Below are 144,179 nucleotides of genomic sequence, written 5' to 3'. Positions count from 1 at the left end.
TATTGACCTCAAGGCGCATCAGGACCTTCTCCGCCGTGTGGCGAAGTCCATGAACCTGCCCGTTGAGGAGGTCACGGAGGACGATGACCCTATAACAGACGTTGTGGGTTCGGACGCCCCAGTGCGTGTAGCGTTACCCTTTATCCGCACTATCCAGCGGAACAATACAACAATCTGGCAGTCGCCCTCCTCAGTCCCCCCCACGGCGCGAGGGGCAGAAAGAAAATACTCTGTCCCACCCAAGGGGTACGAGTACTTCTATGTGCACCCCTCCCCGGACTCTCTAGTAGTCCAGTCGGTGAATGACCGGGAGAGGCATGGCCAGCCGGCCGCCGCGCCAAAATCAAAGGAGTCGCGGCGCATGGACCTCTTGGGCCGAAAAGTTTATTTGGCGGGTGGCCTTCAGCTCTGCATAGCAAACCAGATGGCACTCCTGTCCCGGTACACTTTCAACATCTTAGGGTGCCTGGGAAAATTTTCGGAGCTGACGCCGCAAGACTCCCGCCGGGAATTCTCGGCGCTCCTGGACGAGGGCAAGACGGCCTCCAGGACCCTAATTCGGGCGGCCTTGGACTCCGCTGATTCAGGAGCCAGAACGATGGCGTCCGGAATAACAATGCGGCGTATTACCTGGCTGCAATCCTCCACCTTGGCGCCGGAGGTTCAATACACCCTCCAGGACCTCCCCTTTGAGACACAGGGTCTTTTTTCAGAAAAGACAGACACGAGAATTCAGACCCTGAAGGATGGGAGGGTTGCTATTCGGACTTTGGGAATGCACACCCCGGCTACCCAAAGACGATCGTTCCGGCAACAGCCCTACCGGCCCTTCACCCAGGCCAGGTCCCGGCCATTTAATAATCGCCGAGCGGCCCCTTTCCGCCGCAGACCGTCGGGGGGTCGGCGTAACCAGGCCCAGAGCTCCTCGAAGGCTCTTCAAGGCCCAAAACCGGCCTTTTGATGGGACGCCCGAGGACGGCCCACCGCTCTCCCCCCCGGATCCATCCCTTTTGTTTTCAAGTCGCCTTTCCCGCTTCCTCCAGGCGTGGTGTTCTATAACATCGGACAGCTGGGTCCTCAACACCGTCCAGCACGGCTACCGCCTGCAGTTTATTTCGCCCCCTCCCTCCCACCCACCTTCCCCGTCCCTCTTCAGGGACCCCTCTCACGAGCAAGTCCTCTTACAGGAGGTCCAGTCTCTGTTGAGCGTGGGTGCTATAGAGGAGGTGCCTCGCAGCAGGCGGGGCAGGGGATTCTATTCCAGATACTTTCTCATCCCCAAGGCGAAAGGAGGTCTTCGTCCCATCTTGGACCTCCGGCAGCTCAACAGACACCTGTGCAAGCTCAGGTTTCGCATGGTGACCCTGGGGACCATCATCCCTTCCTTGGATCCGGGAGACTGGTTTGCCGCCCTCGACATGAAGGATGCATACTTTCATGTGGCAATTTACCCCCCCCCCACAGACGCTACCTGCGCTTCGTAGTCAACGAGGCTCACTACCAGTTTGCGGTTCTGCCCTTCGGCCTCTCCACCGCACCGAGGGTGTTCACCAAGGTTATGGCAGTCGTCGCCGCAGCCCTCCGCCGTCGTCGGATACATGTGTACCCGTATCTCGATGACTAGCTGATTCGCGGCCGCTCCCAGGAGCTGGTAGCGGTTCAGGTGACCGAGATTCTGCATCTGTTCCGGTCTCTAGGCCTCCTTATCAACACCGAGAAGTCCAGCCTAACTCCAGCACGAAGAGTGGAGTTCATAGGAGCGGTGCTCGACTCCAATTTAGCCAGAGCCTGCCTCCCTCGTCTTCGGCACGAGACGATAGTCTCGCTCATACGGGCCCTGCAGGCCTTCCCTTCAACTACGGTGCGATCCTGCCTACGCCTGCTGGGGCACATGGCGGCGTGCACGTTCGTGACCGCGAACGCAAGGCTGCGGCTTCGCCTGTTCCAGATGTGGCTGTCCTCGGTGTACCGCCCCCACCGCGACAGCATGGACATGGTGGTTACGGTGTCGAAGCCCACTCTCCAGTCGCTCACCTGGTGGCTGAATCCAGAGGTTGTCTGCGCAGGGGTTCCGTTCCGCCCTCCCCGCCCGTCGGTCACCCTGACCACAGACTCCTCGGCACTCGGCTGGGGTGCTCACATAGGCGACCTGCACACCCAGGGTCTCTGGTCGGCCCACGAACTCTCCCTCCACATCAACGTCCGGGAGTTGAGAGCGATCCGCTTGGCGTGTCTCGCCTTTCGGGCCCACCTGCAGGACCGCTCTGTAGCGGTGTACACGGACAACACTACAGCAATGTTTTACGTAAACCAGCAGGGCGGAGCCCGATCCTCCCCGCTCTGCAGAGAAGCGATGCTCCTATGGGACCTTTGCGTGACCCACTCGATTCGCCTCGAAGCGTTTTTTCTGCCGGGGGTGCAGAACACGCTGGCAGACCATCTCAGCAGGTCGTTCGCCTCCCACGAGTGGTCCCTTCGCCCGGATGTGGCTTATACAATCTTCCAGAGGTGGGGGTTTCCCCAGATAGACCTGTTCGCCTCCAGGGTCAACAGGAAGTGCACCAAGTTCTGCTCGTACCAGGGTCGAGCTCCAGGCTCCCTCTCGGACGCGTTCCTCCTGACGTGGACAGGTCCCCTCCTCTACGCGTTTCCCCCGTTTCCACTCGTACACTGCGTGTTACTCAAGCTTCGGAGGGACAGGGCCCGCGTAATACTCGTCGCTCCGGCCTGGCCGAGACAGCACTGGTACACCCTGCTGCTCGAGCTGTCAGTTCGGGATCCCATTCCCCTTCCGTTATGGCCAGACCTCATCACTCAGGACCTCGGCAGGCTTTGTCACCCGAACCTGCAGTCGCTGCATCTTACAGCTTGGTTCCTGAGTGGTTGACCGACGCAGAGAGGGGTTGTTCGTCGGCGGTGCAACAAGTCCTGCTCGAAAGTAGAAAGCCTTCGACGCGCTCTACCTACCTCGCGAAGTGGAAACGCTTCGCGCTCTGGTGCGACCAGCGAGGTCTTAACCCATTCTTGGTCCCTATCTCAACCATCCTCGACTACCTCTGGTACCTGAAAGGTCAAGGTCTGGCGATCTCTTCCCTGAAGGTGCACCTGGCGGCTCTGGCGGCCTTTCGGCCCGCCATCGGAGGTCGGTCCGTCTTCTCTCACCCGATGGTTGCCCGCTTCCTTAAAGGTCTAGACCGTCTGTACCCGCCGGTACGTCCTCCTGCCCCGACCTGGGATTTGAACCTGGTTCTGGCCCAGATGATGGGACCGCCCTTCGAGCCCCTGGCTACGTGCTCTCTGCTTCATCTCACCTGGAAGACGGCCTTCCTCGTGGCAATTACATCCGCCAGACGAGTCTCAGAACTCCGCGCCCTGACGGCAGGGCCCCCGTATACCGTCTTCCATGCGGATAAGGTGCAGCTTCGACCGCACCCGGTCTTCCTCCCCAAGGCGGTGTCGGCCTTCCACCTCAACCAAGAGATCTTCCTCCCGGTCTTCTTCCCGAAGCCGCATGCCTCACCTCGTCAGCAGCAGCTCCACACCCTGGACGTCCGCAGGGCCCTCGCTTTCTACATCGACCGGACGAAGCCCTTCCGGCGTTCGACCCAGCTGTTTGTGGCAATCACTGATCGCATGAAAGGCGAGTCAGTATCCTCGCAGCGCATTTCATCCTGGGTGACGTCATGTATACGAACGTGCTACGAGCTTGCTCGCGTCCCCCCATGCCGCCTCACCGCTCATTCCACCAGAGCGCACGCTTCTTCGGCCGCCTTCCTGGCCCATGTCCCCATCCAGGACATCTGTAGGGCGGACACCTGGTCTTCGGTACTCACCTTCGCTTTCCACTACGCGTTGGTGCAGCAGTCTCGAGACGATGCAGCCTTTGGCTCAGCGGTCCTACACTCGGCCACGTCTCACTCCGACCCCACCGCCTAGGTAAGGCTTGGGAATCACCTACATTGGAATGCATAGGAGCAATCACTCGAAGAAGAAAAGACGGTTACTCACCGTAGTAACTGGTGTTCTTCGAGATGTGTTGCTCCTATCCATTCCAGACCCGCCCTCCTTCCCCACTGTCGGAGTAGCCGGCAAGAAGGAACTGAGGAGCGGACGGGCCGGCTGGGGTATATATTCAGCGCCACAGCAGCGCCACTCCAGGGGGCGCCCAGCCGGCCCGCCGGAGTTGCTAGGGTAAAAAAGTTCCGAGATGCCATGCACGCACGGCGCGCACACCTACATTGGAATGGATAGGAGCAACACATCTCGAAGAACACCAGTTACTACGGTGAGTAACCGTCTTTTCCAGTACCATATCTTACTCGATCGGGGGCACTCTGAGGCAATTAGCTGGAATTGCATTATCAGAGTTGGCTATTCAAGCCAAACCTACACTGCTAGCTTATCTACCAGTGCTGCAGGTTGTCTTCTGACGTGTCATATGGGCCTTCAGCTAACCCCCACAGAGGCCAGTTATCGGCCGACTTGTATCAAGTCAGGGGAAGCTGGTGCTGGGACTGATCCAGCGTATTTGTGGAGAGATGCTCAAAAGATTTTAAAAGCGGCTAGGGGCACTTGTCCACCCATCATTAATCCCCCGAGACTCCCGAGCGGAGGCCCCGCACATGAGCTAGTAATTCAGCTCATTCAGGAGTTAGAGGATGGGAAAATATCTAAAAAGCTTCATCCCGATCAATACAAACCAGAGGTTGTTGCCAGTGCCTATCATAAAATTCTAGGCCTGGCTCTAGATAAACTGACTATTGTCATGGAGGCTCTAACTTCTACCGCTCGAGAGATGATTGATACCCCCAAGGCTCCCGGTGCGACCCAATCATCGTCTGAAACCCCATTTCCTCCCTTCCTGCCATCTTAAAATCCCCGAATCCTCTCCTCCACCATACCCGTCAGCTCTCAGTCTGTACCCAGCTTTACCACCGCTAACCCCTGAAGTGGTAGCTCCCAGCCCCGTTGAGGCTATGCCAGTGCAGTTAACTCGCACTAAAGTGGACCCAACTCGCGCACAAAATATCACCTATGAATGGCGTACCCGTAGCGAAGCGGAGAAGAAGGAGTTTATTAGCGACACCGGCCGAGAACCAAACGAACCGGTGTTCGCTTGGTTAGGGCGGCTCATCCTAGAATTCGGCCAGGAACTGGTCGACCAGGAGGAGGACACCCTGCTCTCCCAAAGTGCCTCCTGGTCTAGAGGGACTGCCCGTGGAGTTCTTCTTGCTGCTCCGGTTTGGCCCATTTCTGTCCCGGCGGCCGCATACTTACAGGTGCCAAACAGCTCCCAACCATTCCAGCTTTCCCCAAAGGGTATTTCTACCCCCCACAGTTTAATCTATACCATTGCGGGAGCATCCCTCATCTGGTGGGATCCTGCACAAACCCCCCTAAATTTGACACTAGCGCAGCAGCAACTTCGTCCGTTCCAGGCCTACTGTTATGTCACCGATCCAGCTGCCATCCCCATACACGAACAAGGGGTAGAAATGGCACTTGACAGTAGCCCTTTAGGGGACACAAGTATGCTGCTATGGATGCGGGGGTTCCAGGGGAGGCCGGTTACTTCTCTGTTTCAGGCTATGGATCGCCTGAAGTGGCCTATCCCCCGACCGCCTGCAGTGGCTGCAGGCATAGTAACCCCCGGGACTAAGCCCAAGTATCCTGAACATTCTTATACAGAACAAAAAATCTTCAGGTTTCTGCTCAATAAAGGGGGACTTAACAAGGATGCCGCTCGTAAATTAAGCCCCACGCAATAAAGAGAGCTGGCTATAACCTTAGGATGGGAGGACCGTTCAAAGGGCCCACATCACAGAAACGGTGCAAGACCGAGTGTGTAATGGCGGCCAACGCTCAGTCTAGTGATTCCAGGCTGTATTTTCCCCTAGCCACCCCTGATAATCGGGAGGTCCAGTTATTGTTGGATACAGGTGCCCAGGTATCCATCATTCCCTCGTCCCTTAGATGCAGCAGTCGCCGAGCGAGATCACCCTGAGGCGGGTCATTCGGAGACAGAGAGAGAGGATGCTGCGTGAATCCCTGCACAGACCAGGGCCCTATGCTGCCATGCTGGTCGAGGCGATGCTCCCATTAAACCTCAGGATGGCCTGGCGCGGAAGAGTGTGCTTCCACGGAGCACCCAACAAGGCACCTCTCCCCAGGAACCTCCTGCGGAGGCTTTTCGAGTACCTCTCAGAGAGCTTCGTAGAACTGTCCCAAGAGGATTCTGTCTAGTGCATGGGGCATCCTGAAGCCTCATAAGCCCAATGAATATCGCATGGTTATTGATTATCGTTCAGCTAACCAACATATTGAGGCTATTGCATTTGCAAGTCAGTGGGATCTACCCACAATCGAACGCGTCCTACTTAACCGACAGGCCAAGTGGGCATGTACCCTTGACCTTAAAGACATGTTTTATCAAATACCCCTCCACGACCCACCGGGGCTCCTCCACTTTGCGTACAAGGGTGCTCAATATCAGTGGCGAGTCTGTCGCCAGGGGTATCGAAATTCACCCGCTTGTGCTACCGAGGCCCTAAGCCGAACCCTTCAATCTGTCTTGCCCCAGTCGGAGGCTGAGATCGTCCATTATGTAGACGATATCCTCATCTGTGGCCCCGATCCTGACACTGTCCAAACCCTTACCAATCAGGTCCTCCAGACCCTAGACAGTGACGGGTGGGAAAGAGTGGTTTATCGCCAGCAACCTCGTTTCAGTTTTGGGGGTTTAACGTTGACGAGGGAGTCCTCCAGCATTCCTCATACCATTTACTACAGCCTCAGTTCAAGGTGGGGGTTCATGCCCCCCGAAAACAAATTCAAAAAGTGCTTGGAATTGGTAATTACCACCGAGCCTTCCTCCCAGCCAACTTGCTTAACGCCCTCTCTGTCGTCCAGCAGTTTGCAAAAAGCAAGAAGCTGCTCTGGACTGAGGAGGCTGATCAGACTGTAAATAGTTTAGCAGCATGGCTTCATTCTAACCCAGTCCTGTATCGGTGGAACCCCAAAAATCCAAAGAGCGGATGCTAAGGGAAGCCCTGCAGAGACCAGGACCATATGCGGCCATGCTTGTGGAGGCGATGATTCCTCTCTACATAAGGATGTCCTGGCGCGGAAGAGTGTGCTTCCACGGAGCACCAAATAAGGCACCTCTCCCCAGGAACCTCCTGCGGAGGCTTTTCGAGGACCTCTATGAGACCTTTGTTGAATTGTCCCTGGAGGATTATTGTTCCATCCCTATATGTGTGGACCTACTTTTCATATAGTTTTTCATTGAAAATTTTATATATAGTATTTCTATTTTTTTTATACCTGTTTTATAAAAAATAAATGTTTACATGTTTATAGCACTTACCGCCTGATCCTTCCCCTGATTCAGAGTCCGGGTTAACGGCAGGGGAGGGCTGGTAGGGGATCTCTGTGAGGGTGATGAAGAGATCCTGGCTGTCGGAAAGCGGTATTGTGTTCGCTGTCACCTGCGCCGTCCTCCACAGACCCTTCCTCATCTTCCCCATCGGCGAACATCGAGGAGGAACTGTCCAGGTTCACTATGCCATCCACTGAGTCCACGGTCACTGGTGGGGCAATGGTGGCAGACCCACCTAGAATGGCATGCAGTGCCTCGTAGAAGCGGCATGTCTGGGGCTGGGCTCCGGAGCGTCCGTTTGCCGCTCTGACTTTTTGGTAGCCTTGTCTCAGGTCCTTGATTTTCACGCGGCACTGCATTGCATCCCGGCTGTATCCTTTGTCTATCATTGCTTTGGAGACCTTCTCGAAGGTCTTTGCATTCCGCTTGCTGGAGCGCAGCTCCGACAGCACAGACTCCTCGCCCCACACACCGATCAGATCCAGGACTTCCCGGTCTGTCCATGCTGGGGACCTCTTTCTATTCTTGGATTGCCCGGACTCCTCTGCTGGAGAGCTCTGCATCGTTGCAGGTGCTGCGGAGCTCGCCCCGATGTCCAGCCAGGACGTCAGATTCAAAGTGCCCAGACAGGAAAAGGAATTCAAATTTTCCCGGGTCATTTCCTGTGTGGCTGGTCAGAGAATCCAAGCTCCGACTGCTGTCCAGAGCGTCAACAGAGTGGTGCACTGTGGGATAGCTCCCGGAGCTACTAAGTTCGATTTGCATCCACACCTAGCCTAATTCGAGCTAGCCATGTCGAATTTAGCGTTACTCCACCTGTCGGGGTGGAGTACCAAATTCGAACTAAAGAGCCCTCTAGTTCGAATTAAATGGCTTCCTGGTGTGGACGGTTGAGCGGTTAGTTCGAATTAACGCTGCTAAATTCGATTTAAAGTCCTAGTGTTAGGGTCTGCGTAGAGAACAATTAGACCAATTACAAAGACCACCTCCCCCGGCTCCAATAACTACCACCACAGTCACTAAAATGACTCTGGAGGGCAACCAAGGTGGACAGGAGGAAAGGACAGAGGAAAGACCTTACATTCCAGAGCAAAGCAGAGTATTTGGCTAAATCCATGGGCCCCTTCAATAAGAGCACAGTGACTGACTGACTGGCTGGCTACAAATGGCTTGCCACGTCTGCTTTTACAAGAAGCAGAAATTGGCTTGTTTTCAGCAGAGTTGGCTTATACTTTCTGCTGGTTGCCTGTCAGCTTGCTTTGGGCTTGTCCCAGTTTTAAAGTAGCTTCTTACTGCTTTTTATTGAGTTTCCCGCCCAGAGAGTGTGATTAGCTCCCGGCCCTGGCCAATCAGATCAAATCAAATCTTGAGCCATGACTGGCTCCTGGTGGCACAATCGGGAAATTGTCCTCCTGGATTGGACATTCGACATTCTACTGTAGGAGCTTTGCTGAAAAGAGGAATTAGACTAATAAGGTTTTAATGGGGATTATCAGTTTAGGAAAAAATGAGAATCTGCCGTAACTACATTTAATTATACACCTTAGAATAATAAAGTCATAGGCTAAGACTGTACCTTTGAGGGGGAAAATACCCTGTGGAGTTTCCTCCAAACTGATCCGCTAAGGGGGAAGGACTGGTTTCCCACTCCACACCATGGAAGAAGCAGGTAGTCTAGGGTGACCAGATGAGAGGAATAAAATATTGGGACACTGTCCGCCGCCAGAGCCAAAAAAAAAAAAAAAAGCCAAGTGCTGCCAGAGGGTGATATCCTAACCAGAGATCGGTCGGGACGCAGGACAAACACCGGAAAATCTGCTCACCCTAAGCCAGTCCAACCCCCAACTTCTGCAGACACTGGATTCCCAAGCACACATGCCTAAAGGCAGATTTCTCGGTAGAACTTTGGGGGTAAGAGGAAAGGAACAGTGTGTGTCCCCTTCCCAACTGTGACCCCAAGTCAGCCCCTTCCGATCATTTGTCTGCTCACTAGTCATGTGCAGACCCTGGGCCAGGGGAGATGGTGTCATGGAAGCAGTCAGACCATCCTCCTTTCAATGTAAAAAAAAAAACCCTGGAGAGGACTGATTCCTACTTGTCCCCTAGAAGTTAGATATGGGAAAGGCCCATTGGATCAATTAGTCTGGCACCACACGTGTGTTCTCGTATCTGCTGATTTGTCCTGTTCATTTTAAATGTCCCAAGTAATAAGACTTCCATCACTTCCCTTGCACAGTTATCTACCACGCTTACATTTCTTTCTCACTCTTCTCCAGCCCCCGTGGTCCATAGCAGATCCACACTGTAACATCTGTATTGTTTTTCCATTTCTTATATCCTCCCTTCAGAACTTGGATAACACACGCTTCACTGTCAAATTGCATCTTGCTGACATTACAGGGCTAGGGCAGAGGGCTGGGGTGCCGGAGGGGGGGGTGAGGGCTCTGGCTGGGGATGAGGAGTTTGGGGCGCAGGCAGGCTACCCCGGGGCCCCTCCCCGCCAGCAGTAGTAAGTTTCTGTTTCTGTTTTTGTCTTCTCACTATGCCTCCCCAGTTGTCACTTAGATACATTGTTATCTCACCTGAATATTTAGATCCACTTACAAATCTTTGTGAATCACTTCAGTTATCTCTTATCTCCACTCCACTGACCTGTGCTCTAGCTCATCTCCAAAATTAAAAGTTTCTGAGAACCAGAGACAAGGAAATTGTTTTTTGTTTATCTTTGCAAATCAGTCAGTTTTTCCTTTGTATAATCTTGTCTATTTTTATATAGCAGTCACAAATTCACCAACATGGAGAGCCCAATGCTTTTACGATTTCCTTGTGTCATTTAGACATTCCCTGTGTATGCCACAAAGGGCAGTAGGGGAGAAATGGCCAATGCAGTGGTGACTTTCTCCAGTGCCCCATTTTAAATCCAAACAGCATCGCTTCTGAACGTGAGTCACATTCATTGCCTTGATCTTCTTGTTATTAATATAAAATTGTAGGCAGCACACTATCAGAAGTTTGGTAACAAATATTGGCCCTCGCCCCGAGGTCCTTACTATGTTTTTACTCAGCCCTTATTCAAGTAGACTCTTACTCAGCATGAGTTTTGCCAGAGTAAAGATTAAGCAAGAGAGAATAAAAAATTAGCAGCACAGATAAGTAGTTTGGAAGGTCTGACAATAGAGGAATGATGAAGAAAACGTCTGTGTGTCTGTTTGTCCCCACAACCCCCCCGGCTGTGTCTGTGTGTCCCCACAACCCCCGGCTGTGTTCGTGTGTCTGTTTGTCCCCACAACCCCCGGCTGTGTTCGTGTGTCTGTTTGTCCCCACAACCCCCCCGGCTGTGTCTGTGTGTCCCCACAACCCCCGGCTGTGTTCGTGTGTCTGTTTGTCCCCACAACCCCCGGCTGTGTTCGTGTGTCTGGCTGTCCCCACAACCCCCGGCTGTGTTCGGGTGTCTGGCTGTCCCCGACAGGCACAGACGCTGCTGCTCGCTCTGCCCAGGGTTCAGCCGCTGCCGGTGGCTCACTCCCCCCCTCCCTGCTGTGGAGGCGCGGCCAGGCAGCTCCGGCACCGCCCCCGGCAGCTCCCATTGGCTGGGGTTCCCGGCCAATGGGCTGTGAGCCCAGTTGCTGCTGGGGCCTCTCCCGGGAGCTGCCGCTGCAATGAGAGCGCCGGGTGTTGCAATGTGGGGACCCCCAGCACAGGGCCTGGGGCCCAAACACTGGTGGAGCTGGGCCCACCCTCGGGATTATTGGTGGGGCCTGGGCCCCACGGGCCCATAGAACTCGCCGCCTAGGCTCTCGGAGGGTAGCAAGTGGGGGCCAGGGGACACTCGAGGGAGGCGCATCGGGGCAGCGGGCAGGGCCGGGGGCAGAGACCCAGCCGCAAACATTGGTGGAGCCGGACCCTGAATATTGCTGGAGCCCAGACACCACAGGCCCATATAACTCACCATCCCTGGTCACTGCTGTATAAATTGCACATCTACATTAACAATCACTGTCACAGGCGCCGACTCCGTGGGGGCTCCGGTGCTCTGCACCCACCGGCAGCTCCCCCACCCCCAGCTCACCTCCGCCTCCTCCCGAGCGCCCCGCCACCTCCTGCTTCTCCCCACTCCCTACCAGCGCTTGGGGGGGAAGGCGGGGCAGGGATTGGGGAGGGGTCCAACAGGGACAGGAAGGGGTGGAGTTAGGGCGGGACTTTGGGGGTAAGGGTGGAGTCGGGGCAGGGGCACAAGCATCACCAGCGCAGAAAACCCCCCTATGTATCAAGCCTGCACAACACGCGGCTCATGGGAAAACGGCGGAGGGGGAAGGGGGGGCTGGTCTGCCATGTTCACCCCATACCGGGGGAGAGCTCGAGCTCAGATCGCCGCGCTCCCACCATCCTGACAGTCAGAAGCGCGGCTGCCGGGGGGTGGGGAACAACCTCTCAGCCCTGCGTGTCTGACTGTCCGGGCGGCCGGAGTGCGGCGTGCGGGGCTGTGGGGTCGCCCCCCCAGGCAGGGGGCAAACCCGGCAGCTGCGCTTCTGAGCGGGTTTGGCCCCTGCCGGGGGTGGGGGTGCACCAACCTCACAGTCCCGCACGCACGGACGCTGCGCTCCAACCGCCAGAACGGTCAGAAGAGCGGCACACGCGTCTCCGTCTCCCACTCCCCCCGCCTGGCGTACAGCGGGTACGTCACTTCTGGGGCTGCTGAGGCGGGAAGTGCTGGGCAGGAAGCAGAGCCGGTAAGTAAGCCATGTGGGCTGCCTCCTGGCCCGGGTGCTGCTGCTGCTCCTCGGACCTCTGGCCCTGGGGCTCCTGCTGCTGCCTGGTGAGTCCCCGGCTGCTCCCAGCCGCTTCCCGCGTGTGAGTGTCTGTGTGTCCTGCCCACAGCCCCTGCCCCAGCTGCCCGCAGCCACCCTCTGCCACAGCCCGTGCCCCTGGCACAGCCACCTGCAGCCAGCCCCTGCCACAGCCCCTGCCCCTGCCACAGCTGCCCGCAACCACCCTCTGCCACAGACCCTGGCACAGCCCCAGCCCCTGCCAGCCCCTGGCACAGCCACCCTCTGCCCACAGCCAACCACAGCCACTGCCACAGCCACCGTCTGCCCGCAGCCGCCCACAGCAACCCCCTGCTAGCCCCTGTCTGCATCACCTACCCACAGCCAGCCCTGTTGCAGCCAGCCCGTGCCACACTCCCTGCCTCCAGCTAGCCCTGCCCCACGCCCCTGTCTGCAGCCAGCCCCATGTCCACTGGTGCCCTGCAGTTCTCAGGGCAGTAACCCTGCACACCTGCTTCAATGAGGGGGGCAGGGAGCAGCTGGGACCCACACACATGCACACCCTAGGGTGACCAGACAGCAAGTGTGAAAAATCGGGACAGAAGGGGAGGGGTAATAGGAGCCTATATAAGAAAAAGACCCAAAAATTGAGACTGTCCCTATAAAATAGGGACATCTGGTCACCCTAGCACACCCCAAGGGAGTGGTGGGGACCCACACATGTGAAAAGAAGCTGATTTCTAGTTCAGGCCCATCTTTGTAAAAAAGAACTTTAGGTAGGGTTAACATACATCCGTATGTTCCTGGACATGTCAGGCTTTTCGGTTCTTAAATCGCTGTCTGGGTGGAATTTTTAAATTTTAAAAATTCCTCCCAGGAAAATACGGACGTACGGTAACCCTATTGGTACAAAAAATACATGCTCTGGCACATCCCTTAAATCAGAACTTTATAGAGAACCGGTTAAGATTTTAGCAGCTCATCACTGGCTATAACCGCCAATCACCCTGACATTAATCCTTTTCGTGACATAGTAGAGAGAGCAAAGAATGTATACGAAACATAAGTGCTGACTTTGGGTTCTGCCAGCAGGTGTCCCACTCCGGCTCCACCCCTTCCCCTGAGGATCCACCCCCAAGGCCCTGCCCCCACTCCACCTCTTCGCGCCCATCACTCTACCCCTCCCCTGACACCCAAGAGCAAGGGGTGTGTTGGGGGGGGAGGGGCTTGCCAGTTTTGCTATTTTCAGCATCCTACGCGCCGACTCCGTGGGTGCTCGGGGCTGAAGTGAGACTGACAACTGGAAGGCAGGCCCAGATCCTGGCAGATACCAGCTCTCTGCCCTTCTGGCCCTGCACTTCCTCTGCCTGGCTGGAGAAGGGTGAGGGTTTAAATCAAAGTGAGCTGCCACCCCCCGCCCCGCCCGTCCAGTGGGTCTCCAAAGCAAAGGGGCTGGGGCAGAAGAGAAATGGCTTCCCCCTTTCCCCACCCCTGTAAGAGGCAGCAACCGTCATGCAGGGGAGAGGTACTGAGCGACCCAGAAAGCTGAAGGGGTCTGGTGCAGGGGGGAGGCACAGCGTGGAGGGACAGACCCGTCCCCGCCCAGGCAGCGCCAAGCAGCATCATGCTCTCAGAAATTTGGTAGATTTTTGGACGGGCACTTTCTGTGCCCCCTACAGCCGGAGAAGCTGCCTCACCCACCCACCCCCTGCAGCTAAAGAAGCTGCCCTCCCCAGCCAGGCTTCCTCTGCTCTGGAAAGGGACTCCCCTGCTACCTGCAGTTAGAGCCGGGCTGGGAGCTCAGCCACCCATGCTGCCAAACAGCTGATCCGGGCTGCGTGCCAAACAGCTGATTGGAGGAATGGGAAACAGCTCATTGGCCCCTGCGCACCAAACAGCTAACGGGGGCAGCGCATACTAAACAGCTGATTGGCGGCTGCCAACATCCGATCACCCGAGAGGGTGCTGAGCACCAACTATTTTTTTCCCTTGGGTGCGTCAGTCCCTAAGCACCCACGGAGATGGCGCCTATGATGACAAAATACAGAAAGAGAGAGCTCTACCGCCACGGAAAATGCCTGAGACAGTGTCAGCAGTGACCGTGGCTAACAATGGTCCTCAGGAAAAATGGATCAGCGAGGTAGCCAGAAAGGGGACAGGCAAAATAATGAGGTTGGGAAAGGTAAAAATGTTGCCCCCTTTTGCAGTGAACACAGAAAAGCTTTTGACCCAGGCAGGAGAGGATTGCTGCGATATGAGCCGAGGGATCACACGAATGGGTTGCCTACTGCAGAATTGCTCCAAATATTGGCAAGTCAGGAGGGGACTATTCCTATGGCTCCCACACCTTCTAAAGATTCAGCTTAGGAAGGTCGGGCACTCTCAGTTTCCACAGCATCAGCACAAAATCCCGCTGGTTTGATGATGCATTTACACCAGGATACCTGGGGAAGACCCCCAGTTTATGTGGAGTTTAAGAAGCGAGCATTCAGATAAAAGATGATGGAGACAGGTGTCACATATTCATTCATTAGCACTAAGAACCAGAATTTGTCTGGACTATCTGCAACAGGAAACATGTCATAGGGATTTAATGCGGCAGAAAGCAAAGTCCCACTTGGCCCTCAGATTCCATTTCAGAGAGGGACAAAACACGGACTAGAGCAGTTTGGTCTAATAGAGTGGTTCTCAGCCAGGGGTACGTGTACCCCTGGGGGTGAGCAGAGGCCGTCCAGGGGTCCATCAACCAGGGGCGGTTCTAGACATTTTGCCGCCCCAAGCACGGAGGGTCCGCTGGACCCTCCACAGGCAAGCCGCCGAAGGCAGCCTGCCTGCCGCCCTAGTGGCGACCAGCAGAGTGCCCTCCGCGGCTTGCCGCCCCAGGCACGCGCTTGGAGCACTGGTGCCTGGAGCCACCCCTGCCATCAACTCATCTAGATATTTGCCTAGTTTCACAACAGGCTACAGAAAAAGCACTAGCGAAGTCGGTACAAACCAAAATTTCATACAGACATTGCATTGTTTGTACTGCTTTATATAGTATACACTGAAACGTAAGTACAATATTTATATTCCAATTGATTTGTTTTATAACTAGATGGTAAAATGAGAAAGCTGGCAATTTCCCAGTAATAGCGGCTGGCACACTTTTGTAGTTTTAGTCATAAGCGAGTAGTTTTTAAGTGAGGTGAAACTTGGGGTACACAAGACAAATCAGCCTCCTGAAAGGGGTCCAGGAGTCTGGGCAGGTTGAGAGCCGCTGGTCTAATAGATCTAATGGTGTCGTAAGAACGGACGTACTGAACGACCGCCGAGTAACAGTCAAATTAGTGAATACGGCACGACGGAAAATGCCCCCAGGCCAAGCAGACTCTGCAAAGAAGCTGATTATTATTGAAGCTGGGTACATGTTAGCTGCCTTCAAGGCTGCTGAAGAAATAAAATGGCCCGAATGGCCTGCAGAAATATTACAAATGGCCTAAATGCACAAAGACGTTTGGGCCACCAGTAACAGGGCGTGTGGAAAACCTGCAGCAGAGGTTCTTAGCACCAGATCAGATCCTCCACCTAAAAACCAGTACAAATATCCTAAAGAAGCAGAAGCCAACTTAACAGAGACTACACAGAGACTCTTGGATCAGGGAGCTGTATCAGAACAGCGGAGTACATATAATGTAGCTGTCTGGTCTGCTCTGAAGGCAGGTGGAAAAGCTTGGAGATTGAGAGTTTATTTTAGACCAGTTCATAAAGGAGATGCCCATGACAGCCCCAGGAGTAGTAGCAAAAGACCCAGAGATAATAGGATCCATACAGGGCAGGATTTAGTGCAAATGGCACTCCAGGTGCTCCTTCCCCGGCACTACCCCGCCCCCCCCGCTGAAGCCCCCATCCCCGGGGCCTGCTGCAGGGCTGAAGGCAGGAGCCGTGGGGCTAAAACCCTGAACCCCGGAGTCCCAGCACCGTCCCACCCCCCTCCGGGCTGACTCCCCATCCCCAGCACCTGCCCTGTCCCCCCCCCAGGGGCTGAAACCCTGATCCTTGCTGCTGTCCCCCCACCCTCCCAGCCATGAGCGGTGGGATTTGAAGCCAAGAGCCAGGGCCGAATCCTGGATCCCTGGTGCTCCCCCCTGGGCAGAGTTTGGGTGAGTTCTGGGGGTGTTACCCCCTCCAACTGCAGTGCAAGTACAGGGCAGTCCAGGGGCAGCTCCACACCCCCCACAGTTCCTTCTCTCTCCCCCACCATGGCTGGCAGAGCCCTCAGGGAACAAGAGCCACAGGGGAGTCTGCTCTGAGCAACCTGAATCAGTACAAGGCTGCAGCCCAGGAAAGTTAGTTCGATCTTTACTCCAGAAATGCCACTAAAGTGTGTAAGTTCTTTTAATGAGGATCTACAAAAACAATTCGTTTTTGAAAAAAAGACTCTTCGGTAGCTGACAAGTCAGGTTATATGTCAAACACGTGGAGCACATTTTTCAACTGCTCACGGTGGCCTTAATGACATTACTCAGCATCTTGAAACAAAAAAACCACAACGGCACTGAACGAACTCAGTGTGCAACTCTATAAGTGTTTCTGAATTCTGAATTTTCAGTTAAGCAAAACACAGAAGCTGATCAAATGCATGCAAGTGACGGACTGTTTGCTTACCATTCTGTGCGTCACAGACACAGTTTCAGATCTAGTGACTGTACCTCGCAATTGATTAAAAAAAAATGTAACAACCCAAGTTTTTGTCTGTACAAAATCTAAGGCAATAATTTGAAGTATATTAGCTCCATTATCGACAGAAGAACTGAATTTTTACCTGTTATTCATGTTATAATAATGCAGTGGATGAAAGCTGGAGGCATGTAGGTAAGTATAGCGATCAATAGGTTTCCGATATAGGGTGGTGTTTATGTGACCATCACTTATTTGCACTGTAGTGTCCAGGAAGTGGATCTCTTGTGTGGACTGCTCCAGGCTGAGGTTGATGGTGGGTGGAAACTGTTGAAAGCCGGGTGGAATTCTTCAAGCGCCTCCTTATCTACATGCCCCCACCTTTCATCCAGGACACATCGCAAGATCCACTGTCTACAGCCAAGCCCTAAGATACAACCGCATTTGCTCCAGTCCCTCAGACACAGACAAACACCTACAAGGCCCTCAGGATTGCCTTTATAGCTGAGACCAGGCTGGCTAGTGTTGTGAGAGTTCTGCTGGAGAAACTGCAACAGGATGAGCAAAACAAAACAGACATTTTCTGGGTCCTGCAGAAGGTATTAGAGCAGGACACCAGGGGCCTAGAGATAAGGCTAGTGAAAAAAATAATAAGCCTAGCCTCAAACCAGATGAGAGAGACTCAGTAAGTAACAAATGAACTTACAGTGGCAGCTAGTAACACCTTAGTGATGCTGGCATGCTGCTATTTCAATAATGTGATGTATGAGCTGCAGTGTCATCTGAAACCAGGGGAGCTGCCTGAAGAGTTTATTTTAGTTACACTGGGCAACCTGTCATCAGCCTATGCACTTGAGTGTATCCCTTTTGTGGGAATGACCCTGAGGACCATGTTCTCCATGCTGGAGTTAGTCAATGACAGCAGGCTGAGACAAGCATTTTGTGGTGTTCTGGGAAAATGGTCAAGAGCAGTAAATTGGTATTTGACTAACTGGGAAAAGTGCCCATGCTCCAGAATGGATGCATCGAGTTCTGCGATCGAATTCTTCCTGTTTAGTCTCGTGTGACCAGCAACTGGCTGATCTGTGAGGAGCCGGAGCTCAAGCAGGCTATCATCAAAGCCCTTGTTCCCATGATGATCATCCTGCTACACAAAGAAGAGCATCATGATCAGCTATTTGAACCGATCTCATGGCTCCTTGAGCAATATAACGAAAACACTGATGTTTTTCACGACACCGAGACGCAGATGAGCCTGCTTCCACTTCTCCTTTTGTACTTGGCTCCAAGGCAAATCGCAGCTTAAGCACAAGTCAAAGGCTCTCTGTGAGGCTCTTGCTATGGGAACGAGCAGTCTGGAAAAGAGTTGAAACTTTTAAACTTTATCAATATTTTTAAACTTGTAGATTCCCCAATGGCTGTTTTAGACATGTTCTTACTGCAGATTGAGAAATAAAATCTCCCTTTGTGTAAAAAAAAAAAAAAAAAAAAAAGGATCTTTATTGAGCATTCTTACAACTACAGTACCCACCTGGGGAAGTGAGGAAACAAATTGAAAGAGCAAGACGGGTACCCAGAAATCACTTACTACAGGACAGGCCCAGCAAGGAAAACAACTGAACACCACTGACCATCACGTACAGCTCCCAGCTAAAACCTCTCCAGCGCATTATCAGCAATCTACAACCTATCCTGGAAAACGATCCCTCACTCTCACAGACCTTGGGAGACAGGCCAGTCCTCGCTTACAGACAGCCCCCCAGCCTGAAGCAAATACTGACCAGCAACTGCACATCACACCACAGAAACACTAACCCAGGAACCAATCCCTGTAACAAACCCTGTTGCCTACTCTGTCCCCATATCTACTCTGGCGACACCATCAGAGGGCCCAACCACATCAGCCACACCATCAGGGGCTCATTCACCTGCACATCTACTAATGTGATATACGCCATCATGTGCCAGCAATGCCCCTCTGCCAGGTACGTTGGCCAAACCAGACAGTCCCTACGTAAAAGGATAACGGACACAAATCGGACATCAGGAATGGTAACATACAAAAGCCAGCTGGAGAACACTTCCATCTCCCTGGACATTCTATAACAGATTTAAAAGCAGCCATAGTTGAGAAAAGGAAAGAAAAAAAAAAACTTCAGAAACAGACTTCCAAGAGAAACAGCAGAACTAAAATTCATTAGCAAATTTAACATCATTAATTTCGGCTTGAATAGGGACTGGGAGTGGCTGACTCATTACAAAAGCAGCTTTGCTTGTCCTGGAATTGACACCTTCCCATCTATTATTGGGAGCGGACTACAACCACCCTGATCAAACTGACCCTGACAACACTGGTTCTTCACTTGTGAGGTAACTCCCTTCTTTTCATGTGTCAGTAGATAATGCCTGCAGCTGCAATTTCCACTCCATGCATCTGAAGAAGTGCGTTTTTTACCCACAAAAGCTTATGCCAAATAAATCTGTTAGTCTTTAAGGTGCCACTGGGCTCCTTGTTGTTTTTTTGGATGAATTTAGTCACTCTTCAGATGAATATGGCTCAAAATGTAGTGGATTCTCGAAGCAACTTCAATCTTTTTCAACGTACCTTACACTAACAGTTCTTGTGAAATCCATGGGTCCTGTAGAAGAACTTAAAAGCAAAAATTCAAAGCCCAAATGTGTCATTGGCAAGCGTTATGAAGAAGGCTGGCTTGTTGCAAGAGGTTTTGGGTGGGATACACACTGACTCGTCATACAATCACTTCTGGGAAACAACTGTAGATAAGGCAAGAAATCTTTCTTTAGATGATACTACACTCCCCAGAAAATGCAAGCCACCGAGATGGCTCGACCACGGAAGCCTCTCTCACACCTACAGTGACCCCAGAGAGTATTTTCATCAAATATATGTCAGGATCATTGATGCTTGCGAAGTTGCCATTGAACAGAGGTTTTCAACTGAAATATTTACATTCGCAGTAAAATTGGAGAAGCATATTAGCGATGGAGTAAATGGCTTGAAACAGGACATTGTCCCAATAAGTGACGCTTTCCATGGTGACATTAACACGGACAGACGGGTGTGAACTGACAGCAGAAAAGCTCAGAATGGTGACTGTACTTGGAGATTTTTTTATTTTTTTTTAAACATAAAACCCAAGATTTATTCCGTTCTCAGAGAAACAAGTTTCCATCGCACAGGTCGCAAACAGTTATCGGGGACATGAAAGAAGCCACCTAACATATACACGCGAAGCCCAGCCTGGGATCCCCTGGCACGCTGGAGAGAGACAAAGAACCAGGCCAGAAAGCGGCTGCCCTGCCAGGACAGGTACAGGAGTCGCCATGGCCCTGCCTCGGGCGTCAGTTACAAAACCACTGAACCGCAGCTTCCCCTGGCGTGGCGAGGGCGGGAGCGAGCGCACCGGCACCGCAAGCAGGGGGAGGGGAGAGAAGCTAGAGCTGACGGTGGCTTGGAATAGCTTCGAAGGGGAGCACTTGTGCCAAGGAGGTTGAGATGAACATGGCGCACGGGGGCAAACCCAGGGAGCTTCCCAGCAGGACAAGCTGTTGGGAACCAACCCCGCCAGCCTTTTTCCTCACTGCCCCACCTGCCCCCACAATCACCCCAAGATCCCACGCCCACGGCAGCAGAGAGCAGCACTTCAGCCCAGGACCCCCCAATAAGGGCAGGGGAGCCCAGGCGCGGGGCTGGGGCCCCAGCGCGGGCAAGGATGAGGGCCCAATGCCTAGTTCTCCACTACACCCAGCCACGACCCCTTGGACTGACCCAAGGGAGGCCAGGGTCTGCCAGAGGCCAGTGGGGATGTTGGCTACACCCTGATGGAATGGGAGCGCCACACGCCCCGGTACCGAGGAGGCGAGGACATTAAAGAGGTTATCGGAGGGCTCCTCCATCTCCTCGGCCCGGAGCTCGACATTTGCTGCCACCCTCCTAAGCAGCTTCAGTGCGGGCAGGTATGAGGGCCCAATGCCTAGTGCTCCACTACACCCAGCCACGACCCCTTGGCCTGACCCTGCCTGCAGACAGCGCCCCCCACCCACCCTGCACTGAAATCCCAGAGGAAAGATGGGGGGAGCCTGTGTGTGCCGCCCACTTGCAGTCCTGGCAGAGAGCAGCGCCGGAGAGGGAGGTGGGTGTGCGGCCCTCAGTGCAAACTGTGTGTGAAGACTTCATGGCAAAGGAACGGGCATGGGGAGGAGAGAGCTCCCCATCAATAAAATTTCAACTCGAGTGGGGGGCAGGAAGCAGCACTTCCGCCCAGGACCCCCCAATCAGGGCAGGGGAGCCCAGGCGCTGGGCTAGGCCCCAGCGCGGGCAGGGATGAGGGAGAAATTGCCCAATAAGGATAACATCATATCATATGTAGATGATCTCCTTATTAGTACAAAAACTAAGGAACAAAGTCTGCAAATATTATACCAGGTTCTACAAAAAATAAAGGAAACAGGATTTATGGTTAGCCCAAAAAAGGCCCAGATATGTCAGCAACAAGTAAATTACCAGGAAGGATGGTCACCAGAGAAGCAAAGAGTGGAACTACTGCAAAAATTACCAGCCCCCCCAGATAAATCAACTTTAAGGCTGCGGCGGTGCACAAGCCGTGCACGATACCGTCGACTCCGGCGCCGCAAGAGCCGTTGAGTCCGGTACCGCCCTGCTCCCCGGTGCCAACCGCGGTCGAGCTACATCTCCCGTCCATGCCCGAGACCTTCTCGACGGCGAGAGAGCTCATCGAGCTCACAGAGGCACCGTGCCTCCGGCCCCCGGCACCGCCGGTGCGGGCTGTTCAGTCAGCGGGCAAGCCGGCAATGATGCGGCCACCTTTCCCTGACGGACGGGATAGACGACAGTCCCTGTCCCGCAGACAGTCACCGCCACGCCAATCCAGGTCCCGGCACCGTTCACCATCGCGGTACCGCTCCCCGTCTCGGCGCCAGTTGCAATCCCGATACCGCTCAACATCGCGGTACCGGTCGCACTCCTGGAGACGCTCCCGGTCCCGGTAACCCGACCGCCGGTACCGAAGGAGGTCCGGATCCCGGCACCGTTCCCGGCACCGCGACTCCCGAAGCCACTCCCGACACCGTCGGTCGAGATTGCGGTCGAGCTCCCGGCACCGAAGCAGTCGATGGTCCCGCTCTCCATCCCGGCACCGATCCTCGGCACCGTCCAGGGACATACTGCCGGCATCCACGGCGCAATCTATTAGCGCCTCTGCCCCGCCATGGCCTTCTCGTCAGCCCTCAGTCGCCTCTCAGGCGGGCAGCGGGAGAGATCTCCGGGCCGACCCCCAAGGCCAGGACCGCGGACCGCAGCAGTGGGGTTTTTGGGTCCCCTGGGCCTACCACGAGCCTCAAGGGCTCCCCTTCCCCCCGCGGCACGCAGGCGCCGAACATAGGTGCCGGAAGCCACGGTGAGCAGGCCTCCCCCATCACCACCGGGTGAGGCCCCGTCGCCACCTGGTCCCACAGAGCATCCGGAGTCCGAGGCGGCTTCCCACCCCCTGGAAGAACCACCTCCAGAAGCGGTGGTCCGGGGTCTGTCCTCATCATCCTCGCCGGATGAGGCGGTGGCTGGGGCTTCTACAGCAGACCCCCCTCCTATTGACTTGCGGGCCCACCAGGACCTTCTTCGCCGGGTGGCGAAGGCTATCGACCTCCCCGTGGCGGAGGTTCCGGAGGATGACGACCCGGTGACCAACGTGATTGGAACTGAGGCCCCGCTGCGGGTGGCCCTTCCATTCCTCCGTACTATCCAAAAGCATGCCACTACCATCTGGCAGTCACCGGTGTCCGTCCCTCCCACCGCACGTGGAGTCGAACGAAAGTACTCGGTTCCTCCCACCGGCTACGAGTACTTATACACCCACCCCACTCCGGACTCCCTCGTGGTGCAGTCCGTCAATGACCGAGAAAGACATGGGCAGCCAGCCCCGGTGCCAAAGTCTAAAGACGCTAGGCGCATGGATCTGTTGGGCCGGAAGGTCTACTCGTCAGGGGGTCTCCAGCTCCGGATTGCCAACCAGATGGCTCTCCTCGCTCGTTACACCTTTGATATCTTGGTGTCCCTGTCAAAATTTTCGGAGCTAATCCCAACAGCCTCACGTCAGGAGCTCTCAGCCCTCCTCGAGGAGGGCAGAAAAGCCTCCCGGTCCTCCATCCAGGCCGCTCTGGACTCGGCGGACTCAGGAGCCAGAACCCTGGCCTCAGGTGTGACCATGAGGTGCATCCAGTGATGAGCTGCCAAATTTTTAACAACGGGTTCCCTCCTCCCTCCAAAATTTTAACAACGGGTTCCCTCCTTCCCCCCCCCCCTCCGTGGGGGGGGGGGGTCGTGCCCCATCCAACCCCTCATGTTCCTTAACACACACACTCGGAGACCCCTGACCCATCACCCCCTTCCCTGTCCCCTGACTGCCCCTTGCCGCCCCACCCAACCCCTCCTCTGATTCTCAATGGCCCCCCAGAACCCCTACCCCCATACAACTACCCCTTCTCTCTGTCCCTGAGTGCCCCCACCACCTAATCCAACCCTGCTCTTTCCTGACTGCTCCCCGGGACCCTTGCCCCCATTCAATCCCCCTGTTCCCTGCCCTCTGACTGCCCTGACCCCTATCCACCCCCCCACAACCCACCCCCTCCCTGCCCCCTTACCACACTGCCTGGGGACCGGGTCCACACTGCAGGGCCCGACTCCCCGGGCCGGGCCGGCGCCGCGGGGCCCGACTCCCCGGGCCGGGCCGGGCCGGCGCCGCGGGGCCCGACTCCCCGGGCCGGGCTGGGCCGGCGCCGCGGGGCCCGACTCCCCGGGCCGGGCTGGCGTCGCGGGCCGGCGCCGCGGGGCCCGACTCCCCGGCCCGACTCCCCGGCCCGACTCCCCGGCCGCTCGGCCCGACTCCCCGGGCCGGCGCCGCGGGGCCCGACTCCCCGGCCGCTCGGCCCGACTCCCCGGGCCGGCGCCGCGGGGCCCGACTCCCCGGCCGCTCGGCCCGACTCCCCGGGCCGGGCCGGCGCCGCGGGCCGGCGCCGCAGGGCCCGACTCCCCGGGCCGGGCCGGCGCCGCGGGGCCCGACTCCCCGGCCGCTCGGCCCGACTCCCCGGGCCGGCACCGGGGCCCGGCCGCTCGGCGGTAGCCGCGGGGCCGACTCCCCGGGCCGGCGCTGGGCTGGAGGGAGCCGCGGTCTAGGACCGGGAGCTCCTGAGCCAGCCGCACCTCCCCTCCCCCTCCGCGCCCCAGCTTACCTGCTGGCTGCCTCCATGCTGCTTGTTCAGGCTTCCCGCGAACATCTGATTCGCGGGAAGCAGGGGAGGGGGAGGAGAAGGGGGCGGAGCAGGAGAGGAGTGGGCGGGAACTTTTGTTAAATTTAGCAGCCCTTAACAAGCGGTTCTAAAATGGCTGCTAAAATTTAACAACGGGTTCGCGCGAACCCGTGCGAACCCGCTGCAGCTCACCCCTGGGTGCATCTCCTGGCTGCAGTCCTCCACCTTGCCGCCTGAGGTGCAGTACACCCTGCAAGACCTCCCATTCGACACTCAGGGTCTCTTTTAGGAGAAAACGGACTCCAGGATTCAGACCCTCAAAGATGGTCGAATCGCCATTCGCACCTTTATAAACTGTTCTTACTGGTCCTATCCATATTGGGCTAAGCACATAACCCTTCTTTTTAATTTGTCTGTATGGCACCATATCACCTATTTGCCATTCCTGTGGGTGCAGGATAGGTCCCATTTTCTTAGCCATTTGCTGGTATTTGCTTTAAGTGCAATTGCAACTTGTCTGTGCGTCTCAGCAATGGATTTTAACTATTGTTGCAGCCGTTGATTGGTTATCACTTTAGGTTGCAACCCATCCAGAGGTGTTCCAATCACTCACCATTATTCAAGGAATCTGATATCTCGCCCAGTCATGTGGGGATGAGGTACTTCCTCTCGGCCTTTTTGGAAATGAGCCCACGCGAGGCCGGGGTCTGCCAGAGGCCAGTGGGGATGTTGGCTACACCCTGATGGAATGGGAGCGCCACACGCCCCGGTACCGAGGAGGCGAGGACATTAAAGAGGTTATTGGAGGGCTCCTCCATCTCCTCGGCCCGGAGCTCGACATTTGCTGCCACCCTCCTAAGCAGCTTCAGTGCGGGCAGGGATGAGGGCCCAATGCCTAGTGCTCCACTACACCCAGCCACGACCCCTTGGCCTGACCCTGCCTGCAGACAGCGCCCCCCACCCACCCTGCACTGAAATCCCAGAGGAAAGATGGGGGAAGCCTGTGTGTGCCGCTCACTTGCAGTCCTGGCAGAGAGCAGCGCCGGAGGGGGAGGTGGGTGTGCGACCCTCAGTGCAAACCGTGTGTGAAGACTTCATGGCAAAGGAACGGGCATGGGGAGCAGAGGGCTCCCCATCAATAAAATTTCAACTCGAGTGGGGGGCAGGATGTCCCGCTGCCACCACGCGAACCAGGGCAAGAGGCGAGTCCCAGGCGCTTTTGGTCATTGCCTGTGGGACGCCGGGTGGCTGCGCCGGTCGATGCAGGCCAGCCCCTCACTCCTCCTCCCCAGTGCCCACCGAGGCAGCGGGGGCCTCGCCCAGGGAGCCGGCAGGGGAGCTGCGGTGGGTGAAGCTGCTGCCGCTCTCGTTCCGCTGCTCATCTAGGGGGATAGGCTCCACCAGCGCCGAGGAGAACTTCCGGTCGCCGAAGGAGGCCCTCCACTTGGCCTCGAAGAGGCGCTGCAGCCCGATGATGGACTGGACATCCTGGACAGCTTGTTGAACTGCTTGATCGTCCGCCAGACATCCTGGGAAAACTCCTCGGAGGAGCCGTAGGGTGGGAAGAGCTTCTCCTGCAGCCTGGCTCGGATCAGGGTCAGGTCGATGGTGTCCTGACCTTCCGTGGCGGTCGAAAGCCGGTGGAGAGGCCGACACGGCTCATGGCACAGCAGCTGCAGCAGGACACGCTCACACTTCCTCTGCTCCAAGGGGGAGAGTTTATCGGGGCCCTCGTCATCTTCCGAGGCAGAGAAGTTGGTGCCGTCCCCCTCACCGGGTGCTGGCAGTTCCTGGCACAGCAGACACTTCCACTCCTGACTGGGGATCTCCTGCAGCACTGGGAGGTGGCAGTCCAAATGGTAGCACTGCTCACCCTGGTTACACATCACAATGGAGCCTGCCTTCCGGCACACTCTGCAGTGGGCAGCACTGGCCGCCTCCATTGCCCCCTCCTGGCTCTGGCCTGGCGTCACATCCAGACTGGAGCCGATGCTGCCACTGGGGGAGATGAGGCGGGACACAGAGCCCTCGGTGGCCAGGACGTCCTGGGGCAGGACAACGGGCTTGGTGTCTCTGGGATCCTCTGCCGGAGAGTCGATTGCTGCCTCCATCTGCTCCTCCTTGACTATGGCTCCGGGCAGGATGGTGCTGGGGGGCTGGGCAGCAGCCTGACCCCTGGAAGCCTTTGTATCAAAAAGACCAACTGGTCTGGCTTGTATTGCCTCAAACGCGTGAACCTCTGGAAGGAAAAATAACAGAAATTTTGCCCCATCCTTTCGCGTACTTAATCTCTACAAACAGTGGTAATATTCGTGCTAACCAAGCCTGGATAACCCCTCGGGCCACTGAGACAGTACAGTGACCCACATTATGTTTTTCTCTGTGTTACAGAAATGTGGCTCTTCTACATTTGCGTGGTTGCAGCTGATTTGTGCGTCGGAAATGGTACCTTCTTCTCTCCCGTGAACTCATCCTTTCCTGGATGCACCTTTAATGGAACTGTTCAAAACATCAGCAATCCCTGGTGTCCAGTAAAAGCTGTTAATCTGAAACTTATAGAAAAGCCTTGGTTTGAAAACCGATCTATCTCCACTTATGTTTATTTTCTTCAACCTGCTTTTGGGTGTATACTCCCTATAAACAATGCCCTCTGGTTTTTTGGCTGTGCATATTGTAACTATTCCTGTTTCACCTATGGTAAAGGACCTGTGTATGCTTGTCAAACGGAAGTAAAATGGGATGAAGGCGGATCTGAAAAACTGTTGGGAACTGAGCCGATCAAAAAATATTATCCCATTGGACCGCAAAGCAGTGACTGGACTTTTGAGCAAGTGCTTCCCTATGGTACATCTCTTACCACCTACACCCTGCGCAATAAAAGCTTTGTTCGTGATTGTCGCAATCCGTTGCACAGTTATGGCTATGTATGGCCACTTGTCGGTCCACGGCCATCTCGAACCTGTTTAAAGGACAAGACAGCCTCCATGTTGGACCAAGTTCTTGTTAAAGGGCAGAGAGGCTATCCTGCCCAGCAACACTGGTTGTGTATGCATTCCTTTTTTTTACTGGGTCATCTAAGTGTCGGGCTAGTGCCGTGTGCAGAGACCTGATCCTGCCCAGCAACTTGTGATGTCATGTGCAACATTTTGGTGCTGTGTGCATTTTTCCCGCTCTTTTTGGGCCCGGTTATCTAAGGGACAAACTTGTTTACTCAACTACCCCAGTGTGCCGTGTGCAAATCCTGCTGGCGTGGGGTGGCAACAGCTCGTAACCTGGAGGGAGGGGGAACCAGGGAGCCAATCAGAGACCGACACAAGGGAATGAGACCTTTCGATAAAACTAGGTTCCCCCCCAGAAAAATCTTGTCTTGACCATCGTCTTCTTTGGTGGAGTATCCGCGTGTTAGCTGAGGGTCTGATCAACCTTACAGCCAGGGTCTCTTCCCGGTATAGAGCTCTCATGTCGTGTCGTTTAACTTCATTTAGTGGATTTATCTTTTGGATCTATTTTTTGGTTTTTGGATTTTTCGCTTTGGACTTGGTCCCGGTCGGCTCATCATGCTCCTGGTGTCTGTTCTGCTGGTCAGCTGCTCCTGGAGTGCGGTATTTGTCTTTTAATTTCTGGCAGTTAGTCTAGTTAGCCTCTCATTTTTCCCTTTCCCAAATTGGTACCAGCCCCAAACAATTGCACATTTGCACACTTGTACATTTGCACATTTGCCTAGCTAGCTTGTTTAATCGTTATAATTGTTATTGAATTGTTAATTGCAAACTGTTTATGTGAATGAATCACTGCTCTGTCTGTGTCCAGTACGTGTGTGTTTAAACTCGGGAGCTGTCTCTACTTAGAGAGTAGCTGACCAAGGGGGTCCAGTCCCCGCGGTCTGAGTGAGTGGAATCTGCCCAGCTGCAGCCGCACCACTCTCTGGATTTATCCTCTGGGTGAACGCAAGGGTGGCTGAGGCAGTGGCCCGTGGGTCTCTTTCTCTGTGTTTCACCGGGCACCGCCCTGACGAACCCGATTCCTACCTTGAGAGATTGGTGTGCCTGTCTATTTGGTGGTGTGGAGAGCAGTATACAGTATATTGTTATTGGTTTAAATTTGCTTGCATTGTTTATTTGAGTCCCAGTTGGGAATTGCCTCCTCCCCCGGCCCAAGGTGTAAAGAAATCCCTAAATAAACGCAGCCACTTGGCTTTTCAGTATTACCCTGGTCCTGCCTATCTTTTCCTCACTCAATACCAAGCTTGAACGAACCCCCAGCTAATTCAGACAGTGATCAGCGTAGGCTCCAGGCAGTAATCCAACAGCAGAACAAGATCAATCGCCAGCAATGGGAAGAGGACTCCCTTCAAAAGCAGGCACTCCAGGATAGCCTTCGAGGACAAACTCTTCTTTTTCAAAGTATTGAACTGGTCTTGTCTCTTGCTGTTAGTAAATCAAACCCTTGTAAAAATGTTTCTGCTTGGGAGGAGGCTTATAGAACAGGGCCTTTATTCGGTGCCATTTGTGGCCCTGTAAGTATTAAAAACCATTGTATGGCTCAAGTGAAGTATATGATGCGTGAGGGGTGGCTTCACTTTAAAAAATCCTTAATTAATAATACAAATTCTGAGGAAGCGTCGGTGGACAATAGATGTGTAGGTATCCCGCAAAAATTCAGAGACCCCTCATTTTTGCTGTTGTCCCCCACATGTTCCTTGCGTAGTCAGTCGGTGATATTTCGGCCAGCTGAAAGTGTGGCTTGCATTAATCGGTCCTACTGTTATCATTTTCAGCTGGGAACAGTCATTAACTCTACTTGGGTTCACGGTGCACTCGATTCTGTTGAACTCCAGGTGCACCTGTCTGTCAAAATTAGAAGAAATTGTCCAAAAATTCTCTGAAATTGACCTAGCAATAATTCGGCTGGGCAATGTTATTTCTGTCCTCCTTAATGTCTCACAAAATCGCTACCAGGAGCTAACCCTGGTAATCCCTCCCTCTTCGCGGTCGGAAGATGCAGTAATTATTCCCTGGTTAGAGGAAATAGGAAGATTTGTCTGTTCAGTAAAACAGGACATAAAAGGAACGACTTATCAGGTGATTGGAATTCCTGAAAGACTGCTACATATAGTAGAGGAGTGGGGCCCACATATCCTCCGCCCACTCCGGCGCCTGGTCTGGCTCGTCCTTCTCAAGCGCGGCGGGGAGCCAGGACGCCTCCCTACACCTTCCCTTTGAATATACCAACAGCAAGCATGCGTGCATGAATAGCTCCATATTTGAAGACTGGTTCCATAAAACTGTTGTGCCAGCCGTTCGGGCTCATTTGCGAAAAGTGAAGCAGGAGGAAAAAGCTCTCCTCCTGCTGGATAATTGCCCTGCCCACCCCCCAGCAGAAAAACTTGTCAGTCGTGACGGCAAGATTAAAGTCTCTTATCTCCCGAAGAACACTACATCAGAAATCCAGGCAATCCTGGACCAAGGCATCATATCGGTATTTAAACAAAACTATCGTCAGGAAATGATCAAGCTGATGGTAGCGGGTAACGACTCCTCTGTCCACACATCACTGGCATCACTCAACTTGAAAGAAATCTGTCACCTCGGCAGGAAAGCCTGGGATGCTCTCTCTGCTCGTTGCATTGAACGGTGCTGGATAGAGGGTCTTGGTCCAGCTTTTCCATCATCTACACGATGTGTTGGTGGACGTGTGGAACCAGAGGGGCTTGTGCTTTGCCTCCCTGTCTGCGCTGTGATTTCTTCCCCTTTTTGATCCTGCTGCCCACCGCTTGTTGGCAGATTGGCTTGTTTTGAAAGCCAGGTTGCTTATTTATCTTGGGGGAGCTCTGAGGGAGCTCCTGGCTGGTTGCTAGGACTGAGTAGAGACTGAGCTTGGGGAGGGCTGCAGAAAGTGTCTCCAAGGAGGAAGGCCTGGGGACACAGCCCCATACCATGGCTGGACTAGAAGACCAAAGCCCAGGGAGGGCGACAGAGAAAGAGAGAGACTACTAGAGGGGTAACTGAGATACGGGCCACCGGGGCCTATACCCCAGAAGGGGTTTGTGCTGCTTAACATGCAGACAGTGGGACTCGACCAGAGTGACAAACCCGCCTGAGACCCACCAAAAGGGGTCACCAGAACTAAAGAACGCAGATACGCCCAACTAGAAGAGGGCACTCGTGACAGGTGGGTGCCCACTCCATTACAGGTGGGGAGATAAATGACTATATCTCCCGCCAAGGAGGGGACTGATAAAGGAGGCTTTCAGCCAGTAGTGAGCTGGAGCCAGTTCGCGCGAACCGGTTGTTTAATTTTGTAGCAGTTTTAGAACCGGTTGTTAAAAATTGTTACGAAAACAAACATTATAAAATGATCTTAAAACCGAATAATAGTAATCTTATAAAATGGTCTAGCAAATAATAAGTTGTTCAAAATAAACTTCAAATGCAAAGGGACGCAAAATTCTAGCAGTTAAAGAGCCGTTTCTACAACAGATAGGTCAAGATTGATGTTGCTATGTGCGTGCGCGTCTAACGTTGTCGCAGGCTGCGACTCGGTTGCATCCAAGTTCATCTTGATGCGAGACAAACGTCTAGTTTAATAAAATAATAACTTGCTTTATTCGTGCACTTGCTCAACTGTTTTCTATACAATTCAACCTGACCAGTGAGTCAGAGTCAGTCTGTTTCTAGTAAATTGCGGGTGATATTTTGGTGTGTAATACTAACTGGACTGTTATTCGAAGATTAAAGTTTTCTATTCAATATTATTTACCCTTCCTAATGAAACGCCAGAAAAGCATTAGTGAATGGTTTTCCAGTAAAACGACAGAATCATTAGTCAGTAGTTCTAGTAGTGAAAATAATTATTTAAATACTGAAAACACCAATGACAGTAATTTTGGTGATGAAACCATCTTAAATGTTGAATCATCTGAAAATGTGTCTGCAATGAAAGAGGATTTACATGATTGTGAAAATTTAGTACCCAATTGTTGGACTTCCGAGCAGGCACAATATTTTTTAAAGAAATATAATGGCTTCATAATTGAAGGCAAAAAACCTGGCTGTTCCCACTGTGCAAATATATCACATTTGGGGGTCCCTGGAGGAAAATCTTTACACATGTCTTCAGATTGGCAAAAGCGTACTATTAAAGCATCTGGAACTGATCAAAAAGTTCAGCAAGCTTCATTAAGAAAAAAAATGAAGGAACATTTTGAATCAAGCTCTCATTTGAGGGTTATAAATATTTTTAATGAATCTAAAAAAGAACCTTGTCTAATGAAAACTATTCAAGGGCTTTTGGAGCAAGGGGTGATGATAGAACAACAGAGCACAAATAATGCAGCCATTTGGCCGGTTCTGAAAGCAGATGGTAAAACCCGGAGATTAACCATTCATTTCAGACAACTCAACCAGGTAACTCCAATGACTGGCTCCAGGAGTAGCTAAATATCCAGAAGTAATAGCCTCTACTAGGGGAGGAGCTCAGTGGTGTACAGTTTTGGATTTAGCAAATGCATTCTTTGCTATACCTTTACATCCAGACACTTGGTATAAATCTACAATTACGTTCCAAGTACGGCAGTACGCCTTTACCAGAATTCCACAGCTTTCCATAATACCCCTGCCATTTCTCATACGCATGTGATTAAAATGTGGGAGAAATTGCCCAATAAGGATAACATCATATCATATGTAGATGATCTCCTTATTAGTACAAAAACTAAGGAACAAAGTCTGCAAATATTATACCAGGTTCTACAAAAAATAAAGGAAACAGGATTTATGGTTAGCCCAAAAAAGGCCCAGATATGTCAGCAACAAGTAAATTACCAGGAAGGATGGTCACCAGAGAAGCAAAGAGTGGAACTACTGCAAAAATTACCAGCCCCCCCAGATAAATCAACTTTAAGGTCATTCCTAGGGTGGACTAATTTCTCAAGAGATTTTATAAAAAATTATGCAGAAAAAGCCAGTCCGCTATTTAAGTTATTAAAGAAAGTTACTAAATGGGAATGGGGATTAGAGTAACAGTATTAGCACAGAGTGACAAGAATAACAAGCATTAGCACAGGCCCCAGCCTTAGCACACCCAACGGAAGGACAGCCTTTTGTACTTCAACTAGCTACCACCAGTACTGGAATGAGCACTGTCCTTAGACAAGACCATGGTATAGGTCTTTGATCAGTGGCATGTGCTTCTAGAATTTTAAATAGGGTAGAACGAGGGTTCACCCCTTGTGAAAAAGAGGCGTTGGCCTTGGGTTTGGCCTTTGCAACATTGGGAAGATTTAATGAGACTATCTCCACGGCTCCTAAAAACTCCCATTCCCCCATAAAATATGTATTAACAGGAAAAATTAATGATGGGCATAGCTCTAGTCTTAGTGTAAGGGGACTATTGCCCCCTTACTAATATTCAGTGGGGGTGTTCTGGCTGCTAGCTCCCAGCACTAAAAGGGGAGGGGTCGATGAGAAATCAGGACCCTGAGACTGACAGTCCCCAGGAACAATGGTGAGAGGCCAATGCTCCAGGTCAGCCTGATTGACAGGGCGGGCAGGCTAATCAAGGAGACAGAAGGCCAGGGTGGGTCCTGTCCTCCCTGTGAGCTGGAATTGCCTGGGTCAGACAGAGCCGGGCTGAGCTAAGGAGAGAGCAGGGCCCCAAGCTGAGCTGAAGAGAAGAGCCCTGCCAGATCCAGAGGGGCCAGAGCTGCAGCCAGAGAGCCAGAGACACAGTCCAGGGGGGAGCACATCCAGAGCTGGGAGCAGAGCTACAGTACTTCCTCTCGGCCTTTTTGGAAATGGGCACACGGGAGGCCGGGGTCTGCCAGAGGCCAGTGGGGATGTTGGCTACACCCTGATGGAATGGGAGCGCCACACGCCCCGGTACCGAGGAGGCGAGGACATTAAAGAGGTTATCGGAGGGCTCCTCCATCTCCTCGGCCCGGAGCTCGATATTTGCTGCCACCCTCCTAAGCAGCTTCAGTGTGGGCAGGGATGAGGGCCCAATGCCTAGTGCTCCACTACACCCAGCCATGACCCCTTGGCCTGACCCTGCCTGCAGACAGCGCCCCCCACCCACCCTGCACTGAAATCCCAGAGGAAAGATGGGGGGAGCCTGTGTGTGCTGCCCACTTGCAGTCCTGGCAGAGAGCAGCGCCGGAGGGGGAGGTGGGTGTGCGACCCTCAGGGCAAACCGTGTGTGAAGACTTCATGGCAAAGGAACGGGCATGGGGAGCAGAGGGCTCCCCATCAATAAAATTTCAACTCGAGTGGGGGGCAGGATGTCCCGCTGCCACCACGCGAACCAGGGCAAGAGGCGAGTCCCAGGCGCTTTTGGTCATTGCCTGTGGGATGCCGGGCCGCTGCGCCGGTCGATGCAGGCCAGCCCCTCACTCCTCCTCCCCAGTGCCCGCCGAGGCAGCGGGGGCCTCGCCCAGGGAGCTGGCAGGGGAGCTGCGGTGGGTGAAGCTGCTGCCGCTCTCGTTCCGCTGCTCATCTAGGGGGACAGGCTCCACCAGCGCCGAGGAGAACTTCCAGTCGCCGAAGGAGGTCCTCCACTTGGCCTCGAAGAGGCGCTGCAGCCCGATGACGGACTGGACCATCCTGGACAGCTTGTTGAACTGCTTGATCGTCCGCCAGACATCCTGGGCAAACTCCTCGGAGGAGCCGTAGGGGGGGGAAGAGCTTCTCCTACAGCCTGGCTCGGATCAGGGTCAGGTCGATGGTGTCCTGACCCTCCGTGGCGGTCGAAAGCCGGTGGAGAGGCCGACACGGCTCATGGCACAGCAGCTCCAGCAGGACACGCTCACACTTCCTCTGCTCCAAGGGGGAGAGTTTATCGGGGCCCTTGTCATCTTCCGAGGAAGAGAAGTTGGTGCCGTCCTCCTCACTGGGTGCTGGCAGTTCCTGGCACAGCAGGCACTTCCACTCCTGACTGGGGATCTCCTGCAGCACCGGGAGGTGGCAGTCCAAATGGTAGCACTGCTCACCCTGGTTACACATCACAACGGAGCCTGCCTTCCGGCACACTCTGCAGTGGGCAGCACTGGCCGCCTCCATGGCCCCCTCCTGGCTCTGGCCTGGCGTCACATCCAGACTGGAGCCGATGCTGCCACTGGGGGAGATGAGGCGGGACACAGAGACCTCGGTGGCCAGGACGTCCTGGGGCAGGACAACGGGCTTGGTGTCTCTGGGATCCTCTGCCGGAGAGTCGATTGCTGCCTCCATCTGCTCCTCCTTGACTATGGCTCCGGGCAAGATGGTGCTGGGGGGCTGGGCGGCAGCCTACTGGGCCCCACGCTCAATGACCATCAGGTTGCAGTCCTCGTTACTGTTGCCGGGGAAGACCTTGAAGACAGGCATCTGGCTGTCGGCCGTCAGGTCCAGGTCCCGTCGCTCCAGGCTCAACTGTGGCACCTTGTGCATGACATTGCCGTCCGAGGGCCTGGGCCTCTTCATTCCTGACTCGTGGGCCTCAGTGCTGTCTGCCAGGTCTCCAATGCCTTCCTCCTGAGTGTCCATGGGCTGCACAGCAGAGGATGCCAGGGTAGTGCCCTCACTGATGCCTGGGAAGGCTGGGCCCGGCGGGAGCTCGAGCACCGGCATCTGACCTCTCTGGCAGCCTCTGCTTAATTGAGCACTGGGGCCGGGCTTTTATACTTCCTGTCCCGCCCCTTGACTTCCGGGGGGTGGGGACAGGCGGCGGTGGCTCCGCCCACTCCGGCGCCTGGTCTGGCTCGTCCTTCTCAGCCACGATAGGGAGCCAGGGTGCCTCCCTACACCCCCCCCCCTCAAGGCTGGCTCCTGTACAATGGGGCCAAGCCCGTCCATACCCCCAAGGCGGGAAAGGAAGTCTGCGTTTGCGCGGTCCTTGCCAGCCCTATGGCGAACAGTGAGGGCGTAGGGCTGCAGGGCCAAGTACCACCGCTGGAGCCGCATATTGTGGTCCTTCATGCGGGCCAACCACTAAAGGGCTATGTGGTCAGTGACCAAGGTGAATGAGGCCCCAAGGAGGTAGTATCGCAGGGCGTCACATGCCCATTTTGCTGCAAGGGCTTCCTTCTCAACCACAGCATAGTTCTTCTCGCGGGGGAACAGCTTCCGGCTGATGTAGAGATATATCGCCCAGTCATGTGGGGATGAAGTACTTCCTCTCGGCCATTTTGGAAATGGGCCCAAGGGAGGCCGGGGTCTGCCAGAGGCTAGTGGGGATGTTGGCTACTCCCTGATGGAACGGGAGCGCCACACGCCCCGGTACCGAGGAGGCAAGGACATTAAAGAGGTTATCGGAGGGCTCCTCCATCTCCTCGGCCCGGAGCTCGAGATTTCCTGCCACCCTCCTAATCAGCTCCTGGTGTGCCTTGAAGTCCTCTTGAGAAGAAGGAGGCGGCACCGCAATTGAATCATCCTGCACCGAAGAGGTAGATGGCAGCCCCCAATGGCAGCGTGGGCTCGATGTCCAGGTCTGGTGCTGGGGGTTCGGTTTCGGATCTCAGGGGCTTTGGGATCTTTGCTGGAAATCCACATTTGGGCCGATCTGAGTCTAATTCCAATTGCTGCTTGGTGTCTCGCTCACCCAGCAATGGCTCCCCCGGGACGGGGGTTTGTGGAGCTGGAGGCAGAAGAACTGTGTGGGGTTTCTGGGGGGTGAGGGGTAAGCCCTGCCCATGCTGGGGTCTCTTTGTGTGCAGGTGACAGTCCAGCTCCTCCCAGACTTCACAGCTTAGGAAAGGGACCCTGCTCATGTTGAGCTTCACCCTAGGGTCTCTGTCCGGTGGGCGCAGAACAGGGACGTTAGGGATCATCTTGGCCAGCAACTCTGCAGAGGGTAGGATCCCCCAGTTGGCTCTGCAGATGCTTCTGTCGGATGTTGAAGTCTGAGCCATGGGCTGACGTCTGGTCCAGACCCATGGTCTGCTCTAGCCGGTCTCGTCTGCTGTGGGCAAGAGGCCTGGGGAGAGGCTGGTGTAACCCCCAAGGAGATGACCTAGAGTCCTGGAGCTCTGTCTGCTGGCAGCACAGGGAGGGGGAGCCAAGGCAAACTCAGAGTCTGCCCAGCAACCACTAGGGAGTGAGATGCCCCTCCCAGGGAGTTCAGGAAAGGGGAGAAGCCATTTTGGAGTCCGTCTGGAGCCAGCCAGGGCAAGGGCAGGACTGGCTGGGGGGAGCTGGGGAGTCCCAGGCCTGCATGTAGGGTTCCTCCTGAGAACAGGCCTCTAGGGACCGCACAGCAGATCCCTCAGCTGGGTTTTCCTTTCCCACTCAGGAGTCCCAATTTGTAGCATTTGCTGGGAAATTTCCCCAGCCAGGCTGAGTTCACCCTCCAGCTCCCTAGTTGAGACCAGTCACCACCTGGTCAGCTCTGCTCTGGGAAGCTGCCTGCTGGGGGTGTGACTGGAGGCTGGGCTAGGAGACGACAGTTTGGAGTTTAGTACAGTTGTGTAATCTGCACCTTGAGCCCTGCACCCCTTTGTGGGGAGGGGAGATCCTGGGACCGAAGCAGCCTGATTCCTGCTTGAGGAGGATCCCTGACAGCGGCCCCGCTGCAGTGACTGCACGCAACATCACCCTGAGGAGGGTCAGTGAGGCAGACAGAGAGCGCATGCTGCATGAAAGCCAGCACAAACCAGGGGCCTATGCAGCCATGCTCGTGAAGGCAATGGTCCCGGAATACCAGATGAGAGCCTGGCGCGGAAAAGTGTCCTACCACGGAGCACCCAATAAGCCAGCTCTCCCCAGGAACCTCCTGCAGAGGCTTTTCGATTACCTCCAGGACAGCTTCCTGGAGATCTCCGAAGAAGATGCCTGTTCCGTCCCCCTATATATAGACCTTCTTTTCGCCTAGCTTATATTCCTGTTTTGTTTAAAAATTAATGTTAATATGTTTAAATCACTTACCGACTGATCCTTCTCCTGATTCAGGGTCCGTGGTAACGGCTGGGGAGGGTTGGTAGGGGATCTCAGTGAGGGTGATGAAGAGATCCTGGCTGTTGGGGAAATCAGCGTTGTAAGCGCTGTCGCCTGCCTCGTCCTCCTCAAACCCTTCCTCATCTTCCCCGTCCGCGAACATCGCCGAGTAACTGGCTGTTACACTATCCCATTGTCAGGGTCCACAGACACTGGTGGGGCGGTTGTGGCAGACCCACCGAGAATGGCATGCAGTGCCTCATAGAAGCAGCATGTCTGGGGCTGGGCTCCGGAGCGTCCGTTTGCCGCTTTGATTTTTTGGTAGCCTTGTCTCAGCTCCTTGACTTTCACGTGGCACTGCATTGCATCCCAGCTGTATCCTCTGAGTGCCATGGCTTTGGAGACCTTCTCGTAGGTCTTTGCATTCCGTTTGTTGGAGCGCAGCTCCGAAAGCACAGACTCATCGCCCCACACAGCGATCAGATCCAGGACTTCCCGGTCAGTCCATGCTGGGGCCCTCTTTCTATTCTGAGATTGCCTGGACTCCTCTGCTGGAGAGCTCTGCATCGTTGCCAGTGCTGCTGAGCTCGCCCCGATGTCCAACCAGGAAATGAGATTCAAACTGGCCAGACAGGAAAAGGAATTCAAATTTTCCCGGGGCATTTCCTGGGTGGCTGGTCAGAGCATCCAAGCTCGGACTGCTGTCCAGAGCGTCAACAGAGTGGTGCACTGTGGGATAGCTCCCGGAGCTACTAAGGTCAATTTCCGTCCACACCTAGCCTAATTCAACATAGCCATGTCGAATTTAGCGCTACTCCCCTCGTCGGGGAGGAGTACAGAATTCGAACTAAAGAGCCCTCTATGTCGAATTAAATGGCTTCCTGGTGTGGACGGGTGCACGGTTAATTCGAATTAACGCTGCTAAATTCGAATTAAAGTCCTAGTGTAGACCAGGCCTAAGACTGTACTTTTGAGGGGGAAAATACCCTGTGGAGTTTCCTCCTAACTGATCCACTAAGGGGGAAGGACTGGTTTCCCACTCCACACCATGGAAGAAGCAGGTAGTCTAGGGTGACCAGATGAGAGGAATAAAATATTGGGACACTGGGGGGGGGAGGAGGGGCGGCAGGACTGTCCGCCGCCAGAGACCAAAAAAAAAAGCCAAGTGCTGCCAGAGGGTGATATCCTAACCAGAGATCGGTCGGGACGCAGGACAAACACCGGAAAATCTGGTCACCCTAAGCCAGTCCAACCCCCAACTTCTGCAGACACTGGATTCCCAAGCACACATGCCTAAAGGCAGATTTCTCGGTAGAACTTTGGGGGTAAGAGGAAAGGAACAGTGTGTGTCCCCTTCCCAACTGTGACCCCCAGTCAGTCCCTTCCGATCCTTTGTCTGCTCACTAGTCATGTGCAGACCCTGGGCCAGGGGAGATGGTGTCATGGAAGCAGTCAGACCATCCTCCTTTCAATGTAAAAAAAAAAATCCTGGAGAGGACTGATTCCTACTTGTCCCCTAGAAGTTAGATATGGGAAAGGCCCATTGGATCAATTAGTCTGGCACCACACGTGTGTTCTCCCCCAGGATATATCTGCTGATTTGTCCTGTTCATTTTAAATGTCCCATGTAATAAGACTTCCATCACTTCCCTTGCATAGTTGTCTACCACGCTTACATTTCTTTCTCACTCTTCTCCAGCCCCCGTGGTCCATAGCAGATCCACACTGTAACATCTGTATTGTTTTTTCATTTCTTATATCCTCCCCTTCAGAACTTGGATAACACACGCTTCACTGACAAATTGCATCTTGCTGACATTACAGGGCTAGGGCAGAGGGCTGGGGTGCCAGGGGGGGGGGTGAGGGCTCTGGCTGGGGATGAGAAGTTTGGGGCGCAGGCAGGCTACCCCGGGGCCTCTCCCCGCCAGCAGCAGTAAGCTCCGGGGAAGGGGCCCCCTCCTCCCCACCGGCAGCACACTCACCCCCACCACTGTCACTGCATGTGCTCCTCGGGCCCCTCTCAGGTCCAGGAAGCCCCCTCACCTCCCCTGCCAGGGACGTCCTTACCGGGGTGAAAGTAAGTCCAGTGACTTACCAGTACGCTGGGGCCAGCTCTGGCCCCTGGAAGGGGCGTGGCTGAGGGAGTCAGAGCCAGCCCCGGCCCACCGGGGTAGCAGCAGCAGCCCAGGGCTCTGGGGGATATTTAAAGGGCCCGGGGCTCCCCTGCTTCTACCACCTCAGCCCTGTAAATAGCCATGGGAGCCGTGAGAAAGCCGCAGGGCTCCAGCAGGTATTTAAAGGGCCAGAGTGCAGAGGCAGCTGGAGCCCCGGCCCTTTAAATAGTCCCTGGAGCCCCCCACTATCCCAGGGCTCCGGGGGCTATATAAAGGGCCCAGGGCTCCGCTGCTTCTACCGCCCTGGCCCTTTAAATAGCCGCTGGAGCCCTGGCGTAGAGGCGGTGAAGCTCCGGGGGCTGTTTAAAGGGCCGGGGCACTAGACGTTGATGCCTGGAAGCAGCAGAGCCACTGGCTTGAGGCAGGGATGCTCCAGGGCCAGGGGGGAGGCTCTCAGGGGGTAGCAAGTGGGGGCCAGGGGACACTCGAGGGAGGCGCATCGGGGCAGCAGGCAGGGCCGGGGGCAGAGAGCCAGCAGCAAACATTGGTGGAGCCGGGCCCTGAATATTGCTGGAGCCCGGACACCACAGGCCCATATAACTCACCATCCCTGGTCACTGCTGTATAAATTGCACATCTACATTAACAATCACTGTCACAGGCGCCGACTCCGTGGGGGCTCCGGTGCTCTGCACCCACCGGCAGCTTCCCTCCCACCCCCCGCAGCTCACCACCACCTCCTGCTTCTCCCCGCTCCCTACCAGCACTTGGGGGGGGGGAAATGGCGCACTTGGGGGGGAAGGCGGGGCAGGGATTTGGGGAGGGGTCCAACAGGGACAGGAAGGGGTGGAGTTAGAGTGGGAGTTAGGGGTAGGGGTGGAGTTGGGGCAGGGGCACAAGCACCACCAGCGCAGAAAAACCCCCTATGTATCAGGCCTGCACAACACGTGGCTCTCGGGCAAGCGGGGGGGGGGGGGGTGTCTGCCGTGTTCACCCCCTACCCGGGGAGAGCTCCATCTCAGAGCCCCGCGCTCCGACCACCCTGACGGTCAGAAGCGCGGCTGCTGGGGGATGGGGAACAACCTCACAGCCTGCGCGTCTGACCGTCCGGGCGGCCGGAGTGCGGCGTGCGGGGCTGTGGGCAGGGCCGGCTCTAGCATTTCTGCCGCCCCAAGCAGAAAAGAAGAGCGCTGCCCCGCCGCCACAGAGCGGCGCGGAGCACAGCCCGAGCCCCCGCTCCCCCCAAGGGGTGCGGCCCACGGCCCCTGCCCCCCGAGCGGCACGGCCCGAGTCCCCACCCGCCCCGAGGGAGGCGGCCCGCGGCCCGAGCCCCCGCCCCCCAAGGGAGGCGGAGCACCGCCCGAGGCCCCCCCCCAGCCGCGCGGCCCGGCCCGCGGTCCCAGCCCCCGCCCCCCCCGAGCGGCGTGGCCCGCCGCCCTAGTCTCTACCCCCCTGCCCCCAGAGCGGCGCGGCCCGAGCGGCCCTAGACCCTGTCTCCCCGAGCGGCCCTAAGCCCCGTCCCCCAGAGCGTCGCGGCCCTAGTCCCCACCCCCCCCAACGGCGCGGCCCGCCCTAGTCTCCGCCCCCCGCCCCCCTCAGCGGCGCGGCCGGCGGCCCTAGCCCCCGCCGAGCGGCGCAGCATACCGCCCTAGTCCCCGCCCCCCCAAGCGGCGTATCACACCGCCCAAACCTAAAACAAGAAAACTAAACCCAGATCGCCGCCCCCTCCCAAGGCGCCACCCCAAGCACGTGCTTGGTAGGCTGGTGCCTGGAGCCGGCCCTGGCTGTGGGGTCACCCCCCCGGGCAGAGGGCAAACCTGGCAGCTGCGCTTCTGAGCGGGTTTGGCCCGGGGACACCGACCTCACAGTCCCGCACGCACGGACGCTGCGCTCCGACCGCCGGAACAGTCAGAAGAGCGGCACACGCGTCTCCGTCTCCCACTCCCCCCGCCTGGCGTACAGCGGGTACGTCACTTCCGGGGCTGCTGAGACGGGAAGTGCTGGGCAGGAGGCAGAGCCGGTAAGTAAGCAAGGGGAGGAGCATCCTGGGGGATGGAGCCAGGTGGTGCTCGGCTCAGAGGGGCTGGGCTCGGAGCTAGGGGTCAGGGCTTCTGGAGGATGGGGTTGGGGGGTGCTCGGCTCAGAGGGGCTGGGCTCGGAGCTAGGGGTCAGGGCTGCGGATGGATGGGATCAGGGGGGTGCTCGGCTCAGAGGGGCTGGGCTCGGAGCTAGGGGTCAGGGCTGGGGGGGCTGGGGTCGGGGGGGTGCTCGGCTCAGAGGGGCTGGGCTCGGAGCTAGGGGTCAGGGCTGCGGATGGATGGGATCAGGGGGGTGCTCGGCTCAGAGGGGCTGGGCTTGGAGCTAGGGGTCAGGGCTATGGGGGGATGGGGTCAGGGGGCTTTCCGGCTCAGAAGGGCTGGGGGGGGTGAGGTCATAGGCGGCGAGTTCTATGGGCCCGTGGAGCCCAGGCCCCACCAATAATCCTGAAGCTGGGCCCAGCTCCACCAATGTTCGGGCCCCAGGCCCTGTGCTCCGGGGGTCCCCGCGTCGCAATGCCGGGCGCTCTCACCGCAGCGGCAGCTCCCGGGAGAGCCGCCAGCCCTGGCTTGGCTCACAGCCTATTGGCCAGGAACCCCAGCCAATGGGAGCTGCCGGGGGCGGTGCCGGAGCTGCCTGGCCACACCTCCACAGCAGGGAGGGGGAGCAAGCCACTGGCAGTGCCTGAGCCGAGCAGCAGCAGGGTCTGTGCCTGTCAGACAGACTCAGCCGGCGAGCTGTGGGGGCAGCCAGACACACGGACACAGCCGGGGTTGGTGGGGACAAACAGACACAGCCAGGGGTTGTGGGACAGACAGACACAGCTGGGGGTGGTGGGGGCAGCCAGACACACGGACACAGCCGGGGTTGGTGGGGACAAACAGACACAGCCAGGGGTTGTGGGACAGACAGACACAGCTGGGGGTGGTGGGGGCAGCCAGACACACGGACACAGCCGGGGGTGGTGGGGACAGACAGACAGACACAGCCGGGGGTTGTGGGACAGACAGACAAGGACATAGCCAGGGGGTTGTGGGACAGACACACTCAGCGGGGGGGGGGGGGGCAGCCAGACACAAGGACACAGCCGGGGGTGGTGGGGACAGACAGACACAAGGACATAGCCAGGGGGTTGTGGGACAGACACAAACAGTCGGGGGTGGTGGGGACAGACAGTCAGATACAGTCAGGGGTTGTGGGACAGACAGACACAAGGACACAACCGGGCGGTTGTGGGACAGACAGACACAGCCGGGGGTGGTGGGGACAGACAAATGGAGCCGTGGGCGGGGAAAGGAGCAGCAATGGGCACCCCAGGGCTGGTATAAAATACACAGGACGGGGGGGGGGCTTCCTGAGGGGACTATAGCAACACCCCCCGCAGAGCAGACCCAGGTTGCTGCTGACTCCGCCCATCACAGCCCCCTGCCCCACAGAGACCCACACAACCCTCTGCCCCTTCGAGAGACTCCCAATGACCCCTGTGCCCCTGTCACTCCTCTCCAGAGAGCCCTCCCCTTTGTGCCAGCCCACTCCCTTCCCCCACTGCCTCCCCTCCTCCAAAGCTCCCTACAATCTCCACCTTTGCCTTCCGCCCCCCAGCCCAGCCCATTCCATTGGCCGGGAGGCTCCCAGTCTAGTGGCTATCAGGGCCCATGGGAGCTGCACATGAGGCAGGGTACCTGCCTGCAGATGCAGACCTGCCTGGCTGTGCCTCCACAGCACAGGTGAGCAAGCCCTGGTCATCATCATCATCACAGGCCCAGTAATTCTCTGGATATTTAATTTCACTGAGGCAAAATGTGTGCAATTTTATGGGTTGAATGATTGAATGACATAATACCCACCTGCCCGCATTGTCCATCACTAAGTCAAGTCATTTTGTCAAGTGTTTGTTGCACAACATGGTGGTGCCTACCCCTACCTTGTGCTTCAGGGGGTGATGGGGTCCAGGGCAGCCTGTTATCCTGATTAGTAATTGGATATGTTGGCTGGCATCTTTTTTTACGTGTTTGCTCCCCCTGATGTTAGAACCTGGCTACACCACTGGGGAGGGGAGCTTTCTAGACCTATGCAGCTGGGGCTTGGGTGAATTTTGTGATACTGTGCCCCTCCCCAGCTACCACCCTGCAGTCCCCACTCCTGCACCATGCTGGGCAAGGGGCAGCCCCATCCCCAGTGAGGCTGTGGTGAGGGGTGGCAGCAGGGGAGGCCACACATGATGGCAACCTCCCCCCTCGGTACCCACCATAGGGGAGGCGAGTGGGCTTTCTGGACCTGAGAGGGACCCTAGGAGCATGTGCAGTGAACTGCAGGGGAGAGGAGGGGTCCCTCCCCTGGAGCTTGCTGCTGCCAGGGAGGATGGAGGGGAGTCCTCTTTGGCCCTAGCCCTGGGGCAGCCTGTCTGCACCCCAAGTTCCTTATCCCCAGCCCTGCCCCAGAGTCCTCACCTGACAGGAAAAACACGCAACTTAAATTTGGTGGTCAGTTTAGAGTATCATAGAATATTAGGGTTGGAAGGGGCCTCAGGAGGTCATCTAGTCCAACCTCATGCTCAAAGCAGGACCAATTCCCAACTAAATCATCGCAGCCAGGGCTTTGTCAAGCTGGGCCTTAAAAACCTCTAAGGAAGGAGATTCCAACACCTCCCTAGGTAACCCAGTCCAGTGTTTCACCACCCTCCTAGTGAAAAAGTTTTTCTTAATATCCAACCTAAACCTCCCCCACTGCAACTTGAGACCATTACTCCTTGTTCTGTCCTCTGCTACCACTGAGAACAGTCTAGATCCATCCTCTTTGTAACCCCCTATCAGGTAGTTGAAAGCAGCTATCAAATCCTCCCTCATTCTTCTCTTCTGCAGACTAAACCATCCCAGTTCCCTCAGCCTCTCCTCAGAAGTCATGTGCTCCAGCCCCCTAATCATTTTTGTTGCCCTCCACTGGATTTTCCAATTTTTCCACATCCTTCTTGCAATGTGGGGCCCAAAACTGCACGTAGTACTCTAGATGAGGCCTCACCAATGTTGAATAGAGGAGAATGATCATGTCCCTCGATCTGCTGGCAATGCCCCTACTTATACAGCCCAAAATGCTGTTAGCCTTCTTGACAAAGGCCAGAGGAGGGAGTGTTAGTGCTTGTGCGGACTTCTGGGAAGTGCATGGGGTGGAAGGGGATGCTGGGATGCTCTGGAACCACTCCTTCAAAGCCAGTCAGACTCTGGGGGAGCCTCCTCTCTGAGCAGACTGTCTCCAGGGAAAGAAGCTTACACCTTCCTGGGTCTGACCTCAGAGCATTCAGCATGCCCTTCCACACCATGCACTTTCCGCAGTGAGTCCGCCTAGGCGGGGTCCTGGGGCAGCCAGAGGTCCCTGCACCCCAACTCCGCAGTCAGATGTGACTCTCAGCCAGACTGTAAAACAGAAGGTTTATTAGATGACAGGAACACAGTTTAAACAGAGCTTGTTGGTACAGAAAACAGAACCCCTCGGTCAGGTCCATCTTGCAGGGTGGGGAGCCCAGAACCAAGTTCTGAGTCTCTCCCCATTTCCCCAGCCAACTCCAAACTGACACTCCCTCCTCTGGCCTCTGTGTCTCTTCCGGACAAGGAGGCCACCTGATCTCTTTGTCCCCAACACCTTCAGGTAGCATCTTTCAGGAGGAACTGAGGCACCCACACAGTATTCAGAGAAAATATTAAGAACATTCCCACTTCATCACAACAGGTGCAACAAAATATAATACCGTATATTGAAGTAGGCAAGTGCTGCTTCTGACTTTCCACTTTTTATTGACCCTTGTAATCTTGTGGCGCTGACGCATTGTAGCTTCATTTTATATCGGCTTACAGGGCGGGAGCGGGGGGGCACCACCATTTTGGGCCCCACCAAAAATTACACAAACCTGCCGCCTATGACAACAGCTTACCTACCATTGGTACCATATCTTTTCTGGATGGTCCCCTACTACCACTGGCATTCTTTCTCCAATGTTACACCCCTTGTTAGTAGTCCCGGTCTTGAACTGTATTTGCCTAATTGGAATGTGTGGCAGGTGTTGCTGGATAAAAAGAATGTCTGCTACATTGGAACCGCAGGCTCACATTGCCTCACAGCACCTTCTCTTGAATAGGTTACACAGAAGGTGACACTGGCGATTACAAATCTTAGTGTCAAAAGGGGGATTATGTTGGACCATATCAGGGAATTTCTGTATTAGAACCTGTGACCAAGTTCCTCCTCTACCTTGGTGGGTCCTGTGCTTATTGGCGGATTTGCTTGCCTCAGAGATCTCCCCCTCTGGTGGAACCCACAGTCTGCATCAACTCCTCCTCTGTTGGATCAGGAGTTGGGAGGTTTGGGGGGAACCCGGGCCCGCCCTCTACTCCGGGGTCCAGCCCAGGGCCCTGTGGATTGCAGCTGTCTATAGTGCCTCCTGTAGCAGCTGCATGACAGCTACAACTCCCTGGGCTACTTCCTCATGGCCTCCTCCAAACACCTTCTTTATCCTCACCACAGGACCTTCCTCCTGGTGTCTGATAACGCTTGTACTCCTTAGTCCTCCAGCAGCACAGCACAGCTCACCCTCACCCTCTCACTCTCAGCTCCTTGCGCCTCTTGCTCCTAGCTCCTCTCTCTCTGTCACACTCACACACCACAAACTGAAGTGAGCTCCTTTTTAAACCCAGGTGCCCTGCTTAGCCTGCCTTGACTGGCTGCAGGTGATCTGATCAGCCTGTCTGCCTTAATTGGTTCTAGCAGGTTCCTGATTACTCTAGCGCAGGCCCTGCTCTGGTCACTCAGGGAACAGAAAACTACTCATCCAGTGACCAGTATATTTGCCCTCTGCCAGACTCCTGGACCCACTAGTCTGGCTCTGTCACAAACCATGAAGTGTATGTGTATAACAAGTCTGAGGACAGGAGAGACAGGGGCTAAGATTGAATTCCCCACAGCTTAAACTCCAAGATACTGATAACAGAACAGGCCTCTTGCTTTCTCATTTCTGTGTCTCTCCCTCTCTCTGAGAAACATGCAAGGCCAAACTGCTAATTGTGTTAACACATTCTAAGACAGAAAGCCTGGTTCCAAAGAGTGATAAGGCTTTGCAAAAACAACTAATTGTTCTTCAAAACAGAACACAGCTTCCCACTCTTGGTAACTTTTAACTTGTTTGCTATGCATGTTGAAGTTTAAGCAGATCTGCAACATCCTGAGAGTTAAGAGAGAGTGAAGTAATAAGTGATAAATGTATGTTAAAATAGAGGATGTATGTGGATGGATCCTTGATTTAGATAAAGGATGAATGGTCAGGGAAGTGCCAGCCTAAGAATTACAACTTCAGTCTTGACTGGCCCAAAGAATGCACAGAGCGGAGATAACCGGATGACCCCCGGAGGGCAAACCGGAATCCACCCAAGGATGAAAGAATCAAAGAACAAGATAAACACCTGACAACCCTCCCGGAGCCCTCACTGCTGTGCCATCTGCATGATGGACTTATCATTTCAAACATGAGAACAGTGAGTGATTGACACTTCAAATGCAGTAACAGCACGACGAAGCAATTCCCACAGACTGGCACAGAAATAAAATCCTATAAGAACAGACTCTAAAGACTGAAAACTGAGTCTGCTTCTGCAACCACCCTCCAGGAGCATCAGATGCGCATCTGACAAGGACTTGGCTCCCACCTCGTGTGCAGGCTACCTGGCCAGTGGTCTGCCACAAACAGCCTTTAGGCTGGTAACTATAACAACTCTAAAAGCAGCAAAGCGTCCTGTGGCACCTTATAGACTAACAGATGTTTTGCAGCATGAGCTTTCGTAGGTGAATACCCACTTCGTCGGAACAGATCCAGACTAACACGGATACCCCTCTGATACTATAACAACTCTGCAGAACTTGTATGAGTGAGTGTGTGAATGAATAAGGAATCGTAGTGAAATAATATTGAATTACATATCCTGAGTTCTCGCTCTCTCTATTTACAATAAACCTGGCATTTTATCTTATCCCTCTTATAAGATCCTGTTGGTATTATTTTATTAGTCTAACAGCGACGCCAGAGGTGCTAGAGGCAACCCAACGGATACCACTAAGGAGAAAATTTCCAGCAATTGTGCTTGGGGTGCACAAATACCTACACTGGAATGGACGTGTGCAACACATCTCAAAGAACAAGTTACAAAAGGGCTAGCAGGCTAACCCCAGGGTCTACGTTACTAGTTTGCTATACTGCAGAATGTGTATTTTTTTCATTGGTTTGATTATATAGTTATTTTCTTGGGGGTTTGTTTATACCAAATTCCAGTATATATTGTCGGGGACTCGAACCCCAACAGCGAAGTTCGTTGTCTGACCGCAGAGAGACAGGCAACACCAGCAAGGTCCGATCAAAAGTTCTTTATTGACAAGTGCACGTGTCAGTAAAGAACAGCTCGTATCTGAAGAGAACCAGCAGCCTCTTTTACAACTAAGTATAGGTTATATCAGGGGTCTCAAACATGCGGCCCTCGGAGCTCTTCCCTGCGGCCCGCGGAGCTCCCCCAGTTACTTCCTGTCGCCGCCAAACTCCCCTCACCCCCGCCCCCCTCCCCGAGTTATTTTCTGTGCCTAAGCTCCCCGCGCGCTGCTCCCCAATGTTTGGGGCCGGGTCTCTCCCCTGGCCCCACCTGCCGCCCCCACGCGCCTCCCCCCAGTGTCTACCAGCCCCCACTTGCTGCCCCCTCACCGCCCGGTAGCCTGCCCGGGAGCTCACGCTGACTCCACTCCTCCTCCGCTATGCCGGCTTCCGGCATCACCTGCTGCCGCAGGGTCCTAGCGCCCCCCTGCACTAGGGCCAGGGCAGGCTGCCCTTCCCCTAGTCCTGAGACTCTCCAATGCCCCGAGCCTCTCCAATGCCTCAAACCCCTCACCCTCAGCCCTCACCCCTGCACCCCCTCCTATCCCCAAACTCCGTCCCAAAGCCTGCACCCCCACCCCCTGCCGCAGCCTGGAGCCTGCACCGAGCACAGAGCCTGCACTCCAGACCCCCTCCCCCACCCAAACTCCCTCCCAGAGCCTTAGGCAGTAAATCTAAGTGCGTGTTTTGTCCTTTGAGTGAGGTGCATTACTGAGTATATATTTATTAAAACTGCTTGGAAATGACTTCGTCAAAAAAAAGAACACTCATGGAAGAAAAGAGAGTTTTCCAAGACAAATGGGAGAATTTATATTTTTTCACAGAGGTAAAAGATAAAATTCAATGCCTTATTTGTCAGCAAACGATTGCTGTTCCCAAGGAGTATAACGTGTGTCGGCACTATGACACGATGCACCGTGAAAAATATGATGCATTCACCGGAAAAATCCGAGAGGAAAAAGTTCAGCAACTTAAAGCAGCATTTGCCAAGCAAAGAAATTTATTTTCAGGGATTAACAAGTCTAGCGAAGATTCAGTAAGAGCAAGTTTTGTGATAAGCGAAATGATAGCTAAATCATCGCGACCTTTTACAGAAGGCTTATTCATAAAAGAATGTCTTATGAAGGCCAGTGAAATTTTATGTCCTGATAGGAAGAAAGTTTTTGAAGGCACAAGCTTGTCTGCAAATACAGTTGCCTGCAGGATAACGGATTTAGCTGATAATGTGCAAAACCAATTGATTCAAATGGCAAAAGACTTTGAAGTATTTTCAATTGCTCTTGATGAGAGTACAGATGTATCAGATACCGCACAGTGTGCAGTGTTTATTAGAGGTGTGGACTGCAATTTGAATATAACTGAAGAATTGCTAGACTTAATGCCACTGAAGGGTATCACAACGGGACGTGACATATTTCAAGGATTGGAAGAGTGCATTGAAAAAGCTGTTGGTGGCGCTTAGCACTTTCCAGGAGGGAGGGGGGAGGAGCGGGGAGCCGCGCACTTAGGGGAGGAGGTGGAGAAGAGACAGGGCAGGGGCGGGGCCTCATGGAAGGGGTGGATTGGGGGTGGGGCCAGGGGCAGCAAGGGGGCGTGTCAGTGATGCGGCCCTCGGGCCAATGCACTAGTCCTCATGTGGCCCTCGGGGTCATTTGAGTTTGAGACCCCTGGGTTATATAGACAGTTCCGTCGCGTCACAAATTATTCATTTCACACAACCCATATCCCACCCCCCTTTGGTTAGTAACAAACCCTAATAACAAAGCACATCCGTCTTTCTTTATAATGTAAGCAAGTTGTGATGCCCCCGCAACTTTCTTATCAGTATGGTTGCCAAGCACCAGAAACTGGAAGACAGAAGTTAACAATGAACCTAAGACAGAAACAGGGAGTGAATACAGGGAGGCTGGCTCCCTTTCAATCCTTCAAACACTCCCCTCTCTTATCTCACTTTCTCCCAGGGCTTTGTGAAACATGCTGCTTCTCAGTATTTTTCCACGCTGGGATTACCCAGAAACCTCTGTTAGCCTGATTTCAGTCAGGTTGGCATAACTGGGTTTTGTGCTGCATCTTTATTCAGGCCTAACAATATTACTCATAATATTTGGCTGTAATGCAAGGAACTTACAGGCCTGTATCCTGTATGATTAAGCTAAAGCAAATTAGCATAAATCAGGGGTCTCAAAGTCCCAGCCTGCAGGCCATCTGCGGCCCGAGAACGTCCCCACTGCGGCCTGCGGAGGAGAGACACAGGCAGACACGCTGCCGGCAATCTCTGCTGCAGGCACCGCCCCCCGCAGCTCCCATTGGCTGGGGGAGAGGGACAGAGATCCCGTCTCTAGTCACTGGGCAGAGTCAGCCATAGAGGCAGCATCATTAGTTGCCAGGCAGAGTCAGTCATGGAGGCAGCGTCACTTTTTCCCCACAATGAATATAAACAAGTCAAAATACCGAACACAACTATCTGACACACACCTTGCTGCAATCCTGAAGCTTTCAACTGCTCAGCCACGGAGGCCAAACGTCAACAAATCAACAGAACTGAAGTGTTGCCAGGTGTCTGGCGAACACTAAAAACACTCTGGCAGGTGAAGAAATGTGCACTGTTGTATGACAGTTTTACTATTTCTAAGAAATTTGAAATAAAAACCTAGCACACTCACACCCTTCCCTGGAGACCTGGTAGTGAGAGACGGGACCAGCCTCGTCTCTGGCATGTCCAGTGAATTCGATGGCCCAGGCTTCCCAAGCTGGTAAATACCAGGTTGGAGTGTGGAGTAGCTAAGCTATACTGGCAAAGCTGAGCTGATAGCTGAACAGAAGACAGAAAGAGCGACCCCCTCTGCATAGCTGATTGCCCTTGTCATAGCTCTCACCCCCACTTAGAGCTGGTGGGTTCCAAAATGGGGACCTGCATTGACTCCCCTAAACTAAAATCCTAGTTTAGATCTGGTAAAAGCTGCCGCCACCCAATAATGTACGTGTATTGGGACACAGTCCTTCCCCAAAATCCTTGGGGATCCCAAGAGCCCCAAATCCATAGAGTTCTTACACGTAGGAGAAATAAACCATTTCCCCCTGCTTCCTCCCCCCTCCCTTTTCCTAGGAGAGATACCGGGATCTAACTACAGAGGGATGCCTTCCTTTTCCCTCCTCCCCTTTCCCTGAGAATCCACCCAAGGAAAGATCAACCAAGTCCTTAACAGAAAAGATTTATTAAAGAATAAAAAGAAAGTAACTAACTGTCTCTGTATTACCAGGATGCAAAAATACAGGGTCTAAACTTATCAATCTTTGGAGAGAATCCCCCCTCCTTTCTTTCTCAGTAAAAGCAATAACAGTACAGAATTAAAGAAATTCTATAGCAAACACACAATTGCAAATGTAGAAATCAAATTATAAGACTAATCCGCCTTTCTAATTAATACTCACTATTGGATAGTAGGAACTACTCCAGGAGAACTTGCAGACATGTCTGGCCTCTCTTAGACCCAAAAAGAGAACGCACAATCCAACAAAGAACACAGACAAAAGCTTCCTTCCACAGAGATTTGAAATTATCCTGTCCCTTGATTGGTCCTCTGGTTAGGTGTTTCTCAGGTTACTGAGCTTGTTAACCCTTTCCAGGTAAAAGAGACCTTAACCCTGATCTGTTTATTTATGATAGCCCTCTTATAGGGCCCTGACACTGCCCTGAATATTCGTATTGGTGCCCAGCCTACTATGCTCAACTCTTATATCCTCGCCCAGATAAATCTTTGGGTATAAACACTTACTCAACAGGCTAACATATTATGACATATATTCACACACATTCTCCCATTCCCGAAACCATTGCCTTGGGCATAAATTGTGACTTCCATGTTCTGCGTTGTGCCTTGTGGTTACTGGTCTGTTCCAGACCCATGCTAAACACATTCAGTTCTCTGTTCTCCAGGGCTGCAGGCGCCGTTGTTCTCTGTCCCCGGCAGGCGCGGGGCCCGCCTAGTGCCCAGCAGCGGAGAGATGCCAGGGCCCTCCGCCTGCTGGGGACACAGTACCCTGGGGTTGCAGGCTGCGCAGCTTCTCTCAGGCTTCTCCCTGCATTTCCCAGAACTGCTGCCAAAATAAATAAATAAAACCACTCTGCCTCTGCAGAATGGACCGAATGCTGCCCCAAAGCATGTGCTGACACAGGCACCTGCTTGCTCCACTAGTGCCTGGAGCCAGCCCGGTATGTGAGTATTCTTCCTGCACTCATGCTGCTGTTTTCTTGTGCTTTGCAATTTATTATTTTTTTAACATTTTGCTCCAAAATGATTTCAACCCAGAGTGGGAAGAATATTAAATATGATGTTTTTCATATTATTTAATGTACAAGTACAAAATAAGCCTTGAAAAACTGTTGGCGCCTGCCACACTCTTCTGAAAACATGAATGTGCTACTGGCCACGAACAGGTTGGGGACCACTGTGTTAACCGGTTAACGTTTTCCATCCCTAATCTATGCCAAAGGCCTCAAACTCGACTGACCTTAGGGCCAGGGCCAGTCCTCAGTAGCGTAGCTGGTGGGGTTCAGCGGAAGCAGCCGCTTCCCCTCAGGGCGGCAGGCGCGGAAGTGGCACCTGCCGGCAGCACGGCCGGAGGAGCCGTGGGGCGGCAGGCCGGCACTGCCAGCAGCATGGCCAGAGGAGCCATGTGGGGGCGGCAGACGCAGTCGGAGGAGCGAGGGGGATGGCTCCTCAGCTCAGGGCTCAGTGGCCAAGTGCTCCCCGCCACCCCCACCGCCCCGTGCTAATGCGGCGGGTGGGGGAGGCAAAAGGGCCCCTGTGCCTTTAAGGCCGCCTTGCTGGTGAGCTCCACGTGGAGCGCGCCGAGCACCGGGAGCAGGCCAGGGACAGGCGGCGGCACAAGACGGAAGGTGAGCAGGGGGGTCCGGTCAGGGCACATGGCCAGAGGAGGAGCCAAGGGGGCGTGGCCAAAGGAGGAGCCAAGGGGGGGCGCCTTTTTTTTTGTTGTTTGCTCCCCCTACACTGAAAACCTGGCTATGCCACTGCCAGTCCTCAAATCCTCCCAGGCAGCCAATAATGGCGCTGAAGATGATGTTCAGAAAAGAAAAAAGTCCCCGCCCTTACTCTGCCCCCTCCCAACCCCACTGGATCCCTTCCCCAAATCCCCGACCCGGCCCCACCTCTTCCCCCAGCACGCTGCGTTCCCCCTCCTCCCCCCTCCCTCCCTGCCCCGTGAATCAGCTGTTTCGTGGTGCAAGCACTAGGAAGGGGGGGGGAGAAGCAGGACGCCGGCGGCATGCTAGCGGGGGAGGCGGAGCCGAGCTGGAGCAGAGGAGATGAGGCTACGGGGAGCTGCCGGTGGGTGCTGAGCACCCACCCATTTTTTTCCATGGGTGCTCCAGCCGGAGTCGGCACCTCTACAAGAAACAATACAGGTGCCGGTAGGAGTGGGTATTGCGGGGCAGGACCGGAGCAGGATAAAAAACAGTCCTGGGCAGGGCTCTCGTCCCATCCTTGAGCCCTTCCGCCAACCTTCGCTGCGCACGTTACTGCTCTCTGCCCACGTCCTGTCTGGTCTATGGCAGTGGCTCTCACCCTTTCCAGACTACGGTGCCCCTTTCAGGGGTCTGATTTGTCTTGCGTACCCCCAAGTTACCCCTCACTTTAAAACTACTTGTTTACAAAAACAGACATACAATACAGACGTGTCACAGCCCACTGCTACTGACAAATTGCTGACTCTCTCCTTTTGTCTGTACAGAATTACAGTTTGTGTCGACTACACTAGTGCTTTTTGAGTAGCCTGTTGTAAAACTAGGCAGATCTCTAGATGAGTTGATGTATCCTCTGGAAGAGCTCTGCATACCCCCGGGGGTACGTGTACCCCTGGTGGAGACCCACTTGTCTATGCGGCTGCCAGTGCAGGCAATATCGAGTTGTGTTGTCTGCAGCGGGAATGATTTTTCCAAGTGCTGTAACATGCATCCTGAGATTGTTCGGGACGCCGCTGCGCCTCACCAGGGCTGGGGCAGAGCTTGTGGTACATGCCTGGGGGCACCTGTTAGAAGGGTCCAGCAGAGACAGCTGGTGTTAGGATATAGATATTCAGGCCTATCTGCAAAGGCCTGTACTTTAAGAACTTAGGTGTATTCTTATCACTTAGCTAGTTACAGTGGTATAAAAGAAAGAATAAAAAAAATCACTGTCTGTCTGTGTAATGGCCTTCTTTTACTGGGACAGTCTGAGGCCTGGTTCTTCAGCTAAGCAGCAAAGGCAGCCATAAGCTGGGAAGTGTCTGGTCACATCCTCACATTCCAAACTAGTCACACTGAAATAAGGTGCTATTGGGCTGTTAGGAATACAGTCCTGTCCTGATATTCCTGTCACCTCCAGAGAAAGGGAAGAAGCTAGAAGATGTAAAAGGAAACCTGGTGTCATAGGTTTATTCCCCGCTTTGAACTTTAGCGTTCACAAGATGGGGACCTGCATGGGCTCCTCTAAACTTAAATCCTAGTTTAGATCTGGTAAAGCTGCCACCAGCTAGAGATTCCAGTGTCTAGCACACTCCCTGTTCCCCCAAACTTTCCCTGGGGAACACAGATCCCAACTTCCTTGGATCTTAACACAAAGGGAAATAAACCATTCCCTCCCACCTCCTTCCCCCTCCCCTTCCCCTGAAAATCCAAACAAGGGAAGAAATCAGAAAAGATTTTATTAAAAGAAAAAAAAAGCAAGTACACTATCTCTGTAACACCAGGATGAAAAAAATTACAGGGTCTAACTTATAAAACTGGAGAGACTCCCGGCCGCCCCTTTCTCAGAATAATCAAAGTAACAGCAAACAGAAATAAAGAGATTTCTCCAGCAAACACACAATTGCAAATGTAGAAATTAATTACAAGACTAAACCGCCTTTCTAATACTCACTATACTGAATAGAAGAAAATACTTCAGGGAACTTGGAGAGCCTGGAAATATGTCTGGCCCCTCTTAGATCCAAAGAGAGAACAAAGACCCCAACAAAGAACACAGACAAAGACTTCCCTCCACAGAGATTTGAAATTATCTTGTCCCTTGATTGGTCCTTTGGTCAGGTGTTCGTCAGGTTACTGAGCTTGTTAACCCTTTACAGGTAAAAGAGACCTTAACCCTTAACTATCTGTTTATGACACCTGGTTTGATAGCATCCTGTCTGGCAAGAACTCACTTATCAATAGACACAGCTGGAACCCTTGTGCCTGTATAGATGTAGTTGTGAAATCCTCACTTCTGTACTGTTTTGTATGTTTATTTGCATGGTTGCGGTCTGGTTCTGTGATTGTTTCTGTCTCCTGCATAATTAATTTTGTTGGGTGTAAACCAATGAAGGTGGTAGGATATAATTGGTTAAATAACCATGTTACAATATGTTAGGATTGGTTAGTTAAATTTCAGTAAACTGATTGGTTATGGTATAGCTAAGCAAAACTCAGGTTTTACTATATAGTCTGCAGTCAATCAGGAAGTATGGGTGGGTGGGAACAGGAACTGGGGATGGGGTGGGGGAATTAGGATCATGTTTTACTAAAGGGGGAAATGGGAACAGGGGATGGGAACAGAAACAGGGACACAGACAAGGCTCTGTGGTGTCAGAGCTGGGAAGGGGGACACTGAGGGAGGAATCTGGAATCATGCTGGCTGGAAGTTCACCCCAATAAACACCAAATTGTTTGCGCCTTTGGACTCCGGGGATTGTTGCTCTCTGTTCATGCGAGAAGGACCAGGGAAGTAAGAGGGTGAAGGAATAAGCCCCCTAAACAGCTGCTGTCCTCCACAGTCCTATGACAAAGTGGCCAGCTACCCCCATTGCAAAGTATGCACCAAGGTCATATGCATCCTACCCACTCCCAGGGCCAGTTCTACATGAGGAACAGGTCGCCTCCAATCAAAGCCAAGGACAAGGGCTGGGAGGACCTGTGTGCTCGGAGAAGACACGCGCAGTCACTGACACAGAACACCAGGAGCAAGCAGCATAGGTTCCAGGTGACAGACCCACCTCAGCAGCAGACAAGCTCCTGCCACAGAACCGCCATGAGAACAAGTGGCTGTGTGATCGGAAAGGCTCAGAGGTGGCAAACACCGGAGACGTACAGGAACGGACTAATCTCATCTCAGAGGGCCCAACTTGCCTCCCCCAACCTCCACCTTACAGTACTACTATAGGGTTCATGAAGCATCTGCATGATACTTTATTTGCACTGAACACCCAAAAAAGCCTGAAGCTGTAACAGCAGCTCCTGGAATCAGCACATACTGACCCCCTCAGGTGACTTTTCGTATCCCCGAATCGTGTCATTTTACACAGCACAGTAAATAAAATTCAACCTCTTACTTGCACTCTTCTGTGCCATCTCATATCCAGTTCTGCCACTGACTCACCTGTTTGACTCACCTTGGACAAGTATGTGCCTCGGTTTCCCCATCTGTATAATGAGGATACAAACCTACCTTCCTCACAGGGGTGTCTGAGGACTAATTAGTTAATGTCTGCAAAGTGCTTTGAACATGCGACGTGCTACGGAAATGCTATCACCATCTACATTATTATCGATCCCGTTCATGCATCGCACACGCTTTAGAAGACAGCCCTGAGATATGGTCAGTACATTTTGGGGGCTTGTTTAAAACCAGCTCGGTTTGAGCACGAAGGACGTTAGAGCAGGGGACTGAGCTCCAGGACTCCTGTGTTCTAGCCCCAGCTCCACCACCAAGTCACCGTGCCTCAGTTTCCCTCCCTGTACAACAGACAACACGCCTCTACCTGCTGCTGCTTCACAGAGGGTTGGGAGCATTCTGTGGTGCTTGGAGCAGGTGGCTAGCAGCCAGGTGTTCGGGCAACAGGACGGCTGAGAAACAGGCGTATCCCACGTTGGCTCCCCCCTTCCTCCCTCTGACGGGAGAGCAGCTACAGGGTGACCCTGCCTTGCTCATACTCCTGCGTTCTCCCCTCCCGGTCAGTCCCTCCCTCCAGGAGAGAGCAGCCGCTCCTCCAAGAACCCTCCCTGATGCTCTGGTTCTGCCCCTCCCGTCCGACCAGCTTCCCAGCGCCCGCGCTCTTCAAACGTAGCCACACAGGAGCTGCAATCCCGGCTGTCCTCGATAGAGGGCTCCCGCTGCCCTTGCCCCAGCTCCGCACCCCACAGACGGCAGACACACAATGCTATTAGGCGGTCCTTATCTCAGTTCTCCCGCGGCGCTGCCAGGCCCGGTCCGCTCCCGTCCGAGAGGCTGCTCTGTCCTGCTGCAGGCGTGGGGGCCGGGATCACGGCTGCACGTTTCTGGTTTTGCCTGCAATAAATGGCAAGTCTGTGTGCTGGTCTCAGAGGAATGGGAGGTACTAGATCGAAGCACACACTGACCCCTCTCCGCCTCCGCCCCCCACCAGCCAGGCATGGCCAATTCCTGGGACCCTCCTTCCTTCACCAGCCTTGCTCAATGCTCCCCAGGACGCTTGGAACCTCCTCCCCTTCTGGATCCCCTGGCACCATCTTCTCCCAAACGCTTCTCCCCCAGCTCACGCTGTCTGTCCCCCCCGCCACCCCTCGGGCCCCTGCATCCACTCGCAGGGCTGCCCGTAAATTACGCAGCACAGTTTCTGGTGATTTGCAAGACCTGCCCACCCCTCGTAACACTTTAACACCAGCACAACGACACGGAATTAATGCACTGGGGCCGGGTGGGTCCTTACGTCATTTATACACAGCCCCACAACTTTCCTGTGCGCCGACACCAGCCTTCTCCCCCACGGCTCTGCACAGATAGGGACTCCCCACCTCAGCTCACCCCGTGCCCCTCCGGCTTCTCCTTCACGTCCTGTCTCCTTGGCCGCCTCCTCCCCCTCCTGGCTTCGCATCTGTTTTATGCCAACCCCACGGGTGTGGGACGGTCCCGCCCACGTGGCAGGCACCCTCCCTGGACTGCTCCAAGTCCCTGCACAAAACCCACTTCTCCTGGTCTCCTCTCCAGACTGACTGGAGTGCGCCGGGGGAGGGCAGTGTCCCCCAGCCCTGTGTCAGCTCAGTAAGGCCCCACCTCGCAGCTACCTCTCCGTACATCTCCGCACGCAGGAGGGGGTTGGGAACAATCACACGGCTCATGAGAGACACTGTCACTCAGCCAGGCACCCCAGAGAATGCACCAGCGCATCGGGCTAACACGGGCCTCACACACAGAGCCAGCCCGGCCAGGGCCACCCGACCCAGCACTGCAGGCAGGGGAACCTAGCGAGCAGCCCCCGAATGCAAGAACTGCCCTGCTGTTTAGCTACACAGCTTTACAAAGCACCCAACGGAGCTGACTGCAGAGACAGGCGGTCTGACACTGCTGTCTGCATCGTAGGTGTAGCTGTGTCGGGCCCAGGGTCTGAGAGACACGGTGACGCTGCTCCCCCTCCCCCGCCTCGTCTCTTTATAAAAAGGCCACGTTCTGAGTCGGATGCAGAGCGGCTGTAGCTCGGCTGATGAGAGATCCAAGGTGGGGGAGGTATTATCTTATACTGGCGAGGGAGACACGCTGAGAGCTGCACAGGGCTCTTCCAGGCTGTATTTAGTTTATCTGCATTTTAAGGGTCCCTGTCAGCTGGCTTGGCTGGTCCGGGCCCACGAGAGGGAAAAAGGCCCCTCTCACACCCAGTAGCAGATTTACCACGGCACCAGGCCCACACTCCAGGGGGGCCCCGGCCAGGCCCACTCTTCTCCGCCCCCGCTCTCTCCTGCGGGGGCAGAAGCTTGGTGCTGCTGGCACTGAGGCTCCTGCTGCAGCAAGGCCGCCCAGCTCCCCCTCCCCTGCTTTTCCCAGCTGTTTGCCGCGAGCGCAGAATGGCCACTGGGGAGAGGCGGCGGCGAAGAGGCGGGGCGGGGCCTTGGGGAAGGGGGTGCAATGAACATACCTACTCTGACTGCAGAGCTGCGCAGCCCGGCTGAAAACAGACGCTGCTGCTCAGCTCCCTGGACTCTGCAGCTGGACACGACCTTCTGGGTCCTCATGCTGGTTGAGTTCCCTTCCTGTGCTGGGAGCCACCCTTCCCCTTGTATAACAGTGCGTGCCCGGGGTGGGGCAGGCGGGGCAGGGGGACAGAGGCCGTGGGGAAGGAAGGGGGTGGGATGGGGAGGAGATGGAGTGGTGGGGAAGGGACATGGGATGGGGAAGAGAAGGGGACAGGGCAGGGATCGGCAACCTTCCGCATGTGGCCTGGCAGGATAAGGCCCCAGGGTACGCAGGCTGGCTGGCTTACCCTGGTGGGCTGCGTGCCGAAGGCTGCCGATCCCTGGGATAGGGGAAACGGGGGCCCAGCATGCGGATCCCCTTGGCAGCAGCTGGGGCTCCCCTGTTAAGCAGGCCCATCAAACCCTCACCCTGACAACCCCCACCTCCCTGCATCTGTACCACCCCAATGAGCCCCCCCCAGACACCCTCCCCACTGAGCTCCAACCACCTACACCCAGACCCCCACCCAAATGAACCCCACCTCCCCTGCACCCAGACTCCCCTCCCACCCCACTGAGCTCCAACCACTTTCACTTGGTCCCCCCTGCAGACTCCCATTGCCCCTGCACCTGGCACCTCCCTGTGCGTCTGCCTGCACCCAGACTGCCCCCCACAGAACCCTCTTACCCCCACCTGGATCCCCCCACACTAAGTCCCTGCTGCTGGACGGAGCCTCCCTGCCCACACCTGGTGCGCCTGGCACGGGTGACAGGGCCCCAGGGTGTTTCTGGGCAGGCCTGGCCCTTGCTGTGTGTCAGGGTCCGGTTCAACCTCACTGCCAAGTCCCTGTCCCAGAGGGGTGGGGAGGCTGCAGGGTGATCTCCCACCTCCAGGCAGCCAGTGGCCTGTGCTCCCCACTGCCAGGGTGGAGATTCCACGTTTATTTATTGTTTAAAAAAAAATCTGAATTTTAAAATATCACGCACAGAGTTTGATGCAGAATCCCCTCCGGAACATGGGGCGCTGTACAGCTGTGATGGTGGGACTGTGAAGGGGAGGCCGGACAGTAGGGGCTCTGTGGGGGGGGAGGGAGCTGGGCGGGGGTATGGTGTGCAGGGTGCTGTGCAGTTGTGGTGGGAGGCCAGCGGGAGGGGTCTCTGGGCAGGGGGATCTGGGGGGGGTCTCTGGGCGAGGAGGCGCTGGTATAAGGGCAGGGCACTGGGCAGGGGGGCAGTGTGCAAGGGGCACGCTGGCAGCGCAGGGCTAGACGGGCCAGTGTGCATCTAGCAGTTGTGGGTTTGTAAACAGGGCCCTTGAGCTGGGCTGAGTGGGGCCAGTCCCGCTGCGCCTCACTGCCTCAACCGGCCCCTCGCTCTGCGGCTCGCCCCCCATCACATGCCCTATTTCCCCAACGGGGGCCCACAAACATTTGGCACCGGGCCCACAAAAAGTTAATCCGGCCCTGCTCACACTCCCCTGTCCTCCCCACCTCACCTCCAGGCCCCTCTGCAGTAGCCCAGCCCACCCCACCGGCCCCTGGCCATGGTGCTGAAGAGCAAGCAAAGAGCTGGACGCGACAGGCTGGGGAACTGCCCTGCTCAGGCTGGGGAGAAGGGTCCCGTCCCTGGCTAATCACTGCCCATGGCCGGCCCCATCACCAGGCCTCATGCAGCACTCAGTCCCCCCTAAAGACTCACTTCTTCCTTCCTTTGGGCTCCACAGCAGGTCCCATCTGTCCTGGTCGCATCGTAGGCCCTCAGCACGGGGCCTCGGGCGTCTGGGTCTTCTTCCGGGTCAGACTCGACACCTGTTCTTAAAAAAACGAAAGCCACTGCACAAGCTGCTCCCAGTTCCCCTCGGTCCTAATAGAGTCTGGGAGGGAAACTGACCAATGATTCTGAGACTGTCTCCAAATCTCTGCAGCAAAAGGACAGAGAGGCACAAAGCCGGGGGATCTGATCAGGACTGGGGTGGGGGGGGGGAGACACAACAAGCCCCCCAGCAACAGAACCACACCCTGGACCCATCATGCCATGTGCTGAACAACCCCCGACCAATCCTTTGTCCATTGCAATCCTTCCTCCCCACCCTCCATCTGCAGACAGCAAACTCTTAGGGGCCAGGACTGCATGGGACGCTGGCACACCAGGTGCCCGCTGACGCCAAGGCCCCTTGGCCTCACGGAAATGCAGAGCTGGAACCCAGCCTGGCTCCCCTGTGCGTTAGCACTGCTAAAATAGGTATATGGGTGATAACAATGTGGTTAGTGTTTCTGAAATGCTTGTGAGCTGCTGCCTGCATTGATCTCGCTGATGGTCTCTGTATCCCAATGCTGTAAGGGAATATTTACGTGTTGGCTCTAGAACTATGAGCCCCCCGATCAGGAGAGAAGCATTCCCAAGTGTGAAGTGCTGGCTTACCACAAGAGGTGTCATCTCTTCTCCACCACAAGAAGGCCACAGACACCACACAAGCCGCTGTGGACCATCAGTGGACCTAGGACTTTCTTGATTGCTCCCTCCACACCGACGAAGAGGAGACCTGCACAAACACTTGTCCCATCAGCGTGAGCTCTGGGGGGAAGGGAATAAAAATCCATGTCAAGAAGAAATTGTCACCCTTACGCTGCAGGACTTCAGGCAGTGGGTAAGACTTCTACGCAGAAGAAGTCCCTGTCTGTTGACCTTGGATTAGCCCCAAAGGCCATAAAAAGTCATACTCCGTCAGACCAGCGGTCCATCCAGCCCAGCATCCTGTCCTCTGACAGTGGCCAATGCCAGGTGCCCCAGAGGGAATTAACAGAACAGAGAATAATCAAGTGATCCATCCCCTGTCACCCATTCCCAGCTTCTGGCAAACAGAGGCTAGGGACACCATCCCTGCCCATCCCGGCTAATAGCCACTGATGGACCTGTCCTCCATGAACTTATCTAGTTCTTTTTTTAACCCTGTTATGGTCTTGGCCTTCACAACATCACCTGGCAAAGAGTTCCACAGGTTGACTGCATGTTGTGTGAAGAATGACCTGAATATTGTTGTGATTCTTGATGTAAGAAACCGTCTATCACAAAAGCAGGCTCACCTGGGTGGCATGACAGACCCGATTCCCATGGGGACTGTCTGGGACTCCATGGTTATGCTGTCATAGGGCTCCAGGAGCTCACACTTGACACTTGGTTGGTGAAATCTAAGTACAGAAGAACACAGCCAGTTTGGGGTTTGTGCCTGGGTTCATTGCAGTCTGCTCTGAGGTTGGCACTCAGGTTCCTGAGCTCTAGACAGCTTGACACTGTATTTTTATGGCAGTGCCAGGCACAATGACATATGGTTATATTGGAATTGGAAAAGGTTCAGAAAAGGGCAATAAAAATTATTAGGGGCATGGAACGGCTGCCATATGAGGAGAGATTAATAAGACTGGGACTTTTCAGCTTGGAAAAGAGACGGCTAAGGGGGGAAATATGATTGAGGTCTATACAATCATGACTGGTGTGGAGAAAGTGAATAGGGAAGTGTTATTTACTCCTTCTCATAACACAAGAACTAGGGGTCACCCAATGAAATTAATAGGCAGCAGGTTTAAAGCAAACAAAATAATGTACTCCTTCACACAACGCAGGTTACCTCTTCTGTTCACTCCCTCTGGGCACCTGGCATCGGCCACTGTCGGTAGACAGGATACTGGGCTAGATGGACCTTTGCTCTGACCCAGGACGGCCGTTCTTATGTTAACATCTGAAGGTTCTCCTGGAATGGAAAGGGACAGTAATTGTAAAAAGAGACACAAGATGGGGCAAGTAACTTTTATTGGACCAACTTCTGTTCATGGAAGCGACAAGCGCCACAGAGCTCCTCCGGTCTGGAGAAAAGAGGCAATTTAAATTACACTTTCCAGGGCACCTGTCGCGCCTTTAACTTGTTTTGCAGGCAGCACAGAACATGCTTTGGGCATTCAGAGATAGAACGCAAAGTCAGAATCCTGGCAATGAGCTTTTCCAAAGCAAAGTGCAAACTGTACCTGATCTACCCTCGCTTCCTATGTAAAGGGGGGGGGGGGGGGTTGGCCAGTGGGGAAACTGAGGCACAGGGCACACGCGACATGAATGCATGAACTAGATTAAAATGTATTGGCAAGAGGATTAGTAGAGGCACCCAGGCTCAGCAATGCCACAGTTCAGATCTGGAAAGTCAGCCTTGCGATCTTTGCCTCATCTCTTGGTCCACCCACAGCATTCCCAAGCCGACACTCAAGACCAGAGATTGTTCAATGGTCCTTTTGCAGCCATCTGTGCACAGACCTCCTTGCAGTCTGTATTCTGGAGTTAGAAGCAATGCCAGGAGACCTCGCTGAGCCCTGCATGCTGTCTCCGGAAATTTAATACACACAATCAGGGCTTTTAAGCTACTATAACACCCACCATGGCACTCAGGAGAGAGTCCAGGAGCAAAACTGGGCATGCAGCCTAGACCCACGATGGGATTCAAACGCCCCTTAAAGCTCCAAGAGAACCAGCATCTCAGAAGCAGATTGTTCTGCATCAGCCCCTCTTCTCTCACCTGCCCTGGTCACCATCCCAATTCCCATCAGCAGATACCACCACCAGCAGGTCTCACAACACAATAATCCAAGGTGGCACTGATACCACCCATCCCCCCCCCCAGCAGCCCAAGGCCTGCCCAGCTCCTAACACGCAGAACCCCAGGCCTGTTCTGTGCAGAGCTCCTCTCCCCACAATTGTTCCCAGCTGAATTTCAAAGCCTCTGATCGATACAGGAAGCACGAACCAAACTCCCCCTGCCTACAAGCCACTCTCATAACAGACACCTGCCTGCAAAATCCTACGGGCCCACTTGAAACCCCTTTCGCATACCAGGCTAACCCCTGTGCTGAGCTATCTGTCCCAACGCATGCTGAGTGCAAACACTCCCATTTCCTTCCCCGGACCTGGAGAAGAGCTGTCTGTGGTCCAACACCTTGTACCTTCCTCCAACAGAACTTGGTCCATAAAAGATAACAGCTCACCACCCTGACACTCCCATAACAGGTGGGAGAGACCAGTGCCAATTTTTCAGACAGGAATTCCAGCCTCCTTTAATTTCCAGGTTGCAGAAAGACTGGTCTCCTTTCATTAAAGGACCAGGGGCTTTTTAGATCCCTCAACCACCCTCTTTTCTTTTCCCCACTTATTTTAAACATCAACAACTATAACAATTCTTTGACTTACATGTACACACTCATTCCTGGCTGGTTTCCAAAGACCCACCAGCAGAGTGGACAAAAATCTAGGTTTAAAACAAGAAATCCGATTTTTATTTCATTTGGATTTTTGTATTTACATTAATTACACCTGTTTTAAAATAAACCCCTTTGAAATTATGGCACCTTATGTTAAGGCCTGAACTTACTACAGTCTAGTCAAATCACTGACATTAAATTAAACACATGAACATTAAGCAGTATAGGGTTTGCTCCTGAATTTTTAGAGAAAGTGAAATCACTGAACTGGTGGAAGTTACTGTCTGAGCACCTGGAACTAGAGTTTGGTGACTGCTAAACCCCAACTTTTGACAGCAGTTGCCTCTTCTGCAAGTGCAAAGGGAATATTTTCTTCATTTTAGTTTTTTCAACAAGGGAAGTTCAATGACTGGTTCATTCAAAGTTAAGAAGCTGCCTGGGGAGTTGTTTTCCTCTTCCAATCTATGACTAAAAACTAGCTGTGGGAGGATGAGAAAAAGAACTGCTAGTTCTGAAATCTGGAAGCACAAGACAACCAGAAACAATTCAACTCACTAACTAAAGAGAATATTCTTTTCTTTAATAGATCTGTTAGTTTTAAATGAGAAACATGTTTTAATCTTCTCTCTCTCTCTCTCATCTGTCCAGCACATTTGAGGTAGTTTTATTCAACTAATAAGACCAAATATCATTTACATGCTGGTTTTACACATTTTTAATTGAATTCCAATTTCCATCAAAATAGAGCTTGAAACAAACCCAAATAATAAAATCATCATCTAGTAACTCAGAAATGCAGCATTCATCATTTTCCCAATAGAACAACAAATAAAACACTGTGAATTGAATAAATGCAAGTTAAGCTTTGCAATTACTTAAATAAGTGTGTACAGATACAGTGGTTAGCAAAACACCAGCACCAAAGGGAGCGGAACGGCTCTAGTTCACTGCAAATCAACATGCTTTAAGGGTGCATCAAATGTGTCTTTAGGAAAAATAACTAAAACGCCGAACGCAAAGCAAGATTAAAACCAGTGATTTGAACCAGGGGCTCCCGCTTGCTGATTTAAACCACCCTCAGACCTGGCGCTGTCTTTGGCTCGGATTTAAAGTCAATTCACCCGGGACACGGGCCTGCACGGGGGGGGGGGGGGGCGCGGGCTGACTGCGGGGCGCTGAGCTCCTCGCGCGGGGGCTCTGGGGTGACGAGCTGGGCACTAGCCCCCCCGCCCCCCCGCCCGGAAATGGCACGTGCCCAGCACAATTGCAGCGATGCCGGAGCCCTGGGGGGGGGTTAAATCTTCAATTCACTGGGGGCAAAACCTGCCCCCGGATTCACCGCAACCAGCCCCCCCCCCCGGGGCTCGGCTCTGCACGGGGGGGGCTCGCGCTGCTTCCCCCCCGCGCGCTCTTTGCAGCCGGGGGGTCCAATACCCACAACCCCCCCCCGGGATCCCCCCCCCGAGCGCTGCAGCGTGGGGGGGGCTGTTTGGTGGGGGCGGGGGGGGGTCTCCCGGGTACCGGGGCCGAGCCGAGCCGGGCTCCGCGCGAGCGCAGGTTCAAGGCTCCTGTCGGGGTCCCCCCCCCGGGACCTACCTCGCCCGGCCTGGGCTGCCCGGGGCACCGCACGGGGCGTCCGCGGGGCTCTGTCCCGGGGCTGCGGGGGGCCGGACCTCCTCCGCCGCCTCCGCCGGCCAACTACAGCCCGGGGCTGCGCGGCCCCTGCTCCCGCCCCTTCCCCGGGGAAAGGGCGGGGCAACCGGCTGCCCCAGCCCAGGGTTTGCACTGCAGCGGGAGCGGGAGTCTGGGCTGCTGCAGACAACGCGTCCAGCCTTGCACGGCTGTGCAAAGCGCCCGCCCGCCCCCGTGCAATGCCGGCCTCCACCCGTGCACCGCCCCTGCACCACCCCCGTGCAATGCCGGCCTCCACCCGTGCACGGCCCTCGTGCAATGCCGGCCTCCACCCGTGCACCACCCCCGTGCAATGCCGCCCTCCACCCGTGCACCACCCCCGTGCAATCCGCCCCCGTGCAATGCCAGCCAGCCTCCACCTCTGCTCGTGCATTGCCCTTCCACAGCCCGTGCAATGTCAGACACCCTCTGCTCATGCACCGCCCCTCCGCAGCCCTCGTGCAATGCCAGACACCGTCTGCTCGCGCACTGCTCCTCCACGGCCCCCATGCAATGCCACACAGCCTCTGTTCCATGTCTGCACTGCTCCTCCACATCCCACCAATGCAAGACCACCTCTGTTCATGCAATGCCCCTCCATGGCCCCCGTGCAATGCCAGCCAGCCTCCACCTGTGCATCACCCCTCCATGGCCCCCGTGCAATGCCAGCCAGCCTCCACCTGTGCACTACCCCTCCACAGCGCTCGTGCAATGTCAGACACCCTCTGCTCATGCACAGCCCTCGTGCAATACCACACAGCCTCTGTTCGTGCATTGCCTCTTCACAGCCCCCGTGCAATGCCGGCCAGCCTCCACCTGTGCACCGCCCGTCCACGCCCCCCGTGCAATGCCACAAAGCCTCTGCTCGTGCTTTGCCCTTCCACGGGCCCCGGGCAATGCCACACAGCCTCTGTCTGTGCCTTCCCTCCCCCATGCAATGCTCCCCAGCGTCGGTCCGTACGTTGCCCGTCCACGGCCCCCATGCAATGCTCCCCAGCGTCGGTCCGTACGTTGCCCGTCCACGGCCCCCGTGCCATGCCAGCTTCTGCCCATGCACTGCCCCGTCACTGACCATACAACGCCCGAGGTGCCCGCGCCTCACCTTCCCCAGGAAATAGCAGCACCCCACGGGGAGACTGCACTAGACACAGTCAGACTCACCTGAACGGCCGCAGAACCCGGCAGCTTTGCAAAGCAGCAAGTGTTAGCGCAGTTCCCAGGACAAGCAGCAGGAGCCGCACTTCTCCTGCTGCAGGGAGCCCTTGCACGGGGCTGTACCCTGTTTGCACCGGCCTCCGGCCAGCCCTGGGCAGAGCGGGGCCACCGCCGTTAGTTGATTGCAGGAGAGGAGGCATCTGGTTTGCAGCTCTGCTCAGAGCAGCTGCAATGAGTTCTATGTTCAGCCCCTGGCTGCACATGGATTTTCATCCAGAGCTCTCAGAGCACTTCACAAAGGAGGTCAGGATCATTATTCCCATTATACATATAGGGAAACTGAGGCACGGAGAATGGAACTCCATGCCCAAGGTCAGCCGGCAGGTCAGGGTGGGAGCCAGGAACAGTCATAGGGTTGCCAACCCTTCTGGATTGGCGGGAGTCTCCCAGAATCGGCCTCGATCTCCCAGATTTTAGTAGGTCGCTAAAAGTCCTGGGGGTAAGGCAGGCGCCCTACCCGCTCTGGCTCAGAACGGCTCCCGGAAGCGAGTGGCACATCCCTCTGGTTCCTAGGCATAGGGCAGCCAGGGAGCTCCATGTGCTGACCCCGCACCAAGCACCGACTCCACAGCTCCTATTGGCCGGGAACCACAGCCAATGGGAGCTGTGGGAGCAGTGCCTTCAGGCAGGGGCAGTGCACAAAGCCCCCATGGCCACCCCTGAGCCTACAAGCCGGCCGGTCTCTTCCAGGAGTGCCACCCAGCCAGAGCCTGCACCCCTTACCCCCTCCCACACCCTCTACCCCAGCCCTGAGCCCCCTCCTGCACCCAAACTCCCTCCCAGAGCCCAAACCCCCTCCTGCACCCCTCCCCTCCCCAGCCTCCTGCCCCAGCCCAGTGAAAGGGAGGGAGGGGAAGAGGGAGCGACTGAGGAAGCCCGGGATGAGGCCTCAGAGAAGGGGCAGGGGTGGGGCAAGGGTGTTCGGGGACGGGCGGTTAGACAGTTGGCAACCCTAGGAACAGAACCCAGGTCCTCCGTCGCCCATTGCTCTGTGCACTAGGCCCCACTGCTCAGCTCTATTCCCTGGTTTGCGCCAGCTGCTCCTTCCACAGAGCGGGTGGCTGGTTATGGGGCAGGGTCCCGGTCTATTCACCCTCTGCACCAGAACACCGCAGCTCCCCTCTGCTCCTCGACTCAGCGCCACGCCCTGCCCCTGCCCTCAGGGGGAGCAGAAGTGACCACGGCTGTTGGCAGATACTGGCAGCCAGGGAGCGAGCCGGGCTCCACCTTTCGGGGATGCTTGTTGCTGCTGCACCCGTGTGTTACCTAGTTAACATACAACCACAAACTTCAGCATAAAATATCGGGCTTCAATGCCAGTGGCCGGGAAAATCTGGCCAAGAGGGAGGCTGGGAGCAGGGTATCAGTGCCCCTCCCAAGGGACATGGTTCTCCTTCCCCCCAGGCCAGGCCCAGCTCCCATTCAGAGGGCTCTCTGTGGGGTCAGTAACTCCATGGTGTTGAGATGAGTTCCTGTCTGCATCCTATAGAACTTGCCCATACTGGTATTGCCCTGGCCTCTTCTTTTGTCATTCAGTGTTGAACGCATTCTAAGACAATATGCATTTCCTCACCTTTTGGGGGCGAAGCCAGACTTTAAGGCACCTGCTCCCCTACATGGTGTTAACTTTGCTTGTGCCAATCAGAAACGAACACAAACAGGTTTTGGGCCCCGTCCCCTATGACACTTCTATGATGTCATAGTGGGTACTTTATGGCCTGCCTGCCATGTGCAGGCAGGGAGAGGAGAAAGAAAAACGAATCCTGTGTATACTCGTGTATCCTGTGTATGCCCGTAACCGAGCCTGATCACCTCGAAGCCTCTCTCTCCACTCACGTGTTTCAAACAGAGCTTCTACGTTTGCCGGTCGTTATGCGTTGGTTTGTATTTGTAAGTATCAGTTATTACTAAATGCTGCATCTTTGTTTATAAATATTGTTAGTAGATATTTTAGTCATTGTGTGTTTTAAGTTTCATTAATTCTATTAGCTAATCATACGCTGCTCCCTTACCCCTTGTAATTATCCCCAATAAAACTTTTAAATTGATTAAGTTTAGAGTGTGTGTGTGTGTGTGTGTGTGTGTGTCTGCAGTTTGCATCGTGACCCACACTCTCCTTGCATCCCTTACCAATATAGTCTGTTGCCACATGCAGCCTGGTAAATAACAGGCCTGCATTTTCTTTCGCCCCTGCTCAGCTCCCATTCAGGGGGCTCTCTGTGGAGTCAGTAACTCCATGGCAGCCCCGCTCTGACTATCAGGGCAGAACCCCAAACTGGGCTAGTCAAATGGGAAGCCAGTGCAGAGGGGAGTGCCAGGGCCAGGAGGGTGGAAGAGGAAAGGATCCCAAGCTGGGAGCAGGGTAGAAAAAGCAGCACAGGGCAGCAGTAGAGTGAAGGCCTTTGGGCTAAGACCCAGTTCACCATCAGTTGATCACTTGCAGCTCTGATTACTGCAAGCCCAATTACTGCTGCTGCTTAGGGGACCTGTTTGAAACTCAGCAAACCAGGGCAGTCAGGTCTGTTCCCCAGCAAGGCTCTTGTTCCCAGAGGGGAGGAGGTGACCCCTACTTTGCAAGGAGGGTGAAGGAAAATCCAGCTGGCGGATTCATTCTCCTCGGGTGTCGTGTGTGTGATGAGAAGAGAATGAATTTGCCTCATACACGGGGAATGTCAAAGCAGCAGCATAACTAGGTTGCTAGTGCGACAAGTCAGGACTCCTGGATTCTGCTCTCATCCTTGCCAGATACTTGCTGTGACCACTTGGGCAAGTCCCTTAACTCTGCAGTTCAGTCTCCCCCCACCATAGAGGGATAAATATCTTCACCATACATGGGTGTTTCAAGAACCTTTAATTGTCATCTAACATCAGCTAGCTGGACAGGACTCCAGTTCTTCAGCTAAGTTCTGGGAGGTTGGGGGAATTTGAGTGCAATTGACTTTGGAACTGCAGGATTTTATAGCAGCTGGACTGCACTGGAATGAGGGTTCATAAAGTGCTTTGCACCCTTCTATCACCTTTGAGGCTCTCCGAAGTGTGATGTTTCAGTGCACTTGCTGGAGACATGCATAAAGCGCCCACCTTCTGAATGGGCCCATTCGATTGCATATGCCACAAGTCAACATCATTAGTTGGGAGAATGCAACACTTTCTTCCATCTTGGCAGAGCTCTGTGGAATTGTTTCGGGGTGTGTGTGTGTCTTGGGACCATGGGGGGGATGTTAGGTTAATTGACAGCTGGTTCCTTTGGTCACTTACCAGTGAGTGCAGGCACTGAGATGTACACCTGGGAACGTCCGCCAGCTGTTTGATGTTGTGCCGGCTCCAACAGAGCGTATCCCATTGAGGAGGTGTGATCTGACCCAACCAGACCGAACAACCCTCAAGTCAATTCTAGAGCTAAAAGGATGAGACTGCCCCTCTCAAAGGCAACTGGACAACGGGTTCTACTGAAACCTTCAGGAAAAACAGACAATGAGAAAACCGCTAAAAGGTTTGGAAAATTTTATTCTTTACTGAAGTTTCATTTTCAATATTTTTTTTTACAATAAATATTTATCAGCAATAGCCTTTAACAGATTGGCATTCAAATCCACTGCAGTACTCTAAGCTCCCAACAGAGAGAGACATGGTTTGGTAGAACTCTGCATTGACAAGACAATATATAGTTATACTGTATTTTCCTGTTTAAATAAAGCTCTGTACAATCAGTTTGCTTAGCGGTGACTGGTCCCGGCCAGGCTATGGGCAGGATGTGACAGGATGTGCTTGCAGACCCACTCACGGCAGTGAAATGACAAGCAGAGGCTCTCAGAGCTGTGATACCAGGCCACAGTCACTCAGGGCCAGGCTCAGGGAACACGATGGGTCCACGTTACAGTTCCTTGCCACGGAAGCTTTTGTTTCTGTAGGTAGAAGGGGAAGTGTTGTCTTGGGGGTTACTTCCCCCCTTAGCGCAAAGAGTGAAGGGAGCAGGAGCAGGCAGTTGTATGCTAAGAGTCAATTAAGATGCCCCCTTCTTACTCAACAGACCTGCACTTAAGTGACAAGTCCCAATGAAAGTCAGATACTTTGGAAAATCCCACCCACAACTACTAGCATGAGCCTTTTCTGCTCCAACACCATTAGCCCTGCAGAGCCTGAACGAGGAGGGTTCTGCTCTGCTTTGCCATCCGTGGTATGGGCGTAACTGAGGGTAGGGTGTGGCCTGCACAGTCTCCATTGCTGGGGATGATACGTGAGCCGAGGAGAGCCCAGCTCGACTCTCAGAGTGCAGGCTGGATGAGCAGGGCGGGCAGTTAGAAGACCCGTTTGATCTGGAAGCCTGGGAGATACAAACACAGAGCCCACAACGTCATTGTTACAGAGGCACCTTCCCGAGCATTCTCAGCTCGGGCCTCCCGCACGCCTGCCCCCAAAGCACACCGTTCGGTTGAGTCGGCTCTGCACTCAGTTAAGGGCTTCCCTGGCAGGGGATGCTGTGTCAGAAGGAACTTCTTGCTGCCCAAAAAGCATGTCACCCTGGACCAGTCTGACCAGCTGTCAAGTAATAAGAAATAGGTCCTGGTAGAATGGAGCGAATGAGGCAGATTTATATCTGGGAATGAGACCATCACTCCAACCCAAATGCACCTGAACAATTAACTGGTTAGTAACAACTAGCACTACCTATTAATAGATCTTTATTCCTGGAGCATGTTCCATAAGACATATTGGAATCTTTATTCCTGGAGCATGTTCCATGTCCCATAGCTTTCCTCTGGGACGCGGGTCTGCTAAGAACGTGCTGCTACGTGATACCTCCCTGTTCTGTTAGGTTTTTCGCTGCTGCCGTAAGACAGAAAACAGGCGACACTGACCAGTCCAGCTACACTGTAGGATTTTTCCGATTTAATCAAGACCTCATTCAGCAGCGAAGAGATTAAACAAACGTCTGTTGCAGCTACGTTCCAAGTCAGCAGACACAAAACGCCATCTCCGCAGCCCTGGCCTGCCGCCACCTCCAATACAATGCTGCGAGGTAGACTGGGGACGTAAGGCAAACAAGGTACTAGCAAAGGCTTCCCTTGGCTACTACGACCCTTGCCCAGTTTGCCGTCCGTCTGCATTTCAGCAAAGCACCAACAAGATCGAAGACAGCCCAGCTGATCTCAACCCACAGTCCAAGACGCCCCCAGTGAGTGGCACATCACCTGTGACAGAGAAAGATTCTCCCGTGGCTTTCAGCAGGCAGATGATTTACCATCATCCCAGTAATGCAGCACAAGGAAAGAGGAGCCGGTCTCCTTTACAAATAAACCGAATCACCTAAATTCAAGTTGTTGGGTTTTTATGCCACTGTTAACACACCATTAGCTATAACCACAAGAGCTTCCCAGCTGTTCAAGTGACTTGCATAGCAAGCGGCAGCGCTGAGTGCATCTTTGAAGGACAAGTCTACACTACGAGGCTACATCGGCACAGCTACACGGATGCAGCTGAGCTGCTGTAGCGCGTCTGGTGAAGCCCTGCTATGCTGACGGGAGAGTGTCTCCTGCCGACCTAGTGCCAGTGTGGTCAGCGCTTAAGTCGATGTCACTTGTGTTGCTCATGTGTGTGTCTTTTTCACACCCCTGAGCACTGTAAGTTACATCAACTTACGCAGTAGCGCAGACCAGCCCTCAGCGGGTAGGAAAATTCAGCTGGGCCACAGCTTCCAAAAAAGCAACATTTATTTATAAAGATCCAACAAATCAGATCTGTCACTTTGGAAAGTCACAGGCCAAAACATTCTGCTAAGGTTTAGGAGCCCAGGTAGAAGACACCAGATTTTTAGAGGCCAGTTCTAGTTAGGAACTTAAGTATGGACTGTAGGAGCCTAACTTTAGAAACCCAAGATCTGAATATTTTTGCTGTAGTGACCAAGAAAACCCCAAGCTGCATGAACACATTAGTCATCCATTTAAAAAGAGCCGTGAGCTTCAGTACTGGCTGATTCCCCATCGGTACCCTAGATCAGGCCGCAAGCATGATAAATTCACCACACAGGGCACAGCAGGCCAGGTACAATCTCAACCCTGCAGTTCCTGCTTTTCTTATTGTTTGTACCCGATGGACCAACTGCAACAGAAATGCTTGTGAGGGATGCTAACTTGGACCACAATGGCTACTTTCATTAACATACCAGTGACTTCAGAGAGCTCTTAAACCCGCATGCATGTGCCCCAGCTAAATGCCTGTCCCATGAGCCAGATTTTACAGTCACGAGGTTGAACACGGGGGTCGGCAGAAGACGTTGCATGGGGGGGAGGGGGCTGCAGGTCTTGGGGCAAAGTGCAAGTCTGCGTTACACACACTCAGGAAGCCTCAGCATGGAAATGAAGCTGCGCGCGTAACGAACCGTTTTTCCGAGCGGAAGAAGCCACGCGATGGCATTTGTGTCTGCTCCCAAGGCTCCCAACACTCACTTCAACCAAAGACCCCTAATCGCAGGAACGCAAGGGGTCAAAGTGTCTTCATCAAGCCACTGGCTTATTTTCACAGTGCTCCGGCTAGTCTCTAGCACAGGAACGGGAGCAGGACGATGTTATGGCAACTGGCTTGTGGAGATTTAACGACTAACCAAGACAAGACATGGAACAGTCCATTTTGAAGCCACCTGCTTACCTACACTACCTGCCTTGGGCACGTTGCCAGCCTAGAGGTGTTCTTCCCCAATACTCAGCTCCGCCTGCTGATATTCCAGGCTGAGGTACAATTTACAGCACTGAGGCATCAGCTGGGGAGCATTTTTAAGGATCATAAAAGCAGCTGTGCAGCTCACTCAGGGCAAGGCAGAGGTCTCAAGAATTAAGGACACAAAACAAGTAGCTCTTTTACATGGGCAGAGAAACACAAGGGCTCAGAGTGCCTCTCAAATATGCAGAAGGGGCATTCTAAGCATGGGCAAATATGCTCCTGAGTCAGAGCATCATTCCTTCCAAACAGCACGGCACCGGAAAGGAACGCACACCTCTATGAAGGAAGAGGCCAGGGTGAGGAAACAGAATTTCCACCTTCATGTCTCCTCCTTACCCAGTATTTCAGAGGCCAGAACAATGGCCAAATCCAACCCTTCACTAGAGAACGAGTTATTTTTAAAGACCAAATTAGGAGAAAACACCAGTTTTCTTTAAAAATAAACCAACCCAAAAGATCTGCTCCCCCCCCCCACACTTTTGGTGAGGTGGCTGGAATTTTGTCCGTTTCTGATCAAACATTTCATTCCCCAGAATCCATGACATCAAGCATGTCAGTCACTAAATTCAGATAAAAACTGCGTGAATGAAAACGGTTTATTGTGTTGGGGGGCAGAACGTGCCCAGGGAGCAGAATCGGACAGGTAAGAGAGCTCATCCTGCCCTCATCTGCCTGAGCTCGAGCAGCATTCAAACTTGTTTCTAGCATAATTTGATTATAGATGTTTTGCTAGTCACAACATGCAATAAGTTAAGGCACCAAATTCCATGACTCCCCAAAGATACGCCTGTGTATGTAAAAGGTTTTGAGACATCCTGCCTTAAGAACATGTCAGTAAAATGCATGAAGGCGTTTAGATTGCAAGCCCTCCTCTAGCTGCCAACCTCCACACAACTGAGTGTGGGTTTTTCAGGGTATGTTTCCATGCACTGCCCAAAGGAATAGTTCCATGTACTCCACAGCCAGAGGAACAGTGACTTGGGAACCGAGCAGATAGGATCTCACAATGTAAACGCCACCCCAATCTGAACACAGCAGTGCTGCTGGAGGAGCGGAGATAGGGCGGAGAAATGGGACATGCCATAAAAGGAAAGGCATAACACATTTAGCTTCCTGCTTGGGACCCAGACATTTCTTAACGTGACTAGTCAAGGGGAACTGGCCCAAGTATTCCATGATCCATCAGCATGCAAACTGGAAACCCAACCTCAGCAACATGTCACGGCCGCAAAGGCAGATTGTGCAGTAGGAGAACGTTCCACAGAGAGTTAAACTGTGTGTCCCATTTTCAACATCTGGTTTCAAATTCTTAATGTTTCTTGTGCAACTATCATTTAAGTTAATTTGCCCATAATTATATATTTAATTCAACAGTTACGAGTTTCAAAAATTGAAGCACAGCCCAATTCCTCTGTACACTTAAGCTTTTTCTGTACAATGTCAGTAATATATATATATGAGAGAGTAAGCTACTTATTTCATAAGCTCTGAGGGGGAATAAAAGGTTTTTTCCTCTCCCAGATTAACACCTTCCTCCAGTTCCTGATGTACAGTCATGACACATTAACAAAACAACTACAACGTGTTTAGTCCAATCACCCCCACAGCCAAAAAACAAGATGGGAAACACCTAGAGATGGAAGCAGTAATGGTATTTTCCCGCTTGAAATTAAATTCTCCCCTTGTGTCTTGCAGGGTGTCCCTCTATCCATCAGCTATGATCCTGTACAGGACACCCCAGTGAGAATTCAAGTTCAAATTAAAACCAACCTATTTACAATAAATGCTGTGAACTGGCTTCTGGACGTTCTGTTTTGTATAACTTGCATGACAATGATTTACATTTACAAAAGAAAAGCGTTAAATAATAATGACAGTTAAGTTTTCCTAGAGCAGGAGATTTTTCACCCAGGGAAGGAATACACCATGACCAAGCTACTCCCCAGGTATGAATGAATTTGTTCCCACAATACATTATATATGAACATTCGTTGTGCTTGCCCACTTCCGAGTGCAGCCTGTCCAGAGCCTGGGTTTAGGCTGCACTCTTCATTCAAGCACAAATATTCATTAAATACAATGAACAGAAAAGAAAATCAGCACTCAGTCTTCACCACGACTCAATTAAATTAATTACAAAAAATAAAACCACTGAACGCTACCGGCTTAGCAGATGGCAAACAGAAAGCTATCGCTGGATGAGATGTGTGGCCTAGCCATCAGGACAGATGTGACCTAAATTAAATGGTAATTTAAAAAAAAAAATCACCTCTACTTTTCCCCAAATAAAATATCCACAAGTGTATGTGCATGTCAGCGGCTGTAAGAACTATTCAGGTGTTTTTCCAAGCTGTGGGATTTGCCACAGTGCAGTTATCTGGAGCTGTGATACTGCGTATACAGAGATTGTCCCACCCTTCCCGGGGACGTGCACACAAATTGCAGTGCCTACAGCAAGTCTGAAATGGGACAAGCTCCATGTAGCATGTAACGACTCCCCTTCCCCCTGCAAGCCAACCCTCTGATATTAAACGAGGTTGTACTGATTTATCAGAAGGGAGAACTTGGCCATGTGCTATTTTAGCTCTTGCAGGCGGTAATAAGCCACCCTCCACCCCAAAATAACCATTCCTGCTAAGAGCTCAAGTTCCCTTCATGGGCTCGTGATTAAAGAACACGTGGCCAGTGTATGGTTAACAAGAATACTGTCAAGATATGGTCCCAGTTACCCAAAGCTGGAAAAACGGGGGAGGGGGCGTGAGGGGGGAGAAGGGGAAGCTGCCGTAACCACTTAGTCAAACCCCTCAATCCCCAAGTCGTCCTAGTGGAAGATCATTTGAAGCTTCTAAACAAACATTCTGCATGAATGGACGTGTGCGCGCACATGCTGGGGAACTGCTCCCTAGACTAGCATCAAGGGACAAAGACCCTGTCAGATGACCTAACACTAGACAGCCGCGTTCGTGACTCATGTGCCTTCGCGTACGACGAGGACGTCCCTCACTGGCCCTGCAGCTCAAACGTCTCCGTTACAGATGTCTGGAGGCCATTGCTACTAACTCAGCTGCCAGGTTATTGTGGGTGACCGTGCGTTCTGAGTGATGCCATCCACGTCCCCAAGCCAGCTCTACCCAAACAGAGTTAGGGCTTGAGGACGTTCGGCTAATCTAATATACAGGAATAGTTGGAAAGGCTACTCCCCTTGCCTGGTTTCACCATAGGGCGGTGCGTGTTTTCTCAATGGCAGTCGGGGGTCTAGCCCTGGTGCTGAGCCCCCGCTGCCCCAGTGTCTGTCCAGAAGATCGATGTAGGTCTGTGGTGATGGTTGAAGTGCAAGCTATTTGCAGCAGTTATTTACAGTACTTGTGCTGACTGCAGGCTGATTTTCTCTTCTTCCCCTTCTAGTCAATCCATACTGGGCTTCTTTAGCGAGAAAGGTCGGATGTTGAAATGTTTGCTCAGCTGGCTTACCTGGGGTGGGTGGAGAGGAGAAAGAAAAGTTAAATGAGAGCAGTACATCAGCCAACATGCCTTCCACCTCAGCCTCAAACAAGCAAGGGGACTTGAATGGAGCAGCTCAGTACGCCTCAAGATTCAGGCCCAGGGCTGCAGTGAATTGGCAGAGTGCTGTATGTATGGGAAGGATGCATAGCCCCTGCCCATACTATGCTCAAGCCCAGCCAGGGCTGATAGTCACTCCTTTACAGAAGCCCTTAAGGGTACATCTACACTGCAATAAAACACCCCAGGCTGGCCAGTCAGCTGACTCTGGCTTGCCGGGGTTGGGCTGTAAAACTGGTGTAGACAGCTGGGCTCATGTTGTAGCCTGGGCTCTTGGACCCCATGAAGGGGGGAGGGTCTCCGAGACGCTGAACATCTGCACTGCAATTTTATAGCCCCACAGGCCAAGCCCCATGAGCCTGGCTCAGCTGACATGGGTGTTTGACTGCAGCGTAGACATCCCCTTACGCACCACAAGATGGACCAAGTGAGCCGCATGTGCGGCTAAAAAGGCTGAATCACCCCACATGGGTGCAGGAGCCCCGTCTCACAGGAACACCAGGCTCCTGCTGTGCAGGGCCAGCCCAGCCACACAGGACACTCCGCAAACTGGAGCGCCTCTCTCTCAGGATGGGTGTGATAATGCCGGCAGGCTCCCACCAAGCCGAAGCCTGGACACCGGGCCCACAAGCCACTAGCCCAGCCTGGGGCGGGGCGGCTGCACCAATTCTACACTCTACCGGCTCGGGGGACGACGGACTCTCCTTCAAACCATGCCACTGGGGTTTGCATTGTGGGGTCCAGCATGAGACTCTCCAAGAGGTTCCGATGAACAGAAATACTTACGGCAATTCCCGACAGTCCATCTAGTGCCGTATTGTGACCAGAGGCAAGCGCAAGAAACCCCCCCCAAGGATCAGTTCTGAGCAGGCTTCTCCAAAGGAAGTTTGTGCCCTATCCCTCCTCACCAGTTAGTGGCTGGTTTTAGCCCTGAAGCGTTAAGGTTTCTACGCCCTACAAAGAGATTTGTACCCTACCCAAAGTACCTGGATAGTCTCATTACACTTTTATATGGAATCTTAAACTCTTGGTCCCAACTGGTATCTTGTGGCAGTGAGTTCTACAGGCTAATTGCACATTGTAAACCAAATGCATTTCCTTTGATCAGTTTTTAAGTTTACTGCCTTTCCTCTCTGAACGTGCACTTGTTCTCGAATGCGCCTGGCCTGTTGTGAGCTGTGAAGCCGATGCTCATGCTTTAGCTAAACAAGTAACAAGGGCATACATAAATCACTCAGTTGAATACTAGTCATACATGAACTGCAAAACAACAAGCAGAGGCTGGCTCCCTTCCAGAGCGTGATCGCTACGTAGCACCCTCTTATAGCTCTGAGCTAACAGTGCCGGCACTAGCCTGTTCTGCCTAGCCACTCCCACCAGACGACAGTACAACAGGACATCGGCATGCAACTGTGCCAAGAGACAGTATGTCTGAGATTTGGAGACCCGCTTTTAATTATCCTTGAGAAGCCTCCTCTCGCAGTGACCTTCACAAGGCAGAAAGGGCTCATTTCCTCCTGACAGACAGCGGAAAGCCATGTCGGACTTAAAGGCTGCATTCAGGAAATTTGCTTTTTGATGAGATTATGCAGAGAGCTACGTCAAGTCATTAGGCTGGCTGAAACTTCAGAGTTGTTTTTAAAGCGATTCACATGGCTTGCAGGAAAAGACCAACACATACAGCGTGGCAGCTAAGCAACCACGTCACCCAAGGCCTGCTCACCCACAACTCAGGAGGAGAAACTGCAGATTCACTCTCACCGCACTGTGGGTCTTACAAAGGGGTTCCAAATGGGTGGGGGGGGGTTTTCAGAGAGTATAAGGCGAGAGAAGACCCTCCTGTGTAACAGGCCCGAGAACGTACCCACTGAGTCCTGCGTCAAACCTGTATCTTGCAAGGAGCTAGCGTATATATGTTTGAGCTGGCCTGAAGCGACAAGTGCTTGGGGTCCCATTCTGGCTGCTGAGCTGGTCATTTCCCTGTTCAATTGACCTAGGACAACCTAACTGGGCTCTTCTCACTGAGCAGCACTCCCACCGCCTAGATGTTCTGTGTCCTGCCAATTCCTTCACACAGCGCCGGTTCCCACAGTTAGCAGCAGTGCTTTCTTGATCCCTGAAGGCATCTGTATACAGGGGAGACTATTCCACTGTGCTCTCCCTTCCCAGCTTCTCCCCAGCAGAGGAACTCATTTCAGAAGCTTGAAACATGGCAGGTTCTAGGTCAGTAATTCAGGTTCTTTAGTAATTTTGTTCACTCTTTATTTAGTCAGCCATAACTATCACACTTCAGACAGAGTTCTAGTTACACTATGCCTGGGGCATCTGAAAGCAATATTTCAAAGGCGCAGTATGAAAAAATCAGTTAATGCCTATGGGAAACTTTATAAATCTGTGCACAGGGCAGAGACACTGTGTTCGGGTTAACACACTAAGGCTGTCCTCCCAAGCAGTGCCCCCTACTGGAGAGAGTGTCAAACTGATTCAAGTGTACAGTCATGTGCTACCCAGCAGCAGCTGCGGCCTTTAGAAAAGAAGTTCTAAGAAAGGTGAGATATTAGGAAGTGACTGGTACCTAGCTAAGTCCCCGAATAATGTATTTAAAATTAGAGATATGCCCAACCCGGTCTCTGGATCCCATTCTGATCTTGGCATTTTTCTGACCGATAGAACCATAACTACATCAGAACCTGGGCGCATTAAATCCATGTTTTACCAGTGTTTGGATCCTATGTTTTAAGCTGCAAACTGATCTAAGACAGGATGTGGATCCAGGGTTTGGATTAGACCCAGTCTTTAAATTAAACATCTAGAAGAATTTTTGCTGCAGCCGGGCTGTCAGTTCCTGGCATACAAAATAAGAGCTTTCAGATCCCACCTATTTAGCTTCCTTTCATGTTTTATATAAATGCCTCAATCTGCGTGGGAAATGCTTTTGGATCAGTGGTATTGCACCTAGTATTCCAGGTGTTAAATGCGACACCCCCTGCAAAACTGAACAGCAATGGGACAAAGTAAATCCTACAAGCAGAGCCGCTACAGTGAAACCCCAAGCCCAAAGGCAGATGTCACTTACCACTCCTACTCCGTAGTGGATGTGCGCCAGGGTGATGAAAGCAGTCAGTAGGTATAGGAGAAGATTTTCCCAATGTGGTGCGATTCCAGAGATCACCACAAAGATGACCAGGGCTAATGGCAGCAGCATCCAGTTGAGAGGCTGGCACCGGGTACTACTCATCTGACACACGATCAGCTGGCACTGGTGGGGCAGGAGGGAGAAAGAGGTCTGTTAGATATGCTTTGGTTTCCTTCCAACATGAGCCTCCAACCCATGAATCGCTCACTCAGAATATGGCAATGAGGGCTGTATCTATTGGGTTTCTGGGAAACGGGGCAGGCAGAAGCCCGCCCCATGCTAACGGATCCCACCCCCCAGCCTAAGGGGAGGATCTACAGGACCTCAGAAACCCACTAATTGCGGGGGACAACTAATAAAAGAACAGGGACAGGAGTGCAGTCAAAGGGTCATAAGAAGGGAGCCTGACGGGGACACCGAGCAGAGAACCCCGGACAGCGCCCACTGCTCCTCGAAGGAGTCAAGGGAGCCAGCGGACGCCGCCCAGAGGAACTCCGCCCGGAGACGTGAACGGACTAAGGATCGGAAACAAGCCCCACAGTCGCAGGAGTCTCCATTGGCCAACCGCCTCTCCCTGGTCGCGTAGATGGCCATTTGAGCCAGGGCGAGGAGGAGGTTGGCCAGGAGGTCCTGCGACTTTGTGGGGCCACGGATAGGGAGTGCATGGAGAAGGAGGTGAGGGGAAAAGTGCAGCCAGAAACGCAATAGGATATTGGTGAGGAGCCAGTATAGGGGCTGAACCTGGTGCACTCTAAGTAAACATGCGCCAAGCCTTAGAAGGCTTAAAACAGCCCAGGAGAGGGCTGTGGCTGGGAGCAAGCAGTTCCCAGGCTGATCAGGGAAACAGGGTCAGCTGTGGCCACGCCCCATCAGGGCTCAGCTGGCGCTTATAAGAGGGCAGTTGGCCAGGAGCAGAGTCAGTCTCTCTCGGTCTCTAGAGGGAGAAAGGCCAGGCTGCTGGGAAGCTGAACAGGGTACCTGAGGGGAGCAGGGCTGGGGAATAGGGCAAGGGAGCTGGGGAGCTCCCGCCTGGAAAAGCCCCAGGCTGCAGCCTTGTCAAAGGCCCAAAAGGTACTAGGGTACAAGGGTGCAGCCCAGGGTAGGCAGAGGCAGCCGCTCCAAACCCCCCTTGCCTGCAATGAGTGGCTTTTACACTGCAGTCTGCCCCAGTGAGCAGGGGCTAGATGGTGACTGGCAGTAGCCCAAGACTGAGGCGAGGTGGGGATAGTGGGTGGGGGTTCCCCTGGGTGGGGAGACCCGGAGAGCGGGTGTACTGCCAGGGGCAGCGCCCAAGGACAAGGGGCACCGGGTCTGGGAGGGACACGGGGGCCAGCAGCCTGCAGAAGGCGCTCCTGGGTCAAAGAGCTTATTCCCAGGACGACAGACAGGAGGCACCGCAGGGGTGAGTCTCGCACCATTACAGGGCCATGTACGTCTCTAGAGCGATAATTATTAAAACATGGACAATCATCTGCTCTAAATGTTCCCAAATACTGAGAACGTTTCCATTTTGACATGAATTCCTCTTGTGCATATAACCAGAGAAATCCACATCAAGAGCAGACAATCACAAGGATCGATTTGCATTGGTTGGCCAATTCTGGTTAAATCTGACCGATCTTATGGACAAAGTGAGTAGAAAACTCTGCCGAGTGGGAAAGACAGGAAGCCCTGCTTCTGGGCACAGTCCGAGGATAGCGACCGATCTATGATTAAAGCGCCACAGCTTCCTAATCATCATCACCAGGACTGGCCTTTTGTCATGCAAGGCCCGGATTCCATGGCTTAACAGTATTCATGATTTTGGGGGATGAGGGCGGGGGCTTCATGTCTGCAGGCAGATGTGACAACACAGCTGAACCAAGTTCACCAAGAACCTTGCAAGTGACCATGTTAAAGCTGAGAGAGCAGGAACTCTATTACGTGAATTGTCAGCCAGTATCAGGGAGGGGTGGAAAAAGCACATGCTGGGATTTCTCTGGTTTGGGGGGGGGAAGTGTCAGATCTGGTTTACAGGACACGTTTTTCAGCTCTAAAAGGGTCAGCGCTTCTCTCCTGCCCACTTCAGTCACGGCAGTGCAGCAAAGTGGTTTAGTTACAACAGATACAACCCACAATTCTTGGCATTTTCATTCTGGGTTTGATGTGCCTTTCCACCTCATTAGCAGACTGGATCGTTCATACAACATAGCCTGACAAACTGCCAGCTCTCACCACTGTGCTAATTCAAATCAGCCACCCCCTGCCCACGTGCATTTTAGTGGCAAATAGCGCTCTTACTGAAATGTTGGCGAAGGCTGTTCCAACCATGAAATAGAAGAGCCTGGGATGGACCTCCAGGATGTCTGATGGTGACATGAAGATCCAGATCATGCACAGGATGAACAGCAGTGCTGGCGAGAAGAACGGCAGCATGATTTCGTACACTGACCTGTGCTTCAGTGTGTTGCTTTTATAGGCCCTGAAAGGCAAGAGGAACATACATCTTAACTCAAACTCTGGGAAGCCACAGCTTCTAACAGAGACAGGCACAAGCCTTCCTTTGGGAACTCTCCAATCCGGGTGCCTTGGGCACCTGCCCCGAAGTGGAGTACGACATGCACAGGCTGGGCAGAGCCCAGCAGTAGGAATTTAGCTGTTGTGTGAGAAGACAGGCAGGAGGCCAGGCTCAGGTCAGACACCCCAGTGAATAATGCACCCATGATAGTTACGTGTTGCTTATTCAGATGGGTCTTTGGTAACCCTGCATTAGTGGACGATGGAGTTCAACGCTGAAGTAATAACTGGCCAATCCCAGATGCAGCCTTTTAAGGAGCTGGCAACAAAGGGGAGAACTGGGGCTCCCAAATGGAGTTCAGACTACGGCACTGGGCCTGGGCTCAGGAAACAATTCGGATGAGAAAGACACGGTTTCCTGCACAGCTTCCTTCTTGCAGAGCCAGTGAGAGGCTATATCGCCCGAGTAGGTTGAGCAATGAAATCTCAGTCTGGGTAGGCAAGAATCAAATCACCCAGATTTATGCCAGGTGCTTAACATTCATTTTGTCTGCCAGCCGTTCATGGCTAGTTCAATATTCACAGCAGCCATTCTCAGGGTCACCAATTAACTTCTGCAAATCAGGAAATCCGCAGGGGATGTGTAGGATTTTGTTATTAAAGTAAGTAAAGGGGGGTGATGGGGGAGGATTGTGTTTTGGAATCCACCCCCTACTCAATCCCTCAAGGGGCCACTTCCCAGGTTGCCCTGTTCTTCTCTGACTATAGAGCCAGACGTGCCGCTAATACAGCAGCGGAGAACAGAGATCTCAAAATGCACTGGTTCCACTTGACCTGAGCTGCTTGGCCTGCACGCAGGGACTAGGGTGACCAGATGTCCCGATTCTATAGGGATATTCCTGATATTTGGGACTTTTTCTTATATGGGCTCCTATTACCCCCCACCCCCATCCCGATTTTTCACACTTACTATCTGGTCACCCTAGCAGGAACCTGTGCTCACAGCAAGTCACATTACTGTATTAACAAGGGTGGCATCTCAAACCCGTCTCCATCTCAAGCAGGAGTTGCCTTTTGGGCTCCAGGGAAGCTGCCAGTGAAGGTAAGGAAGTCTAATTACCTTCCTTACCTATAAGGAGTCTAATTTACAGAAAGCTATGCCAAGTCATGGCTCTCCTTCTATTACAGCCTGGCAGTGCTGGGCCATCAATGCACCGTGCTCTCCACTTACTTCTGCCTGGCTAACTCCTAGTACAACAGGAGCACCACATGCAGTGCCTCAACCCTGCAGAATTAGTTAGTTCACATGACTTTTGGAAAACTTACTTGTAAAAGTTAATCAAACTCATGGGCACAGTCACTGTGAGTGCACACCCTGAAAGAGAAAGATCGAAGTTAAGGCAGCGTAGTAATTCAGAGTCCATCGTAACCCCTGAACTCCTTTATGAGCATTGGCGGTGACAGTCTGCTAACCATCATGCATCTTTTTCTGGTTTTTTTTTTTAAAAACAGTCATTTGCAACATTACAGTAGCTAAAAGCTTACTTAAACCCACTGTCACCCCACTGCTGCTCAGATTTTTTTAATGGCCATTAACATGATTTGTATATTTGACTCAGTGCTTCAAAAAAATAAAAAAGCCCCGCCTTGGTTAGTGAAGTGCCAATAAATACATTTATGGAAATAACTTTCTTTTTGTGAAAACATGTATTTATCTGCATTTTGACCATAATTCCCAAGACGACACCTAGTGGACAGCAGAGAAAGCATTATCAATGGTGTCACTTTTTCATGCAAGGAGGGCGTATTTCGGACACAGTCAGGTTATTATAAGGACAGAAGCAAACAAAAGTACCTAGATTTAATGTGCACCCTTTAGGACATGAGAACTGCCATTAACAAAAGCTTTAGTCATTTGACTAAGTTTCATGGACCTCCCTGAAGGGCCAAAGTTCCATGAAACCCCAACACACTTTGAAAGCTGCCAGGGTGGCCAGCAGCTAAGAGATTAAATGGGCTAAAGCTGAAGTTTGACCATGACCTCCCAGCAGGAAAGCTGCCTCAGAAGGCATCTTTTGAAGGCTAGTGGTACCAAATTACTTCTCTGCCCAAAGGGTGAGCCACAGATACATTCAAAACCAGACAGCAGTAAAGCTACCCAATTCTTCCTGGCCAGCCAACCTGAACACACTTCAGCTCCCAGGCTGATGTGAAGAGGCAGTTCTGATACATTACTCTGTGGAGAAGAGTGATGATGTAGATTTACATCTTCTCACACTCAAGGCTCAACTCATTCTTGCTGTTGGGAACTACAGACCAATCTGCTGCAACAGCTAGATTCCAAAGGAGAGTGTCTCTGACCACGCAGGCTGAGGCATCTAAATACAGACCTATTATCTAGCTCAGGGGTGGACAGACTGCAGCCGCAGAGCAGTTCCCAGCCACCCTTGACGTTTAGTATGAAGGTGCAGACTATGGAAACAAGTGCTGGCATGTATTACTTCCATGCTGCTTAGCTTAGTATGGAGCATTGCATGCTGGGACCACCTCCCTCCTGCAGCTTTGTTTGTATTAAAGGAGGAAGTTGGCTGCAATCTTCTCCATTCTTTACAAATTAGATGCAGCTCATGGCGACTTAGACGGTTCTCACCAAAACCTCCATGGGACTAGTATCAGACCCTGTGCATTTTGTTGCTTTCAGTCTAGACCAAGACTCGTTCAGGCAAGTTTTCTACAGAGATATTTTATTAAGTTTCTCTTTGCTAAAAATATAAACAAATGCTGACTTTTTTCAAGTGAAACACTGGCTATTGGTAAAGCGGTGGTGGTTAAAAATAGGCTTCAACATGGAGCTTCTTACCAATAATCATTGCAGTGAATAGGTCTCTATATAAGAAATTAAACAGGAAAGGTGCATACCAGGCCTCAACTCCCACAATCGCTGTCACTATGTAGACAACTGAAATGGTCTGAAAAGGAAATGCAGAGAGAGCGCAGACAAGCATTAGCAGCTGGAAAGACGGGTCGGACCAAATGTGCTTTTGGGGGGGGTGACCATTCCTCACCAGGAGGCTCTGGGAGCCGCGAGCGCTGCTTTCCAATCAGATTTTCACTCCCCAGCTTTAGCTTTAAAACAAGAGGAAGCCTTATCTCCAGGTCAGATGCCACCACAGCACCCCAGGGCAGCTTTTAGAACTACATGGGGCCCCGAACGTATGCCCCATTCCCAGGTTCCTATGCTGACTGCATGTCAGGAACCAGCCCAACCTCTGTTTCCAGCACCATGACCAAGGAAGCCTCACCGCTAGTCTGGAAAGGGACGGGGTGAGGCAAAGGTTGCTTGGTCACCGTGAGTTTTAAGGCCAGTCCGGAAAGTGGATAGCAAGGAGAGGGGCCTGTGATGCTCTGCCCTGCCCACCCTCCCACCCCCTGGGAGTTATCGGTTTGCACATGCACCTGGGTATAATCCCACCTCACTGCTGGATTGACCAGCACAAACAGAGGACAGTTGTACTTCAACAGCACCCCAGCACCCGCCGCCAGAGCCCCATCTAACTGCCTCCTGTAGCAACCCAAACAATGGTATCTTCGGATTGTTTGATGCATGATCAGGAAAATGCACCATGGATTAGTGCCAGGTTAGGAGAAACTGAAGACGCGGGCCAGAGGATGACTGATTGCAAAGGACTAGAGAAACCACGATTTTACTGATGGAAGGGGCAGCTTTCAAGGGAATTTCTAGTGTTGTCCAACGATTCAGTAGAGATACCTGAACTCGTGGCAATCGGTGCTTCTACAACCACTGGACCCGATTCAATCACACACAAGTATAAACTGCTAAGTCGGTTCTGTTACACGGGTGCCACAACAGAATCAGGCCCAGTCAGTTTTGGACAACCAACAATTATTAGTATCCAGTTTTTAAAGACATTTCATTTCCCTGCTAATGCAAAAACCTATGTCAACAAAAAGAAACTTGCAACACACATCACTTCTCTGCTGAAGAGAAATCAGATCTGTCCCAATCTAACTATGCAATGAAAGCTTCATGATAACTTCCTCCCTTGTTCCTTGATTCATTAAACTTGACTTTACTCATGGGAGCAGTCTGCTTTGCTGAATCAGAGCTTCATAAAGTAGCACTGATGATACAGTTCCAGCTATTGCACCCTGCCACCAAGCAACCAAGCTTTCTGCCCTCTGCCAGAAAGCTCTCCTTCCTGACGAACTCAGGATATCGTTAGCTTTAGGTGTGGTGATGATGGGCACTCCATGACTACTGGACAGATGTCACCAAGGGAAAGATGCCAGGGCAGCACACGCCCCTACACGCGCTACACAAATAGTTCTGGCAATTCGCCAAAGCTTGCCCACTGTTTTCTAAATCAGTATTTTGAAATCAAGAGGCAGAAGGGCTACTTACCACCTGGCTGATGTCATATCCCCAGGGCAGGAAGAGAATCCCTGTGTTATATTTCTCCCAATGGGAGAGGATGAAGGAAAACAAAACCACCCACAAGAGCAGATAGAGAACGAAGACGCTGACACCATTGGATCCTCGTCCAAAGGTGGAGTAAACAGTCACTACGAAGAACATGCAGGCCCAGCTGTCCAGGCCGTGGTCAAAGAGCTCCCCCAAGGGAGTGCTGGAGTTTGTTCGGCGCGCTTGCTTCCCATCAACACCATCTGGAAGGGAAGCACACAGAGAGGCAAAGTTAAACATCTCCAGGCAAAGCAAGGGACTCCTCTGCAGCTGCCAGATAATGTGTGCACTGCTGAGAAGCAGCAATCAGCTTCAGTATCCAGCACTGTCCGTGGGGTGCAGAGATTGAAAAAAGTAAAAAAATAAGAATAAAAACCACCACCACCACACAAAAAAAAACCACACACTTAGGAAGAGTCTATGTTAAATATTTAACAGAAATCTTCTTTCAATATTTCACCAGTAACCCCATAAAGTCAGTTCTGATAGGAAGAGACATCTACTTTTATGTTCCTCCCTGGAACAAGTGGGTAAAACAAAACAGTGGCAGTTTCCAGAGGCATCTCAGCCAGTGATGTGTCACTCAACAGAGCAAGGGGTGGCAGGGAACCGAAGAATTACCCAGAATCAGAGTTTTGTTTCTAGGAGCGGGGGCTGAGGGGAAGGGTTGGGAAACACGGAACTATGACAACAGTTCACTTGACTAATTAAAGTCATTATGATGATAGGCACATTAGAAATCCATAACACATCATAAGAATCTCAAGTCTTACCAAGTGTATATGCCACGAAGTTGAGGAGACCCACCATGACCCACACTCGATTTGGAACATGCTCATGATCAGGTGCTGTCGAGATTGCAAAGAAGATTGGAGAGTTGAGTACACACACACACACACACACCAGCAGGTTATGCTTTGATACAAGAGATGCTTTCAACAAGAATTGTTTTAGCAATTAATTGGAACAAGGTTCTGTCCAAATCTGTGGGTCATCTCACTCCTTTAAAGTCTCTCAGTGTGCTTGTACCACCGAAAGGAGATGCATCAAATCAGCCTTCACTTGCTCAGTTCCTACCAGCATTATCTTACGCTTTTCTGCAAGGCATCCAGTAGATCATGAAGATCACACTTTTTGCTGAATTTGTCAAAGATCTGGGCACACACTCAAGTTTCACACACTCAGATAGTGCATATGCCTCCTTTCCCCATACCCTAAAACATGCAACAACATTTTCAATGGAACTTAGGCACTTTTGAAATTTTTACTCATGAGCTATTTTAAGAGTTTAGAGCACAGGATAAATTCTAGACTGTAATTACATGGATCTGCATTTCCTGGGATGAAAGTTGAAGTACCTAGTTACGGTACAACCACGATCCTGGATTTCACTGCTAGGATGGCTTTGTTGCCCTCTGCACCCCACCACATTCGCCCTTCTGGAGGACAGAGAGAGCAAGAGTTCCAGATCTTTGTGCTGTGGGCAAGATGAAATTCTGTCTCCACATGGGGGAGCTTTAGTTTTTAATGTATTTATTTTGTGGCAGGTTGCAGTCACAGGAGTTAAGAGAACGATGCCAGGAGAGGGTGAGTCCATGAGCCGCGTGCCATGTAATCACGATCCTGTCACTGAAAGTGAGGATGCTTTGCTGTCATGGAAACAGAGGTGGGCAAAGATAGAAGTTCCCAGCTGCTTACTCACTGATGCCAAAAATGAGTATCAAACATCTGCAAAGCGTGAGTCTATTCTGAGAAGGGACTGTGTGAAAGCAGTGGGGATGCACAGATCCATAGATTCCAAGGCCAGAAGGGAGCATTGTGGTCATCTAGTCTGACCTCCCTGCATAACACAGGCCAGAGACCTGCCCCAAGATAATTCCTAGAGCAGAGCTTTTAGAAAAAGATCCAATCTTGACTTAAAAATTGCCAGTGAGAATTCACCACAGCTCTTGGTAAACTGTTCTAATGGTTAATTACTCTCGCTATTAAGAGTTTAGGCCTTATTTCCAGTCTGAATTTACTGAGCTTCAACTTCCAGTCACTGGATCATGTTAGCTTCTTCATGAGGTTGATGGATTTCCACTCCATACGGCTAAATGCAGTGCCTTGCATGGTGTCAAGTATCAGAGGGGTAGCCGTGTTAGTCTGGTTCTGTAGAAGCAGCAAAGAATCCTGTGGCACCCTATAGACTAACAGACGTTTTGCAGCATGAGCTTTCGTGGGTGAATACCCACTTCTTCAGATGCAAGTCTTGCATCCGAAGAAGTGGGTATTCACCCACGAAAGCTCATGCTGCAAAACGTCTGTTAGTCTATAAGGTGCCACAGGATTCTTTGCTGCTTCTACAGAACCAGACTAACACGGCTACCCCTCTAATACTGGATCATGTTAGATGTTTCTCTGCTAGACTGAAGAGCCGATTATTAAAATATTTGTTCCCCATGTAGATACTCATATAGACTGTAATCAAGTTGCCCCTTAAATTTCTCTTTGTCAAATAGATTGAACTCCTTGCGTTTATCATTACAAGGCAGCTTTTCCAGTCCTTTAATCATTCTCATGGCTCTTCTCTGAACTCTCTTTAATCAATCAACATCCTTCTTGAACTGAGGATACCAGAGCTGCACACAGGATTCCAGTAGCAGTCACACCAGTGCCAAATACAGAGCTAAAACAACCTCTCTGCTGTAACTCAAGATTCCTGTTTCTGCATCCCAGGGTCTTTTGGCCACAGTGTCACACTGGGAGCTCATGTTCAGTTGATTATCCACCCCCCCCAATATTTGTTCAGAATCACTGCTTCCCAGGATGGAGTCTCCCATCCTGTAAGTATGGCCTGCACTCCTTGCTCCTAGATGTATACATTTACAATACGGTTAAGTATAAACGTATACATCTAGGAACTAAAGAAGGTAGGCCGTTCTTACATATATATATTGTCTGTCAATGACTCCATATCCTCCACACCAAGGCACACTTTTCCTTACTTTCACTTTATCTTTTCCCCAGCCAAAATGATGGTGGAGGACCAGTAAGGACTTTTCAAAGCCCCTTGAGTAAGGATAGGATTTTGTCCGATTCTGTGACTTTAATGGAACTCCATGACTTCTTTGGCTTCAGCCCCCACCAGAGCAGCCCCCCGGGTGCCGGGCTGGAGCAGCAGCAGTCAGTCCTTTCTGCAGGAGCAGTAGCAGGGCTGGAGCAGCAGCTGGCGTTCCCGATAGAACCCCCTTTCCCGGTATTTAGTGAAAGCCGGGGACAGGTCACGGACTTCCATGAATTTTTGTTTACTGCCTGCAACCTGTCCATGACTTTTACTAAAAATACCCATTACAAAACCTTAACCTTACCCCATGAGTCACAGCCCAAACATGCCTGACACTTTTTCTAGGGGTACCATAGCAGAGCATTTTAAAGTCTGCTTCCTGTAAACAGTTTAACTGCTGGATGAACAGAGATTACACTTGAAGTATATCCTGTCTCCCCACCCCAAACCGGGGACACCAGACAGACATACTTTCTAGGCAGTAAGACAATCCAGCAGTTGCAGTTATGGTCATTCATCTCCAAGAACTTGTTAAGCAGTTAGTCAAGCCTGCAACATGGAACCTTACTCCACAGGGAGCACAATGCTCTCCAGAGTCCGCAGCTAGAGCAGGGACAACATTCTTCCACACCGTGCCCAGCTAGGATGTGCCCATTTCCCCTAAACATTCTTGGTAAGAAAAAGTCAATGGAAGTTTTGCCATTGCTTTCAATAGGGCCAGAATTTTACCCTTTGGTGATTTAGACCTCAAGAGATTCCCAACCTCCACCGGGCCACTGATGAAAACCCAGAGTTAGAAGCAAGCTCAGTGTAAGTTTCTCATATACAGCACATTCTGCCAGTGCACCTAAATCCTGACCGACACCACCAACTCAGGCTGGTATTAGCTTTATACGTGTGCTAGGCAGACAGCTGATGTGGCAACCAGCCTTCTACCTGCAGGGCATGGTTTCTGGCCAAGGACAGGAGAGATGAAATCTGAGATAAGGTTGTAGGGGTACCCACACCACCTTCCCCAGCGACTTGATTCTTCTGTCTGCAGCAATGTACCACTTCCTGAATAATAAGCTACGGCCCTGCTACCTCTGTGATTCAATAGTGCGGCTAGATATGGATTCTGGGACCCTTCAAAATCCCAGAGCAACACAAGGTAATGTGAAGTGGCCCCCAGAATTCTTAAGCAACACAACTTTATCGTGAGATGGTAACAGCACACTGGATCCAGAACAGATAGAACAGCTCTGAATTTACCATTCAGGTCAGAAAAGGTTCTAACTCAGCTAATGCATCTCAATCCTGACCCACAGCATCTGCTTTTCTAGGCCACAGACCCCACACGGCTACTTTGTCCTTAAGCAACCTTCAAACTACAGCATGTAGCATTTTATTTTGGTGTAAGCAGCAACTAATTGTAATGTCAGGGGGTAGTGTGGGCCAAGGAACTGATCGTGGTACTGGGCGCCAGACACTCCAGAGAGTCCTAATCTCTGCTTGATCATTTACTCATTGTGTTACCTTGGGCAAGTCACTTAGTCTGAGCCTCGGTTTTCCCATCTGTAACATGGGTAGGATACTTACCTATAGCTGAAGCCATTAAAAGGATAACATGCATTAACTGTTCTCACATCTCACTCCCATTACACGGGAGGAGGAGAATTGTGGTAGGAGAATTGTGGTAGTCTCAGATACCATCTGTGCACTAACCACTGTCTCTCATTGTCCCTGTAATCTGGTGATTAATATCCAAGAAGTATTCTGAATATGTAAAGCAATCTATAAGTACCAAGTATTATTAGTATTTGGCCGAACACCTGGAAATACCATTTGACTGGAGCCAAATATTAGATACAGGAATAAGTTATAATGTGCCACATTTAAACGTTCATTTCAGCAGGATATTAACGTGGATAGCGAACTTGACAGATGATATTTTTCTCCAATTTAAACATCCTATTACTGCATATGAGAAAAAACACTGCAGATCAAATATCTGTTTTATGGGAATTGCAATACAAAGCCATTAGTCATAAGTGTTCTTTCCATTTTTTCTCCAATGATATTTTGGAAATGACACCGATTCTGTCAAGAATGGACTTTAATAAAATGACTAATTGGTTTCTAAAAAACTAGAGGTGGACTTATACACGCTGGTCTTAGAGACCTGATTCTGGCGGCTCTTTTGCTGAGCGTGTTTGTTTGTTTGTTTTAAGAGGCACAGTTTGTTGACAGTGGCAAATCAGTTATAGGCTCTGCCTTACCAAACAGACATAAAGGTGAAAAGCTGTTCAGAGACGTTCAACAACATGATCCAGGGGTTGACTTACAAGCCCTTCCCTACAATCTGGCCTCTGACAAACCTGGAGTAATTTAAAAGAACAATCCATTCAGGAAGGACATATGCTGAGAGCATTAGCAGGTCTGATGCCCAGGCAGAAGAGACAGTGTATCTGATCGTCTACAATAGACCATGTCTTGCCATATGCACATTGCTTGAAACTTCAAAGCAGTCTTCCCTCCCTCATGGGTTCATGGCAGTTGATGAAATCCTGAAAATATATCAGAGACCGAAGCTTTGGAACTCAAAAAACCTTTCCCCTTGTGGGTTCGCATGCTGACCTACTTCTACTGCTCTTACAGACCAGAGGGTTGGATTGTGGGGTGTTCTGCCTGTCTCACAGCACAGGGCACAAGACCAGTCATAAAAATCACGCCCAGGTAATACACTAGTTTCTCAAGTGAGATGATGCAAGCCCCATCCTTTGGAACTTTAGGCCTGAACACTTTGAGAACATCCTGCAGAGGACAAGCCTGCTCTGGCAGGGAGAAGGACTGGATGATCTGATGGGGCTTCTCCATCTGATTGTACGACTCGCAGGTACTATGAAAAACAGATCATAAGACCGAGGAACAAGACAAGGAGTCTCTCAAACCTGCTGCCTGCCACATTTCACGACTTCAGTGTCTGAGGGAGAAAAGGAACTGCAATGACAGAAGCAGGAAGGTCTGGTACGAAAATCCATTAGACAAAGGGGAGCAGCGAGGGTAGTGCTGGAAGAATGGACCAGAAGGAAGCAGACCTTCTATTCCCTACGGTCACAACTATCCATTGGGAAGAGGAAAGATGCACAACATGCCAAAGGTACCATGGTGTGGCACCACCTCCTCCTAGCAATCCAGTGTTAGAGAAGTACCAGACCTTTCTGAAATTCAGCTGACTCCCTACTGGGGACAGAATAATAAATTTTAATAGAATTCTGTGGGGTGGGATGAGATCCCTGAGCTCATTTCACTTGCAAACCACACCAAAATTTGCACGTCTTTAAGATGAAAGGCTAGTTCAGCCCTTTGTCCCCCAAGCCCTTTTGAGCTGTCAGCAGCTTGATATAACTAACTCCCCTAGGTGGAGGACACCACAATGTATCTTCCCCTCATAAGAAGCCAACATGAACCTGCAATTGGACAAATGTTGATACAGGGAATTGCTCCTGCAGCTAAAAAGTTATTCATTTTTAATTCATAGCTACATCCTAATGCAGTGTAGGATTACTACAGCACAGAGAAGTATTCTTGCTAGTGAAATTTGCCAATTTGCCAAGGAACAAAGTGCACAGAACTCCCTCAGTTGCTAATAATTGCAGCTTCACTTGCGCTTCTCAGATCTCCAGCTGGGTTTTGATGATTGACCCATTACAGCTATTTTTTTTCAACAAGATCCTAGCTAGCTGACATGTAACACACAAAATCTGAAGAGACATTACATTTGCTGTCATCAATAAGAGACATCACATTTTGTTCTTTACAAGAGATTAGCCATGAGAAGGGGTTATATGTAACTGGGCACACAAATTAGACCTCAGAAGAGTAATGTTCAGTATTAATTCAGGGTCCAATTCTCTTACCCTGCACATGTCTAGTCATTTACACTAGTACAATGTGGATGCAAAACACTGCCACCAAATCAAAATAGTAGCATTTGACACTTACTTTAAGCCAGGTGCAGGGCAATGGAGAATGAGGTAGTTGGAGGATAGGAAGACAAACACTTCAAGGGAGATTGCACATCCTTCAAAGGGGAGATTCTCAGCCTTCAGATCTGTGACTTCCAACACTATTAAAGTTACAGAAGTGCCCAGAAGAACCCAATTTGTTAAGCCTAGTTATTTGCACAGCTTTAGATCCAACGCCCAGATCTATGACAAGACAAAGGTGCTCGGGCAACTAATAAAAGGCCAAACTTCTTCCTCTCTTTTTTGTTTACAAGACCTTCTTATTCCTTTCTTACGCCTTCTGTCCCATCAAACATTTAGTCGGCTGTTTAGGAAGAGCCAAACAGACGCAGGCACGCCCCGCCGTAGAGATTATGCAGTACACTACAAAGACTTCTGGAAAGCAAATCATTTTAGATTCTCTCGAACAAATGCCGACAAAAGAAACGTCGGGTATGTCTACACATAAGAGCGCAGCAGCGGTGCCACCTCAGCACTCCAGTGTAAATGCTCAATACTACAATGGGAGAGTGTTCTCCTCTCGCTGCAGTTAATCACCTCCTGCAGAGGCGGTAGCTAGGCCAAGGGAAGAATTCTTCCTTCCATCAGCCTGGCCCTTCTACATTAGAGGTTAAATCAGAATAGCTCTGCCTCTCCAGAGGTGTGGATTTTTCACAGCCACAAGAGATGTAGCTATGGCGATGTAAGTTTTCAGTGCAGATGAGCCCTTAATGTCAAAACAGCCTCGCAAGACTGCCATATAAATTTGCTATCCCAGATACAAAGGCTGCTTGCCCATCCTTTATCATGATGACAAGGAGGACTAACAGACTGTGAAAAGACTGAACTGTCATCCATCAGAAGAGGGAGATAAAGGTACACACATGTAGCATGTAGTGTTTGGGTGTATTTAAATCCAATTGAGATTACTCGAAATCCAACAAAAAACAGGTACCAGTTGCAAATTTTACCTTTTTACGGAACACGATTAGTTATATAGCACAGGTTCACACACAGCACTGTAAAAATAAAGGAACTGGACAAAGACAAGCAGGGCAGTAACCTAAAATTGGTATTTTATCAGCAAGACAGGTTACATCATCTGTTATTGGCACCCAGATGTATTATTTGTTCTTCCTCAAGGCTATAAGTAGCATAATGGGTTTGTTTGGGTTGTTTTATTTTTTTTTTTGAGCGTGTGTGTGTCGAAGTCAGCTTGGCTTTAAAAGGTACAAAGAACTCTTAAATTTTGAGGTTTGGGGTTTTTTGTTTGCTTGGGTTTTTTTAAACGTTGGCTATTCCCCCTCACAAAACAACTGGAAGGAATGAGTCACATTTTGGCTGCATTAGTACAGTATCACCCAGCGATTTCTGCCCTTGACTCGTCTTGCCACATTGATATTTCAAAACCAAAGAACACTCCAGAGCGGTAGATAAGCCGTATCAGTCAGCACATGACATTGCAAAACTATGGTATAGGAAGAGATGAGTATCAGATCTTATTACTCACATGCTCTAAAATGTACACTAAAAAAAGCGGTCTTACCGGAAGCATAAAAATCAGGATCAAAGTATGCCATGAGGAAGAAGTTGAAGACAAGCAACAGGAAGCCAGAAAATGTTATCAGATTTGGAGCCAACCAGGTAGGGAAAATCTATGGGAAAGCAACAAAAATACACACAAAGAATCACATTAGCGCACTCAATAGGCACTACACATTGCTTTTAACTACATCAGAGAGGAGGTTATGACTTATTGGTGTTAGATAGTGATAGAGGCTTTTGACATTTATGATTCTGCAGCATAAAATTTTAAGTTGGTTATGCGATCGCACCCCCAGTTATTGTCCTTCTTGAAGGACGAAGTTTGGCATTTGTCATGGGAATTAACAAAGCAGTGTTTTAACCAAAAGGCAGTCCTGTCTAAGAGATTATGCCATGACCGAAAATTGGCACTTCCACTTCCAGCACAGAACCACATGACCAACAGGAATTCTCACCTTCACGATAGTATTCCAGAATGGGTGCATAACGTAGAGAGAGAGAGGATTGCTGTCCACTGCACTGTACTGTGAAGGAGAGGAAGAGAAATATGGTTAAATGAATGCTCCAGCAGGTCTCCCAGAAAGCCAAACATACTGACTAGACACAATATCAAATTATCTCAAAGGGCTCAAGTATCCCCTGGTTCTGGGGTTCTCAAAGTGCTGCGTGTCAGATAAGTCACAGTATGTCATACACGAGAAAGATGTCATACTTGCCTATAGAGCAGGGAAACATTAACATTTTAAAGATAATGGGAAAATCTGACGCGCACTCTGGCACCTTTGCTGGAAATACTGCAATCTCCACGCTCATGGAACTCCTGCCCAGAAGTTGTCATATTTCAGGAAAAGTCTGACCACTGAATTTATATTTAAAACATCAACCTCTCCAGTCCCTAGAGACACCTTTGCAAAATAACCCCATGAATATAATGTGAAAAATAACATGGGACCAGACGACTAGCGGCATAGACAATAAAAAGGAAGGGATGCAGATCAGAATAAATAAAGATGACGTCAGAGATTTCTTCTGACTAATCTGAAAGAAATCAAGTCAGCAGGGCCTGAAGTTATCCACCCCAAGGTGCTGAAGGAATTAGCTGAAGAAATCTTGAAGCCACTGGCAGTAATATTTGCAAACTCATGGATGACAGTACCAGTACACTTCAGTACCGGGTAGATTGGTTCAAACTACAGTAAAGAACAGAATTATCAGACACACACATGAACATGATTTGTTGGGGAAGAATCAACATGGTTTTTGTAAACGGAAAATCATGCCTCACCAATCTACTAGAATTCTTTGAAGGGGCCAACAAGCATGTGGACAAGGGGGATCCAGTGGATATGGTGCACTTAGATTTCCAGAAAGCCTTTCACAAAGGTTCTTAAGAAAAGTAAGCTGTCAGGGGATAAGAGGGAAGGTCCTCTCATGGGTTGGTAACTGGTTAAAAGATAAGAAACAAAAGTTAGGAATAAATGGTCAGATTTCAGAATGGAGAGAGGTAAATAGTGGTGTCCCCCAGGGGTCTGTTCTGGGACCAGTCCTATTCAACAGTGATCTGGAAAAAGGGGTAAACAACGAGGTGGCAAAATTTGCAGATGATACAAAACTACTCAAGATAGCTAAATCCCAAGCAGACTGCAAAGAGCTACAAAAAGATCTCTCGAAACTGGGTGCCTGGGCAAGAAAATGGCAGATGACGTTCAATGTTGATAAATGCAAAGTGATGCACATTGGAAAACAATCCCAACTAGACATAGAAAATGATGGGTCCAAATTAGCTGTTATCACTCGGGAAAGATCTTGGAGTCACTGTGGATAGTTCTCCGAAAACACCCACTCAATGTGCAGCGGCAGGCAAAAAAGCAAACAGAACGTTGGGAATCATTAAGAAAGGGTATACAGATAATAGATAATAAGAGAGAAAATATCATATTCCTTAAGTTCCCTATAAGCTGTGTGGCTGCGCAGCAGCCTAGTTAGTGCCGTGCATGCACTCAGGGAACCTGCCCAGGGACCTGCTGTGGACAGGGCGACGTGGTGCAGCCCGACCCCGGAGTAGCCCGGACCCAGACGTGGATAGGGCGGCATGGCACAGTCTGACCCCGGAGCAGCCTCGACCCAGACACAGCTGGGGCAGCGCAGCCTGGCCTGACCCTGGAGTGACCTGGCCCTAGCCACAATCAGGGCGGCGTGGCCCAGCCCCAGGCATGGCTGGGGCAGCCCTCCCACAGCCTGGACTGGCTGGGGCTGGGGAAGGGGGACCTATCCTGCAGCCCCAGAGCTCCCCAGCAGGGAGAAGCACCTCTCCCCCACAGCCCAGGTGCTGCTGTGGGGTGAGAGAGAACTGGGGGGGTGGAGGAGGGGAGTCCTCTCTCCCCACCTGAGCCTCAGAGCACCTTCCTGCACCCCAAACATCTCATCCTCAATCCCACCCCTGAGCCCTCACACCCCTGCACCCAACCCTCTGCCCCACACTTGAGCCCTGCATCCCCTGCCCCAGCCAGAGCCCTCATCTCCTGCAACCAACTGTTACCTATCAGCTCTGTGTTCTTGGGGAACCAGGGTGCAGTATCCAGCCTCCCCCGCTCCCTGCTTGAACCAAAGCCAATCAGAAGAAAGTCTTACAAAAAGCAATGAGAAAGCAGTGGGAGACGCACCTAAACCCCTGGGATAAGGGTGACAGGATTAAGGAAACTCCCCTAGCCTCATTTGCATCGGAGATGCGATAAGGAGGCATCTCCATTAGCATACAGAATGGAGAACAGAGATTCCAAGGCAAGAACCGCACTGAACTCTGGGACCAGAAAAGCAGGGAAGCAGTGCATGATGGAGATCTCTGCTCCAGCTGTTAACGAGCCCAGGCCTGCACACACCCAGCTCAGCAGTTATCAGACCAATTCTAGTAATAAATCCTTGACTGGTATCCAAAATACTGAAGCTGCCTAATTGCACTGCGAGCTCCCTGGGAGGAACACTGAGCATAGCCAGGAATGATCAGTTCCTATTGTCTAGCCTGCACAAAACAACTGTGGAATCCTCCCCTGAGCCATCAGTTTATCCACGAACAGATCTAGTGTTCTCCCTTGAACCATCGCTCTTTCCCTACAAAAACCCCTACCCATGCTCAAGTAAGTGCTCTGATGCCTGGATCCAAAATCTGCATCAGTGCCACTGGGACTTCATCTTCTCCTGACCGATCGTGCTGGGGGCTCTGCCTGTCGCCAGCACTCTGGACCCTCAGCTACCACCAGCGTTTGGGAAGACTGACCGGTTCAAGCTTCACGGAGCGGTGAGAACCCAGCGTGTAGCCTTCTGGCCCTGACCTGTGGGATCAGTTATAGGTTTCTAAACCTGACTTTTATAATCAAATTTAAGTTACATTTAATATTGTTTGTTTGGCTCCCCTTGTCTGGTTATTACCTGGCAATAAATAACTGTCACAGTTAAGCTGGTTGCTTCTCTCTCTCCCTCCCTGCTGCCGTGCTCCCCCCCACCCCCACCCCCCGCACGGGTGTTTTTTGGCTTCCTCATTCGCTCTGCAGCAACACTCCTCGTACCTAAGCAAAGATCCCTGCAGCGCCCAAACATCTGGTGGGGTTTGCTCATCAGGTGGGTTACTACCAGAACAACTGTAACATGAAAGCAGAGCTAAGGATGTGCTGAACCTGGGGTGGCAGCTTGGAAGTGCTCGACCCAGCCTGCTGAGTCCAGGGACATATGAGAGGTCAGCTTGGGATGCCGATTAACCTGGTCCTCTCAGACGTGCTCTGTTAATGCGTGTGTGTTTGTCTGATTCTGGGGCTGGAGGAACCCAGCCCTGGGGAGCCTAGGTCCTGCAGGATCGCTCCACTGGGAAGGGACTTGCAGAAGGGAGAAGTAGAGCTCCGTATGAGAACACAAGCGACACAAGCAGCACATTGATAGAATTACAGAACACACACACACACCCAGCAGAGTAACCCTAATAAAGGAGCACACCCCAAAGTAACAGGCAAATCTGATAACACAACACTCTGCCCCAGCCCTGAGCCCCTCATCCCTGGCCCCACCACCCCAGCCGGAGCACTCACCCCCTATACCCCAACCCATTAATGAATTATTATTAATTATTATTATTATTTACTCCTTCCCATAAACACAAGAACTAGAGGTCACCCAATGAAATGAATAGGCAGCAGGTTTAAAACAAATGAAAGGAAGTATTTTTTCACACAACACACGGTCAACCCGTGGAACTCCTTGCCAGGGGATGTTGGGAAGGCCAAGACTCTAACAGGGTTCAAAAGAGAACTAGATAAGTTCATGGAGGACAGGTCCATCAATGGCTATTAGCCAGGCTGGGCAGGGACGGCGACAGGGGATGGATCACTTGATTCCCTGTTCTGTTCATTCCATCTGAAGCACCAGGCATTGGCCACTGTTGGAAGACAGAATACTGGGCTGGATGGACCGTTGGTCTGACCCAGGATGGCCATTCTTACGTACAGGTGAGGTCCCAGAATACTGGAGAAGGGCTAACATGGTGCCCATCTTTAAAAAGGGGAAAAGGAGGGGTTGGGGAAGTACAGACCAGTCAGATTGACCTCGATACCTGGGAAGCTACTAGAGCAATATATACAGTATTAAATTTGCAAATACCTGGAGGATGAAGGGGTGGTCACTAGCCAGTATGGATCTACTAAGAACAAATCATGCCAAATCAGCTTGATTTCCTTCTCTGACAGGGTAACTGGTTTGGTGGATGGGGGAATGTGGCGGACATAATATACCTGGACTTCAGCCAGGCTTTTGACACAGTCCCACATGACATTCTGATAGGTAAACTGGAGAAATACGGGCTCAGCGGAACTATCATTAAGTGGGTACATAATTGGTTAAACAAAGAGTAACTATTAATGGAACAATGTGGGATTGGAGGGAGATCTCCAGTGGGGTTCCACAGGGATCTGTTCTGGGTCTGGTGTTATTTAACATCTTTATTAATTAATGACCTGGATGTAGGACTAGAGAGCAGACTGATCAGATTTGCAGATGACACAAAGCTATGGGGAGCTGCCAACACTTTGGAGGCTAGAGCTAAAATTCTGAGGGATCTTGATAAATTGGAGAACTGGGCTATAGACAGCAAGATGAAATTCAACAAAGGCAAATGTACGGTGATACACTTAGGGAACTAAAACCAAACACGCAAATACAGAATGGGGATAACTGGCTTGGCAGCAGCACTGCTGAGATGGATCTGGGAGTTGTCGACCACAACCTCAACATGAATCAGCCATACAATGCTGTTGCAAAAAAAGGCATATACAGTTGTATTAACAGAGGCATCGCATGCAAGTTATGGGTGGTAATAGCACCACTCTGCTTGATGCTGATTAAGCCTTAGCTGGCGTTCTGTGACCGCTGTATAGAAAGGATGTGAAGAAACGGGAAAGGACCCAGCGGCGAGTGGACAAAGATGATCAAAGGGATGGAATGCAGCCATGAGCAAAGGCTAAAGGAACTGGGCATCTTTAGTTTGGAAAAGAGGAGTTTAAGGGAAGACATGATAATGGTCTTCAAATATTTGAAAGGCTGCCATGAGAAAGGTGGAGAAAATTGTTCTCTTTTGCCACAGAGGGCAGGACAAGAGGCAGTGGGTTCAAACTCCAGCATAGCAGATTTAGATTAAATATCAGGAAAAACTTTTTAGCTGTAAGACCAGTAGGACAATGGAACAGACGCCTGGGGAGGTTGTGGAAACTTCTTCGCTGGAGGGTTTCAAAAGGAGGCTGGAGAGCATCTGCCTTGGATGGTTTAAGACACAACAAGTCCTGCACGTTGGCAATGGGTTAGACTAGATGACCTTTACGGTCTCTTCTAGCCTATGGGGTTGTATGATTCCATGAATATTAGTTTCAAGTTACTACACAGAATCCTGCTTGCCACTTATTATGGCTGACAGGTGGCGGCATGAATGGAAGTTCATTGCGTCTCATCCACAGGCAAGGTGAATAATTATTATTATTGTATTGCAATAGCACCCAGGACCCCGGTGTGCTAGGCACTGTACAAACACTTAGGGTCTATGTCTACACTTGAGCTGGAGGGGTGAAAACTAGCCACACTAGTTCTGTCTGAGCTAGCACACTAGGAATAGCAGTGTAGTTGAGGCAGCATGTGCAGCAGGAGAGGCTAGTCACCCGAGTACATGCCAATGCTCGTGGATGAGATCATCCTCTGGGCAGCTAGCCCCTTCCGCTGTGTGCTTCTGCAGCTACCCTGCTACTTTTGGCACGCTGGCTCGATTAGAGGTTGCATGGATAAGTCTCCTCGGGCTGGAAGTTACACCTCCAGCTCTAGCGTAGACATCCCCTTAGAGACAGCCCTGCCCGAGGAGTTTACATGCAAGTAGCATTAGCACAGTAATCACAGGGATTTACTCCTGGTGGAATTCTGCGCCAAAAAATTAAAAGTTCTACAAAATTCTGCATATTTTATTTGTCAAAATAACACAATATAATCACACCGATTTCAATTATTTTTGGTCAATTATTTCAAAATACCTGTCAGCAAGTGTGTCTAACAACACAGACAACAGAAAAAAGACTCAGGAAATGTTTTTTTGACAAATAGACTCCTTACTACAGAGCTCGGAGTAGGAATTCATTTAAACTACAGCACAGAAGGATATTTCCCACACCCCCAGCAGCAGCACAGAGGCAGTCAGGGGTAACAGAGGAGCTGTGGGAGAGGGATGTAAATTGCTGGGCAGGAGCCTGGGTGTGAACTTGGAGGGTTGTTGGGTGTGGGTGGGAAAAGTATGGAACAGGTTTTTTGGGGGACGGGGAGGGATTGTTAGGGAGCTTCCCCCATGCAGACCCTGGCTGATCTGTAGCCTCCCCCATTCAGTCAGGCACATCTGCCCCACCCCCATGTCGCCTCACCCAGCCACTCCCCATCCTTCTGTGCCCCTGTACCCCTCCCCCGTCCCCATGTGTCTGTGCCCCCACCCAGCCACTCCCCAGTCTTCTGTGCCCCTGTACCCCTCCCCCGTCCCCATGTGTCTGTGACCCCACCCAGCCACTCCCCATCCTTCTGTGCCCCTGCACCCCTCCCGCGTCCCCATGTGTCTGTGCCCCCACCCAGCCACTCCCCAGCCTTCTGTGCCCCTGTACCCCTCCCCCGTCCCCATGTGTCTGTGCCCCCCACCCAGCCACTCCCCAGCCTTCTGTGCCCCTGTACCCCTCCCCCCATCCCCATGTGTCTGTGCCCCCATCCAGCCACTCCCCGTCCGTCTGTGCCCCTGCACCCCTCCCCCGTCCCCATGTGTCTGTGCCCCCAGCCAGCCACTCCCCATCCTTCTGTGCCCCTGTACCCCTCCCCCGTCCCCATGTGTCTGTGCCCCCACCCAGCCACTCCCCATCCTTCTGTGCCCCTGTGCCCCTCCCCCGTCCCCATGTGTCTGTGCCCCCCATCCAGCCACTCCCCAGCCTTCTGTGCCCCTGCACCCCTCCCCCGTCCCCATGTGTCTGTGCCCCCACCCAGCCACTCCCCATCCTTCTGTGCCCCTGTACCCCTCCCCCGTCCCCATGTGTGTCTGCACCTCCCTCCCGCCATGGCTCTGTGCCTCCATTCCTATTCAACCCCTGTCCCACACACACACACACACACACACACTCTCTCTCCTGACCTGCCTGACAAGCGCTGGCTGCGAAGGCAGCTACTGCTGTTCTTGCGCCACACTGCTCTCTGGCGGGTAAAAGTGGAACTGCAAGCAACATTTTGGCAGAAGCTTTTTTCTGCACAAAAAAATTAGAACCCTGCAGGGCTCATTAAATATGCACACGCACAGTAGCGCAGAATTCTCCCAGGAGTAAGAGATTGGAGGCCAAGATGTTGAGCATTTAGTAGATTAGTATATAACTAGTTGAGTGCTGATGATGTGCTTGGAGCTGTAAGTTAAAATATGGGTACAGCCCTGTCCCAAAAAAGAATATAGTTTAAACAGAGCAGACATAATAAACAGGGATGTCGTGAATTTCCTGAAACCCAGATATCTAAGGTCTGACTCACTGCTTTTGGAGCTGAAATCTGCATGGCTCCAGAAATGAAACAAGCACAGTGAAAGCACCCAATGCTCACTTCTTTAATCAGTGCAGGACAGTGCTTGAACATGAGAAGACCTAGTCATCAAGTGTACTTAACTTTAATTAAAGCTTAGGTTCTGCAGGAGTTGCTAGTATTCTCTTTAGAAAAATCCCTACTCCCTTGGGGCCAATGGAATTTTCAAATCCTCTGGAAACGCTTCCTTTACAATCAATAAACCAGACACGGTCTAATTCTACATAACGCTGCAAGTTGTTATCTGCGCTCTACCTCATAACAGAACTATTATCCAGCACAAAGGTACAAAGATTATCCTGTCTAAAGTCCTTCCTCCCGGGTGACGTTTTGATACAAACCCAAGAAAAAAATTCAGAGGCTATAAATGCCTAGGCTGACTTATTTAGTGCTGAAGAGAGTGTGACTTGGCAGTCATTTCATTGTTCAGCCCATAATTCCATGTGCTTCATCCTGGTGAAGTGCTCCCAGGATACACCAAGCACATCTGGTAATTAATTACCCCCTCCCAAAGGAAAGCGCCTCTCCCCAACTACAACCAAAGAAAAGTCACTTCCCAAAAGCCATCCTCTGTCTAAGTGATCTCTTTTACTGCATTTCCAAATGAAGAAGGAGATAGCCATGTCCATTTACCTTCTTTTTAGAAACAGAGGGGAACAAGGGAAAGAGAAGGCAGCTCCAGACATCAGAACAAGACAGACTGGAACCACTGCCCACAAGTTATTGACCAGGAGATGTTTATTTTCACCCCCTGATTAAAATGTATTCCACAAGGAAAGAACACAGCCTAGGAACACACAAGAGGCAGTTATGAAGCACAAGAAGATGACAGGGAATCACTAGAAGTAACTGAGGCAGAGACAAGACACCAAAGTGTCAGGTATGGCTTTGAAATAATAGTCTCGTCCCTGCTCCCAGCGCTCTGCACAGTGAGGAGACTCAGACAACCCACTCAAAGTCTTACACTAACCTGTCTATGAAAAGCTGTAGAATTTGTCAGAGCACATGTTAATGTAAAGTCATGCCATGGCCTGCAAGTGCCAGCTAAAACTAACAGAATTATTCTCTCTCATTAGATGCTGGCAAGTCCAGACAAACTTGTTTCGGGATAACCTGCTTGTGCACCCAAATAAGGTAGTTTGTGGCAAGAGGCGCAAACCAAACCTGCGTAAGCCTCTTGTAAGAGACAGAGCAAATCCCAGGATTAACAGCACAGGAAGCTGAGAAGGCACAAAGGGCCTTAATATTAAACTGGAAACCAATCCTTCTCAAACGGGCGGGAGAAAATCCATCTACCTTGTCTAACTATTATCATTTATTTCTATGAAAAGAATGTTAAAATAAGAGCTGACTCCAGTCCTTTATTCGGAGATTTTGATAACCCACTTTCTAATTTTTTTCTTTAATGTGGTTGCTGCACACCTCAATGACAGATTATTCTGCATTCTGTAATGGACACAGCCGTGGCTTTCAACAAACTGATATACTGTATTTAATTCACCAAGCCCATAACGATCAACCACCCCAGACAATTGGCGAAGCTGTGCCACAGCATTAGAATCTTAAACTTCATCTCCTTATTCCACTAGGAATTTCAGCACCCAGCTTACCGCAATTTTAAAGCACCGAATTCCAAGTGGTTTAAGAGATAAGGAGATTTAAACTAATGGCAAGGGACAGAGGGGAAAGGACAGAGATTCAAACAATCTCATTATCCCCATAACCACTTGGAACTGAAAGCAACTAAACAGTTTGGGACAAAAAGAGAAGCACCCTAGATAGAAATTTTTTTTCTAGACAGCTTGACCTATAAACACTTCTCTGCCACCTTTTAGCCAAAGGATCCCAACATGCTTTATAAGCTTCAATGAAATCTCAAAGCCCTAGTGGTGGGGCAAGTATTATCTCCATTTTCCAGACAGGGAAACTAGCAGTGATAAGCAAACCTGCCCTAAGTCATGCAGGAAGTTAGATTGCAAACTGGGAACAGAACCCAGAACTCCTGGATTGCAGGCCTGTGTTTTGCTACAGGACATCCTTCCCCTCACTGTGGGAAAATGTACAGCAATGCAGAGGCTAACTCATGGGCAGGTTGCACAACCTCCCTAACATATGTGATAAGCTACTTAGAGTCATAGAATTTAAGGTCAGAAGGGACCACCAGTTCATCTCGCCTGACCTCCCCTAGATCACAGGCCACTAATGCACCCAGCACCTGCACACTAAACCCAACAAGCAAAGTTCGACCGAAATATTATAGCCTAGAGGGGGCTAAATTATTATGTGCCACAGGTAGATAATAGGAGGGACCAAGGTGCAGCAATGCCCAAGGCCCTGGCAATGGCAGGGAATTGATTAAGTGAGACATACCCAGATGATCCAGGCAAACGACCTGCACACAATTGTCTAGCTGAGTGAGAAGCCATGGCTTGAAGGAGCCCTCATCCAATCTTTCTTGGCTGGAAGAACTCACATCATCAGGCCTCCTGGGCAGGCTGCGTGTGTAAAGTTGCTTTTTGGAAATCACATTTCCAAGCACTGAGATATCACTCTGGTAAATTTACATCTCCATCAGGATGAAGACTTAAGGGCTATCCCCATTCATAAGGTCGGATGGATCTCTAGGGAGCAGACTTCTCAATTCATGGTTTACAAGTAACCTTAACTCCATGCTGCAAGCTACTCTGAGTGAAAGCGAGCCCTTGGGAGGGTACATCTGGAACACAGCTACAGTACACAGCGTGCTCTTCTGGCACGTAGATTTAAACCCCGTTTCTTTTGCAGTCCCAGAGTAGACCGTTTCGCCTTACAGTTTAGCACCTAAGTCTTAACTGACAAAAGTAATTCAATTAGGTAATCTGGCCAGCCTGTCTCAAGCATCGCCTTCCTAGGCTCCAGAGTCTCCTGATAACCAGTGAAGCAAATGCAGAGTGGCAGGTTTAAACCCAGCACCATTTTTTTCTTAGAATTGTTAAGGCCCAAAAGATTCAGATTCCAGCTTCTCCTCTTGTTAAAATCTTGCTATTCTGTCACTTCACTCCTGCTGCTTCTTGATGCAAGTTAGCAGGACCTCCAACACCACCGGGCCCATGTGCAAAAAAAATAATACGCAACCAATGTAATTACACTCTTCAGAGTCCTGCTTTTTCAAAGTACCGCTCTGTAGATTATGGGTAGCACCAGTTATAACAATGGTTCACCAGTGTCTTTCAAGGGCAGGCCAAGTGAGTGGTGGGTAAAATGAGGCAAGTAGCTCACCCACACAGCAAACTCGCACTCAAAGCGTACAAATATTTGGAATCGTGATTCTGTTTTAATATAGCACCTTTCATGCCAGTGGATCCCTCTGCACATTCATACTCAAAACAGTCACAAAACCTAATAACTACCATGGAGATCAGAAAGGCACTTTTAGATTCCTGTAGTAGGTATAATCACTGCACTCATGACTGAAATGCAGCCCACCTATGAAGCAGCAAGTGGCATCTGCCTGACAGCACACAGCAGTACTACACAATAGTTCAGGACAGGAGATGAATACCCCAATCAATTAAAATTACATTGGGAACTAAGAGAAGCAGAATGTTTTTCCAGCTGCAGTACTGATACCTGGCTACTAAAAGTATTTAAAAAACCAAAATGTGACAACCACAAGAGGCGTTTCCCCAGGAACCACTAGATTTTGTGAAGGAAGCCCCAGACTTTGCTGAACAAAGCAATCCCGCAGGTGGAGGTGTTTTTATTTTTTAAAGCTAACCACTGTTCTAGGTTTTAATATCCAGGCACAATCAATTTACTACTTTTAGAAGTGAGGTTTAACTTTAAATGGTGAATCCAAAACTTTTAAAGAGATTAAGCCATTAGCAGGCTACATGGATAAACTTCATCTAATGCATTTTAGGAGTAAATGGAGACGTTTTCAACCTGCCAAGATGCACATTCCTGTTGTAAGAGAGAACAACAACAAACAATTGTAGTAGAAAGCTAGGAGGCAAATGAAGCAGGGAGTGAGGACTACTTTGTTTTAAGATGAACTTGTAATTGTCTACTCATGTAATTCATAATTTGGAAAAATAAACTTTAAGAAACATCTAAATTTCACCTTTACAAGTGTATGGGGGGGTACACTATTTGAAATGGGCAACACTGTTTATAGGAGAGACCTAAAAACTGCAGATTTATTTTTAGAAAGTGATTCGGAATGGGACCAGTACCATCTACATTTCACTTGGCTTGGCAGACATCCATATTTTAATTATCTGTGTAATTTCTATAACATGCATCAGTAGCTCCTCTGCTTAGCTAAGGACGTGCTCTCTACGGTTTAAAAGAACCTCACTGAAGATTAGCAACAGTCATCACAAAGGCAACTAACTACAAAAAAAAGGCACTGCTCGCCCAACCCATTAAGTAGTATTTACCATTTATATTAATGAAGCCATAAGAATGTTATCTAAAAAAGAAAAGCAATGCCCTTTCAGTCCTACCTCCCCAAATGCACGAGCAGATCTCCTACAGAAAGCGTGCACGCGTGATGGAACTAAATTGCAGCGTTGGAATCACCACCTGACATTAACAAAACACAGAACCAGAACAAAACGTCCCAGCATGTCTCCCCTTCCCTCCCCCTACAACACCGCAGGGGCAAACAGAGCTGGGAATGCAACGCAAAAGTCACAATGCCCATTAACTTATCCTTAAACTATCCACTGAGACGCGCCCTAACTGAAAACAGGAGTTACTGCAGCTCATACGCACCAGCCAATTCCGTTCTGCCATTGTGTGTCAGAGAGGGGAGGAGTGTTCTGTGCAGCAGAACTAGTGTTCACATCAGGCAGCGTGAAATGCTATGAGCTGCAAACTGATTCTGCAGGCAGCTTAACTGAACGTAGTCCTCCCACGAGCAGTGAAGCTGCAGACTGGGCCCACAGTGTGAAGCACCAGTGAAACTACATCAGAAAACTCTCATTTCTTATTTATAATTGTTGCACACAAGTGGCATAGAACTATAATGTCACAAACTAGCTGACCCTAGTTCTACCTGCACAGAAATACATATTTCATATACTAGAGCAAAGACAGTTTTACAGACTACAGATTGTTCTTACATTAAGAAACAGTGGGAAGGCCTCGCTTTGGCAGAAGCACCAACTCACTCCTGTTCCACAATTCATACACTTGTACTCTTGAGTTATAGTAAACTAACAGTGGCTCTCAACCTTTCCAGACTACTGTACATCTTTCAGGAGGCTGATTTCAGTCTTGTGGACCCCAAGTTTCACCTCACTTCAAAACTATTTGCTTACAAAATCAGACACAAAAAGTGTCACAGCACACTACTACTAAAAAATTGCTGACTTTCTCATTTTTACCGTAAAATTATAAAATAAATCAATTGCAATACAAATGTTGTATTTACATTTCAAACAAATAAATCATTGTCTGCATGAAATTTCAGTTTGTAGTGACTTCGCTAGTGCTTTTTGTGTAGCCTGTTGTAAAATATCTAGATGAGTTGATGTACCCCTGGAAGACCTCTGCATACCCATAGAGTACACATACCCCTGATTGAGAACCACTGATCCAATTTACAGGAACAACATTCTCTTTGAAAGTCTACATGGAACTAAAAGGGGATCGGGAAACTACTACTTTCAAGTGGAGTTCAAAGCTAAAACTCAATGTTTGATTGAACAGGTTTGCTTCCTGCATATATTCCATCATTTTGATTGATCTAAGCAATTAAAGTTTTCACTGCTTTACACTCCTGTTAATCCTGCAGACCCAACACAGCTAAGAGAAGGAATATAATTCAGCTTCTTCTTGCGCATCAGAATTGACTAAATTCCAATCCGTTACCCCTGTGCAAACCCACAAAAGGCAGAGGAGCTGCAAAGGTGTCAATGAGAACATAATTTGGCCCAGCCACCTTTTATTGCAGTATCAGAGGGGTAGCCGTGTTAGTCTGGTATCAGAGGGGTAGCCGTGTTAGTCTGGTTCGTAGAAGCAGCAAAGAATCCTGTGGCACCTTATAGACTAACAGACGTATTGCAGCATGAGCTTTCGTGGGTGAATACATGCATCCGACGAAGTGGGCATTCACCCACAAAAGCTCATGCTCCAATACGTCTGTTAGTCTATAAGGTGCCACAGACGCAGACTATACCACCAAATGAACTAGGAACCACTGGGCCAGTTTCAAGGTAATGCACACTTCTTAAAATCAACACTTTTATTGGTAGCCGACAATTTTAAAGTTTCTTCAGAGAGGAAGTGAGAAGTTTTTAAAGATGAAGAATTCAACCATTTCAAGGCACGTCAGTGTGCATTTAAATTTTTTGTAGTACCTATCAGTCATTACTTGCGCAATAAAAGTCAAAAGAATTATTGACCTCAAGTTGTTTTAAAAAAGTTTACCCCACCTGGGATACTTATGTTACAAACAGCATCAGAAGTTATTCTTCCAACCTGACACAGGAAGACAACTACATTTCTGAAAATCCCAGGAATAAACTCAGCTCACAATCACCTGAGCAAAAGTTGAACCACTTCCCCAAGTGATGATGTGTTTTTCCTTTTGTGAAATGCTCTAACCCACATTCACTGACTTACCACATGCCAACAGGACAATGGACAGCGTTTCAGCAGCCAAGAACAAGCTCTGTACAGAAGGATTCCTGACTGACTGCTGGTTTTAGCTCACAATGAGAAGTGAAGGGCTCAAACAGCACTAAAACTTCATTTCATCACACAACAGGGACATCTCCAGAGGAGCTGATTATGTATTTAAGCAGGAAAATAGAGATTTATCGTCCAGATTCTACAGATGGCTTCCATGTCTAGAAAACCAATGCTGCTCTGAAGGAATTCAGTAACGAGTCACTCTCAGGGCATATCTACACTACTACCTTAAATCAACCTATGCTAGGTCAATTTACAGCCACCACAGTAATTATGGCAGTGACTTATGTCCACACTAGCCTCATTCTGTTGGTGGTGCAGGTCCTCACCAGAGCGCTTCCACCAAATGAAGAGGGGCAGCACAAGGGGCTCCCCGCAGCTCCCCGCTGGGAACAGGGGGGAGGGGAAGGAGCCTGGTTTTCAAAGGTGGTAAGCATCTGCAGTTTCCCGTTGCTTCAAATGGAGCTGTGGTGCTTAGTATCCCCAGAGATCAGACCCTAAGTGTCTGAAGTTGGACACCCAGAATTAGAGACTGTCTTTGAAAACTGGGCTGTACCTTACGTGCGTGTGTGTGTGCGCGCGCGCGTTTTTAAACAGGAGCCTCAGTGCAGCGGGGCTCCCACTGGGGAGCATGGAACTGGGATCCCATGGGGCAGCCTGGCTTGCAGGGACACCCAGCAGCAGCCTAGGTGGGGAGCCAGACTTTCTTGTTGATGTCATGGCTCCAGCATTGACAAGAGACTGCCAACAGCAGATGTAAGGAATGCAGGGTCTACACAGCCACTGCATCCCCCTAACTACACCAACATAAACCCTGCACCTCTGGGGGAGGTCAGTGGAGTATGGCACTTACGTATGTGGGAGCAAGGCTATAGTGCATGCACTGACATAGTTAGGCCACCATAAGCTGCCTTATGTCAACCTAACTGTGCAGTGTAAACCAGGCCTCAGATAATGTATTCTGATAATCACAAGACTAGTGATCATATTGCCAATAAAGTGAAGTAGTTCTGCCCAAGCTATTCCTTCCCTATTTACATCTAATCTTAATATTATGTCCCCTAACTTCACAAACCTGCACCACCGGGAGAAGGTTAGTGGTACCGTTAATACCTTTACTTATGAAAAAAATCCTCACCTCAAAGCCAACTTTCTCTCAACAAGAGCAAACTGAACTTTTCCTTAGAACACAGTATATTCGCAACACTGCTCTGTGCCACTTCCCACTGAAGGAGAAAACCAGTATTCAGAGGTAAAACAATGGTGCCTCAGAGAAACAATTTTCCACTTATTACTGGTCACCAGTTCATTCTCAAAACCCATTTGAGATAAATTCACAAAGTTTAGTATATTTCCTTCTCCTCCGAACAGGAACTGGAGATTGAAGTCTGTACTTGAAGGCATTAACTCTTTCATAGAAGTGTATCTCCATAATTGCATGTCGGACATTTATTAGTGGAGGCAGAGCATTATAAATGTTAGTAAAGAAGCCCCAATGGAACCTCGTTACAAAGTGGAGATTAAAACAGTTACATTATTTTAGCACCTGGGTTAAAATAAATTTACAAGCAGCTGTGTTTTAGTAGTGCCAAATTATAGGCTGGTTTTCAAAGGTGGTAAATGTCTGCAGTTCCCTGTTGCTTCAAATGGAGCTGTGGTGCTTAGTATCCCCTGAGATCAGACCCTAAATGTCTGAAGTTGGACACCCAAAATCAGAGACTGTCTTTGAAAACTGGGCTGTTTGTTACCTGTTTGGGCTTTTTTAACCAGTTTTTAGAAGATGCAGTTTCTTTGACAGAGTATGTTTCCAGATTGTGTGTTCAGAGACCAGATTCCTGATGCTAAAGGAAAATACAGGCAGTTTTAGTGCAAAGGATCCCACATCAAGTCATTTCTAGTTGGGCAAAAGTCTGTATAATGAGACTACCTGGGTAGAAGGGGTGGGGAAAGGAAGTCCCTTCTGTAGAAGGGCTTAGTGGCTGAATAGACGAGCTCATTTCAGAAAAGGAGCTAAGAGCAGACAATGAGGACAGTAATAAACAAATGAAGACTGAAATATAGGATAGGATGTTTATTCAAAGTTGTAATGCTAGAGCATCAGCTTGATGTACTATTGTCAGTCACATGCACTGACCACCAGGGCACCTAGGTTTTACTTCCATTACTGCCAACGGCTGGCTGCATAACCTGGGGCAAGTTAGTCAGTTTCTGTGCCACAGGTCCCTGTCTGTACAGCAGGGGTAGTGCTCATCTAGCTTATTTTAGATCAGGGGTCCTCAACCTTTCAGAAGTGGTGTGCCAAGTCTTCATTTATTCACTCTAATTTACAGTTTCGCGTGCCAGTAATACATTTTAACCTTTTTAGAAGGTCTCTTTTTATACAAGTCTATAATATATAACTAAATTATTGTTGTATGCAAAGTAAGTAAGGTTTTTTAAATGTTTAAGAAGCTTCATTTAAAATTAAATTAAAATGCAGAGCCCCCTGGACCGGTGGCCAGGACCCGGGCAGTGAGAGTGCCACTGAAAATCAGCTCGCGTGCCGCAGGTTGCCTACCCTGTTCTAGATACTCCTAAACACTCCATCACCACAGCACCTGAGCAACTTTCCAACTTGAACACAGTTAGCACAACTCCTCGGTGAGGCAGGGCAGTACCAGTGTCTCCATTTTACAGGTGAGGAACTGAGGCACACAGAAGGGATGGGGCTTTCACACCGTCGCACAGGACATCTGTGGTGGCTCTGGGAACTGAACCCAGGCGTTCTGTGCCCCTGGGTAGCACCCTACCCTTTCAGCCCACTTTAGTGATAGTGATTTACAGTATCATTGCATGAAGAGTAGTTTATAAACAGTTACAATAATACCCCCAACTGGTGATGTTTGTATCTTGTTGGTTTAAAAAAAAAAATTGCGATGGGTGCCCCAGGGAATCCTGATCCCAGACAGAAACCCTTAGGCCATAGTTAGAGTCTATCCCAGATAACATTCTACCAGATTGCTTCTGTACAAAGGACAAATGATTAAGGAGAAAACATTTTAGTTTAAGATTGGGATACATCAAAAGGATGCAGCTGCATTTGACAAGTGCCTGTAAATCCAATTTACAGCTAAAATAAACCAGCCAGCAGAGCCACGCCAAGGCAAACAAGCCCCATTTGCTCTATGTACACATGGAAGTGATGAGTTGGAAGCAACTTAGTACTTGTGCTTTTAATGCTGGTACTTATTAACTTGGCCTTGTTTCCCCTTTGTCTGGGCACTTTTTGTGCCATCAAAAAGTAAGTGTGACAGTGTATCCCATAAGGCTTTATGGGGGGTGCTTATAAATGTATATATGATATAACTGGAAAAGAGTTTTGCTACATATGCCATGTAACATATCTATGTAAAGGTTATTATCTACTAGTTGCATGCAGGCACCATTTGTGTGTTCAGAGTTATGAACATTGGCTGTATAATTGCTTGATTTCTAAGTAGCCTTAGTTAGAACATTTGGTCACTTCTTTGGAAAGGAACGTGCTCAGCCAAGAAGCATTTAACAGACAAAAGAGCTTGGAAGACTCCAATCCACATAAGAAGTCTACCTGAGGACATTCAAGGTAGCATGTGGGTAATGACTGCTGCCTGCAGGTCCTGAGTCATGCAAGGGCATGTGACTTGCCCATGTGATTCCAAATCTCCATTTTGTGACTGGATTCTACACAGGGTGAGGAGGGGGTCTCCACCCACAAGAGAGAGTCTATTTAAACCCCTGGGAGACCCCTCCATTTTGTCTTCAGCTGGCTAAAGAAGGAGCCTCTCCACCACCCCAGGATACTTAAAGGAAACTGAAACAAAGAACAATAACTACAGGGGGTGTGAGTGCTTGCTGGACCCAGGCTAAAAGGAGATTAGCTTGTAAAAGGGAACATTCTGGAACTGGTGAGGATCTTATCTGTATTCAGTTTGATTAGACATAGATTTGCATATTTTATTTTATTTTGCTTGGTAACTTACTTTGTTCCGTCTGTTACTACTTGGAACCACTTAGATCCTACTTTCTGTATTTAATAAAATCACTTTTTACTTATTAGTTAACTCAGGCTGTGGCTACACTTAGCACTTCAAAGCGCTGCCGCGGCAGCGCTTTGAAGCGCTAAGTGTAGTCAAAGCGCCAGCGCTGGGAGAGAGCTCTCCCAGCGCTGTCCGTACTCCACCTCCCTGTGGGGAATAACGGACAGCGCTGGCTTTGACCACACTGGCGCTTTGCAGCGCCGCAATTTGCAGCGCTGGAGAGGGTGTGTTTTCACACCCTGCTGCAGCGCTGCAAATTTGTAAGTGTAGCCAAGTCCTCAGAGTCTGTATTAATACCTGGGGGAGCAAACAGCTGTGCATCTCTCTATCAGTGTTATAGAGGGTGAACAATTTATGAGTTTACTCTGCATAAGCTTTATACAGGGTAAAACGGGTTTATTTGGGTTTAGACCCCATTGGGAGTTGGGCATCTGGGTGCTAAAGACAAGCACACTTCTGTGAGCTGCTTTCAGGTAAACCTGCAGCTTTGGGGCAGGTAATTCAGACCCTGGGTCTTTGTTGGAGCAGACAGGAGTATCTGGCTTGGCAAAACAGGGTGCTGGAGTCCTGAGCTGGCAGGGAAAACAAGACTAGGGGTACGTCTTCACTACCCGCCGGATCGGCGGGTATCAATCGATTTCTCAGAGTTCGATATATCGCGTCTCATCTAGATGCAATATATCGAACCCCGAACGCGCTCCCGTCGACTCCGGAACTCCACCGGAGCGAGTGACGGTAGCGGAGTCGACGGGGGAGCCGCGGACGTCGACCCCGCGCCGTGAGGACGGGTAAGTAATTCGAGCTAAGGTACTTCGATTTCAGCTACGCTATCCACGTAGCTGAAGTAGCGTACCTTAGATCGACCCCCCCCCCCAACCAGTGTAGACCAGGCCTAAACGTAGTCTTGGCACATCGGGTGGCAGCTCCCAAGGGGGTTTCTGTGATCCAACCCGTCACAGTAAGTTTACCACTTAATATGATCTGCATCTCAGGTTCACCAGTAAAGAACTTACCAGTTCTGCTTCAACATGAGTAACACAGCACTGATAGTCCCTTGTGAGTGTGATCTCACAGCAGCGAGCACTGCGTGCCGGGAGGTTGTTTTGGTGGGGGAGAAGGGAAGAAAGGCAACAGACTGGAAAGTAATAGTGTCTCCAGCATGTCCGTCAGTGACAGCTTAGCCCTGCTGAGCTGGGCAGCACTCACTAGTCAAACCACCTTCCTTCTCTATCTCCCCCCTCCCCCCAATCTATTTTAAAGAAGTACCTACTGAATGGTGTTTAAATGCCCTGCAACATGGGCCACCTTGAAGAAGAATTTCTGGATAAATGCACCACAAAACCAGTGAAATACCTGAGATACATCAACAATATTTTCATCCTCTGGACAGACGACAAACTCCCTCCCAGATTTCCACCACTACTTCAACCACCACCCTCCATCCATCAAACTCTCTCTGGAACACTCCCACACCTGCATCAACTTCCTGGACCCCACGATCAGCTTCAACAATGGAACCCTACAGACAACCATAAACAATAAACCCATGGATCATCACCCCTACCTTCACTGATCCAGTCACCACCCCAAACACACCAAGAAATCTGTTATCTGTGGTATCTGGAGTTCCTGGCTATAGCATATGCTCTGAGGAGAAAGTCCTGGATACACACCGTAACACACTCACAACTGCCTTCACCAAACAAGGACACTCCACCGGAGAAGTAGATTGCATCATGTAACAAGTAACCCAAATACCCAGAGAGAATCTGCTTCAAAGCAGAAATAAAACCCCTCCAACCGCGCACCCCTAGTTGTCACCTATCACCCCACACTGGAACCCATACAGGGTATCAAACAATTACAACGCACACTTGATGGGGACCCCATCCTGAAAGACGTCTTTCCTGAAACCCCTCTTCTGGCCTTCAAACCACCCCGCAACCTCTCCAAGCTCATCATCAGAAGCAAGCTCCCCAGAGACCAGGGCACACAAATGCAAAGCAGCACCAGGCCCTGCCAGAGCAACAGATACAAAACCTGCAGACATCCCGTCACTGCTACAATGATCAACACTGCCCACAACATTCCTTTCAAGATCCATGGGTCCTACGCATGCCTATCATAACATGCTGTCTCTCAGCCAGTGCACTAAATGCCCCAATAGCAACTAGGGGAGTGAAACCCCCCTCAGCTGCTCCAGATTCCCTTCTTCTCTATGACTGGAAGGGTGGTAATGGGCCACTCCACCTTGAATGGCCCCTTGAAATGTACTTATGCTAAACAATCTGCTCCACCTTGTATTTAGCTGTGACCACTGGAGTAAGTGCTCCTACACACTAGCACTTACTTCAGTACAACTTAAGTCACTCAGGGTATGGCTACACTTAGAGCTGCACGGCGCTGCCGCGGGAGCGCTCCCGCGCAGTGCTTTGAAGTGTGAGGGCTTGGCTACACTTGCAAGTTGCAGCGCTGGTAGAGGCTTTCCAGCGCTGCAATTAGTAACTGTCCACACCTGCAAGGCACATCCAGCGCTGCAACTCCCTGGCTGCAGCGCTGGCTGTACACCTGGCCAGGTTGGGGTGTAGCGATTGCAGCGCTGGTGATCCAGCGCTGCTCATCAAGTGTGGACACACACCAGCGCTTTTATTGGCCTCCAGGGAATAAGGAGATATCCCAGAATGCTTTAAACTAAATTACTCCCTTTGTTTTGTTATGCAGCCTCTCTTTGTTTTGTTGTGAACCTCCGGAGGAGCTCCGTTTCGCTCCCGTTTCTACCGGAGCTGCTTATCAGCTCCTGTTTGCTGTGATCAATCTGTGAACAATCAAATGAGATCCTCCTCCCTGTTGTGAACGAGCTCTGTGGAGCTCCTCCGTTGCTGCTGCTATCTAAAAAACAAACACAGCTCCTGTTTGCTGTGATCATCTGTACCTGGCTGTAAACAATCAAATGAGAGGCAGGCAGGGAAACAGCGGGGAGTCGTGTTGCCTACATGCTGTTTGCAATTAAGAGTTAAGACTAAGGGGTCGGAAAAATGTTCTGATTTTTCAAGTCAGGAAGCTAACACACAGTGTTGGCTCCAAAAATCCACTCTCTCTTTCCCCCCGCTCCCTGTCACACTAGACCCCACTCCACCCCCCTCTTTTGAAAAGCACGTTGCGGCCACTTGAACGCTGGGATAGCTGTCCATAATGCATCACTCCCAACAGCGCTGGAAATGCTGCAAATGTGGTCACACACCAGCGCTGGTAGCTGTGAGTGTGGCCACACACCAGCGCTGCTCCTACACAGCTGGATGACCAGCGCTGCAAACTACCAGCGCTGCAAACTGTAAGTGTAGCCAAGCCCTTAGTGTGGTCGCAGCGCCCGCAGCGCTGGGAGAGAGCTCTCCCAGCGCTGCACGTACTCCACCTCCCCGTGGGGATTAGTTTACAGCGCTGGGAGCGCAATGTTTACACTGGAGCTTTGCAGCACTGTAACTTGCTGCACTCGGGGGGGGTGTTTTTTCACACCCCTGAGCAAGAAAGTTGCAGCGCTGTAAAGTGCCAGTGTAGCCAAGCCCTCAGGGGTGTGAAATAGCTACCCCACCCCGAGCAACATAAGTTACACCAACCTAAGTGCCAGTGTGGAAAGCGCTATGTCAGCCAGAGAAGCTCTCCCACCAACACAGCTACTGCCGCACGGCATAGAGCAATTCTAGTGTAGGCTAGCCCTAAGTTTCCCAGACCTAAAGAAGAGCTCTATGGATCTCGAAAGTTTGTCTCTCTCACCAACAGAAGCTGATCCAATAAAAGGTATTACCTCACCCACCTTGTTTCTCTAACATCCTGGGACTGACATGGCTACATCAACACTGCACACATGGCATTAAAAAACTCTCTAGAACAGAAGGCAAGGTCCCCCTTTTGTCAACGCTGAAAAAAAGGCAGCCATTAGGAGTTAGACACCTGCAGCTTGTGTCCTCAAGCTCAGGTGTGTCCATAGTTCCCATGAATAGAATCAATGATGCAGAACAGAGTGCACAAGTTCCTCATTTGAGAAACCAGATCTCTGCCACACTCATTCCTCTCAGGTGTCAGTCAGAGCTGGAGCCTCCAACTCACAGCTTCAGCTTGGGATATCAGCCCTACCTTCTATAAATATGTGAAGAGGGATCCTCCCTCTATCAAACTCTAATTTAATGTTTGGTGAAGCTCCCCATTCCTAGCTGATGAGACAGCAAGAGAAAGCTCTTCAAATACACCCAGATTCCAGGTGCTTGTGAAGAAGTTCTGCTCCACAGTTCCAGGCCAGAGGAGAAGAGGGAATGCAGGATAAAAACTAGACCCTCCGTTACTCAGAGCTTCACTGTGCTTTGAAATAATAGTTTACACACACAAAATAAAAATAAAACAAAAACCCCACAACCCCTAAGCATCATGTGTGCTGGACACATTACAGAAAGTGCATATGACTGGTCCCGGCCCCAAGATGCTTACAGTCTAAGTGATGAACATGACTGTCAGGCAGGGGTATAATCAGACCTCAGCAGGGGATGTAGGGGAATTAAAAAAAAAAAAAAAGATGGTCTCAGTAACTCTCATTAGGTAGAGGTATGTTTTGATGGATCGCTGTTCCCACCTCAATATATATTTAATGCAAATATCTGTATAGGTGATGCTGCAGAATTATGGAGCCATTGATCATTACCCGTCGAGCCCAACGATATAACCAGCTTTCTATCCACCTTATAGTCCATTAATCCAGCCCATACTACTTTAACTAGGGGGGAGCGATAGCTCACTGGTTTGAGCATTGGCCTGCTAAACCCAGGGTTGTGAGTTCAGCCCTTCAGGGGGGCCACTTAGGGATCTGGGGCAAAAAATCAGTACTTGGTCCTGCTAGTGAAGGCAGGGGCTGGACTCAATGACCCTTCAGGTTCCCTTCCAGTTCTACGAGATAGGTATAGCTCCAATAATAATAATAATAATAAAAAAAAACATGCTGCCAAGAAGACTGTCGGAGACCATATCAAAAGCTTTGTTAAAATCAAGATATATCATGTTCACTGCTTTCCCCATATCCACAGAGCCAGTTATCTCATCATAAAGGCAATCAGGTTGGTCACACATGGCTTGCCCTTGGTGAATCCATGTTGACTGTTCCTGATCACCTTCCTCTCCTCCAAGTGCTTCAAAATGGATTCCTTGAGAGCCTGCTCCATGATTTTTCCAGGGACTGAGGTGAGGTTGACTGGTCTGTAGTTCCGCCCGATTCTCCTTCTTCCATTTTTTAAAGATAGGCACTATATTTCCCTTTTTCCAATCATCCAGAACCTTCCCGATCGCCACGAGTTTTCAGAGATAATGGCCCTGCAATCACATCAGCCAACTCCCTCAGCACCCTCGGATGCAGTGCATTCGGCCCTATGGACTTCTGTATGTCCAGCTTTTCTAAATAGTCCTTAATCTGTTCTTTCACCACTGAAGGCTGCTCATCTCCTGCCCAGTGCAGTAGTCTGGGAGCTGACCTTGTTTGTGAAGACTGAGGCAAGAAAAGCATTGAGTACATTGGCTTTTTCCACAACAATGGTCACTAGGTTGCCTCCCCATTCAGTAAGAGTTCCACACTTTCCCTGACCTTTTTCTTGTTGCTAACATATTTATAGAAACCCTTCTTGTTACCCTTCACATCCCTTGTTAGCTGCAACTCCAATTAGCAGGGGTAGAATTTTTAAATGCTGAAGGAGAGAGAGACCGAGGCAGAAGACGAGATGCCGTAAGTCACGACCTTCCTCTGAGTCCCCCAGTACATTCTGAACCGTTAGGGCTTCCCCCGGTAAGCGTAGAGATCACGAACAGCGATCAATGCATCAGCAGTCCATTTAGCGGGTCTAGTGAAGACCCACTAAATTGATCACAGGTCACTCTCCAGTCGAATCCTGCACTCCACCAGATCAAGAAGAGTAGGGGAAGTCGATAGGAGAGCGTCTCCCGTCGACGTTTCGTAGTGTGGACCCCATGGTAAGTAGATCTAAGCTACGTCGATTTGAGGTTTGCTATTCACATAACTCAAATTGCATAGCTTAGATCGAATTTCCCCTGTAGTGTAGAGCAGGCCATAATTAGCTCTTATGGGCAGGGACAGCACTGTATCTAGCACAGTACCGAGTACATCCTCTGCACAGAGTCAATTACTCTTTTTTAAAACCAGAAAAAAACACTGAGAATTCCACACAAGAGCAGAGAAACTCATTACATTATGCAAAGAGGAAATAGTCAGAACTTTCTTTTAAACAAATCTACCAAAGCAAAAACAAGGAAAGATTTCAGCAGGAGCCAGGAACTGCAGGAAAATTCTCTTGAAATTCAAGCAATGCCTTTATTTGACGCAGACAGAAAGGAGCACATTGTATTGTAAATTGCTGTTTGTACAGACAAGGCTGGGGCTGTACTGTTTGTGTTCACGCCTCTCTCAGCCCTGCTACCGCTCACTCTAAGGGCTAGCCTACACTGGCCGCAGCAGCGCTTTAACGTGGTTTGTGTGATTGCGGTGCAGTGCTGAGAGAGAGAGAGCTCTCTCAGTGCTCTAAAAAACCCACCACCACGAGGGGCGTAGCTCCCAGTGCTAGTACACTGTCTACACTGGGCTTTACAGTGCTGAAACTTCCTGCATTCAGGGGGGTGTTTTTTCCACATCCCTGAGCAAGAAAGTTGCAGCGCTGTAAATTGCCAGTGTAGACAAGCCCTTAGTCATTCTCCATTAGCAGAGGTGTGGGCAAATAAGAGTTAAACAGCATTCTTTACAGGTGTCCTACACAAAGGAAAGTCTTGAGACTCGTGAAAAGCAAAACAGGACAGTGGTACACTGAGCTAAGTCAACTGTGCAAGCCCTAATTGTGTAACCATTTTCTGAGCCAGAGACTGGAAACAATACTTTGATTTCCATAATGAGCTGAAGTACTTTTTCAAACAGTCCCAGCAAGCCGAGCACCAAGTGTTAGTCAGCAGAGAACATTTATAATAGGATTTATTGTAGCAGAGATGCAAAACAGTCACAGGACTGTTGTCGTAGTTTTAATCCCATCAGAAAGACTCAGAGTGCTAATTTCTCCTACCTGCCAACAGAACACAGGTCATTTCCCTGATTACAATGCATCCCTTTGGGGACCTCCTTGTGAAGCGGACATCGCCAATTCCTTACAGTAATTTCCTGACTTACATGCCTTGTGAGAGGAAGGACACTTCATGTGACCAGAGCATCTCCTGCGCTAACAACTATGCAGCAGACGGAGCGTACAGGAGGAGACTCACTCTTCATGAGCGGCTAGCCTTGGATACAATAGCGGAAGAAAATTATTTCAATTGTCAGCATGGCAATCCCTTTGCCAGCATCCCTTTAGGGCTATATCTTTGCTGTCAAGTTAACTCGGGCGCCTTCCTGGGTGTTGCCCCAACCCAGTGCCCATCCACACACACAGACCTCTCACCTGAGCACGGTGGGGCCGCCCAGCCAGCACATTCTGGGATATAGGCTGAAGCCCAAGCGTTGCTTACACTAGGGCTGGTAAGTCCTGCTAATGCCATCCCATTATTCCACCTCCCCCGCTCCCTGGGTGCTCAAAAGGACAGTCAAGTTCTCCCACAATTCACTGGGAAGGAGTCAGAGCAGCTCAGCTTACTGCAGCACTAAGAACCATGGGATAGACCCCCAGAAGTCCTAGTGTGGATGCAGTAGAGTGGACACACTTGACTACAGCTGCTTACACCTGAGCCAAGCCAAACCAGGAAGCAATGACCTGCATTAACTGCAGTGAAGATTGTATACCTTCACTACTCTGAGGGCCACCTTAAATCCCTTCTCCTCCTGGAGGAGGAGCGAATGAGCGCCCTTCCGAATCCATCAGTTCTTAAGTAGCTGGAAGTTGTGGCTGTTGAACACACAAGGTAACGTCCCCCTCCCCCCAGGAAGTAAGAGTGCTATAGCTAGCTCTTGATCTGGTGAGCAGGAGACCACAATGCAAAGTCTAATGTGAGTCTCACAGCCAAATAAATCACCCCATGCTAGGAGGGCTCCTCTGTGACAAGAGGGTGTCTTCTACCAGGACTCTGTACCCGGATACTCTCTTACCCTTGTTTATCCTTGTTTAAATGCTGAATGTCACCTAATCTCTTCCTTAGACGCTCCCAAAACCACCAAATCAACAAGAATCTAAATCCCTGCTCTGAAAGCAAGGGACCAAACAAAGCCAGCCCTGTTCTGTGCCTTTTGCATGTAAGCTAGAGGAAGTGCTCATGACACAAGCACACAATTCATGCTAGCCCTTCACCCTTCCAGAGCAAGGCAGAGACCCTCGGCAAAATGCACGGGGCTTGAAGATTTACCAGACACCTAACAGCCAGAGGACTCAACCTACTAGCCCAGAGGCAGAAATGTAAAATGAAGAAGGTGGGGGCTCCAGCAGGGAGGTCTTAGGACAAGACTTTGCCGAGTAGCCCAGCTTTCACCCCACCCCAAACACCTACTGGGGAGGGCATTTGGATTTTGGCCTGGACTCTACTTGGGGGCATCATCTTTCATATCATCCTCCAGATATCAGGTGTTTGAACGGCTGCTGCACACATTGGGGGGGGGGAGGGGTAGTTTCCACTCCTCTCCCCCAGTACCCCGTGAGTAACTGCTGTGCCAAATTCTGTAGCTCCATGCAGCAGCACTAGTGTGAAATGGACAATTCTTGACAGCATCACAGTTGCCCACAGATTTCTAAATAGCAGCAGAAAAACTGATCAGACGTCCTGATTTCACACAGCTGCTGCTTGTGGCTCCAGTGCCTCTACTTGGCAGAACCAACTCTCTTCCTACTCAGGGCTTGTCTAAACAGAAAAGGTTATCTGTACACTTATACCAGCCTAACATATCATTTATAGCATGTTATCGTTATTTGTATTAGCGGAGCACAAGGTATACCAACATAAATCCCTGCGTGAACATTCTTAGCAACTTAAACTAAACCAGAAAGAAGCACTAATTCTGGAATAACAACGTCTACACTGGGAGGTATGCCAGTAGAACTACAACAGAGTAATTATACCAGAGGTTAACTCACAGCCATTAGGGCTAGTTATAATTTAATTAGATGAAAGTTTATATTCTGCAGAAATTGGTGGCTTAGCTACCAACTCTACCAAGGGAAAGCTACCCACTCATTAGTAGAGAATTTTTCACATTCGATTCAGGTCACCCAAAATCAGGACTCAGATTTATGAGGAGGCTCTGAGTGGATGGAGGGAGCAAAAATTGTCCGGTGAAACAAATGAAAAATAAGGAACAGAGTAGTTAGCCGCCCAAGAAGAACGTCACAGGACAGAGAAGGCTGCAGTCTTCAGCCCCTGAACATTACTAAAGATAGACATGGGTTTCTCAAACAGGGGTTGCCGTTTGTGTAGGGAAAGCCCCTGGCGGGCCGGGCTGGTGTGTTTACCTGCCCCGTCCACAGGTCCGGCCGATTGCAGCTCCCACTGACCGCAGATCGCTGCTCCAGGCCAATGGGGGCTGGGGGCTTTGTAATCACGCTGACATTCTGTTGCTATGACAGTAAATACTGCAAAGCTCCAACCACAGCTAAAATATCTTGAAATGCAAGAGTCACTTTCTCATACACAAGTTGGAGGAAAAGGTTTGACAGTTCTTCTAGAAAGCAATCAAGGATCCACTAGAGTATAAAGTGCCTTATCAAGAGCTAACGTTAATCAAGTAGAGAGAGAGAGGCCTAAGCCTCCTGATGTCCTTTTAGAGAGATGAATGGAGACATGCAGTTTGGTAGCAACATTCAATGAGAAGCCACCAAGCGACCTTCTTCTGAGGCATGCTGGAGACAGCTCAGACTTGAATAGCTTAGAACACAATGCACAAGACCCAGATGCTTGCCTTTAATGGTATACACTACCAGCAAGCTGTTGGCAAGATCTCAGCTGTCCCTTAAAGGCACACGTAGGTTAGAGGCCTGGACTGAACAAGTAGGCTAGTTGCTTATGCCTCTGCCGAATGTGTTCTGGACATTTTTCTGGAGAGTAAACCAAAGCTCCTAATCTCAATTCACTGCTTAGATTAGAAAATAGCCATCAACTTTTTTCCTGCCCCAGAGGTATAGCATATCTGTAACAGGGCAGTCATTTGGCCTGCTGTTCAACAAGGCCACATTGAAGACATTGGACATGTATTTCAAAAACAGCAGAGAGCAACCTGCTATCCCAGGCAAGTTTTCAGAAAGCTACCATGCTCTATCAGACAATACTGTAGTACATATTACAGCAGATCTATTAGGAAACAGTTTTAAACCTTTAACAAAGACATAAGAAAAATAACGTGCTTTGGCAGATACTAGTCACTCTATCCTACAATCATCAGAACAGGAATGATAATTAGTAATGCTATAAAGGTCTGGCCGTATTTGTTACGGCATCCTGTTAACATGATGATATGCCCCACTCTGCTTTAAAAAAAACCCACTGCATTATTTAAAAATGAATACATCATTTTTCCAGAGATTAACTAAACATGCGATTCAAAGCTTCTCCTTCTCCACATACCCACTGCTTCATCTAGAGGAAGAATGAAAAAGAATGCAGACTGTTTTTGTGGGAGTGGTAGGAACTGGCCATTCAACTACATTAGCTTCAAACCTGATATGCAAGTTGTTAGCACCAATTGAAAAGCCCTGTGAGTTGGAGAAATAAAGAAGTCATTTTTAATTTTTGGGGGGTGATTTTTAAAAATGAGAACCTGCAGTAAATCAGTAATGCACACTAAGCTCTATCAGTATTCTGAAAAGAAATCCTAATTTTCTGAGGAGCTTATGTTTTCAGAAACAGCTGCTGAGAGTGTGTCACAGGCACTTTCAACTCATTCATGACACAGCAGCATTCTACATGATGGAGAACAGATTACATTTAGTCTACAGACTCCTAGAGAATTCTGGAGTGCTCAGGACTTGAATAAAAGCACATTCTGAAGCCAATGCTAAGGAATCAGCAGCCCAAGGTTGGGTGGGAAGAAAGCCAGAAAATATCTAAAAAGCACTCTGGAGACCAGAAGAACCTAGAAAGCATGAAGCATAATAATGACAAAGAGGGTTGCAAACACCATTTGATTTGTCCAATATAGTAACAGGCCTCTAGGAGCAGTTTGTTTGCCACATCCACCCATAACCCTTTGATATCTGGCCTTCAGCCACATCATTTTTGCTGCTGTCACCCATGAACATATTAAAAATCAACAGAACATTTGGACGTCTAGTACCTGGAGCACTGTCTCACAGTAGAGATGCTGTAGCCAGAACATTCAGCACAAGTCAATTTACTCAATAGTACCAGATGTTCCACAGCTACCTATAGCAGATGTTCCACAGCTACCTATAGCAGATTCACATACAAGATCAATTAAGCAAAAGGGTGCAGCCTAAGATATGGCTCTCTGCACTGGGTGGTTTTGATCAGGCCAATGTTTTTAATTAGGTCTTAGAAGGAAATTATAACCATGCCATGCTTTCAATCAAGACCCTGTGTCTAATCTGTAAAGATTTTGTTGGACTAAAGCCTCTCTTCTGATGATCCACCTCACAGTTTCATACCACAAGACAATTGGGCTTGACAGGAATACTGCTGCAGATGAACCTGCTCAGAGTGAAGCTCTGCAGAGATCCTTTGACTGCATCTCCTAACCAGACCAGAATGAGACCAGGCCCGTTTAGTTTCAAAGCATGAAGCAAGATTCCCCCCACCCCCACCCCTTTTTCTCCACCCTTCCCCAGTAATAAGGTTTAAAGAACAGCTATCATTTCTCATGGGGGAGGGGAGGAATAAGAAGCAAGTAACACCAGCTGCAGCAAGGAATGAAGAAGAATAAGCTCCCTCATGGGCAAATTCATTGTTACTGTATGTAACACCCAGCTATCATAATAAATTAGAAATGCTTAAGATAGACTAATGTCTCCTTGCCCAGATCTCAGTATTACCTTCCTGTTTATAACAGATCCTCAATGGGAGGATAGTATTGAGTCTCCATATGGCAACTGGGAGAGACCAGAAAAATCAGCACTTCCTGATGCATAATATCTAATTCTGCCTGCAGCATCTGTACGTTCAGAACTTCCTGCTTATTTCCGTTAGCATTCATCTAGTGCCTGAGCAGAAGATCACACATCAGGAATCTGCAAGCTCTTCGCAAGCTGGAGGCTTGGAGTTACAGAGACTAGCATCCAGGAGGACTTTGCATCTTTACAAAGCAATTAAAACCAAGGTACCTGTATTAAAAGACAACAGACTGAGGCTTTCACATAACTAATAGTGGGACTTTGAATCTTAGGATGCCTTATTCACAGCACCATTTTGTTTGTCTCAAGAATAAGGAAAGAGGAAAATAAATAGAAAACTACTTGTCATTGATAATCCAAGAGAAAAGCAAGCTAAAGATGGAGATATTTTATGACCCAATATTTGTTATGCTATAAAAAGCCATCCCTTACTTTTAAGAACCAACTGTTGCTTCTGGCTTATTAAAAATTACACCTCCAAATCATAGGAGTGAACTCCTCAGTATGCTTTTATTTTTGACCCTGCCAGCTACCGGCATTCCCTGCCTAGGTACTTATATGGCTCCCATCACTGCAATATCCAAGTAGCTCTCACAAGTAAAAAGTTACAATATTTCTCACTTCCTTCTTTGCTGACAAGAAGATGGCTTGGGTCTCTTTTCTTCTACTGGACAGACACTGGACTGGGACTCAGACAACCCAGGTTCAATTTCCAGCTCTGCCACTTCTTTGCTGGGAGCCCTTGAAGCACAGGGAAGGGATTGACTTGTGCAATTTCCCTATCTGTAAAATGGGAACAATGATACTAACTGCCTTTGTAAAGTGCTTTGAGGCCTATGGATGAAAAACATGCATTATATAAGAGGTAGGCATTACTGTAACTAAGTAGTGAATATGTTATTTCAGGAAAGGCTGGATTTCCTTCAAGCCTCCCCAACACCAAGACTTTTGAAGTAGTAATTTGTTTGTGTTTTCTCACCTAGCCACCCAATTTGGAGTACACATTGAGACCACTTCTTAGCCTGCACCCATCATACACTTCCCTAAAATACTGGAGAGAACCAAGTATCTCATGGCAGAACTCTGGTCTACAATCACTTGTGAAGCACCAAGTACGCTTATTGTTAAATTGTACAACAATGCTTATTGTTAAACTGTTTGCTGGCAAGCTTGTGTACCACTGGAGAATTGTACCTACACAACTATTCTCCTTCCAATGGCAGAAAGTTTTAAACAGCAGAACAGATCCTTCAGGATAGTGCTTTGGATGCTGGAGGCCATAAATGGGAGTGCTTGAGCAGACCCCATGTTATATCCTTCAGATCTTTCAGGTTTCTTTGCCATCTTTAATAATACAGGGCTGCATTTTGTAGAATTTTACATGCAGCAAAATTAGCATGACCTTGAACAAGACACCTTTACTTTGGATTCCAGACCTCTATCCTTCCAGTAGCAGAAATAATTTGCACACCAACACGTGTCAGAGTATAGGATGCTGAGATACACATGCAGAATCAGAAGCTAGAAAGATGATAAAAATAAGCCACATTTCTCCTGTCACCTCCACTCAACTTTACTGTGATTAGAGTTGCTGGAGTGTCCAAAGGCTCAATCAAGACTGAGGTCCCATTATCCACATCACTGAGGCAGGCACCATATCTGCCCAAGACAGCATTGGCCAGGAGGGTTGGGAGAGAACAGCAAAAAAAGGCAGCCACCTGTTCTATGCAGGTATCAGAGGGGTAGCCGTGTTAGTCTGGATCTCTAAAAGCGGCAAAGAGTCCTGTGGCACCTTAGAGACTAACAGACGTTTTGCAGCATGAGCTTTCGTGGGTGAATACCCACTTCTTCGGATGCATCCAACGAAGTGGGTATTCACCCACGAAAGCTCATGCTCCAATATGTTTGTTAGTCTATAAGGTGCCACTGTTCTATGCAGTTTTCCAGGTGGTTTTCAGCCACCAACTTCCAAACTTGGGGAAGTGAATCATTATCTCCATTTTACAGATGGGGAAATTGCACTTCCCTCCCTCAGAGGAGCGTTATGAAGACAAATACATTTAAAGGTTGTGGAACATAATCTATAGGAACGGGGGCCCTGAGGAATTAAGATAAAGATACAATTTTAGCCCCTGAAGCTGCAAACACTTATGCATGAGCGCAGTCCCATGGAAGTCAAAGACTACTCATGTGAGCCATGTTACATATCTGCTTAAATAAGTGTTTGAAAATTTAGCCCGTGATCCTGCAATCTTGTGGTTTTTGCCTATATCGGCTTTAAAAGATTCAAGTAAGATACCCTATTACTGTGGCATTTTTAAACGGCATGTAAAATTTAACAAATAAATTTTAATATAAAGTTGCATTAACACAAATTTTCAAAGCCTGAACGTGACTTGATTTAATAATAATAAAAAATCTAATGATTTAAACCTGTCTATCCCAGTTCCTAATCTGTAAAATGGGGATAAGAACACTCCTACCTCCAAGGGGTGTGGTGAGAATAAATAAGCAATTGCTATGATAATGGAAGCCATATAAGCACCTACAATACATAGAGCAATTCTGCTGCTGGTTTGCTCAGGAGACCCAGCTCTCGCGAGGGATGGCCCAAGACTGTGGCACTCGCTCTCTTACCCATTTCCAGCCCATGCACAAAGCACAGTTCCTCCCCCTTAGTTTTCTATTACCCTGACGTGCCATGGGTTTGGAAAGGCACCCATACACAATCTATCCCCCTGGGTGAGGCACAGAGGAACCCCACTTGACTGGTATTAATCATGAGGTTTAACTCTTGAAGGTGCTCAGAGACCAAGGTGATAAGTGCTATATAAAAAACCTAAATGGGATACAATACCATGCTAGTACCCGAGAACCAAACAAAATTAAGTGGAAGAAGGTGAAGTTAACCTGTCTAGTTTCACTCCTGATGCGGGGGCCGGGCGGGGGGAATGAATATCAATTATAAAAAAATAAATCCAATTTTATAGTTATTTTGATCTGAGTGAAGTTTTATTAGTACCACAGATTAATATGAGTCTTATGTCAAGTACCTTAGAACATTATAAAAGGGACCACGAGTTTTGGTACGTCTGCTTCTGTATACTGGAATTTGGATGCCCCCCAAAAAGTCTACTCGTGATTACAATTATTTCCTTAAATAGGTTTCATCGATGTACACTTACTCATTGCTCCCACACGTTTTAAGCTGTATTATCTACATCAGAGGATCAGCTTCTGTATAAGAACACCCATCAGTTTTGCGACATAAAACAGCAACGTGCACCCATGTATTTAACGTGGTTGATTCTATAAGGTGTTTGCAGGTGAATACAGATCTAAGTCCCACGACTCCCGTTAACATCAAGGTGACTCACGTGACTCAGACCCCATGCAGCAAGCTGACAGCACACTCCTACTGCGGAAAGCCACAAGCCCAGTCAACAACAACATTGCAACACAAAACAGTCCTACTGCGGAAAGCCACAAACCCAGTTAACAACAGCACTGCCACACAAACAGCCAGGTGTATACACCCACTGTATTCAGAACACAGTGCGAAAACCCCAATCCTGTGTCATCACTAGCTTCACTCAGTCATGTTACAAAAGCTGCTGCTGCTGCCAAACAGCCTGATTAGACCGAGAAGGATTTTCTCAGCCTGAGAAAAGACAGCATAGAAAGTGAGAGTCAGGCAGTAAAAGCTTTTTAAAAAAAAACAACCCGCACCCATTTAAAATGAGCAAAGCAGCCACAACCACACTGAAGGTCACAGTTTTCCCTGGGGACTCCATTGTACCTGCATCACACACGGTAAGAGTTCTTGGGGGAAGACAAAGGAAACGGCTCCCGCGATTGAACTTGGCCGGCTTTAGTCGGTGGGATGTGAATCCGGATCAGAGCCGGCCCGGCGGGCTCGGGCAATACCCAGCAGCACCCCGGAGTGTGCGCTCACCCGGCGGGGGGGGGGGATCTACCCCCCAGGGCAGCCCCTGAGCGAAGGGGGGGGCGCAGCACGAGGCGCAGCCCCCCCCCCCGGGCAGGCGGGCGGGGCCCGGCGCACCCGAGCCGGCCGCGGGGGGGAGATGGAGACTCGCACCTCACGCCCCAGCGGCCCCCAGCGCTGGCAAGTGGGATCCGCGCCCGGGGCCGTCCCGCCACCCCGGATCTCCGGCAGGAGCCGGGCGCAGGGAGCGGGCACCCGGCCCCGGGCAGGCGGGGCAGCGGCGGGGCCGGGGAAGGCGCCGATACCCGCCACCGCGCACGTGTCACGGCGCCCCGGGGGGGGGGGAACAGCGGGGCGCGTCCGCGGGGGGGGGCTGGGCCGCCGCCGCCTCAGGCGCATTGCCCCGGGAAATGCCCCCCCGCCCCCCGGGGCTCCCCCCACGGACCCCCCCCGCCCATCACCCCCCCCGGGGCTCCCCACACGGACCCCCCCCCGAGAGCCCACACGGGAACCCCCCCGCCCATCACCCCCTCCCCCGGAGCTCCCCCCGGCCGCAGGCACCTTGTACTTGTCGAAGCCGCCCAGCTGCTCGGGGGTCACGTACTCGTACCCGGCCATGGCGGCGGCGGGGCGGGCGAGGAAGCGGCCGGTCTGACAGCAGCAGCAGCCGCGAGGGGACTGGCAGCGCGGAGCAGACCTGACTTGGCCCCCGCCGGCTGCCGTCGCCGCCGCCTCCCGTATCACGCTCACGCCCTCCCCTGGCTCGGCATCAGCCCACCCGGCGTGCCTGGTGACGTCACCGCGTCGGCCCTCCCGCTGCCGCCATCTTGGGACAGGCAGGGCAGGCCCTGCCTGTGATCACGTGGCACCTCCCAGCCAGGCAGCGCATGGCCCTGAGGCTGGGTCACCCTGGGGCCAGGCAGGGCTGCCCCCTGCAGGGGGAGAGGGGAGCCCCTTGCTGCAAGGGGGACAATGGGGACAGGATCCCAGGCACCCTAGCGAAAGGGTTGGGGGGGTGGGGGGTCCTCTGCAGGCAGCCCAGCCTGCTGGGTGCCAGACACTGGTGGAGCAGGTCCCGGCCCATTGCTGTAGCCCCCGGGGCTGGAGGGGCCGGGACCCTGCTGGGCTGCAGGTGCTGCACTCACGCAGGATGGTCTGTCCACATAGGCTGCAGCCTCAGAGGTGCTGTGGCCGCCAGCGGGAGCCAGCTGGACCCTACAGATAAATCCTTGAGGAAAAGTAGCTGTTTGTAAATAGGAGGTTATATAATTACACAGCTATCGGTGACACTGCCACTTACTGCATCTGAGGCTGGAAGGCCTGGGCACTGCAGTTCCACAGTAGTAACAAAATCCCCACCCATTGTAAGGCTGGGGAGAACCAGGCTTCCAGGCCTTTGCAGGAGGCTCTGATGCATGCTGTGCTCAATGCTCCCTCTGTGTTTTGATGCTCAGACCCACTATGGCCTGCACAAAGCAGCCATAAACCCAGCTAAGGATTCCCCTTCTATACAGGAGTTGCTGACTGGTGTAGAGGCAGTACACCAGGGGTTCTCAAACGGGGTCAGGACCACTCGGGGTTGTGAGGTTATTACAGGGGGGTCACGAACTGTCACCCTCTACCCCAAACCTCGCTTTGCCTCCAGCATTTATAATGGTGTTAAATATATTTAAAAGTGTTTTTAATGTATAAGGGGGGGTCGCACTCAGAGGCTTGCTGTGTGAAAGGGATCACCAGTACAAAAGTCTGAGAACCTCTGTAGTACACCATCACCCCAATCCCTGGTGCAGACGGCTTGGCCAAGGAAACAAGGGTGTGTCCGTGTGCTCTGGTGAAATGACCTGCGGGGTTGTTGGCAGCCAGCACAATGTATAGCAGTCTTCAGTTCAAAGGATCTAACACTATAAGTTGCTGTTATTCATCACTCAGTGTTCTACATTGCTCAAAAATAGACCGTGATCATTACCTTTGGTAACAAGGTGGATGCGCCAGGCATTCTCAGAGGCTGTATCAGATAGCAAGTCCTAGGGCAAGGGTAGGCAACCTACCAAAGGCGGCACGCAAACTGATTTTCAGTGGCACTCACACTGCCCGGGTCCTGGCCGCCAGTCCAGAGGCCTCTGCATTTTAATTTAATTTTAAATTAAGCTTCTTAAACATTTTAAAAACCTTATTTACTTTACATACAACAATAATTTAGTTATATATTATAGACGTATAGAAAGAGACCTTCTAAAAACGTTAAAATGTATGACTGGCACGCGAAACCTTAAATCAGAGTGAATAAATGAAGACTTGGCACAGCACTTCTGAAAGGTTGCCGACCCCTGTCCTAGGGGCTAAGAGGAAGACTAATGCAATAATAGGGTTTTTCACTTGTAAGTCACCAGTGCAAATCTAACCCAGGTTGATGATAATTCAATCTTTTTCTCATCGGGTGGCTGGCTAGTGGCTTATATTGAGATATCTCAAGCCAATGCTCGGAGTGTAGGTGTCTGTAACACAGCCATTGGATGGTGTCCCCTGCCACGTGACAAAGGTATTAACTGTTTGTAACCCTGACCCATGTGTGTGCTCTCTGGAGTGGCTCACAACTGTAAAAGCAGCAAAGAGTCTTGTGGCACCTTATAGACTAACAGACGTTTTGGAGCATGAGCTTTCGTGGGTGAATACCCACTTCATCGGATGCATGCAAAACGTCTGTTAGTCTATAAGGTGCCACAAGACTCTTTGCTGCTTTTACAGATCCAGACTAACACAGCTACCCCTCTGATACTTCACAACTGTGAGTGCCTCTTTCAGGTTCCACTGTCAGAAAACAGGGCAGACACCCCAAGCTGGGGTTAGATTTCACCAAGTTCGTGACAAATGTAAACTCCTGGATCACTGTAACAGTCTTGCCATGGCATCACAGACAGACTCTCCAGCCTATCTTGCCATCCAGCCAAACTGGACTGTGTAATAAAAGGTAACTCAAACCAAAAATCACACATCAGGTTGCTGCTAGTCCCAAGAGACTAGTCACTTACCCCAGATTAATTGCTACTAATCAGATCTTACATGAAAGACAACAGTGGCAGCCAATCCTCTAGTAAACTAACTAAAAGTTTATTAGTTAACAAAAGAAAAATAAATTAGAGTTATTGAGAGGTTAAAGCAGGTAAAATATATTAACAGGTGAGTCACAGTTTTTAATTCCAAATGGTGGCAGAGAAGTAATAAATTGCCAGTTTTCCAAAAATCTTTTCAGGGAACCCAGGTACTCTCTGGGGATCTCTGCTTTGCATCTGGTCCACTTCCCTGTCAGAGTCCAAAACAATCCAGAGATAAAAGATCTTCCCTTGTATCCATATTTAAAGCTGCTTCTGACAGGAAACAAGCTGACAGGGTCTCTATCCACCTGAGCTTTTCCTTTGGTGAGGGAGAGTGAGGAAGGAATTTGGAGTCTTTTGACATCCTATCACCACACAACCTGACCACTAAAGTTCTTCATTTGCATTTCACAAGGCTGCTTTGTAGTTTGAGGGGCCTTTTAGATACAGGATGTACATAATGTAAATGTTTGCTGTTACATTACAACAGGAACAGTTATTGAAAACAATACAAATAACATTCCACTAGTTTTCATGACGTTTAAACTGCTGAATACATACTTAGACATATAACAATCGTTTTGATCTATGCTAATACGGTTTAAATTCCAAACACACTCATACATTTAACAATTGCTTTGATCTGTACTGATACACAAATGAACTGACTGGCTGTGACCTGAGCTGGCATCTTGCATCATACCATGTCAGGTGACTGGGCCAGGAAAATGAAAATCAGTCTCTTACCGGGTCTCCTGGGTACCACCCCTTTATTAGCCTCCACGGCACAAATTCCATCATTGTCACTGTTTACAGTCACAGGAGAGGCCAATGATTCAACAGGCGATGGACTTCTGAGAAATGGAAACTGAGTTTTCCCAGCAGCTAGGCCACAACTGGGGAGCTTGCCTTCAGGTCACATCAGAACGACCATGGACTTCAGCACCTCCATGATGAAAGGTACAACATGTCTTCAGCTTAGCTTCCCCATAGAGACCACACACAAAACACCCCTACTGAAAACAGTCACTCCAGTCAGAGCAGGGAGTCCTGCATTTAGAATGTGGAAGGAACTCAGATACTGCGGTGATGCCCTTGCAGTACTTACCTAGATATGTGAAACAAACCGCCACCAAATTCCCCTCTAAAACAGAGCTCAGGCATTGGTGCTATGATATGGAGGAAGCATGGACTACCATTGCTTTTATTTGTGGGTGAAATTATTTATTCAGAGGGTGAATTGCTGACTTCGGTCTCCCAGGCTGCCAGTGCAGCGCCTTTCACCTGCACACACACACACAAACTTTTAGCATGTCAGGGCCCACAAACGCAGTTTAATGTGGCCTCAGTTCAGTTCAGTGCTGGACAGATGCTCCTCTCACCGAGGCTGGTTTTACACTGCATTGATTTTAGTGATATCACCCCTGATTTACCGCAGGGTAACTGAGAGGAGAGCCAAGCCCTGAATATATGAATATACTACAGAAAACTAACAAACTTACCACCAGCAGCTGCTCAGATCTCACAATGGTCAACCTGGCCCAAAACAGCTGTACCAACAGCCTCAGATGAGCTCAGTCTTACTATTTCTTTGTAGTTTTAAGTTAACTTCGCATTAGTTGACTCGGTTTTACGGCTACATTTTGTTTTCTCTTGGGTTTTAGAACTACCACTTTAATCAATTGTAGTTGAATAATTAACCTAGAGAAGGGTGAGATGAAGAAGGAAAGAATCTCACCTAATCACGTCTGTGATCAATACAAATAACGATCTCTCTCTCTCTATTCCTGTCTCCACATCCCTGTCTCTTTTGTCCCTATTAAAGTCTCCTCCGCAGCTTCAGCCATGTGGAACAACCTCATCAGTTCTCCAGGCTAAATCCTCACCACGTGAAAATCAGCATAGCTCAATGGAGCTACTCAGACTTAAACTAGATGAGGATCTGGCCCTATATATTCATTCAAAATGCACCTGAAAATGTCCCTTTTCTCCCTTGCCTGCTGTACTGTTTAATTTACATATCCCTCTCATATTGAAATGAGGACCAAATGGTTTAATTTATAATACAGTGGAGTAGAGTCAAACTCAGATCCACTGTGCAAATCAAACTCAGTGGAGTTACTCTGGATTTATACCTGTCCAAAGGAGCCTGATTCTCCTCCCGCTCATGCTGTTTTACATCAGTGTAACTTCATTTATTTCAATGGACTTACTCCTGATTAACCCCCCGGGTACACGATCACCACACATTACATAATGTTTTCCCGTTTTCTTGTAGAATCGCCTTACCTTGGTAAGTGGCCTGTGAACCTCGTTAACTTGTCTCGTTTACCATCCGAAGTTGGCCCAATAGAAGACAATACCTCACCCCCCTTGTCTCTCTAAAAGGCAATTAGACATTTTTGGGAAAAGGCTGAAGATGAAATAAAACATTCCACTGCTTATTCCATGGACATGCAGCTCTACGGCTCTTTCCCCGTGGGCTGGGACAGGACCAATTCCCTGCCTTGTCAATGTCTGGCAGAGACGAGGACCTGGCTGGAAACCCGCTGGCATCGGCTCAGATAAAAGGGAAGCGATGCTGCTTGGCAAGAGGAAGCAGTTTGAGGAACTGGCAAAGCCTGTGTCTGCTCCATCGGCTGAGGGCCCTGGCCTATCTATTGTCAAAGTAGTCTGAGATCTTGGGTTTCTCCCAGGCTTTTCTCTGCTCTGGACTCCCACACAGTGGCAATGGCCAGAGTCTCTCCATTTTTTGCTGGATGTTCCTCTCAGATTCAGACCTGACCGTGATCATCTGGACCGTTGTGACCTCTAGTCTAGGTCACGGCAATGTGCTGTCCCTTGGGCTAATGCCCAAGCCACTTTCAAGCTTCACTTGCGGTCAATATGGCCTTTTGAGTAGGACAGACAGCCCGGAGCATATTACACCTGTGCGCTGTGCTCCACTCTGCCTGCCAGCTCATTTCCAGGTGAAATTACTAATGATAAATCTCTAATTGCTTCCCACGTGCTGAGCAGCCGCAGCTCCAGCTGACATCAAAGGGATCCATGCGTGAAAACCAGATCGCAAGTTGTCCAGGCTCCAGTTAGCTCATCTCTCTCCCTATCCCCTGCCACAGCACGTGTGCTCGGAAGACGGGCTTTGGGTCTGTCCTAGGGACGACGTTTGTGGGAGGAGGGGGCAGGGCGTTCTCCAGGTCAGGGCTTGCCCCTCCAAAATTTAATCCCAGCAGCTATTCCTGAGCCCAAACCTGGCCACTTTCAGAGTGAGGTGTAAGACAAATCTGTCTCTTTGCTCTGGCTTCCCAATAAAACCAGGGCCTTGGGATCCCCTGAATTTAACCCACTTGCTGAAATACACAAGCTCAGCCCTTGTCTGGGATGCTGGCTCAGGGAGTACATGATCCCTGTTTTGAGGCAGGTGATTTCTGGCATCTTTGTAACACATTTCACCTTCGTTTGATTCATGCCCCTTCTTCTTTTAATCTTTATTTGGCAAGCTGTCCCTTTCAGGACCCTGACCAAATTCTGTTTTCAGTTACACCGGAGTAATTCTGGACTAACTCCATTAACTTTAGTGGAGTTGCTTCAGATTTAGATCCTGTCTATACTGCACCTATTAACTGTGATTTTGTAACCAGCTAGGGGCGGAGCCAGTTACTGTTGGTTGTGTGATTCTGTTATTGGTCACACACAGATTTTTTGTCATTGCATCCAACTTAACATGCTGCCTAACCTTGTTCGTATCAGTGCATGCTGGGAAAATCTGGGCAGCTCTCCTCAAGAGAGCTCTCCTCAGTGGAGAACAGAGTGTCTGCAGGAAGATACAGAGAGGGCAGCACCGGTAGCCCATGGGGCAATGCATTCTGGGATAGCCCAGCTCACAGACAACTGGGAAGAAGGCAGAGTGCCCAGATCGGTTGGGGGTGGGGAGGGGGTGCTGCCTGCATCATAATAACAGCATCACAGCTGAGTTATAGGAACCCAGCCATAGGCAGGTGTGAAACGCTGTTAGCTGCCATGGCTACTAACCCTGTTTTTACCAGGTGTTGGTTGTGTAGACACAAACCATGTTGCGAGCCAATCAGTCCATGAAATGGTAACAAACTTGGTTAACAGTTGTCATGTGGACAGGGCCTTGCACTGAGGTCACGGAGATCAGAATCCCTCCCCCTTTTCCATCAGCTCTGAACCCGACTCCTATTCAACACCTGGTTCAGCACCACTTAACTGCTGAGCATTGGCTGAATGCATCCCGATGATGTGGAATTGTTTGTGCTTATTCTGTGCAGACTAAGGAACCGTCCATACTGATCCCGCCCTGTATTTAGTCACGTCTCTAAAACCACCCATCATTTTCCTCACTGGAGCATCCCGGCACTTCAGCGTGATTAAAAACTACACTCGTAAATAATAAATACAGTTACCCCTGGGAGCAGGCAGGAGCCCGTCCCTGCATCAGCAGAGAGCTCTGCTGCCAAGCAAAATCCTCCCCCACGGGTTTGTGCAGCTGCCATAGGGCCAAACTGGGCAGCTCTACACAAAGAGCCCTTGTGCAGCGGGTCTCAGTGGGGAGCTCGGGGAACGGCAGCCTCTCCCCAGGGCACGGCCCAGCAGCTTAGCTGCGATTGCACCACTGCCCGTTAACGGAGCTAAAAGCCAGGGGATCCATGCGGCCATGGGGTCACTGGCCACATCCACCGCCTGTTCCTCCCTTTGCACTGCTGCGGACTGACCCAGCAGAAAGCACTGCTTTGGGGAACGCATGGGGGACAGAGACCACCACTTGCTGGCACAGCCCACCATCACCATCCTGCCCCATCCAGATCCTTCTGCTTCCACACAGCAGGACACGGAGCTCAGCCAATGTGCCCTGCCCTGAAGTCCGCCAGACGGGGGTTCTGGGGAATTTGGCACTGTGTCCCTGGCAGAAAGCCACTGCTATCATAGCAGTGCTATGTCTTATAAGGCTGTCAAGCATTTTGGGCTAATGTGTTTGTCGCCTGGTGGGCCTGTCCGCCCACTTGGGGACAGAGCAATCAGCCGTCCCCAGCTGGGTTTTAATCCCTTCCACTGGGACTCAGTCAACCATTAGGTGCTGCCTGGCTGGATCAGCTGGTTCCCGACACCTGCCTGCTGGGCTTCTCCTTGGGCCAGGGCTTGCTGCAGGCCTTTAAAGGGGCAGACCGCCCTGCTCCAGCGTGTGTGAAAGATGCAAGTGCAACTGTTTGCGTTATTGGTTGTGCAGCACTGACCGTGTGCTGGGAATTGTACAGAACAAAGACACGTCCCCGTTATACTGGAGTCTAGTTCGTAGCACTTACGGTCTCTGCTCAAGCTCAAGGCCCTGTTGTGTCAGGTGCTGTACAGACAGAGAAGAAAGCAAGTTCCCTGCCCCCAAGAGCTTACATCTGAAAGACACAGAGAAGCCAGGACCCACTGGAGCTGCACCAAGAAGGGCGTAACGTGGAGGGTTTGGGTTTGGTGATTGTTGACCCCCTACTTGTGGACATTGCAGGAGAAGTGAGTCTTTGGAAACAGCTTTCAAGATAAACCCAGGGCAAATACACAATGAGAGCTGACATCGTTCTAAGGCACCGGCTCCCTCTGTACTAGCAATCAAGCGTGGGTTTTTAAACTGCAGCTTAGTGAGGTCCTGCAACAGGGTCTTGGGGGTTCAGTCAGTGATATCAACCCTGCGCCTTCAGTAACCTATTTACCCACAGGTGCCCAGGGAATTTCAACTCCACAGAGCACAGCCTCTGCAGGGGCGCAGCAGCAAAGGATGACGCAAGTTAGCTGTGTGCGCCCCCTGGTGGCAGCACCACGCTCTACTCCTCATCAATCTGAGAACATTGACCGCAAAAAAATAAGCGCCAAGATTTTCAAACTTTGGGGCCTAAAGTTAAGTACATAAATTTAGATTAAGGCACCTAAATAAATCACCTGATTTCAAGTGATCGGTACCCAACAGCTTCCACTAATTTCAGTGTATGTACACACACTCTTGCTCTCTCTCTCTCTCTCTAATAAAACAGAGACAGCCAGTCATACAATCAGTGGGGAAACTGGTTTGGAAGAGGTCATTATTATCACTCATTCATACCATTTCCACCATCTACTCCCTCCTGTATTGTTTTTCAGACAGCGAGTTCATTCCCTTCCTTAGACAAACACTACAAGTAAAAGGATCAATAGCCAGTGTGTGACTGGGCGCCCTGTGGTTCACATACGACCCATCTGGGGACAGTACGTGGCACGATAATGAACCGTGGCAGTGCCTGCAGCTGGGCATGGATTCCTACAGAGCACTGCCGAAGGCCCGGTTTCAGGCATTCCGAAGGGAACTGAACCAGGTTTAACAGCTGTTTGAAGCAGCAACTTTGGCTGTAACCATGTGATGAGTGGAACGCTGCGCTGCAGCGACAAAGGGCCAAACCCTGCCCCCCTGGGTTCAGTGAGAGCTTTTGGGTTTAGTGGAACTAGGATTTTGCCCAGTACAATGTACAGTAGAAGCCGTGTATCAGAGGGGTAGCTGTGTTAGTCTGGTTCTGTAGAAGCAGCAAAGAATCCTGTGGCACCTTATAGACTAACAGATGTTTTGCAGCATGAGCTTTCGTGGGTGAATACCCACTTCTTCGGATGCAAGTAGTGGAAATTTCCAGGGGCAGGTTTATATATGCAAGCAAGAAGCAAGCTAGAGATAACGAGGTTAGTTCAATCAGGGAGGATGAGGCCCTGTTCTAGCAGTTGAGTGAAAACCAAAGGAGGAGAAACTGGTTCTGTAGTTGGCTAGCCATTCACAGTCTTTGTTTAATCCTGAGCTGATGGTGTCAAATTTGCAGATGAACTGGAGCTCAGCAGTTTGTCTTTGAAGTCTGGTCCTGAAGTTTTTTTGCTGCAGGATGGCCACCTTAAGATCTGCTATTGTGTGGCCAGGGAGGTTGAAGTGTTCTCCTACAAGTTTTTAAATATTGCCATTCCTAATATCTGATTTGTGTCCATTTATCCTTTTCCTTAGAGACTGTCCAGTTTGGCTGATGTACATAGCAGAGGGGCATTGCTGGCATATGATGGCGTATATTACATTGGTGGACGTGCGGGTGAATGAACCGGTGATGGTGTGGCTGATCTGGTTAGGTCCTGTGCTGGTGTCGCTGATGTAGATATGTGGGCAGAGATGGCATCGAGGTTTGTTGCATGAGTTGGTTCCTGAGCTAGAGTTACTATGGTGCGGTGTGCAGTTACTGGTGAGAATATGCTTCAGGTTGGCAGGTTGTCTGTGGGCGAGGACTGGCCTGCCACCCAAGGCCTGTGAAAGTGTGGGATCATTGTCCAGGATGGGTTGTAGATCCCTGATGATGCGCTGGAGGGGTTTTAGCTGAGGACTGTATGTGATGGCCAGTGGAGTAGAAGCTGTGTTATCCAGCACTTTTCCAACCAGAAAGCTGTATAAACTGGCGTTTCTGATCTTCACTGAAAGTCCGGTTTATAATCCGGTTGGTGTGGGCCGGCAGACTCCCTACCTGGCTCCGTGTGGCTACCCAGAAGCAGCAATACATCCCTGCTGCTCCTAGGTGAAGGCACAGCAGGCAGCTCTGCATGCTGCCCCCACCTTGCCCTGCCCTGAAAGCTGGCTCCGCAGCTCCCATTGGCCGGGAAGCGTGGCCAATGGAAGCTGTGGGGACGGTGCCTGTGGGTGGAGGCAGCATGTAGAGCCGCCTAGCCGTGCCTCCACCTAGGAGCAGCAGGGACATGTTGCCACCCACCCAAGGTGAGCGCTGCTTGGATCCCACTCCCTGCACCCCCTCCCATGCCCCAATCCCCTGTCCTGAACCCCCTCCCTCACCCAAACACCCTCCCAGAGCCCATGTACCGTGCTCCGTTCTGCGCCCCAACCCCCAGACCTGAGCCCTCCTCTGCACCCAAACACCCTCCCTCTTCATTAACTGGAATGTTTTACTTCCTGGCAGCCGCCATTCCCCCAATATGCCAGATAACAAAGCTGTTACCGTATAGTCTGTGTATCACTGTCCTCTCAGTGGCTGGAGCGAGGTTCCCCCAGGGATACAGGAGGGTCCTTTGAACGGGACTCAGACCTACTGTCGACCTTTGTCTTGGATTCTGAGGGCCAAAGGCATCGCTAAGATCCTAGTAGCCCGTTGGTGTCAGTGGAAGCAGCAAAGAGTCTTGTGGCAGCTTATAGACTAACAGACTATTCACCCACGAAAGCTCATGCTCCAAAACGTCTGTTAGTCTATAAGGTGCCACAAGACTCTTTGCTGCTTTTACAGAACCAGACTAACACGGCTACCCCTCTGATAGGTGTAGTGGTTTGACACCAGGGGTGGATTTGATGCCTTGTGCACATGCACTGGATGGCAGATCAATGGAAGTTGCACTAATTCCATACCATATACACCTGGTTTCTGACCAGCAGCCACCCAACCTGTAACCTTCACCACCATTTATATCCTTGCTGGGTCTGGCCCAGACACATCCACTTACCCCAGGCTGCATTTGGCCCAGCAGCTACATGGGAAGCAAATGTAGGAGCTTTAGCAAGTAGAAAGCACGGAAAAGCCCCTGCAGCCCCAGCGGGTTTCATGTTCCCTCTGTCCCGGAGGGCAGGTTTGGAGGCAGTCGATACAGAGAAGGGAAGTGTAGGTAGGGAGGGGCCGGGGAGAAGATGGAATAACGTGTCCCTGATAATCCACTGCTGCCAATAAACTCGTCAAACTCAAAGTCTGTTTGCGGATAATTCCTGGAGAGCAAGAGGTCAGAGGTTCGGTGTGCGTGAAATTCACCCCGGGCAGCAGGCAGGCTCATGGTCTGCACCCCATGAGCTCTCACTTCCGGCTGTCTTCCTCCTGGGCTGCGTCCGCAGCCCCCAGCAGTTCTAGAACCCCATCAGAGTAGTAACCAATGGTGAGGGGAAAAGCCCCCCCGCTCTGGGAGGGGGAGAGCCAGGGATGAAGGGGCATCTCTACAACTGCCAGCCGGCTAATTAATGCCCAGGGTGAAGTTGACCCTCGGCGGTGAGAGGGGAGAATGGCATTGTTAGCAGAAATCAGCTTTTGCTCTGACTCAAGTCTTTGCCAGGCAACCTGAAGGTGGGAAAGTTTGGTTCAGAGCTGGCTCTTCTCTCGTGCTAAGGGTGAGCCCTCCCGCCACTGCCTTTGTAGCAGCGAGACGCTCTTCCAGTCGAAATATGCCATGTTCAGAGACGACGTAGATTGCACAGTGAGACGCTGCATTGTCAGACCGTGCCAAGCATAAATATGCAGGTGCGGGTTTAACTCTGCATCCAACATGTATCCTGGATTTTTCTATAGTGGCTGCATCTTGTGCTCTAGAATCTAAGTTCCAATTCAAAACAAAATTAAGTCTCTAACTCACACGGTTGCAATTTCCCCCCCCCCCCCACCAGAAAAAAACAACAACAAAAAACAACCTACCTCCCAAAATAAAATCCACCCCCTTTAAAAGTGACCCAATGTAACCAGTACAGAATGTCTCCTCGAGCATTCAGACAGCTTGAAACTGTATCTCTGGCAGACAGGAACTGCCCCATTTATCTGAATGAAATTGTTGACTCTGAAACCTAATGGCAACATTGTAAATGTCTGTGTTGTTGACTTTTCTGCTGATCAAAGCAGGTAAGAAAGAAATAGGATGAACCTATTATGAAGGTCTCCACAGTCTACAGCAGGGGTAGGCAACCTATGGCATTCGTGCCAAAGGCAGCACACGAGCTGATTTTCAGCGGCACTCACACTGCCCGGGTCCTAGCCACCGATCCGGAGGGGGCTCTGCATTTTAATTTAATTTTAAATGAAGCTTCTTAAACATTTTAAAAACCTTATTTACTTTATATATAACTAAATTATTGTTGTATATTATAGACTTATAGAAAGAGCCCTTCGAAAAACGTTAAAATGTATGACTGGCACGCGGAACCTTAAATTAGAGTGAATAAATGAAGACTCGGCACAGCACTTCTGAAAGGTTGCCGACCCCTGGTCTACAGCAAGTGGCATCTCATTTTGGCATTCTGTGTGGATGGGGCTTAGGGGCGAACTGTATCCCCACCTAAGCTAACTCCTTACTGAAATCTCCAGCACTAAAGTGTCTGTGTGTTTGAACTGAGTTGCATGCAGGCTTGCGGAAAACAGTTGACTCCCTACAGGAAATCTCAGCCCTTATGGAGAATACTTGTGATTTCTAGGAAAGCAGAAGCCAGCTGAGATTGCAAGCAGCTACCTGCTCAGGAAGCAAGTACAGGCAGAGTGAAAGTGAAAGTGAACAAACTGTGCCGGGACAGCGAGTGGGACCGGAGGAGGCAGATACAAGGCACTGGGGAAAGAGGGTGCAGTCTCCTAATGCAGGTATTTCCCCCTGGGGATGGGGAGGGAGGGGGAAGGTTAAGTTAAGCCCCCCCGCAAGTCTACTGGGAGTCGCCTGCGGGGTGGGGGTGGGGGACTGCTATGTGCCTCCTCCCTCCGCGGGCACAGCAGCCGCCTCAGCCTGCCCCCGGTGCCAGTCCCTTGTAGCCGGCCGCGGCCGGGGAGGGAGCGCAGCGCGGAGCTGCAGGGGGCAGCCACTCCCTGCCCAGGGTACAGGCGGGGACGCTCGGGG

At 50.8% G+C, this 144,179-nt stretch overlaps 1 protein-coding gene, 2 long non-coding RNA genes and 2 pseudogenes across 3 annotated transcripts; 1 reads left to right on the top strand and 4 right to left on the bottom strand.

The window, feature by feature from the left end:
• Positions 1–25,266: 25,266 nt before the first annotated feature.
• Positions 25,267–26,942, bottom strand: LOC123367502 (annotated as a pseudogene).
• A 6,127-nt stretch (positions 26,943–33,069) lies between these two features.
• LOC123367516 lies at positions 33,070–34,877 on the bottom strand (annotated as a pseudogene).
• A 21,696-nt stretch (positions 34,878–56,573) lies between these two features.
• Positions 56,574–62,173, bottom strand: LOC123365746. Its single transcript, XR_006577737.1, has 5 exons — positions 62,120–62,173; positions 61,578–61,682; positions 60,916–61,068; positions 60,193–60,302; positions 56,574–56,857 (listed from the first exon to the last, which is right to left on the bottom strand). It is a non-coding gene; the product is annotated as an uncharacterized LOC123365746 (long non-coding RNA).
• A 12,409-nt stretch (positions 62,174–74,582) lies between these two features.
• Positions 74,583–131,162, bottom strand: LOC123366766 (ethanolaminephosphotransferase 1-like). The gene is made up of 10 exons (XM_045010466.1): positions 131,011–131,162; positions 96,043–96,111; positions 95,589–95,697; positions 87,784–87,858; positions 86,951–87,213; positions 85,388–85,496; positions 83,854–83,902; positions 82,312–82,492; positions 79,972–80,154; positions 74,583–76,805 (listed from the first exon to the last, which is right to left on the bottom strand). The coding sequence occupies exons 1-10, from the start codon at positions 131,065–131,067 to the stop codon at positions 76,689–76,691; spliced, it is 1,212 nt and encodes a 403-aa protein (XP_044866401.1). The 5' UTR covers positions 131,068–131,162; the 3' UTR covers positions 74,583–76,688.
• On the top strand, positions 130,181–135,950 carry LOC123366767. The gene is made up of 3 exons (XR_006578177.1): positions 130,181–130,316; positions 134,358–134,501; positions 135,820–135,950. It is a non-coding gene; the product is annotated as an uncharacterized LOC123366767 (long non-coding RNA).
• The last annotated feature ends 8,229 nt before the right edge of the window (positions 135,951–144,179 follow it).

The sequence above is a fragment of the Mauremys mutica genome, chromosome 3 (genome assembly GCF_020497125.1).
Source record: "Mauremys mutica isolate MM-2020 ecotype Southern chromosome 3, ASM2049712v1, whole genome shotgun sequence".
NCBI lineage: Eukaryota > Metazoa > Chordata > Testudines > Geoemydidae > Mauremys > Mauremys mutica.
This window is presented reverse-complemented; position numbering and strand designations above follow the sequence as displayed.